The sequence below is a fragment of the Pongo pygmaeus genome, chromosome 5, assembly GCF_028885625.2.
Source record: "Pongo pygmaeus isolate AG05252 chromosome 5, NHGRI_mPonPyg2-v2.0_pri, whole genome shotgun sequence".
NCBI lineage: Eukaryota > Metazoa > Chordata > Mammalia > Primates > Hominidae > Pongo > Pongo pygmaeus.
Window position 1 is genome coordinate 30,226,234 of NC_072378.2, and position 144,179 is coordinate 30,370,412.

Here is a 144,179-nt window from a genome sequence, read left to right on the forward strand (position 1 = left end):
GCCAGGCCCTCCCTCTTCTATATCAATTTCTACTCTACTGATTCATTCATTCCTGCATACAAACATGCTGTAATATTTCCCATTAAAACAACAAAACTAAAATAAAACAAAATCTTACCATAAAAATCCACTGCCTGATCCCCTATCTCCCTCTAACTACTACCCCATCTTCCTGACACTCCTTACAGAAAAATTAGTGAGTCAGCCCTCTCGTGATGTCTTTGTAAACATCAGATGGATATATAGACAGTATTTAAAAAATTTTTAAATATCTACAAGGCTTGTTATGAAGAAAGACATCTCCAATGTTCATGCATGCCATTTCCTGAACCCCAGAGGCAACCTGCTTGACTTTTTTTTTTTTTTTTTTGCCTAATCCTTTTATTGTTACTTCTGTTCCTCTAAATAGTGTGCTTATAGTGCTCCTTTGTTTTTTTTGTTTGTTTGTTTGTTTGTTTGTTTTAGACCAAGTCTTGCTCTGTCGCTAGGCTGGAGTGCAGTGGCATGATGTTGACTCACTGCAAACTCCACCTCCCGGGTTCAAGCAATTCTCCTGCCTCAGCCTCTCTATTAGCTGGGACTATGGGCAAGCACCACCACGCCCAGCTAATTTTTGTATTTTCTTTAGTAGAGACGGGGTTTCACCATGTTGGCCAGGATGGTCTCAATCTCTTGACCTCATGATCCACCCGCCTCGGGCTCCCAAAGTGCTGGGATTACAGGTGTGAGCCACCATGCCTGGCCTGTTGTTTATTTTATTTATTTATTTATTTTTGAGATGGAGTCTTGCTCTGTCGCCCAGGCTGGAGTGCAGTGGTGCAATCTCGGCTCACTGCAAGCTCCGCCTCCCGGGTTCACGCCATTCTCTTGGCTCAGCCTCTTGAGTAGCTGGGACTACAGGCGTCTGCCACCACGCCCGGCTAATTATTTTTGTATTTTTAGTAGAGACGGGGTTTCACCTTGTTGGCCAGGATGGTCTCGATCTCCTGACCTCGTGATCCGCCTGCCTCGGCCTCCCAAAGTGCTGGGATTACAGACGTAAGCCACCACGCCCGGCCCCTGTTGTTTATTTTTATCTACCATCCTTAGTGGATGATTCCCTTCCACATTCCCTTGTCCTTCCAATGTAGTTATTTTCTTATTTTGGTAAGCTCAGTGTTGTGTTTACATTATTATGACCGTGTAAATGGTATTCACAACTAGGCTAGCAGCTGTGATTACTTTCCCTCTGTCAAATTTACTTGTTAATTTGCCTGAGGTTAATAAATGTCTTGTCCCTTCATGTGCTTAGTTTCTGCCTTACTCATTACAAGATCTCTCCCAAACTTTCCCCAGCAGCCTCTGCTATGGTTTGAATGTGTCCTGCAAAGCTCATGTGTTGTAAATTGGATCCCTGTATTAGTCCATTCTCATATTGCTGTAAGGAAGTAACTGAGACGGGGTAATTTATAAAGAACGGTGGTTTAATTGGCTCATGGTTTTGCAGGCTGTACAAGCATGGTACTGGTATCTGCTTGGCTTCTGGGGAGGCCTCAGGGAACTTTCACTTATTGTAGAAGGAAATAGAAGCAGGCATGTCACTTGGTGAAAGCAGGAGGAAGCGGGGAGGGAGGTGCCACATATTTTTAAACAACCAGATCTCAGGAGAACTTACTATCACAAGGACAGCACCAATCCATGAGGGATCCTCCTCCATGACCCAAACACCTTCTACCATGACCCACCTTCAACACTGGGGATTAAAATTCAACATGAGATTTACAGGTGACAACACCCAAACTGTATCAGTCTCCAATGCAGTGGTGTTGGGAGGTGGGATCTAATGGAAGGTGTCTGGGTCACGAGGGCTTTGTCCTCATGAATGAATTAATACCATTGTTGAAGGAGCAGGTTCACCCCTTTTGGCCTCTCTTGTCCTCTCTCTTGCCCTTCCATCTTCTACCATGTGAAGACACAGCAAGAGGTCTTCAACAGATGTTGGTGCCTTAATCCTGGACTTCCCAGTCTCCAGAACTGTGAGAAAATAAATTTCTATTCTTAATTGACTCAGTCTGTGGTATTCTGTTATAGCAGCATAAACAGACTATATTAGTTCGTTCTTGCATTGCTACAAAGAAATACCTGAGCCTGGGTAATTTAGAAAGAAAAGAAGTTTAATAAGCTCACAGTTGTTCAGGTTATATGGGAAGCATGATTCTTGCATGGCACTTGCTAGGCTTTTGGAGAGGCCTCAAGGCCTCAGGAAACTTACAATCATGAGAAGGCAAGGCAAAGCAAGGAGCAAGGGGGCAGGGGGAGGTGCTACACACTTTAAAACAACCAGATCTTGTGAGAAAATCAGAGAACAGCACCAAGGGGATGGTGCTAAACCATGAGAAACTGCCCCCATGAGCCAATCACCTCCCACCAGGCCCCACCTCCAACAATGATGATACAATCTGACCTGAGATTTGGGCAGGGACACAGATCCAAACCATGACACAGACTAAAACAGTCTCCCTGACTATATTCAAGCATATCCGGGATTCCAGCAACCTCATTGTTGTGAAGACATCTGGCCCTCAGTCTGCTACCTGTGGACTGGTGCCCACACACCTGGGGCAGTTCTGGCTTCCTGGATCTCCTTCACCTTATCTTGGGCATTCCTCTGCTGAAAATGTTATAAAAAATAAAAAATATTCCTACTACAAGTTTGTGTGAGGCTGGATTTTTTTCATAAACTTCAATCACAATAACAGGTTACATGCAGAAACAGATATGAAAATCCACTGGTCTTCTAATGAGATAGACCGGAATAGAACTTGTAAGCATGTAAAATGTAAAAAAAAAATACACTCCTCTCACTATATTGTTTTATTTTGGAAAACAGTGATTTCTCATAAAAATATTTCTAACATGTAATGGGTTATTAACACTCTAGATGAATTAGATATTTTAAGTTTTAATTTCCAATATGGTAAATATTAACAGATACAAACAAAATTACCTTTGGCATCTTCACTAATTCCTAAGAGCATATAGGGATCATAAAACCAAAGCTTTTGAGAAACAATGACATAGCTCCTGGGCCAGGACTCAGGGAGAGAGTGTGACAAAGAGCGCTCGGGGCAGGAGAAGAAGGGTCAGGGCGAAGTCCCAGGTCCTCAGGCATGACCACCGCTCTCAGGGTCTCAGGTCCTCAGGGCGATATCTGGATTGGGGAGGCCCGGCCTTGCGGATTCCCCATGCCCGGAGTTTCTTCTCCCTCTCGAAACCTGTGGGACTCAGACTCTGCAGATCCCGAGGATGGGGTCGTGGAGCCCCGAACCCTCCTCCTGCTGATCTCGGTGGCCCTGGCCCTGACCGAAACCTGGGCAGGTGAATGCGGGGTCGGGAAGGAAAATGCCTCTGCGGGGAGGAGCGAGGGCCCCCTCAGCGGGGGCGCAGGACCCGGGGAGCCGCGCTGGGAGGAGGGTCGGGCGGGCCTCAGCCCCTCCTCGCCCCCAGGCTCCCACTCCTTGAGGTATTTCAGCACCACAGTGGCCCGGCCCGGCCGCGGGGAGACCTGCTTTATTGCCGTGGGCTAAGTGGACGACACGCAGTTCGTGCGGTTCGACAGCGACGCCGCGAGTCCGAGGATGGAGCCGCGAGCGCCATGGGTGGAGCAGGAGGGGCCGGAGTATTGGGACCGGGAGACACGGAGCGTCAAGGCGCACGCAGAGACTTTCCAAGGGAACTTACAGACCCTGCTCCGCTACTACGAAAGCGAGGCCGGTGAGTGACCCCAGCCCGGGACGCAGGTCACGACCCCTCTCCATCCCCCACGGACGGCCCGGATCGCCCTGAGTCTCCGCGTCCGAGATCCACCCGGAGGCTGCGGGACCAGCCCAGATCCTCGACGTGGGAGAGCCCCAGGCGCGTTTACCCAGTTTCATTTTCAGTTTAAGCGAAAATCCCCGCCGGTTGGTCGGGGCGGGGGCGGGGGCGGGGCTTAGTGGGCGGGGCTGAGCGTGGGGGCCGGGCCAGGGTCTCACACCTTCCAGGAGATGTCTGGCTGCGAAGTAGGTCCAGAGTGCCGCTTCCTCCGCGGGTATGAGCAGCATGCCTAAGACTACAAGTATTACCCCGCCCTGAACGAGGACCTGTGCTCCCGGACTGCTGCAGACACGGCGGCTCAGATCACGGAGTCCAGGTAGGAGGAGGTCGAAGAGGCAGAGCAATCCAGGGCTACCTGGAGGGCCTGTGTGTGTAGTCTCTACACAGATACCTGGAGTACAGGAAGGAGACCCTACAGCTTGCGGGTGCCAGGGGCTGTGGGGCGCCTCCCTGATCTCCTGTAGATCTCCTGGCTTGCCTCCCACGAGGAGGGGAGGAAAATGGGATCAACGGTAGAATATCGCTCTCCCTCTGGGTTTCATATCCTGAGACATGACTCTGAGGGACAATTAAGTGGAGAAGTCTCTGAGGAAATGGAGGGGAAGACAACCCCTAGAATACTAATCAGTGATTCCCTTTGTCCCCTGCAGCAGCCTTGTGCACCACAGGGCGATTTTCTCTCAGGCCTTGTTCTCTGCCTCACACTCAGTGTCTTTGGAGATCTGATTCCAGCCTTTCTGCATCTCTTGGCTTCTACCCGGGTCAGAAGCTTAAGTCCTTCTCAGAGACCTGGAGCCTCTCAACCTGGGCTGCGTTATCCAGATTCTAGACCTTCCAAGGAATAGGAACATTATCCCAGATTCCAGGGTCCAGGCTGGTGTCTGGGTTTTGCACTCTCTGCCCGACCCCAGGTGTCCTGTCCATTCTCAGAATGGTCACATGGGCGCTGCTGGAGTGCCTCATGAGGAGTGCAAAGTGTTTGCATTTTCTGACTCTTCCCCTCAGACCCCCCAAAGACACACGTGATCAACCACCCTGTCTCAGGCCATGAGGCCACCCTGAGGTGCTGGGCCCTGGGCTTCTACCCTGTGGAGATCACACTGACCTGGGTGTGGCACAGGGAGGACCAAACTGATAGTGAATGAGTCTCATGAGATCTGATTTTTTTTTTTTTTTTTTTTTTCCTGAGAGGGAGTCACGCTTTGTCGCCAGGCTGGAGTGCAGTGGCCCAATCTCGGCTCACTACAACCTCCGCCTCCTGGGTTCAAGTGATTATCCTGCCTCAGCCTCCCGAGTAGCTGGGACTACAGGCACGCACCACCACGCCCAGCTAATTTTTGTATTTTTAGTACAGACGGGGTTTCACCACGTTGGCCAAGATGGTCTTGATCTCTTGACCTCGTGATCCCCCTGCCTCAGCCTCCCAAAGTGCTGGGATTACAGGCGTGAGCCACCACACCCGGCTGAGATCTGATGGTTTTTTAAAAATGGAGTTTTCCTGCACGAGCTCTCTCATCTTGCCTGCTGCCATCCATGCAAGATGTGACTTGCTCCTCCTTGCCTTCCACCATGATTGTGAGGCCTCCCCAGACATGTGGAACCCTTAAGTCCGTTAAACCTCTTTCTTTTGTAAATTGCCCAGTCTTGAGTATGTCTTTACCAGCAGTGTGAAAACAGACTAATACACAAGTGAAACACATTATACATTTTAATCCATTAAAGACTAGTAGGCAGCATTCACCACGAGCTGATACAAGAGCCCGTGGGCCTTAAGGGAATATTCGCTGGTAGTTGACTACAAACGGGTAGTCTGACTTTCCCTCTTCCTATTTAGATGCCCTTTATTTCTTTCTCTTGCCTTATTGCTCTGGCCAGGACTTCTAATACTCTGTTGAATAGGAGTGGTGAGAGAAGGCAGTCTTTGTCTTGTGCTGGGTTTCAAGGGGAATGCTTCCCCGTTTGGTATGATGTTGGCTGTTGGTTTGTCATAGATGGCTCTTATTATTTTGAGGTATGTTCCTTCAATACCTAGTTTATTGAGTGTTTTTAACATAAAGGAATGTTGAATTTTATCAAAAGGCTTTTCTGGATCTATTAAGATAATCATGTGGTTTTTGTCTTTAGTTCTATGTATGTGATGAATCACATTTATTGATTTGCATGTGTTGAACCAATCTTGCATCCTGGATATTAAGCCTACTTGATCATGGTGGATTAGCTTTTTGATGGGCTGCTGGATTTGGTTTGCAAGTACCTTGTTGAGGATTATTGCATCAATGTTCATCAAACATATTGACCTGAAGTTTTGTTTTTTTGTTTTGTCTCTGCCAGATTTTGGTATCAGGATGATGCTGGCCTCATAGAATGAGTTGGGGAGGAGTTCCTCCTCTTGAATTTTTTGGAATAGTTTCAGTAGGAGTGTTACCAGCTCTTCTTCATCCATCTGGTAGAATTCAGTTGTGAATCCATCAGGTTGAGGGCTTTTTTTGTTGGTAGGCTATGTATTACAGATTTAATTTTGGAGCTCATTATTAGTCCTTTCAAGGAATCAATTTCTTCCTGGTTCAGTCTTGGGAGGGTGTATGTTTCCAGGAATTTATCTATCTCTTCTAGGTTTTCTGGTGTATGTGCATACAGGTGTTCATAGTAGCTTCTAATGGTTATTTTTATTTCTGCAGAGTCAGTGGTAACATCTGTTTTGTCATTTCTAATTGTGCTTATTGGGATTGCCTCTCTTTTCTTCCTTGTTAGTCTAGCTAGCAGCCTATCTATCCTATTAATTTTTTCAAAAAATCATCTCCTGAATTTGTTGATCTATTGAATTTTTTTTGTGTCTTGATTTCCTTCAGAACTTAACTCATTCTTAACATTTCACAGCCCACTTTCAGTTAATAATGTACTAGTTCACATAAATATAGAAATCTTGCAACCATTTATCCTCTATACAATGTCCATCTTTTATACTATAGATATTATATGTAATATATCTACATAGGTTATAAGCCCCATAAGAAAGCCTTCTTATTTTACCTTTAAGAAGTTCTGTGTATATAAAGTAAGATTAAATGGGGGGGGAGCAAGATAGCCTTTTGTACTTAATATCTACCACTTCCGACATCTTCATCTTTTCTGATAATCTCATTTTCCACCTGGTATCATTTGCTTTTAGCCTGAAAAATTTGCTTTACCAATTTTTATTGTACAGATCTGCTGGTGACAAATTCTCTTAATTTTCTTTTACCTGAAATATCTCCTTATTTTGCCTTTATCCTGAAGGACATCTGTACTGGATATAGAATTCTTAGCTGACCTTTTTTTCTTCCAGCACTTTAAGGATGTTATTCTACTTTATTTTGTTTCTCTGGTTTCTGATGAGAAATCATTGGTCAGGACAAGAGAAACAGAGAAACAAAAACTGAGAAAATAACATGGTAGACCTAAAACCTATCATATCAGTAATGATAAAAACCTATATAAATCAACACTCCAATTAAGGGCAGAGATTCTGTGACTGAATTAAAGAAAAAAATAACCTAACCATATGCTCTTTTCAAGACTTGAACTTTCTTTCTTCCTTTTTTTTTAAATTTAACGTTTATTTTTAGTTCAGGATACACATGCAGGTTTTTTATATAGGTAAATTTGTATCATGGGAGTTTGTCATATAGTTTCTGTACCCATTAGTACCCACCCAGGTATTAAGCCTAGCACCCACTCATTATTTTTCTTGATCCTCCCCCTCCCTCCACCCTCCACCTTCACGTAGGCCCCAGTGTGTGTTCTCCTCTATGTGTCCATATGTTCTCATCATGTAGCTCCCACTCATAAGTGAGAACATGTGGTAATTGGTTTTCTGTTCCTGCATTAGTTAGCAAAGGATAATGCCCTCTAGCTCCATCCATGTTCCTGCAAAGTACATGATCTCATTTTTTTTTATGGCTGCATAGTGTTCCATGGTACATATGTGCCGGATTTTCTTTAGCCAGTCTACCATTGATGGACATTTAGATTGATTCCATGTCTTTGCTATTGTGACTAGTGCTGCAGTGAACACACATCTGCATGTAAAACATGCAATTTCAATATGAAGACACAGATAAATAAAAATTGATGGAAAAAGCAGTGCCATACAAACAGTAAGCATGGGGGATTGAAATAGTTATTTTACTACCAGTAAAAGATTTTCAAATAATATATATTACCAGACAGAAAAAGAGGCACTTCATAAACAAAAGGGTAAATTCAGCAGAAAGACACGCAACCAGAAGTGGGTCCAATAGCAAGTCTTCAGAGTTCATGAAGAAAAATTGACAAAATTACAGAAAGAAGTGGAGAATTCTACAAACATGATTATAGATTTTAAAGCTTTCTTTCAGCTCGAAATATAAAAACTAAGAAAAATTTAGCAAAGACATAGAAAATTGAAAAGCATTATCAAGCACCCAGACTTAATTTATTTAAATACATATGCACATCAGTGAAAAATACATATTATCTCAAGTATGAATGATGCATTTACCAGGAGAAACCATATTTCAGGCCACAAAACAATAAATTTGAAAACATTGCAATCATACAGAATATATTTTCTGGCCATAATGGAAATACATTAGAAATCTGTAACAATGGTTACCTGACAAAAACAAGCAATGGGGAAAGGATTCCCTATTTAATAAATGGTGCTGGGAAAACTGGCTAGCCATATGTAGAAAGCTGAAACTGGCTCCCTTCCTATCACCTTATACAAAAATTAATTCAAGATGGATTAAAGACTTAAATGTTAGACTTAAACCATAAAAACCCTAGAAGAAAACCTAGGCAATACCATTCAGGACATAGGCATGGGCAAGGACTTCATGTCTAAAACACCAAAAGCAATGGCAACAAAAGCCAAAATTGACAAATGGGATCTAATTAAACTGAAGAGCTTCTGCACAGCAAAAGAAACTACCATCAGAGTGAACAGGCAACCTACAGAATGGGAGAAAATTTTTGCAATCTACTCATCTGACAAAGGGCTAATATCCAGAATCTACAAAGAACTCAAACAAATTTACAAGAAAAAACAAACAACCCCATCAACAAATGGGGAAAGATATGAACAGACACTTCTCAAAAGAAGACATTTATGCAGCCAACAGACACATGAAAAAATGCTCATCATCACTGGCCATCAGAGAAAAGCAAATCAAAACCACAATGAGATACCATCTCACACCAGTTAAAATGGCGATCGTTAAAAAGTCAGGAAACAGGTGCTGGAGAGGATGTGGAGAAACAGGAACACTTACACTGTTGGTGGGACTGTAAACTAGTTCAACCATTGTGGAAGACAGTGTGGCGATTCCTCAGGGATCTAGAACTAGGAATACCATATGACCTAGCCATCCCATTACTGGGTAATGGATTATAAGTCATGCTGCTATAAAGACACCTGCACACGTATGTTTACTGTGGCACTATTCACAACAGCAAAGACTTGGAACCAACCCAAATGTCCATCAACGATAGACTGGATTAAGAAAATGTGGCACATAGACACCATGGAATACTATGCAGCCATAAAAAAGGATGAGTTCATGTCCTTTGTAGGGACACGGATGAAGCTGGAAACCATCATTCTCAGCAAACTATCCCAAGGACAAAAAACCGGACACCACATGTTCTCACTCACAGGTGGGAATTGGACAATGAGAACACGTGGACACAGGAAGGGGAACATCACATACCAGGGCCTGTTGTGGGGTTGGGGGAGGGCAGAGGGATAGCATTAGGAGATATACCTCATGTAAATGAGGAGTTAATGGTTGCAGCACACCAACATGGCACATGTATACATATGTAACAAACCTGCATATTGTGCACATGTACCCTAGAACTTAAAGTATAATAAAGATATATAGATATTTTAAAAAATTAACTTAATAAAAAAGAAATCTGTAACAATAAGATGATCCTGTGGGACTGAATGCTTTTGTCATCCTTAAACTCATAATTGAAAGCTAATCTCTAATGTGATGGTGTTTGGAAGTGGAGCCATTAGGAAGTGATCATGCAATGAAGGCAAAACCCTCATTAATGAAATGAATGCCCTTATAAAAGGGAACCCAGAGAGCTCCTTGCCCCTTCCACTATGTGAGGATACCAAGAAAAAGCAACATCCATGAATCAGGAAGCAGCCCTTACCATACACGGACTCTTCCCAGTCCTTGATCTTTGACTTCCCAGCCTCCAGAACTGTGAGAAATAGATTTCTGTTGTCTGCAAGCCGCATAGTCTATGGTATTCTGTTATAACTGCCCAGACTGACTAAGACAGACGATCATGAAAATATCAAGTATTGGAAATTAACATCAAAATTCTAAATGACAATTTATTCAAAGAGGAAATCATTAGAGAAATTAGAAAGTCTTCTGTATTCTGAAGGATAATGAAACACACATATCAAATGCATGGGATGCAGCTGAGGTAGTACTAGAGAAAAAACCAGTATCCTTAAATGCCTATATTAAGAAAGAAGGTAGGTCTCAAATTAGTAAATTAGTTTCTGCTATAAGAAACAAAAAAAAACAAATTAAACCAAAGCAGGGAGAAGGAAGAAAATAATAATCAAATAGAAAAAATGAAGCAGAAAGACAGAGAAAATTAATGAACCCAAATATTGGTTCTATGGGGAAAAATCAGTACACTTTATAAATTTCTAGCTAGACTGATCAAGACAAAAAGTTGCACATTAACAATGTCAAGAAAAAGCGAACATCAGTGCACACTCTCTAGATCTCAAAAAGAAATATTGATAATCTCATGTCAATAAGTTTGACAAGCAAATGAAATGAATAATTTCCTTGAGAGAGAAAACTTATGAAAACTGACCTGAGAAGAGATAGAAAATGTGGCCAGTCATATGTTGATTGTAGAAATTGAATGTGTAATCAAAATCCTTCTCATATAGGAAACTCCAGGTCCAGAAGGCTTCACTGATGAACTGTATCTGACAAATAATTTAGAAATAACATCAATTTTACACATACCTTTTAGAAATTAAAGGAGGCAACAATTTTCAATTTAATCCATGCAGCCAGCTTTCACAGTCAGGCATTGAGTATCTGTGGCTTTTCCAGGTGCACAGTGCAAGCTGTTGGTCAATCTACCATTCTGGGATTTGGAGCACCATGGCCCTCTTCTCACAGCTCCACTGGGCAGTGCCCTAATGTGGGGGCTCCAGCCCCCCATTTCCCCTCCACACTGCCCTAGCAGAGGTTCTCCGTGAGGGCCCTGCCCCTGCAGCAAACTTTTGCCTGGGCATCCTAGCATTTCCATACATCTTCTGAAATCTAGGTGGAGGTTCCCAAACCTTCATTCTTGACTTCTGTGCACCTGCAGGCTCAAAACCATGTGGAAGCTGTCAAGGCTTAAAGCTTGCACCCTCTGGAGCCATGGGCCAAGCTGTACCTTGGCCCCTTTTAGCAGCAGTGGGAGCAGCTGGGACCCAGGGCACCAAGTCCGTAAGCTGCGCACAGCATGGGAACCCTGGGCCTCAACCAGGAAACCATTTTTTCCTCCTATGCTTCGGGGTCTGTGATGGGAGGGGCTACCATGAAGACCTATGGCATGCCCTGGAGACATTTTCCCCATTGTCTTGGGGATCAACGTTTGGCTCTTTGTTACTTATGCAAATTTCTGCAGCCAGCTTGAGTTTCTCCTCAAAAAAAAAAAATGGTTTTTCTTTCTACTGCATTGTCAGGCTGTAAATTTTCTGAACTTTTATCCTCTGTTTCCCTTTTAAAATGGAATGCTTTTAACAGCACCCAAGTCACCTTTTAAATGCTTTGCTGCTTAGAAATTTTATCTGCCAGATACCCTAAATCATCTCTCTCAAGTTCAAAGTTCCACAGATCTCTAGGGCAGGGGCAAAATGCCACCAGTCTCTTTGCTAAAATGTAACGAGTCACCTTTGCTCCAGTTCCCAACAAGTTCCTCATCTCCATCTGAGACCACCTCAGCCTGGACCTTATTATTCATAGCACCATCAGCATTTTTGTCAAAGGCATTCAACAAGTCTTTAGGAGGTTCCAAACTTTCCCACATTTTTCTGTCTTGTTCTGAGCCCTCCAAACTGTTCCAACCTCTGCCTAATACCCAGTTCCAAAGTCGATTCCACATTTTTGGGTATCTTTTCAGTAGTGCCAACTCTACTGGTACTAATTTACTGTATTAGTCCATTTTCACGCTGCTGATAAAGAAATACCCAAGACTGAGAAGGAAAAGAGGTTTAATTGGACTTAGAATTCCACATGGTTGGGGAGGCCTCAGAATCATGACAGGAGGTGAAAGGCACTTCTTACATGGAGGTAACAAGAGAAAATGAGGAAGATGCAAAAGCAGAAACCCCTGACAAAACCATCAGATCTCATGAGACTTATTCACTACCACAAGAACAGTATGGGGGAAACTGACCCCATGATTCAAATTATCTCCCACTGGGTCCCCTGGGTCCCTCCCACAACACATGGGAATTATGGGAGTACAATTCAAGATAAAATTTGGGTGGGGACATAGAGCCAAACCATATCACCAGCATTATCCAAATAAAAATCCCAGACAAGAACATCACCAGAAAAAGAATCAAGAACAAATATTCCTCTTGAATACAGACTCACAATTCAATACAAAACGTTATCCAATTAAGATATACATAAAATGAATGATATGCCATGCCACATTGGTTTTTTTAATGGGAAAGTAAGGTTGGTTTAACATCTGAAAATTAAACAATACAATTCACCTAATTAATAGAACAAAGAAAAAATGTTGCACAATTATTATAGTCAATGTAGAAAAAGCACTTGCAAAATCAAGACCGTTTCATGACAAAATAGCTCAGCAAACAAAATCGAAAGCGATATCTTCAATGTGGTTAAGAACATCCACGAGAAGTTTACAGCTACCCTCATATTCAATTATGAAGGGCCAGATGCTTACTTCCTAAGATCAGCAACAAAGCAAAGATGTGGCTCTCCTCATTTTTGTTTAAAACACCTTATGAGCATCCTAACCAGTGCAATATGGCAAGAAAATGAAATAAAAAACCAATAAAAGGACCAGGTGTGGTGCCTCATGCCTGTAATCCCAGCATTTTGGGAGGCCAAGGTGGGAGGATCACTTTAGTTCAAGAGTTCAAGACTAGCTTGAGCAACATAGTGGACCCTTGTCTTTACTAAATATAAATAATTTTAATAAGAAAAGAAAGATAGGAAAGGAAGAAATAAAATCTTTCTTTCTCAGCTTAATTACATATGTAGAAAACAATAAGGAATTCTGAAAAAGTCTCTGGAATTAATAATCAAATTTGCAAAATGGTTCACAAAAGATATGTAATAAGTCTCTTAGACAAACATGACAAGATAGCAACGATACTAGTCATCAAAGAAGTGCAAGTTAAAACCACAATGAGAAACCATCACACATCATCTAGAATTAGTAAAGTTCAAAAGACATGTGATAATTCTAAATACTGGTAAGAATATGGAAAAAATAAAAATCTCATATTGTTGGTAGGAATGCAAAAAAAAGTTGCAGTCAATTTGTAAAATAATATGGCAATTTCTTAAACAGCTACCCATCCATTTACCGTATCACCCAACAATTCCACAAATATTTATTTATCCAAAGGAAATGAAAATGTAACGCCATGCAAAGACTTGTAGTCAGTTATTTATAGTGGTTTCATTAATAACAGACCCTAACCGGAAATAACCCACATGTTTATCAGCTGGAGAATAGAGAAACCAATGAATAAACTGGAATTCCAACAATACTCAGCAGCTACTCAGAGACAAAAATGAATGAAATATTATTACTCTTAACTACATGGAAAAATCTCAAATATGGTTATGACAAGTGAGAGACCAAAGGACTACATAACATATGATTGCATGTCCATGAAATTCTAGAAATTTCATTATTACAGTAACAGAAAGTAGAGCAGTGGTTGAGTGAAGAGAAGGGGGTGAGGGTGGGAGGCAAGGATTAAATAGAAAAGGGGCATAAGGAAAGTTTTTAGGGAAAAGAAACTGTCCTCTATCTGGGCAATGTGGTAGTTACATGACTATAAATAATTACCAATATTCATAAAACATTGTAGCTAAAACTGGTGAGTTTTGTTATACACAAATGCCCCAATTAGGAAAAAAAAGGGTGGGGGAAGAAGGCAAAAATGAAGACACTTTTACATCATCAAAATCAGAAAATTCACTTCCTAGGGGTCTTGTACTACATATAATTTTGAAGGAAGTTCTTCAGGCTGAAGGGAAATGATACTAGATGGTGACCTAGATATAGAGAAAGGGATAATTAACAACAGAAATTATGCACATACACAGATCACATACACACTCATTTTCTTAATGACTTAATATGAATGCTTGAAACAAAAAGTGTTACTGTATTATTGAGTTTGTAAAGTATATTGATGTAATATATACAACAATAATAACATAATGGTAAGTTAAATGAAGTGTCCTTTATTTTGCTGGATGCAGCTTAATATTACCTGAACTTCACCGTGAAAAGTCAAGGAATCGGGTTTCAATTCCTACAACAATAAAAAATTAGTGTAAAGAAATATACCTAAAAGCCACTAGAATTAAAACCATAAACTAAAAAACATTTACTTAACACATAAGAAAGTAGGAAAGGAGGAATAGAAACAAAAAGATATGAGACAAATTGAAAACATATAGCAAAATGGTAGACCAAAACCCAACCATTGTAAGTAAAGGGACACGACCTGAGTCACATTAGCAGGACTGCTGAGCACTGTGGGGAGAACAGACATGGGCAGGAAGTGAGGGACAGTGTTAGTGCCACAATTCAGGAGTGACAGGGTGGCAGGGACTAAGGGGAGGGGAGGGTGTGAGGGATGAGAGGGGCAGAGAGAAGGGCTGGAGAGGCAGGAGGTGAGGAAAAGGAGCAGGGGAAAGGACTCTAAAGCAGTGGAGGAGCCTAGCAGGGGGTTCTTTGCATGCATTCGGTATTTCATACATTTTGTGGGACTGCCAAAAACTAATGGCCTCATGATTAAAAACATAAGAGTAAAAAAATACCAAGTATGCAAATAAAATAGGCACACTGCTTAGATGTGCATAATTCATAAAAACAAGCAGCGCTTAAGCATTGATGATAGGCATTTTGACTTCAGTGCAATTTTGAGGCTCCTTGTTACAATATACAGTAACAAATCCTGCTTCTTTGTATTGAGATGTCCTGGACTCACACAGGGAAACTCGGGCTATGGAATGAAGATAATTTTAAATGCAACCACCCAGGGTCATGGATCCACAGTCTGGGAAAGTAAACTTAGAAGCTTTGTGACTCGAATTGCAATGCTGTTTGGATACACTTATATATGAAGCAGGCAAAATCAGGTCTTTTACAGATTAGAATCCTGATCATTCAGGGGTTAGATTGTGCTAACCACTGTATTAATAAACAAACAAACAAACAAAAAAACCTGGTCGCTATGAGTATCTCTATCTTGTGCCTTCAGCCACAACTTCACCAGGTTTAAAGAGAAAACCCCTTTCTCTACATCGCCATTCCCAAGGCGAGCTCACTCTCTGGCATCAAAGTTCCCTGGGGTGAGTTTTCTTCTAGGATAGTCCAAGGGGAGAGGTAAGGAGTCGGAAGTCCAGTTCAGGGATTCCAGGATGAGAGTAAATGGGAAGGGGCTGGATCCAGCCTGGGGGTTCTCTCCCTGGTTTCCACAGACAGATCCTTGACCAGGACTCAGGCAGTCAGTGTGACAGAGGCTGGCGTAGGAAAAGACGGATCAGGACAAAGTCCCAGGTCCCAGGCGTGGCTCTCTGGGTCTCAGGCCCCGAGGGCGATGACTGCCCTGGGGAGGCACAGGGTTGGGGATTGCCCCACTCCCGAGTTTTGGTTCTCCCAACCTTCTTCCTGGATACTTGTGACGTAATCCCACTTCTCACTTCCATTGGGTGCCGGGTTTTTAGAGAAGCCAATCAGCGTTGCCGCGATCCCGGCCCTACAGTCCCGGCGCACCTCCCCGGACTCAGATTCTCCCCAGACGCCGAGGATAGGGGTCAGGACTCCCCGAACCCTCCTCCTGCTGCTCTTGGGGGCCCTGGCCCTGACCGAGGCCTGGGCCGGTGAGTGCGGGGTTGGGAGGGAAAGGGCCTCTGCGGGGAGAAGAGAGGGGCCTGCCCGGCGGGGGCGCAGGACCCGGGGAGCCGCGCCGGGAGGAGGGTCGGGCGGATCTCAGCCTCTCCTCGCCTCCAGGCTCCCGCTCATTGGGGTATTTCAGCACCGCCGTGTCCCAGCCCCGCCGCGGGGAGCCCGGGTTCATCGCCGTGGGCTACGTGGACGACACAGAGTTCGTGCGGTTCGACAGCGACTCCGTGAGTCCGAGGATGGAGCCGCGGGCGCCGTGGGTGGAGCAGGAGGGGCTGGAGTAATGGGACCGGGAGACACGGAACGCCAAGGGCCACGCACAGATTTACCGAGTGAACCTGCGGACCCTGCTTCGCTACTACAACCAGAGCGAGGCCGGTGAGTGACCCTGGCCCGGGGCGCAGCTCACGATCCCTCCTCATCCCCCACGGACAGCCCTGGTCCCCGGTCTGAGTCTCCGGTCTGAGATCCACCCCGAGGCTGCGGGACCTGCCCAGACCCTCGACCGGGGAAGAAACTCGAGCGCCTTTACCCAGTTTAATTTTCAGTTGAGGCCAAAATCCCCGCGGGTTGGTCGGGGCGGGAGCGGGGCTCGGTGTTCGGGGCTGACGGCGGGAGCGGGGCCATGGTTCTCACACCATCCAGAGGATGCATGGCTGCGACCTGGGGCCCGACAGGCGCCTCCTCCGCAGGTATGAACAGTTCGCCTACGGTGGCAACAATTACATCGCCCTGAACGAGGACCTGCGCTCCTAGACCGCCGCGAACACAGCGGCTCAGATCTCCCAGCGCAAGTGGGAAGCGGACAAATACTCAGAGCAGGTCAGGGCCTACCTGAGGGCAAGTGCGTGGAGTGGCTCCGCAGACACCTGGAGAACGGGAAAGAGACGCTGCAGCGCGCGGGTACCAGGGGCCACGGGGCGCCTCCCTCATCTCCTGTAGATCTCCCGGGCTGGCCTCCCACCAGGAGAGTAGGAAAATGGGACCAATGCTAGAATAGCGCCCTCCCTCTGGTCCTGAATGGGAAGAATCCTGGGTTTCCAGATCCAGAGAGTGATTCTGAGAGCCCACCCTGCTCTCTAGAACAATTAAGGGATGAAGTCCCTGAGGAAATGGAGGAGAAGACAGTCCCTGGAATACTGATCCGCGGTCCCCTTTGACCCCTGCAGCAGCCTTGGGCACCAGGAATTTTCCTCTCAGGCCTTGTTCTCTCCCTCACACTCAGTGTGCCTATGGCTCCGATTCCAGCTCTTCTGAGTGCCTCGGCCTCCACTCAGGTCAGGACCAGAAGTCCCTGCTCCCCCATCAGAGACTCGAACTTTCCAAGGAATAGGAGATTATCCCAGATTCCTGTGTCCAGGCTGGTGTCTGGGTTCTGTGCTCCCTTCCCCACCCCAGGTGTCCTGTCCATTCTCAGGATAGTCACATGGGTGCTGCTGGAGTGTCCCATGAGGAGTGCAAAGTGCCTGAATTTTCTGACTCTTCCCCTCAGATCCCCCAAAGGCACATGTGACTCAGCACCCCGTCTCTGACCATGAGGCCACCCTGAGGTGCTGGGCCCTAGGCCTCTACCCTGGGAAGATCACACTGACCTGGCAGCAGGATGGGGAGGACCAGACCCAGGACACGGAGCTTGTGGAGACCAGGCCTGCAGGGGATGGAAACTTCCAGAAGTGGGTGGCTGTAGCAGTGCCTTCTGGAGAGGAGCAGAGATACATGTGCCATGTGCAGCATGAGGGGCTGCCAGAGCCCCTCACCCTGAGGTGGGGTGAGGAGGGGTGTAAGTTGTCTCTTCTCAGGGAAAGGAGGAGACCTTCAGCAGGGTCAGGGCTGAGGCCTGGGGGTCAGAACCCCTCACCTCCCTCTCCTTTCCCAGAGCCATCTTCTCAGCCCACCATCCCCATCATGGGCATCGTTGCTGGCCTGTTTCTCCTTGGAGCTGTGGTCACTGGAGCTGTGGTTGCTGCTGCGATGTGGAGGAAGAAAAGCTCAGGTAGGGAAGGGGTGAGAGGTGGGGTCTGAGTTTTCTTGTTCCACTGTGGGTTTCAAGCCACAGGTAGAATTGTGACTTGCTTCATCACTGGGAAGCACCGTCCACACACAGGCCGACCCAGCCTGGGGCCCTGTGTGCCAACACTTGCTCTTTTGTGAAGCACATGTGAAAATGAAGGACAAATTTATCACCTTGATGACTGTGGTGATGGGGATCTCCCAGCAGTCACAGGTCACAAAGGAAGATCCCTACTGAGGACCGACCTCAGAAGGGCAGTTGGTCCAGTCCCCACACCTGCTTTCCTCATGTTTCCTGATCCTGCCCTGGGTCTACAATCACAGTTCTGGAAATTTTCCTGGGGTCCAGGATTTGCTGTTTCCTTAAGGACCTCATGCCCCGTGTCCTCCCTGACCTCTCACAGGTTGTTTTTTTCTCACAGATGGAACAAGGAGGAGCTATGCTTGGGCTGCCTGTTAGTATGGGGGATTAGAGGGCTGCTCCCTGAGATCATTGGGACAGTGTAGACAAGATTCCTCCTTTAGCCACATCTCCTGTGGGCTCTGACCAGTTCCTATTTTTGTTCTACCCCAGGCAGCAATTGTGCCCAGTACTCTGATGCATCTCATGAGGCTTGTAAAGGTGAGATGCTGGGGGGCCTGAAGTGGGTGGGGGTGAGGCAGAGGGGACATGATTCTGTTGAGGGGTTCTCTGGATTTAGACATCTTGAGCATGTGGTAGGCTGTTCAGAGTGTCACCAGGTACAGTGACTGCCCTGGATTTGTTTATGATTATTTTCTCCTGTAGCTTGAGACAGCTGCCTTGAGTGGGACTGAGAAATACAAAATTTCTTCAGGTCCTTCCTCTGACACACACCATTGTAATTTCAAGAGCTCTTGACTTCTATATCTGCACCTGACACATGAATATATCTATGTGTCTGTGTTCCAGTTAGCATAATGTGAGGAAATGGGCAACTGGTCCACCACTGCCACCACGACCACCACCCCACACTGACCTGTGCTTTCTTCCCCAGTCAAGTTTCTTGTTTCAGCAGAGGTGAGGCTGGGACATTTCTATTCATGTCTTAACTTTAAGTTTCACTGAGCTGCAACTTACTTCTCTATTCAAAATAAGAACCTGGATATGAATTTTTCAAATTCTTGCTATGAGGTTGGATTGATGGTTTAATGAAAGGAGAGCAAGACTCTTAAAACTTGAGAGAGGAAGTAAAACCTGAGAGCCTTCCAGAATCCATTTTTGCTGTGCTGGGCTTGTTGTAGATGGAGACAGGAGAGAGAGGGCTGTGAGGAGCTGAGTGTGGACAGCCTATGCTCAGTTGGTGCTCAGTACATCATGGAATTTGACGTGGTCATTCTTTGGGTTGATCATCTTCACTGCTCCATTGTTTGTGTTCCTTCAGTAGAACCTTGTTTCACCAGGACCTGTGATCACAGGGACACAGACATTGCCTGGGCCTTGTCCTGTCTTTAGGACCGTGGACAGCGAGGGCTTCATAGGCTAGGTCAGGCTATGGTCTGGCCCTAATATTTTGTATCATTATTTTTGGTTTCTTTGTTTCTGTAGAGGACTATGCCTTTTCCTGTTCTGGTGTCTGGGTTCTGATCTCTTTCTCCCCTGGGTGTCCCTCATCTCTGACAGCAGCAGGAGTCATTTTTCCTGTCATTGTCCCCACAAGTTGGAAGGCAGTCCCTGCACACAGAAGTCTGGTATTAAGAGATGAATTTTCAAGCCCATGCAGCTTTTACCCTATTTCCAGGGCTCTTTCTTGGATTGTATTTGCTATCTTTTCCCCAATCTTTTTAAAGGAACTAGATTCTGAAATTAGCAGAGAGGAGGGATGCCACAAGTTCTCATCTTAGGTAACTTTCTAGTGGAACTCCTCTTCTGCTCAGCTCTCCTACCCACTCTCCCTTCCCTGAGTTGTAGTAATCCTAGCACTGGCTCTAATGCAAACTCGTGGATTTATAAAGCGCAGTCTAACTTAGATTTATATTTGTTTGGAAATTGGGATTCATAGTCAAAGATTGTTCTTTCCTAAGAGGGAAATATAATTGCATGCTGCAGTGTGCAGAGGGGTTGGTGTGGGAGGAGGGATGTGGGGATGGAGGGAGGACACACAAGCAGCACTGCTGAGAAAAGCACAGGTGGCCTTGATGTCAGTGTGAGGGGATCTTGTGCTATAGTTGCTGCGAAACCGCATTTGGCCAGAGGCTGTTAATAAAGATACTGCCTTTAGAATAGGAGGTGCTCTACAGTGATCATTCATTCAGCTGACATTTGTTGTCTGCCAGACATGTGACAGAATGTTTTTGCATCTGGGGAAAGTCATTGAAGTAAAATCAGAAAAATCTCTAGCCTTGTGGAGCATGTGTTCCAGTGGGAAGAGGCAGATGGTACATACACTCTAATATACACAGAGTAAATGAGGAAAGTGTTAGAAGGTGATAAGTGCTGTGGAACAGGTGATCAGAGTATGGGTTGTGGGACCGAGAAGGTAGCTATTGTGCCAGGGTGGTCAGCATGGGCCTTGTTGGGAAGGTGACCTTTGATGAAATATTTGAAGGACATAAAGGAATTTGTCATGAGGGTATCTGGAAGAAGTTTTTTCTAGGGAGAAGGAACCTTCAGTGTCAATGTACCAGGGCAGGATCATGTCTGTGTGTTCTGGGAAGAACACGGGACCAGGTATGGCTACAGCAGAGAGTCACTGAGATAAGGTCAGGGGTTTGGTCAGATCATGTGGGCCTAGGGCTCGAGTATGTGGGAAGGATTTTGATTTTGAATGAGATAGTTTTAAGCAGAATAAAGACATGCCACAACTTCTCTTTTAAAAGGATCACTCTAGCTGCTGTGCTGAGAACAGAATCCAAAGGCCGGAGATGAGCAAGGCAGGTGGGAGAACTGTAGGAAATGAGTGCAGTATTTCAGGCTGGAGATGTCGGTTACTTCAGCTGGGGTGTGAGCAGTGGAAATAGTGGGAAGTGACTGGATTCCTACTATTTCCAATCACTTTATACAGCATTTTCTAATGGACTAAATCTGGGGTATGAGAAAGAAGAGTAAAGGATACCAAAAATGTCAGACTGTGACTAAAAAGAGTTGCCATCAGCTGAGAATGAGAAAACTAGCAGGAGCATATGAGAGGAGGGGACGTCGCAGGCAGTCACTGTGGGAGATGTGGGATCTGAGATGCCGCTGAGAAATACCAGTGAGGTAGTCGGGTTGGCAGTTGGACAGATGAATCTGGAGACATTTACGAGAAATAGACTTGGGAGGTGATGTCATATAAAAGTTATTTAAAGCCTTGAGTCTGGATGACGTCTCCAAGGGATTGATTGGCTATAGAAGAGAACAGGAACAAGGACTGAACACTAGGCCTCCGTTGCTAAAGGATCTGATCAGACAACACACCTAGATCAGACTGCACAGTCCTGACCCCACATCTAGAAGGTACATAGACCAGGGAGTTCCAGACTTTCCTGTGGACAGGAATCACCTGGACATCACCTTAAGTCTAAGCTGATCTGGAATCGAGAATGAGATTTCCTACTTATAAAATGTTGCTATTGGTGCTGATGCTGCTGGTCTTCAGATCCCACTTTTGGTAGCATACAGACCAGGATTCCTACGCTGTGCATCAGCCTCGCCTGTGAGGCCTGTTAATAAGCAATTCCTGGACTCTGTGCGCAGCATTCTGACACAGGGGCATCTGTGGAGAGGCCTGAGTATTCTATAACAAGCCCACAGCAAACCTGGTGCTCAGCCAGATTTGATATCACTGAGATCAGTAGTTGGAGAATGCCCAGGATGGGGAAGGGTCTCAGACCCACATTTAAGTGTTGCTTTATTCTGTTTTGTTTTTTGTTTTTTGTTTTTTTAAAGGAGGATGTGTTTCTTTAATTGTAAGACAGGATGCTGAGAGATAAATGTCATTTTCTCTGTCATGGGGTATAGTCAGATGGAAGATTTAGAAGTGGCTCACAGCTCAGCATAATGAACAAATATCTGAATGCTGCTTTCTGAAACTACTCCCCAGAATGATTTCACACTCACTCCTTGGATCAAACAATGACTTGCAAATTTTTCTAATTTAAACATAAAGGAGTGTACATATCGGTATTAGTATTCATTTTATTTTGGGGAAGGGTACCGTATTAGTCCATAGTCCATTTTCACACTGCCGATAAAGACATACCCAACCTTGGGAAGAAAAAGCGGTTTAATTGGACTTATAGTTCCATTTGGCTGGGGAGGCCTCAGAATCATGGTGAGAGGTGAAAGGCACTTCTTACATGGTGGTGGCAAGAGGAAATGAGGAAGAAGCAAAAGCCAAAACCCCTGATAAACACATTGGATCTCAGGAGACTTATTCACTATCATGAGAATAGCATGGGAAAGACCGGCCCCCATGATTCAATTACCTCCCCCGGGTCCTTCCCACAACACGTAGGAATTCTGGGAGACACAATTCAAGTTGAGATTTGGGTGGGGACACAGCCAAACCACATCAGGCACAGAACCAGGTTTGAAGCTACACAGCCAGGAACATAATCCACAGCCACCCTAATTCAGATCTCCCATAGGAACCACTGCCCCTGCTCCTGGGCACAGATGCTACTGCACATACCTCTGATTCCCTGATGGCGGACACCAGGCCCTGTGGCAAGGACTGCTATCACCGCTGCTTCTGAGAACTGCTTCACTACTGCTCCTCAGCCATCTTTACCAAAATGCAGTATTTACTGTCCCAGCCTCTCTGTGTCATCTCGTCCTGATTAGAAGCCCACATGTGGTTATCTAAATTGTGCAGCCAAAGCCTCTTGCAGTGTTTAACTGCAATAATGTTGGGGAAAGTGAATTTTTCTCTTTTGTAGAAGGAGGTAGTCCCTGCCTTCTAATAAGACTCTTCAACATAGGAAGAGAATTCAGGTGCTGGAGGTAGAGGGGTGAGGGATGGAAAAAGAATGACAAATTTCAATTCCTAGAATCGTGATCTGAGACTAGAACTTTATCTAGTACATTGCAGGCACCTGGGTTTGGTTGAGTGTATAATAAATGACATAGTTCAACTTAATTCCCTTGATAGTTTGTTTTGGGGTCCAGCTTTTGTCTACCCCAGTTTTCACATACAGATACGTGGAGAAGCATTGTGTGATGGTAAAATGATTACTTGAAAGGATTTTTCCCTATCTTTGTCTCTTGCTAGGATTAAAAACCCATATCTGTAAGACATCAGAGGATCTATGTATACACTGACATTTTATATAAATTTTTAATATTTTGTTCTATCTGCACATGCTCCTAGGGAGAGTATCTATACATTCACCAGTTTTAATGTGACTGCTCACAGAAGCCTAAAAAACCATCCTAATTTAGATGCCATGCTACTCAAACTATTGTATGAACAGCTGATAACCATACTGTTTTTAGCAGACCCAGTGACATGGTATAAATGCTCATCTTTTGCTTGACTGTTACTAGTCTGGGATGAGATAAAGTAGAGGTTTACTTGCATAGTTCACTCACAATTTCTATATGTATATTATTGTGGGCTGCTAACAAATAGTCCACAGACCAGTGCTAGCCCACAGACTGCACTTTGAGAGTAGCATTGGTCTAGATGTACTTGTATTCCAGCATCTACCTCGGTGTCAGATTAATGGCAGGAATTAATCAGTAGCGAATGGGGATGCCATTTCCAGTAATAGGGTGAACTAGGTTTTAAGGCTGCCTCTTCTACCAAAAACAACTAAAAAAGAGATGAAATGTGAAAATCACCCAAAAGTATAGAAATATAAAAAAGGGAATAATCTTTTTGGTTAAAATATAAATGTGGGCAGGATTTAGAAAAAGGGAAGTTGCTTTTATCTTGAGGGCATTTGCCAAATCTGGAAAAATCTTAGCTTTGGTTTTCTCAGCTTCATATGGTATAGTGCAAAGGAGATGATTCTCAGAACTTGTTTGTATAGGGAGTATAAGAGGAGACACTTTTGTGTACCCCATGAAATATGGGAAACAAAAGATGTGTTTCCTCAGGGTAAGAAAAGAAAATCTGTTTCATCCCCCAACACAAGAGTATTCTAAAGAAATTTGCCTTTCAGTCAGCAAAACCTGTTTTTGAGAATTTACAACCACCAGCCAGCACTCCTGCAGATTTGTTGCCCAAACTATCTTTACCGTTTTGGGCCAAAATAACCTCAAAGCATGATTTTGATTAATAATTGTCCTGGATTAGCGATGATCCAAAAATTGGAAGAAGGAAACAAAAATCTCTATAGGAGTGCATATTTAACCATATGTCAAAGAATTTGCCCAAATAATTCTACAAGGAAAAAGCTGCTCAGAGCATGAACTGTATAAGGTACAAGTGGAGAAAAGTCAGTCTGATTGAGAACCAGTGGAAACAATAGATAAGAGGCTCATAAAGCTTCAATATTTGAATTATGAAACAAAATAACGTAACTAGTATTACATTTAAAAAAATTATGAGCTGGGCACGGTGGCTCATGCCTGTTATCCCAGCACTTTGGGAGGCTGAGGTGGGCGGATCCCTGAGGCGGGGAGTTTGAGACAGCCTGACCAACATAGAAAAACCCCGTCTCTACCAAAAATAGAAAATTAGCTGGGCGTGGTGGCACACGCCTGTAATCCCCACTACATGGGAGGCTGAGGCAGGTGAATCACTTGAAACTGGGAAGCGGGGGTTGTGGTGAGCCGAGATTGCACCACTGCACTCCAGCCTGGGCAACAAGATCGAAACTCTGTATCAAAATAATAATAATAATAATATAATAATAATAATTATGACAAGCTTGAAAATACCTACAAAATGTATTAACCTAAAAATGACCTGTTTTTCAAAAGAACTAAAGTTAGTTTTTAGGAAGTAAAATTAACTTTGATTTTAAAATGTTTAACTTAGTTGAATTAAAAATTAAAAAGTCATGGTCTATTGACTTTTGCTTTGGATTATGATGGAATAACAAGGACCAGATTTACTCTCATGCCTTAAGCACAACAAACTCAAAATAATATATGAAAAAATAGCTATGTACTCAGATACTAGACAGCAGGTATCCCAGAGACTGTGATCTCTGGGAGAAGGGGAATAGAAGAGGTAAGGTCTACAGTTGTCCAGCTTCCTTCCTGGACAGAGTTTCCAAGGCAGAGTGCAGAGAGGCAGAGCCCTAACCAGGAGGTTCACTGAGGCGAGGGGACAGAGTTGTGAACTTGGAGACTCCAGGACATCCAGAATATGCAAAGATGAAGGCACATAGAAAAGACAGCTGATGATAAAAAGCACTGTAAGTCTGCAGGAGGTACCCCTCAAATTTCAGTTAATCAGCATATTATATAAGGGAACTACCCAAAGACAGGGAAATAATTATCCGAAAGGACTTCAGAGAATAGTACCCAGTGATATACAGGGCTGGAAATAATGCCCGCTCCCACTAGCCAGACTGGAAAACCTCATAATTTGCTGAGCATTGGATAGAGTATTCTGAAGGGTCTTATGTCAGCAGTGGTAAATAATTAGCCCCGGACTAAACACTTTTTGTTTTTTTGCTAACAGATATTAAAAGACTTAAAATGATCAAACAGCTCCTGAATAACTTAATTTGTCCCAGTAAAAAAAAAGCTCAGCCAGGCACAGTGGCTCATGCCTGTAATCCTAGCACTTTGGGAGGCCAAGGTGGGCAGATCACCTGAGGTTGGGAGTTCGACACCAGCCTGACCAACATGAAGAAATCCCGTCTCTACTAAAAATGCAAAATTAGCCGGGCATGGTGGTGCATGCCTATAATCCCAGCTACTCGGGAGGCTGAGACAGGAGAATTGCTTGAACCCAGGAGGCGGAGGTTGCAGTGAGCCAAGTTCTCACCATTGCACTCCAGGCAACAAGAGTGAAACTCTGTCTCAAAATAATAATAAAATAAAAAGCTCATGAATACTTATAGAATGCAAAAATATCTGGCACCTAACCTGGTAAAGTCATGTCTGGCATTAAATAAAAACAATCACCAGGCATATAATAAAAACAAGAAAATACAACTCAGAAGGCAGAGAAAACAATCAGTCTAAAGTTACCTAGAACTGACATAGATGTCAGAATTAGCAGGCAATAACATAAAACAGTTATTGTAAATGTATTCCATATGTTCAAAAAGTTACACAGAGACATGAAAGATACATAAAACATCAAAATCAAACTTCCAAAGATGAAAATGTCAGACATAAAATACACTGGATGTGAGGTGAGATTAATGGTAAACTTTATGTTGTAGATTAAACAGTGACTTTGAAGACATAGAAATAGAAACTTTCTGGGCCAGGTGCGGTGGCTCAAGCCTGTAATCCTAGCACTTTGGGAGGCTTAGATATAGAAGGAATGTATCTTACCAGGATAAGGGCTATGACAAACTCACAACTAACATCATACTCAATGGCAAAAGTTGCATACTTTTCCTGTAAGATCAGGAACAAGAAAATGATGCCCACTCTGGCCACATCTATTCAACATTGTACTGCTAATTCTAGGCAGAGTAATTAGGGAAGAAAAAGAAAAGGGATCTAAATTGGAAAAAAAGAAGTCAAATTGCCTCTGTTTGTAGATCACGAGATCTTATATGTGGAAACCCCAAACACTCCACCAAAATACTACTGGCACTGAAAAAAAAAAAATCAGTGAAGTTGCAGCATACAAAATCAGCATACAAAAGTTAGTGGTACTTTTATATACTTACCAAAAACTGTCTGAAAAAGAAATCAATAAAATAATCTCAGTTATAACAGTATCAAAAAGAATAAATTACTTAGGAATAAATTTGATCAAGGAGCTGAAAAATCTGCACACTGAAAACCATAACATAATTGGAAAAAAAGAACCATAATTGGAAAAAAAAGAAGTCAAATTGCCTCTGTTTGCAGATCACAAGATCTTATACGTAGAAACCCCAAACACTCCACCAAAATACTGTTGGAACTGAAAAAAAATCAGTGAAGTTGCAGGATAGAAAATCAGCATACAAAGATTAGTAGTACTTTTATATGCTTATAAAAAACTATCTGAAAAAGAAATCAAGAAAACAATCTCAGTTATAACAGTATCAAAAAGAATAAATTACTTAGGAATAAATTTGATCAAGGAGCTGAAAGATCTGCACACTGAAAGCCATAACAGGGACAAAAAAAATTGAAGAAGCCATAAAATAATTGGAAAGATATCCTTGTTCTTGGATCAGAAGAATCAATATTGCCAAAATGTCCATACTACCCAAAGCAATCAACAAATTTAATGTAACCCCTATCAAAATTCCAGTGGGATTTTTAACTGAATTAGACAATCTCAAAAGTCGTATGGAACCACAAAAGAACTGCAATAGCTACAGCAAATATATAAAAAAATGAAATCAGTAAAGAAATTTCTGTACCCCCATATTAATTGCAGCACTATTCACAATGGCCAAGATATAGAAACAAAGTAAGTGTTTATTGATTAATGGATGATTAAAGACATTGTGATACACACACATATACACACACACGAATATTATTCAGATATGAAAAGAAAGGAAATACTGCCATTTGTAACAACATGGATAAACCTGAAGGACATTATGCTAAGTGAAATAAGCCAAACACAGAAAGAAAAATACTGTATGATCTCATTTATATGTGTAATCTATAAGTGGAATTCAGAGAAACAGAGGTAGAAACAGTCAATTGAATTAACTTAACTTTGACCTGAGGCTGCCTGTGTACCTAAGTCAGTAGGTAAACAAATCAAAACCTGAGTTAGGAGTATAACTGTTAGCTGGGGTTCACCCAATCACAAGCAGCCAACTCATCACACCATGCCCAAATAAGGCAAATGCCTAGCTGTAGACAATCAGGTGATTTTTCTTCTTCTGTGTCTGGCACATAAAGGGTTGCTGCGCACACTCCTGGGTGGAGCTTTCTGACCCTCTCCTGGTTCTGAGTGCTGCCAAATTTGTAAATTATTTTTTGCTCAAATAAACTCTTCTAAATTTAGTTTGTCTAAAGTTGTTGGATTTTTTTTTTTTTTTTTTTTTTTAGTGGTTACTAGGAGTCATGTGTAGGGGAAATGGGGAGATGTTGGTAAAAGTTTACCAACTTGCAGTTATAAGGTGAATAAGTTCTGGAAACCTAATGTACAGTGTGAAAGGAAAAATAATCTCAGGTCCCCAAAATCACTAAGCCAAAGTGATTTGGGCTTACAACAGGATGGCAACTATTGGTATACTTGAAATTTACTAAGAGAATAGATCTTAAGTATTCTCACCACACACAAAAATATTAACTATGTGTCATAGATATGTTAATTAGCTTGATTGTGGTAATCATTTTACAATATATATGCATTTTAATAATCATGTTGTACAACTTGAATATATATAATTCTTGTTTGTCAATTATCCTTCAATAAAGCTAGGGAAAAATAAAATACTTAGAAATAAATGTAATAAAAAAAGTATGAAATTTATACTACAAAAAAACCCGACAATATTTTTACAGAAATCAAAGAACTAAATAAATAAAAAGATGTTCTATTTTTATGGATCAGAAGACAATATTATTAAGATGGCAGTATATCAAAATTGGTCTACAAATTCAATGCAGTTCTATCAAAATCCCAGCTGACTGCTTTGCAGAAACTGACAAGATGATATTAAAATTTATATGGAAATTCAGTGAACTACAAAAGTTACAAAACTTTTGACAAAGAACAGAGTTTGAGGAACTATACTTGCTCATGGCAAAAGTTACTACAAAGCTGCAATAATCAATACAGAGTGATACTGACATAAGGATAGACATACAGAGCAATAGAATAGAGAGGCTAGAAATAAAAGTTTATAATTATGGTCAATTAAATTTCAAAAATACTGCCAAGGCAATTCAGTGGGGGAAAGAAAAATCTTTTTGAGAAATTATACACAATTCAATAGCAATAAAACAAATAACCTAATTCAAAAGTGGACAAAGGACTTGAATAAACATCTTTCCAAAGAAGACATACAAATGACCAACATGTATATGAGATGGTGCTGAATGTAACTAATCAGAAAAATGCAAATCAAAATTGCAATGAAGTGTTACCTCACCCCTGTCAGAATAGTTATTATCAAAAAGATAAGAGGTAATAAGTGTTAATGAGGGTGTAGAGGAAAGGGAATCCTTATACATGGTTGGTGGGAATGTAAATTGGTACCAGCATTATGGAAAACAGTATGGTCTTCCCTCAAAAAATTAAAACGATCTTTCCTTAAAAAAATTAAAAACAGAACTACCAGTATAAGATCCAGCAGTTTTACTTCTGGGCATGTATCCAAGGAAAATGAAATCAGTATCTCAAAGAAATATTTGCACCCATATGTTTATCACAGCATTATTTCCTGGAAATAACCTGAATGTCTGTCAATTGATGAATGGATTAAAAATATATTTTACTCTGTTTTATGCTGCTATAACACAATATCACAGACTGGGTAATTTATAACAAATAGAAATGTATTTTCTCTCAGTTCAGGAGGCTATGAATCCAAGATCAAGGCACTGGCTACTGGTGAGAGCCATCTTGCTGCATCATCACGTGACTGAAGGTAGAAGGGCAAGTAAAGTACAGAGAACACACTCCTGGAAGCCCTTTTATAAAGGCATTAAAACCACCCCCAACGGTGGAACCCTCATGGTCCAATCACCTCTCAAACTTCTCACCTCCTAATAATGTTACAATAGCAATTAAATTTCAATATGCAGCTGGGTGCGGTGGCTCACTCCTGTAATCCCAGCACTTTGGGAGGCTGAGGTGGGAGGACTGCTTGAGTCCAGGAGTTCAAGACCAGCCTGGGCAACACAGTGAGACCCCCATCGCTAGAAATATATATATACTTCAACCCATGTTGAAATATAAATGGGTTGAAACAACATGGGATTTGGAGGGGTCAAAAATTCAAACCATAGCAATGTGGTGTGTATGTATACACACACACACAGAATGGAATAGTAGCCACAGAAAAAGGAAGTACTGACATTTGCAACAACATGGATGAACCTGGAGGATATTATATTAAGTGAAATAAGCCAGACACAGAAAGACAAATATTATATAACCTCATATTTGCAATCTAAAACAAGTGAAACTCATGGAAACAGAGGTAGAATGGTGGTTACCAGGGGCTTGAGTGGGAGAAATGGGGAGATGTTGGTCAAAGGGTGCAAATTCTCCGTTATATAATGAACAAGTTCTAGAAATCTAATGTTCAATATGGGCAGTAATGGATTTGTTAATTTGATTGCAATAATAATCATACAATGTATATGTGTATTAAATCATCATGATGTATGCCATGCATAACTTTGTCAATTAAATGTTTTTTAAATATGAAATGGCCAATGGTTAGAAAAAAATTGTGCTGATGTAACTGTATATCCACCTGCAAAAGAATGAAGTTTGACCCTACCTCATATCATATACATAAATGCATATGGACCAAAGACCTTAACATGGACCAAAGACCTAAATGTTAGTGCTAAAACTATAAAACTTACAAACAAAAAATATATGCAAAAACCTTCATGACCTCGGATTAAGCAGTGTTTTTTTAAATACGATACCAAAACACAAGTAACAATAAACCAAACAGATAAATTTGATCTCAACAAAGTTTAAAACTCTGTGTTCCAAAGAATACAATCAAAAAAGTAAAAATACCACCCTCAGGCTAGGAGAAAGTATATATATATCTTATATGTGAGAAAGAATTAGTATATAGAACACATAAACTCTTACAAGTCAAAAATTAAAAGACAAATAATACAAGTAAAAAATGAACAAAGGGCTGAATAGATACTTCTCCACAGGAGATATAAAGATGGCTAATAAGAATATGAAAAGATGCTTGGCACTGTTAATCATCAGGGAAATGCAAATTAAAAGCACAATGATATACCCCTGCACGGTCACTGGGATAGCTAGAATAAATAAGACAGATATCAATAAGCAGTGGTGAGGATGTGGAGCAACTGGAATTCTTGGACACTGCTGGTAAGAATGTAAAATGGTGCAGCCTCTTAGAGAACAGTCTGGCAGTTCCTCAAAGTTTGAATATAGTTAGTATTTGACCCAGCAATTCCATTCCTAGGTATATACCCAAGAGAAATGAAAACATGTCCATGCAAAAATTTGCACATAATGGTCAAGCAGCATTATTCTCAATGGCTGAAAAGTGGAAACAATACAGATGCCCATGAACAAATGAATGAATAAGATGTGGTCAATCTATGGAATGGAATATTTGGCCATAAAAAGAAATGCAGTACTAATAAATGCTGCAATGTGGATGAACCTTGAAAACATTATGCTATGTGAAAGACGCCAGTCACAAAAGACCATCCATTATGTTATTTCATTTATATGAAATGTCTATAAGAAATAAATTTGTAGAGAGAAAGTAGATTAGTGGTTGCCTAGGACTGAGGAAATGTTGGAGGGAAAAATGGGGATGACTGCTTGAGAATAAATGTACATGGGTGATGAAAATGTTCTAAAAATAGTTTTGAAGTGATGAACATGTTCTACAATTGATTGTGGTGATGGTTGCATTATGAATATGCTAAAAACCATTGAGTTTAAATGGTTGAATAATATGATATATGAATTTTATCTTAATGAAACTGTTCTAATGAAAAATGATGGCTCACATGAAATAAAATTGATGTGCCAGAGCCGCCATGGCAGATTGTGGAGAAAGAGACCAAAAGGCTCAGAGCAGTGAGCATGCTGGCATAGATAGATACACTCTATAAAACTGGATCGTGCACTGGGTGACTGTTTATTTGGAAGGGCCCAAAGGAAACTCTATTCATCAGGCAACAAGTCATGGGCAGGTGAACGGGGTATTAACTTAATTTTGTCCTTCGTGGGCTGGAGCTGACTCTATGAGATGATATTGGAGAACTTGGTGCCCTAGCAACAATGGGACAGTAGGATCCCAGAAAGCTAGAGGCCAGCTGGCAGCAAGGCAGAATCAAAATGGACAAAATTCCCAAAATAGTGAGTAATGTTAGAATGGAAGCCAGGAAATCCTGACTGCAAGGGAGTTAGGGAAATTACTAAGACTATGGTGTTTCTAGTTAGGCAGCCTATAAGACTGTTGTTTAATATTAGAATCAATAGATGAAAAATAGATGAGCTGAAGTCTGAGATTAATTTCTCCAATAGAAGTTTAAAATCCCTTGTCCAGTTTCCAGACCTGAGCCAGTTCTTAGATCCAGAATCCATTCATTGAAGGAGTCACGTCCCCTGATGAAGTATCTGCAACACCATAAGTGTGTACAGTAGACACTCTCTACACCCTTCCCTAAAGGGATCAATGGCCATTTACTCAGATATCAAGACACTGATAAAGGGGAATGCCCAGATATTTTTAGGTCTATTGGATACAGGGTCCAATTTCACACTGATACCTGGGGAACCAAAGCACCCTCATGGACTTCCATTAGAGGAGAGGCACATGGGGAACTGAAAATAATTTCCTGTCTCAGGTCCACCCCTATCTCAGTGGATTCTCTGTGTCCACACATCCACTTGGTGGTTATTTTTCTGGTTTCCAAATATGTAATTGATGGATTTATTTTGTACATTAGTTATTTCACTCACACATTAGTCATTTCACCTGTGGAGTAAAGGATTTGCAGTAAGAAAGGCCAAGTGGATGCCCCTAAGAGAGCTTCTAATATCGACCAAGATAGAAATTTTAAAACAATGTAGTATTTGAGGGGCAATGAAATAAACTGTCACTCAAGGACATAAAAGATGCAGGGGTTGTGGTTTCATCATCAACTATTGAATTCACCACTCCAGTTCTAGCAAAAATTGGATGGATGATAACAGATGACAGTGGATTAATGAAAACGTAACCTATAATTAGCCCCAACTTCAGCAGCTGTGCTGAATGTGATATGTTTAAAAAGAAAAGCAGATTTATTGTTTTTGTATATTATATAATGCCATTGATCTGCCTAAATGCATTTTTTTAAATACCTATAAAAAGGAGGGCCAGAAGCGAGTTTTATTCACAGAGGACAAATAATAATACATTTTTAAAAATATTTTATTTTTGATTTTCAATTTTTGTGGGTACATAATAGCTGCATATATTTATGGGGTACATTAGATGTTTTGATACAGGTATGCAATGTGAAATAAGCACATCATGGAGAATGGGGTATCCATTCCCTCAAGCATTTATCCTTTGAGTTACAAACAATTCAATTACACTATTTTTAAATGTGCAATTATTATTGACTATAGTCCCCCTGCTGTGCTATCAAATAGTAGGTCTTATTCCTCTAAAATTTTTTTTACTCATTAAACATCCCCACCTTCCCTTCAGCCCCCTACTACCATTCCTAGCCTCTGGTAACCATTCTTCTACTCTGTATGTCCATTAGTTCAATTGTTTTTAATTTATGTCCCACAAATAAGTGAGAACATGCCATGTTTGCCTTTCTGTGCCTGGCTTATTTCATTTAACATAATGATCTCCACTTCCATCCATGCTGTTGCAAATGACTGGATCTCATTCCTTTTTATGGCTGAATAGTACTTCATTGTGTATACATACCAAATTTTCCTTATCCATTCATCTGCTGTTGGACATGTAGGTTGCTTCCAAATCTTAACTATTGTAAACAGTGCTGTAACAAACATAGGAGTGCAGATATCTCTTCCATATACTGATTTTCTTTTCTTTTTTGAGACAGGGTCACGCTTTGTCACCCAGGCTGGAGTGCAGTGGCATGATCTTGGCTCACTGCAACCTCCACCTCCTAGGTTCAAGTGATCCTACCTCAGCCTCCACAGTAGCTAGGACTATAGGTGTGCACCACTACACTTGCCTAATTTTTTTTTTGTATTTTGTAGAAATCAGGATTTGCCATGTTGCTCGGGCTGGTCTTGAACTTCTGGGCTCAAGTGATCTGCCCTCCTCGGCCTCGCATAGTGCTGAGATTACAGGTGTGAGCCACCATGCAAAACCCTGGTTTTCTCTTTTGTGGGGTATATACCCAGCAGTAGGATTGTTGCATCATATCGCAACTCAATTTTTAGTTTTCTGAGGAACCTCTAAACTGTTACCTATAGTGGTTGTACGAATTTACATTCCCATCAACAGTGTACGAGGGTTCCCTTTTTTTCACATCCTCACCAGCATTTGTTATTGCCTGTCTTTTGGATATAAGCCATTTTAACTGGGGTGAGATTATATCTCATTGTAGTTTTGATTTGCATTTCTCTGATGATCAGTAATCATCAGCACCTTTTCATATGCCTGTTTGCCATTTTTATGTCCTTTTTTTTTTTCTTTCTTTCTTTCTTTCTTTTTTTTTTTTTTTTTGAGACAGTGTCTCTCACTCTGTCGCCCAGGCTGGAGTGCATTGATGCAATTATGATTCACTGCAGCCTCAACCTCCCCAGGTTCAAGTGATCCTCCCATCTCAGCTTCCTAAGTAGCTGGGACTACAGGTGTGCATCACCACTCCCAGCTATTTTTTATTTTTGTATTTTGCAGAAATGGGGTTTGACCATATTGCTCAGTCTGGTCTCAAACTTCTGGGCTCAATTCCACCTGCCTTGGCCTCCTAAAGTGCTAGGATTACAGGCATAAGCCACTGTACCTGGCTTTGTATGTCTTCTTCCTTTTTCTTTTCTTTTTTTTTTTTTTTTTTTTGAGATGGAGTCTCACTTTGTTGCCCAGGCTGGAGTGCAGTGGTGTGATCTCGGCTCACTGCAACCTCTGCCTCCCAGGTTCAAGCAATTCTCCTGCCTCAGCCTCCTGAGTAGCTGGGATTACAGGTGTGCACCACCACGCCTGGCTTATTTCTGTATTTTTAGTAGAAACAGAGTTTCACAATGTTGGTCAGGCTGGTCTCAAACTCCTGACCTCAAGTGATCCACCCGCCTGGGCCTCCCAAAGTGCTGGGATTACAGGCATGAGCCACCACGCATGGCCTGTATGTCTTCTTTTGAGAAATGTCTATTCAAATCTTTTGCCCATTTTTTACTTAGACTTTCAGAATTTTTTTTTTTTTTTTTTTTTTTTTTTACTATAGAGTTGTTTGAGCTTCTTATATACTCTGGTTATTATTTCTTTGTCAGATGGGTAGTTTGCAAATATTTTCTCCCATTCTGTGGGTTGTCTCTTTATTGATTGTATCCTTTGCTTTGTAGAAGCTTTTAAACTTGATGTGATACTACTTGTCCAGTTTTATTTTGGTTGCCTGTGCTTGTGGGGTATTGCTCAAGAAATTTTTGGCCAGACTACTGTCCTGGAGGTTTTCCCCAATGTTTTCTTATAGTAGTTTCATAGTTTGAGGTCTTAGATTTAAGTCTTTATTACATTTTGAATTTATTTTTTATTTTTTATTTTTTGAGACGGAGTCTTGCTCTGTCCCCAGGCTGGAGTGCAGTGGCATGATCTCAGCTCACTGGAACCTCTACCTCCTGGGTTCAAGCGATTCTCCTGCCTCAGCCTCCTGAGTAGCTAGGACTGCAGGCACGTGCCATCATGCCCAGCTAATTTTTGTATTTTTAGTAGGCGGGGGTGGGTTTCACCATGTTGGTCAGGATGGTCTCGATCTCTTGACCTCGTGATACGCCTGCCTCACCCTCCCAAAGTGCTGAGATTACAGGTGTAAGCCACCATGCCTAGCCTTGATTTGACTTTTGTCTACAGTGAGAGGTAGGGTTCTAGTTTCATTCTTCTGCATATGGATATCCAGTTTTCCCAGCACCATTTCATTTAAGAGACTGTCTTTTCTTTCCTCCAGTATAAGTACTTGGCAACTTTGTCAAAAATGAGTTCCCTGTGAGTGTGTGGATTTGTTTCTAGGTTCTCTATTCTGTTCTGTTGGACTATGTGTCTGTTTTTATGTCAGTACTGTGCTGTTTTGGTGATTATAGCTCTGTAGCATAATTTGAAGTCAGGTAATGTGATTCCTCCAGTTTTGATCTTTTTGCTTGAGACAATTTTGGCTATTCTGGGCATTCTGTGTTTTCATACAAATTTTGGGATTTTTTTTCTATTTCTCTGAAGACTATTATTGGTATTTTGATAGGGATTGCATTGAATCTGTAGATTGCTTTGGGTAGTATGGACATTTTAACAATATTGATTCTTCCAATCCATAAAGATGGAATTTTTTCCAATTTTTTTTTGTGTCCTCTTCAATTTCTTTCATCAATGTTTTATAATTCTCCTCATAGATAGCTTGCACATTTTTGGTTAATTCCTAGGTATTTAATTTTATGTGTGGCTATTGTAAATGAAATTACCTTTTTAAATTTAAAGTTTTTCAAATTGTTCACTGTTGGCATATAGAAATGCTACTGGTTTTTATATGTTGATTTTGTGTCCTGCAACTTTACTGAATTTATTGATTCTAATAGTTTTCCTGTGGAGCCTTTAGGTTTTTTCCAAATATAAGTTCATATCATCTGCAAACTAGGCTAATTTAACTTCTCCCTTTCCAGTTTGGATGGCCTTTATATCTTCTCTTGTCTGATCGCTCTAGCTAGAACATCCAGTACTTTGTTGAATAACAGTGGTGACAGTGAACATCCCTGTTGTGTTCCAGATCTTATAGGAAACGCTTTCACTTTTTCCCCATTCAGTATGATACTAGCTGTGGGTCTGTCATATCTGGCTATTATGCTGAGGTATATTTATTTTATACACAGTTTTCTGAGGGTTTTTATCATGAAGGGATGTTGGATTTTATAAAATACTTTTTCAGCATCAATAGAAATAATCATATGGTTTTAATCATTCTTTTTGATATGATGTATTACATTGATTGATTTGCATGTGTTGAACCATCCTTGCATTCCAGGGATAAATCCCACTTGGTTGTGATAAATGATTTTTTTTTTAATGGAGTCTTACTCGGTCACCCAGGCTGGAGTGCAGTGCCACAATCTCAGCTCACTGCAACCTCCGCCTCCTGGGTTCAAGCGATTCTCCTGCCTCAGTCTCCGGAGTAGCTGGGATTACAGGCATGCACCACCACACTCAGCTAATTTTGTATTTTCAGTAGAGATGAGGTTTCACCATGTTGGTCAGGCTGGTCTCGAACTCCTGACCTCAGGTGATCTGCCCACCTCGGCCTTCCAAAGTGCTGGGATTAGAGGCTTAAGCCACTGCACCTGACCCTGATGAATGATCTTTTTAATGTATTGTTGAATTTAGTTTGCTAATATTTTGCTGAGGATTCTGGAATCAATATTCATCAGAGAAATTGGCCTGCAGTTTTCTTTTTTTGATGTGTCTTTGTCTGGTTTTGGTATCAGGGTGATACTGGTCTCCTAGAATGACTTTGGAAATATTCACTCCTCCTCTATTTTTCAATAGCTTGAGTGGGATTAGTATTAGTTCTTCTTTAAATGTTTGGTAGAATTCAACAGTGAAGCCATTGGGTCCTTGTTTTTCTTTAGTGGGAGACTTTTTATTATGGCTTCAACCTTGTTACTTGTTATTAGTCTGTTCAGGTTTTGGATTTCTTCCTGGTTCAGTAGGTTGTATGTGTCCAGAAATTGTCAATTTCTTCTAGATTTTCCAATTTATTGGCATATAGTTGCTCATAGTAGCCCCTAATGATCCTTTGAATTTCTGCAGTGTCAGTTGTAATGTCTTTTTCATTTCTGATTTTATTTATTTGTACCTTGTCTCTTTTTTCTCAGTCTTTCTAAAGGCTTGTCAGTTTTGTTTAACTTTTGAAAAAAAGCAACTTTTTGTTTCATTGTTCTTTTGCATTGATTTTTATTTCAATTTTATTTATTTATGCTCTGATTTTTATTATTTCTTTGCTTCTAATTTTGTGTTTGTTTTGCTCTTGCTTTTCTGGTTCTTTAAGGTTCATTGTTAAGTTGCTTATTTGAAGTTTTTCCTCTTCTTTCATGTAGGCACTTAATAGCTATAAATTTGCCTCTTAGTACTGCTTTTGCCGTATCCCATAGGTTTTGGTATGTTGTGTTTCCTTTATCATTTGTTTCAAGAAATTGTTCAATTTCCTTCTTAATTTCTTCATTGACTCGATGGTCATTCAGCAGCATATTGTTTAATTTTCATGTATTTGTATAGTTTCAAAAATTCCTCTTGTTATTAGTTTCTAGTTGTATTCCACTGTGGTCAGAGAAGATGCTTGATAGTATTCCATTTTTTTAATGTTTTAAGACTTGTGACCTAACATATGGTCTATCCTTGAGAATGATACATGTGCTAAAAAAGAATGTGTATTCTGCAGCCATTGGATAAAATGTTCTGCAGGTATGTATTAGATCCATTTGATCTACAGTGCAGATTAAGTCTGATGTTTCATTTTCTGTCTGGAAGATCTGTCCAGTGCTGAAAATGTGATGTTGAAGTCTCCAGCTATTATTGTATTGGGGTCACTCTCTCTCTCTAGTTCTAATCATATTTGCTTTATATATCTGGGTGCTGCATTGTTGAGTGCATATATATTTATATTTGTTATATCCTCTTGCTGAATTGAACCCTGTATTAGTCTATTCTTGCACTGCTATAAAGAAATACCTGAGACTGGGTAATATATAGAGAAAAGAGGTTTAATTGGCTCACAGTTCTGCAGGCTGTACAGGAAGCATGGCTGGGGAGGCCTCAGAACACTTACAATCATGACAGAAGGTGAAGGGGAGGCAAGCCTGTCTTACATGGCTGGAGCAGGAGGAAAGTGGGAGGAGGTGGCACATACTTTTAAACAATCAGATCTCACAATAAGTCACTCACTATCATGAGAACAGCACCCAGGGGGATGGTGTTAAACCATGAGAAACCACCCCCATTATCCAATCCTTTTCCACCAGGTTCCACATCCAAAATTTAGGATTACAATTGAACATGAGATTTTGGTGGGGATGCAGATCCAAACCATACTATTCCACCTCTGGTGTCTCCCAAATCTCATGTCCTTCTCATACTGCAAAATACAGTTATATCTTCCCAACAGTCCCTGAAAGTCTTAACTCATTCTAGCATTAATTCAAAAGTCCAAAGTCCAGAGTCTCACCTGAAACAAGGCAAGTCTCTCCCACCTGTGAGCTTACAAAATAAAAAAACAGTTAGTTACTTCCAACATACAGTGGGGGTACAGGAATTGGGTAAATACTCCCATTCCAAAAGTGAGAAATTGGCCAAAAGAAAGGGGCTACTGGACCCATGCAAGTCTGAAACCCAGCAGGTAGTCATTAAATCTTAAAGCTCCAAAATAGTCTCCTTTGACTCCATATCTCACATCCAGGGCACATTGGTGCAAGGGGTGGGCTCCCAAGGCCTTGGGCAGCTCAGCCCCTGGGACTTTGCAGGGTAAGCCACTGTCGCTGCTTTCATGGGCTGGCATTGACTGCCTGTGGCTTTTCCAGGTGTACAGTGCAAGCTGTCATTGACAGATCTACCATCCTGGAATCTGGAGGACAGTGGCTCTCTTCTCACAGCTCCACTAGGCAGTACACCAGAGGGGAAGCTGTGTGGGAACTCCAACCCCAAATTTCCCCTCCACACTACCCTAGTAGAGGTTCTCCATGAGGGCTCTGTCCCTGCAGCTGGCTTCTGCCTGGACATCCAGGCTTTCCCACACATACTCTGAAATCTAGGTGGAGGCTCCCAAGCCTCAATTCTTGCACTCTGTGCACCTACAGGCTTAATTTAACACCACATGGGAGCCACTAAGGCTTACAACTTGCATCCTTTGGAGCAGCAGCCTGAGCTGTACCTGGGGCCCTTTGAGCTGAAGCTGGAGCTGGAGCAGCTGGAATTTGGAGAGCAGTTTCCTGAGGCTGTGCAGGGCAGCAGGACCCTGAGCCTGGCCCAGGAAACCATCTTTCCCTCCTAGGCCTTTGGGCCTGTGATGGGAGAGGCTGCCCCCAAAGTATCTGAAATGCCTTCAAGGTGTTTTTCCCACTATCTTGGCTATCAACATTTTGCTCCTTGTTACTTGCAATTTTCTGCAGCTAGCTTGAATTCCTCTCCACAAAATGGGTTTTTTCTTTTCTACAACATGGCCAGGCTGCAAATTCTCCAAACTTTTACACTCTGCTTCCTTTTTAAATATAAGTTTCAGTTTCTTGTCATGTCTTTGCTCACAAATATGAGCACAGACTACCAGAAGCAGCCAGGCCACATCTTGAACACTTTGCTGCTTAGAAATTTCTTCTGCCAGATACCCTAAATCTTTGCTCTCAAGTTCAAAGTTCCACAGATTCCTAGGGCAGGGGCACAATGTCTCCAACCACAATGTCCTAACAAAAGTGACCTTCACTCCAGGTCCCAATAAGTCCCCCATCCCATCTGAGACCTCCTCAGCCTGGACTTCATTGTCCATATCACTATCAGTATTTTGGTCAAAACAATTTACAAATCTCTAAGAAATTCCAAACTTCCCCTCATCTTCCTATCTTCAGAGCCCTCCACACTCTTCCAACCTCTGTCTATTACCCTGTTTCCACATTTTCAGGTATCTTTCTAGCAATGCCTCACTCCTCTTTACCAATTTTCTGTATTATTGTTCTCACACTGCTCTAAAGAAATACCCAAGACTTGTTAATTTATGAAGAAAAGAGGTTGAATTGGCTCATAGTTCCACAGGCTGTTCAGGAAGCACAGCAGCATCTGATTCTGGGAAGGCCTGAGGGAGCTTTTACTCATGGAATAATGCAAAGTGGGAGCAAGCATCTACATAGCAGGAGTAGACCAAGGCAAGCGGGTGGTGTGGAGAGGTGCTATACACTTTTAAGCAACCAGATTTCAGAAGAACTCACTATCATGAGAAGAGCACTAAGAAGATGGTGCTGAATTTTCATGAAAGATCCACCTCCATGATCCAATCACGTCCCACCAGGCCCCACCTCCAACATTGAGGATTACAACAGAACACAAAATTTGGGTGGGGACACAGAAATGGAAACCATATTAACCCCTTTATCATTGTATAGTGACTTTATTTGTCTCTTATAGTTTTTGTATCAAAATCAATACTCCTCTTTTTTCTGGTTTCCATTGGCATGGAATAACTTTTTCCAACTCTTTACTTTCAGTCTATGTGTGTCTTTATAGGTTAAGTGTGTTTCTTGTAGGCAACAGATCAATGGGTCTTGTTTACTCCATTCATTCAGCCAGTCTATGTCTTTTGATTGGAGAGTTTAGTCCATTTCCACTCAATGTATTATTGATAAGTAAAGACTTACTCCTGCCTTGTTATTTATTTGTTTTCTGGTTGTTTTGTGGTTTTCCTCTTTCTTTTCTTCCTGTCTTCCTTTAGGGAAAGTAATCTTCTCTGGTGATATGATTTAGGTTTTTGCTTTTTATTTTTTATGTATCCAGTGTATGTTTTTAGGTTTGAGGTTACCATAAGGATTACAAATACTATTTTATAACCCATTATTTTAACCTGGTAACACTGTTTGCATTAACAAACAAAAAGAAAACTAATAAAAACTCTACATCTTAACTTCATCCCCCCACTTTTTAACTTTTTGTTGTTTCTAATTTTATCTTATTTTTCTGACTGTGTCTTGAAAAGTTGTTGTAGTTACTATTTTTGATTGGTTTATCATTTATTCTTTCTACTTACACACCACAGTTACAATGTTATCATACTTTGGGTTTTTCTGTGTACTTACTCTTAACAGTGAGTTTTGTACCTTTAGAGGATTCTTTGTTGCTCATTAATGTCCATTTCTTTCTGACCAAAGTACTCCCTTAAGTGTTTCTTATGGGACCAGTCTAGTGTTGATGAAATCCCTCAGCTTTTGTTTGTCTGGGGAAGTCTTTGTTTATTCTTCACATTTGAAGGATATTTTTGCTGGATATATTATTCTAGGATAAAAGGGTTTTTCCCTTCAGCACTTTAACATATGTCATGTCACTCTCTCCTGGATTGTAAAGTTTCCACTGAAAAATATGCTGCCAGATGTATTGGAGCTCCATTGTATGCTATCTGTTTCTTTTCTCTTGCTGCTTTTAGGACCTTTCTTTAACCTTGTCCTGCGGGAGTTTGATTATTAAATGCCTTGAGGTAATCTTTGGGTTAAATTGGCCTGGTGTTCTATAACCTTCTTGTACTTGGATATAAATATCTTTCTGTAGGTTTAGGAACTTCTATGTTATTATCCCTTTCAATAAACTTTCTATTCCTATCTCTTTCTCTATCTCTTCTTTAAGGCCAATAACTCCTAGATTTGCCCTTAAGAAGCTATTTTCTAGATCCTGTAGGCATGCATCATTGTTTTTTATTTTTTGTCTCCTCTGAATGTGTATTTTTCCCTTCTCCTTTTTTTTTTTTTTTTTTTTTTTTTTTTGAGATGGAGTCTTGCTCCTTCACCAGGCTGGAGTGCAATGGTGTGATCTCGGCTCACCGCAACCTCTCCCTCCTGGGTTCAAGCAATTCTCCTGCCTTGGCCTCCCAAGTAGCTGGGATTACAGGCATGAGCCACCACACCTGGCTAATTTTGTATTTTTAGTAGAGATGGGATTTCTCCATGTTGGTCAGGCTGGTCTCGAACTGCTGACCTCAGGTGATCTGCCTACCTCAGCCTCCCAAATTGCTGGGATTACAGTCGTGAGGTGAGCCACTGCGCCTGGCTTTGTTATTGTTAGTAGTGCTGCAATGAACATACACTTGCATGTGTCTTTATGGGGGAATGATTTATATTCCTTTAGGTAAATACCCAGTAATGGGATTGGTGGGTCAAATGGTAGTTCTGCTTTTAGCTCTCTGAGCAATCGCCACACTGCTGTCCACAGTGGTTGAACTAATTTACACTCCTAACAAGTGTATAAGTGTTCCTTTTCTCCATAACCTCACCAACATCTATTAAAAAAGTAGCCATCCTGACTGGCATGAGATGATATCTCATTGTGGTTTTGATTTTTCATTTCTCTAATGATGAGTGATAATTGAGGTTTTCTTTAACATGCTAGTTGGCTGTATGTATGTCTTTTTTGAAAAGTGTCTGTTCGTGTCCTTTACCCATTTTTTAATGGAGTGGGTTTTTTTCCTGTAACTGTGTTTAAATTCCTTATAGATGCTGGATATTAGCCCCTTGTCAGATGCATAGTTTGCAAAAATTTTCTGTTATTCTGTAGATTGTCTGCCCTGTTGTTTCTTTTGCTGTGAAGAAGCCCTTAAATCCGATTTGTCAATTTTTGCTTTTGTTACGATTGCTTTTGGTGTCTTCATCATGAAATCTTTGCCAGTTCCTATGTCCAGAATGGTATTGCCTAAGTTATCTTCAGGATTTTTATAATTTTGGGTTTTAACTCTTTAAACCATCTTAATTTTTGTACATAGTAAAAGGGGTCCAGTTACGATCTTCTGCATATGGCCAGCCAGTTAGCCCAGCACCATTTATTGAATAGGGAGACCTTTCCCCATTGCTTGTTTTTGTCAACTTTGTTGAAAATCAGATGGCTGTAGGTTTGTGGCCTTATTTCTGGGCTCTCTATTCTGTCCCACTGGTCTGTGTGTCTGCTTTTGTACCAGTACCATGCTGTTTTGGTCATGGTAGCCCTGTAGTTTGAAGTTAGGTAATGTGATGCCTCCACCTTTGTTCTTTTTGCTTAGGATTGCCTTGACTACTCAGGCTTTTTGGTTCCATATGAATTTTAAGTTTTTTTCTAGTTCTGTGAAAAATGTAATTGATAGTTTGATAGGAATAGCATTGAATCTATAAATTGCTTTGGGTAGTATGGCCACTTTAATGATATTGATTCTTCCTAGCCATGAGCATGGAAAGTTTTTCCATTTGTTTGTGTCATCTCTGATTTCTTTGAGCAGAGTTTGTGATTCTCATTGTAGAGATCCTTTACTTCCTTGGTTAGCTGCATTCCTAGGTATTTTATTCTTTTTGTGGCAATTATGAATGGGATTGTGCTCCTGATTTGGCTCTTGGCTTGGCTATTGTGTATAGGAATGTTAGTGATTTTTGTACATTGATTTTATCTCCTGAAACTTTGCTGAAATTGTTTATCAGATGAAGGACCTTTTGGGCTGAGGCTATGGGGTTTTCCAGATATAGAATCATATTGTCTGCAAAAAAGGATAGTTTGGCTTTCTCTTTTCCTATTTGGATGCCCTTTATTATTTCTGTTGCCTGACTGCTGTGATCAGGACTTTCAACACTATATTGAATAGGAGTGGTGAGAAAGAGCTTCCTTATCTTGTGCCACTTTTCAAGGGGAATGCTTGCAGCTTTTGCCCATTCAGTATGATGTTGGCTGTGGGTTTGTTATAGTTGGCGCTTATTATTCTGAGTTATGTTCCTTCAATACAAGACGGGAAGCTCCCCAAATCCACATCTCTTGCTTGTGGGGGAGCCATCCTCAGCACATCGGCCCTACCCAACCCACAGTAGATACCAACATCCCTATGATGGATGAGCTATGGGGGAGTCCCCCCAACCCCAGAGAGAGAATTGGCCCCCGATGGGGACTTAGGGAGGGCTGAGTTGGCGAGTTGTGGGAGGTCATCACCAGTGGGGCTCAAGCTCTCCCCTCCAAGCTCCAAGGATCTCCACAGCCACAGGACGCATTCCTTCTCCACTTAGATCTTGTCTCTCTGTGAAGTATCCAATCGCCTTCCATTTCTACTTGGTGTAGGATGTAGGGGGCAATGAATGAGACTGCCGCATATTGCAGAGGGTCCATATCCAAGCACAGGCAGTAGTAGTCACACCACCAGTACCTGTGGTTCCTGCCAGCCCCTCCACTGCCCAGGCCAGACAGTGTCAGTCTGGCAGACGCACCCCCAAGGACTCTCCCTCATGGTGTCTGCTCCTCTGCTCCACCCTTCTGATCTCACAGCTTCTCCTTAGGTGACATTCACACTTTAGACAAAGTTGTTTGGTCCCCTGATTATGATCTCCTTTACTTGCTGTCAGCTCTGCCTGGGAAGAGGTCTATGCTCAGTGCCAGGATACATTGAAAAAGCACTGGATGGGCAGGTGCAGTCTTGGGCTTTACTGTGAACTGTGTTGTTTGGTCAAGTTGTTTAACCTCCACTCTGTTCATCTTGTATATATGGGTGGGGGGGTGAAGACTATGAGCCCACAGGTCTGCTTCTGTGCTCACTGTAACAGATTCTAAGTGCAAGTCCCTGAAACAGGATCATAGTACACAACATTAACATAAGAGGGTACATTACGCACAGAACAGCTTTCCTTGAGGTTCTAGAGAATGCAAACCTTAACATTAATAAGCACCAAACCTCTGCTGAAAAATCCTCTAATGAATTTCAAGGTTAAATATAAATAAACTGTGGGATTGTTCTGCCTAGAGTAGTCACACCCTCCTCGGGGGTCCCACAGTCCACAGGCTCAAACTCCTGATCCAACAGTTACATGCTGCACCAACTTTCAGACTGTCTCTCCCAGTAGGCAGTGAGACCCTAGAAGGCAGGGACTATGTAACAATGACCTGGCAACTTTGTTGAATAGCTGCTCCTATCAAGATCAGCTCGTAAAAAGCCAAGCACTGCTCAGCTTTTATTATGCCTCTTACTGATTTATGCCTTCATTTGGCATTCAAGAACTTGCTCCAATAGTGCCAGTTGGGAGATATTTACTAAAAATTATTAAACTGCAATCTATCCTCTGAACCCACTGTGCTCAATCCCACCACACATCTTGCTGCTCCCTAACGTCTAGCTGCTTATAAAGTCTTTCATTTTCTTCATCCACTCAAATCATACACATCCCTCGGGTTCCATGGAAACTTCCATCTCATTCATGAAACTCCCTGACCACTGGGATATCTGGCCTATGAACTTTAGCAAACTATTTCTCTGCATCTCATCTGGCATTTGAGGAGGGACTGGTCTCTGACATCTCTTGGTATGCCTCACAGAGTCAGTAAAGTGTTCCCAGACCTACAGATACCACCCCATATTGTTAGCTCTTTGAGGATACACACTAGGTTACACTTTTCTGGTTCTCCACCCTGAGCACCCAAAAGGCAGATGATAGGTACATCTCAGCTCCAAAGAGACTGCTGAACATTGAATGAACTAATGTCACACAGAGAAACTGACCCTGGTGACCAGCCTGGGCCAGTTCACTCACGTGACTGTGGGGGCTGGCAAGTACATAATTTTCAGCTTAGATTGGCAGGCTGGAGACCCAGGGAAGAACTGACACTACAGCCTGAGGCCACAGGTAGCAGTGTTGCTGGGTTGCATCATTATCCTAATATTGTCAAAACTTGTAGATAGCCTATTTGCTTTTTGTTGTTGGTGTGTTGTTATTCCTGTGAAAATCATAATTGTGCAGTGTTTTGATATCTATGAATTCAAAAACTTAAACAGAATATTAAGAACAAACTAATAATAAAGTGACAAACTTTGGATATCTTTTTAACATTGTTTCTAAATATTGTAAACATGAAATCTTCTGGACCTCAGAGGGAACAAGCAATATTAATAATGAATCATAATCTGGAACACCTGACATTGTACAAAAAATATAACAACTGGAAATGCCTTTGCAACTAAGAGTTAGTTCAAAGAAACAATAATTTGCACTTCTAAAATTTAAAAAATCCCCAATAACTTTTGACAAAACTCACAGATGGCTTATTATTGCTAGCAATGTAAATACTGGATGCAAATCATGCTCAAAAGCTGTGTGAATAGCCAAAAGTGCTAAGCACATTCTGTCAATGCTCATAATTCAAGGAAAACATTAGCAAAATTCAAAGAAAAAAACTTGAAAAATATTAAGAACAGCTTTGTACAATAAAGTATCTGAAAAAAGCAACAAACAGTGGAAAAATGCCATCAGATGTTAGTATACAGTTTACCCAAATGTGTAATAGAGCATTTTACATCATTAAGTAGAGGCTTTTAAACAATTATACATAGTGCATATCATTGCAGTATAGATTAATGGTTCTGCTGGTTGCAAACCATATTCTACATAAGACAACTTTTGGAAAATTTATTAATCCAAGCAATAAATCATTATCAATGAAGTGTCAACCATTTCACAAAATGTATTTGTTTTAGTTCCTTAAATACTAAATGTAAGACTTATAGGAAAATGGGTTTTTGTTGATCTGAGGAACTCAAACATACCAACCTTACTCATCAGTGCTCAAGAAAAATAGCTTTAATGTGAGATAGTTGTATGATGGTACAGATAGTGCCAGTATATGCAACGAAGAAAGTTCAGGTTTCACCAAAATTTTAGCAAAACTTCGGGGCTTAAAAATCTGTTTATCGCAGAAGTCACGTGACTGTCTCACATTTACTCTTCCTCGTGTCCTGATCCTGCTGACTTGTCCACATGGGCAACCAGGAAGCTGGCACAACTATACTTCTTTGTTCACCACCATTTGCTCTGCTGTTGGGCTGCCCATGTGTAGGCAGGTTTCACGAAAATATCAGGTTCCCTAAGCAACATGAACTGGGAGGCTCAGAGAGGGGAGATTCCCCTAGTCACTGACTTACTGAGGGATTGACTCAAGATTCCCAGGCACTAGACAGAAGCAGTCGGGAAAGGAATCATTTCCTGATTGCCTGTGGGGGAAAAAGAAACTATTCTTTGGATAGAACGTCTGGATGGACTCTAACACAGTAAAGTGAAGGCAGTGCATTCTTCAGAAGGGCGGCAGATGGGGCACCACGCATCCCCACAGAGGTGCTGTCCTGCGGTCCTTGCAGGAGTTGCCAGGCTCCCAAAATCTCCTCCTGCTGCTATCCCCACCCTGCCTGAAAAGAGGTGAGGAGGATGATGGGGAGGAAGTCAAACAGACTCGGGATAGGAGGAGTGACTGCCCTGGTAAAACCAATTACTTAGTTACACCTTTGGCTAAAACTCTAGGAAGGGAGGCACAAAATGGAAAAGTGTGGTTTGTTTTTGCTTCTCTAGGTGAAGGTTTAACTTCAGCATGGGTAAAACTATTCTTTCCTTCTTTTTTCTCTCCCAGAGTTCTCACCACCTCCTCCCAGGCTAAATCCTTCATGTTGCAGGAGACAGAGAATCCCAGGTAAGACCTGGACTTTTTCTCCCCCTTCCCTTCCTTTTTTCACCGTGTGTGTTCAGGATAAATTATCTTGGTTTTGTTTCTGGAGGGAAAAGGGCAGAGGCCCTGACTTGAATCTCAATTACATTTCTGCACACAGTACCTGAGGAGACAGAATAGCAGAGGGGTGGGAACAATTAACACTGCTCTATGGGCTTTAGAATGGAGAAAAAATAATTCCCAGGCTTTTTTCTTTTACCCAAATCCAACTTCAGTTTTCTCTCCAACTCTCTAAAACCACCACCAATACTATTATCCTATCATGTGTAGCTACTTGGAGGGTGGTGAAAGGCTGAGTATGCATCATGTTCAGGTAGTGGGGTGTTAAACGAAATAGTTCCTTACAGCAATGCCCAAAGTCATCCTTGGTCACAATAAAGGAGAATAAAGGGAAAAAGTATGATTATTGTATTAGGTTGTGGGGTTGTGAGTTTTTTTTTTCATTTTAAAAATTATTTTGTTGTTGTAATGATGATGTCAATTTTTTAAGAAATAAAAGAATGGAAAAAGTTGACTTGGGATTTCATAATGCAAAGAAAAAAGCAAAACAAAAAACAACAAAAAGCAAACAAAACAAAGATTTATATGTAATACCTAATTTAATCCCTTCATAACTCTGTGAAGTGGGTCAGTATTGATGGGTCAGCTTAACTAACAGGTATTAGGAATGAGATCCAAAAACAACCAGCCATGATTGCACAGCTTGTGGAACCCAGGTTCTTTGACACTCAGCCCAGTGTTCCACCTGCAATGGCAACCTAAGTGAGGAGGGGGCCTCAGAGATGAGGTGGTTGACCCTTACAATGCTGATATTCTCCATGCTTTCTCAGAGCAAGTGGCTGAATCTCTTTCGTGACAGAGAACTCACCACCTACCAAGGCAGCCCATCTTATTAGGTCTAGTTTTTAAAAAAGATACTTATGATGAGCACAATTCTGTGTCTCTCATACTCTATGGAAACGACCAATTTCTGACCTCTGTGTCACAAAGAGTAAGTATAATTCTTCACATAATAGCCCTCCAAATATTTGAAATCTCTATAGTCATAGCCAGGCATATTGCATCAAAATAAATGACTATTTTCTGCATGAGGGTTGGTCCAAATGTCCTAGCCCACCATTATCAGAAGCAAGAAGTCCTCCCTATTTTTTGAAGAACTATATTTATTTGCTCAAATCATATTTATTAGGGGCCTGCTATCTGCCTGGCAATGGGGATGCAGCAATACACAGGTCAAATAGACAGGCATTTGGAGTGTGGAAGTGGGTGCCCACCCTAGTTGGGGAGCATCTCAGGATGTCATGCGGAGACGACATGTCAACCGAGCCCAGAGGGCAACACGAGTTGACAGAGAAGAGTATTTCCTACAGGGAGAAACTGGAGGCAGCTGTAGTGAGGTGCTGATGGGTTCTGGCCACCACCTGGACCACCTAGATTTGATGTTTCTCCACCCCCACTTAGTTGTGTCACCCTGGACAAGTTCCTCACCCACTGCGTGCTTTAGAACCATCACTGTGAAACGGGAGATGTGATAGGAATGTTGTGAGGATTGTTTGAGTGAATACATGTGAAGGATTAGGACAAGCCTGGCACACAGTTAATGCCCAACGTTTGCTTTCGTGACTGGAGGGAAACAAGGTAGTGGGCAGGAAGGGGGAGTATGCAGACAGTTCCTGCTAAGCCTTGTAAGTCATCCATGGCCCAGCACCGTAACCAGAGAAGCGAGGATGAGACTTCCACTTTGAGAAAGGCCTCTCTGGCCGCAGCATGTAGAAGAATGGGAGGGCATTAGAATGTGTGTGCACGGACTAGGTGGGAGCTAACTGCAGGGCTGGCATCTGTGACACAGATTATCTCTCTTCATCCTGAACCCCTCCCTCTTCCCATCTCAAATCCTTTTCCCATTCCTGACCACATCCTCCACCTGTCAGAAAGTCACAGGTGTTAAGGAAGAGATGTGCTCAGGTGTTAAGGTGTGCTTTAAAGTCATGACAATGGGGCCCATGACTGGGAACCTGCTGGGAGAGGTGGCCTGTAGTGTGTCTGGAGTACACGGGGGACCCTGGGAGCATCTTCTGTGGCCCTGGCCCCTGGCAGGCCTGCATCATTTGGTGCTGTGCCACTATCTGATCCACCACGGGAGCCATGTGCTGTTCGTTCCACAAGGAGCCTTTTCAACAGGGAGACGTCAGGCCCAACTGGATTCTAGCCACCTTGGTCTCCAGTCTCCTACTCTCAAGCCCATGAATGACAATCCAGCACAGTAAATTTGGTTCTGTGAGCAGCATCTATTGACAGGATGACCAGCAATTCTTGTGTGTGGTTTGCAAAGATCTTACGGAGCACAAACGTTACTTAGTGCTGCAGAAGGAGAACAATGCTAGGTTCCACAAGGTAGTCTGTCCTTTTGCTGTCTTGTCTACACCAGAGAACCTTTGGTTGACTTGCTTTAATATTGGCTTCAGTCCTATTACAAAACAACAACAACAACAACAACAACAAATTATTGTATTCTAAACACAGTTCTAAATGCAATAGTTTATCTTTTAATCCTGGATTATACAGTTTACAATTACTTGCAAATGCATAGTACCTCACTCCAAAAAACCTCAGGCATCCAGGCATCACAATTTCTCTACCTGCATGACATAGAAACTTCCATGTCACTAGAGGATTTCACAATCCATATACGAATCCCCTGAAGACTTCTTGGTGTGAAGGAAACATCACTGGACACAACACTGAAAATGGCAATAGGTCAGGCATGGTGGTTCATGCCTGTAATCCCAGCACTTTGAGAGGCTGAGGCGGGTAGATTACCTGAGGTCAGGAGTTTGAGACTAGCCTGGCCAACAAGGTGAAACCCCATTTCTACTAAAAATACAAAAATTAGCCAGGTGTGGTGGTGCATGCCTGTAGACCCAGCTACCAGGGAGGCTGAGGCAGGAGAATCACTTGAACCCCAGAGGCTGAGGTTGTGGTAAGCTGAGATCACACCACTGCACTCCAGCCTGAGCAACAGAGCGAGACTCTGTCTCAAAAAAAAAAAAAAAAAGGCAACAAAAGCCCTGGATAGATAGGGCTTTTTTAGGTGAGCTATAACATCTGGGCAAATAAAAACACTATGTTATTCCTAGAAAAATTATAGAAATTGAACTTAACCTTGTCAACATGGGGATTCATTATCTTATTCAGCAAACTAAAGGAACAATAATGTAACTGCACCTCAGGTACAACTGGAACCAGGGATTTGAATGCAACTAAGACTTCCCATCTTTTATTTTCTCTTCTCTAGATTAGCTCAATTTTTTGCAACACATTTCCTGTATGAACTATAGCCATTTCTAGATTAATACCTCTTGTCAGCAAAGCAAGACAGAGTTATTCTCTGGTCATGAAGAAAATTCCAGAAAAGAGCTCTGAATCAAAGGCCAAAATCCTGGCATATCTGGTGCTGTGCAGAGCTGAGAGACTGGCTGAAGAGTGTGCCAGCAGTAAGCTATCCTAGGCATAGGGCCTGACTAGAAATCAGACCCTAATGTAGCAGTATTGCATCATCTATAGCCTAGATTATGCTGCAATGATATACAACTCCCATATCTCACTGGTATAAACCAAAAAGGTTTCTTTTTCATGCTACCTGTTCATCAGGAGTTGCTGAGGGGGTCACTTGGAGATCCAGGCTCGCCAAGCAGCCACTGTCTTCAGCACCAGCTAATGCCCTGCTAGTGGGCAAAGAGGGAGCTCTGGAAGAACATAAACCAGCAGTTAAATTCCTAGTCCAGAAGAAATACACATCACCCCTACTAACACCTCATTACAGGGCACAGATGATGACAATAATGACATCTCAGGCTTAAGGACCCTTCAACTCTGAGAGACAGTATCTAGTGGTCACCTCGTTACTATCCTGTCTTTCCCTCAGGCAGAAGTGGGTGTGGTTTCCAACACCCCGAGCTGTGTCCCCGTCCGTGACAACAGAATCTTTGTAATCAAAAGTTTGAAGCATTTCAGAGGTCAGAAGGGTGTTTGTTTGCTGTTAGACTCTTGCTCTCGCTTCTACCTGACAAGAGAGAAGAATTTGTATAGACTGTTAGACATGTGACTACTTTTTGAAAGCACTAGGTATTTGGGGCAAGGTCAACATGTTTCCCTATCAGAAATCACTCATAGATATGTTCTTTGAGGTCAGGAATTCTATGAAATAAAAATAAAGTTATTGAGCCTCTCTTGGATACCAGCACCATGCTCAGTGCTTTCATTTTTTTCAGTATACTCACATTATTGATTATCCTTCATTTTACTTATGATCAAAGCAAGAGTTGAAGGAATGTCCTTGGTTCAAGGCTACACCCTAGGAGGCAGAGTCAGAATTTAAATCCAGCTTTCTTTCATTTGAAAGATTGTGCTCTGTGCTGGACCACACTGTACAGTTTTTAAAGTGATCTAACAACAACAGCATCCATCAGTGAACTTTGAGTCTACCAAACAGAAATTGCTCTTAATGGGTTCATCTAATGGCAGGGCCAGCTCAAGGCAAAATTTTTTGCCCCCTCTCCCTCTTTTTCATTCGACACGATTTTGCTCTATCATCCAGGCTGGACTGCAGTGGCATGGTCACAGCTCACTGCAGCCTCAAACTCCTGGCTCAAGTGATCCTCCCTCCTTATCTTCCCGAGTAGCTGGGACTATGGGTGCATGCCACCACACCTGCTAATGTTTAAAATTTTTTGTAAGGATGGGGTCTCACTATGTTCCCTAAGATGGTCTCAAATTCCTGGCCTCAAGCAATCCTCCTGCCTCAATCTCCTGAAGTGCTGGGATTATAGGTATAAGCCACAACGCCCAGTCCCCTTCTCCCTCATTAAAAATTTTTTTTTTCATTTTTTTTCACTATTCAACTTCTATTTTAGGTTCAAGGGGTACATGTGTAGGTTCATTATATGGGTAAATTACAATGTCGTGGGGGTTTTGTATATAATTTTGTCACCCAGGTAATCAGCATAATACCCAAAAGGTAGTTTTTCAGTCTTCACCCTCCTTTCACCCTCCACCCTCAAGTAGGTCCTGGTGTCTGTTGCTCCCTTGTGTCCATGTGTACTCAATGTTTAGCTCCCATTTAAAAGTGACAACATACAGTATTTGGTTTTCTGTTCCTGCATTAATTGTCTTAAGGTAATGGCCTCCAGTTCCATCCATTTTGCTGCAAAGGACATTATCTCATTCTTTATGGTTGTGTAGTATTCTATTCCATGGTGTATATATACATTTTCTTATTTTTCTTTCTTTTTTTTTTTTTGAGACGGAGTCTCGCCCTGTCGCCTAGGCTGGAGTGCAATGGCGCGATCTCGGCTCACTGCAACCTCTGCTTCCCAGGTTCAAACAATTCTCCTGCCTTGAGTAGCTGGGATTACAGGCACCCGCCACCATGCCCAGCTAATTTTTGTATTTTTAGTAAAGACAAGGTTTCACCATGTTGGCCAGGCTGGTCTCAAACTCCTGACCTCGCCGAACTCCACCTGCATCGGTCTCCCAAAGTGCTAGGATTACAGGCGTGAGCCACCAAACCTGGGCATCTAGGTTGATTCCATATCTTTGCCATTGTGAATAGTGCCGCAGTGAACATACATGTGCGTGTGTCTTTAGGTAGAACTATTTATATTCCTTTGGGTATATACCCAGTAAAGGGATTGCTGGGTTAAACGGTAGTTTTAAGTTCTCTGAGAAATTTCCAGACTGCTTTCCACAATGGCTGAACTAATTTACATTCCCATTTGCAGTGTATAAGCGTTCTTTTTCCGCAACCTCATCAGCATCAGTTAGTTTTTGACTTTTTTAATAATAGCCTTTCTGACTGGTGTGAGATGGTATCTCATTGTGGTTTTGATTTGCATTCCCCTAATTAGTGATATTAAGCATTTTTTTCTGTTTCTTTTGAAAAGTGTTCATGTCCTTTGCCCATTTTTTAATGGGGTTCTTTTTTGCTTACTAAGTTCCTTATAGATTCTGGTTATTAAACCTTTGTCAGATGTGCAGTTTGCAGATATTTTCTCCCATTCTGTAGGCTGTTTACTCTGTTGACAGTTTCATTTTCTGTGCAGAAGTTCTTTAGTTTAATTAAGGCTTACTTGGCAATTTTTGGTTTTGTTGCAGTTGCTTTTGGAGTCTTCATCATGAAGTCTTTGCCAGGGCTGATGCTCAAAATGGTATTTCCTAGGTTTTCCTCTAGTATTTTCAGTTTTAGGTTTTACATTTAAGTCTTTAATCCACTTTGATTTTTATATATGGTGAAAGATAGGGGTTCAGTTTCATTCTTCTGCATATGGCTATCCAGTTATCCCAGCACCATTTATTGAATAGGGAGTTTTTCCCCATTGCTTGTTATTGTCAATTTTGTTGAAGATCAGATGGTTTTAGGTATGTGGCTTTATTTCTGAGTTCTCTAACCTGTTCCATTAGTCTATGTGTCTATTTTTGTACCAGTGCCATGCTGTCTTAGTTATTGTAACTCATAATTTGAAGACAGGTAGTGTGATGCCTCCAGCTTTGTTCTTTTTGCTTAGGATTGCTTTGGCTATTTGGGCTCCTTCTTGGTTCCATATGAATTTTTGAATGTTTTTTCCTAACTCTGTGAAAAACGTCATTGGTAGTTTGACACTGAATCTGTAAATTGTTTTGACTAGTATGGCAGTTTTAATGATATTAATATTTCCTATCCAGGAGCATGGAATGTTTTCCCATTTGTGTAATCTGATTTCTTTGTGCAATGTCTTGTAAAATTCTCATTGTAGAGATTGTTCATCTCTTTGGTTAGCTGTATTCCTAGGTATTTTATTCTTTTGGAGGCTACTGTGAATGAAACTGCATTCTTCACTTGGTTCTCGGTTTAGATGTTATTGGTGTATAGAAATGCTACTGATTTTTGTAAACTGATTTTGTATCCTGAAACTCTGCTGAAGTTCTTTTTCAGATCTAGAAGCCCTCGGGAAGAGACCATGGAGTTTTCTAGGTATAGAATCATTGTCTATGAAGAGAGATAATTTAACTTCCTCTCTTCCTATTTGGATGCCTTTTATTTCTTTCTCTCACCTGAGTGCTCCAAATAGAACTTCCAGTACTATGTTGAATAGGAGTAGTGAGAGTGGGCATCCTTGTCTTGTTCCAGTTCCTAAATAGAATACTTCTAGCTTTTGCTAATTCAGTGGGCTAATTCAGTGGCTCTTATTATTTTGAGGACTATAACTTCAAACCTAGTTTGTTGAGGGTTTTTCACATGAATGAATGTTGAATTTTACCAAAAGCCTTTTCTGCATCTATTAAGGTATCATGTGGTTTTTGTTTTTAGTTCTCTTTCTGTGATGAATCACATTTATTGATTTGGGTATGTTGAGCCAACTCTGCACTCCAGGGATAAAGCCTACTTGATCATGATGGATTAGCTTTTTGGTGTGCTGCTGGATTTCATTTGGTAGTATTTTGTCCAGGATTTTTGCATATATGTTCATCAGGGATATTGGCCTGAAGTTCTTTTTTTCTGTTGTGTCTCTGCCAGGTTCTGGTATCAGAATGATGCTGGTCTCATAGATTGAGTTAGGGAGGCGTCCCACTTTCTCAATTTTTTGGAATAGTTTCGGTAGGAATGATACCAGCTCTTCTTTATATGTCTGGTAGAATTTGGCTGTGAATCCATCTGGTCCAGGACTTTTTCTGGTTAGTAGGCTTTTTATTACTGATTTAATTTTGGAACTTGTTATTGGTCTGTTTGGGGTTTCAATTTTTGGTTCAATCTTGGGAGGCTGTATGTTCCCAGGAATTTATCCATTCTTCTAGGTTTTCTAGTTTGTGTGCAGAGGTGTTCATAATACTCTCCAAGCGGTTTTTGTATTTTTGTGTGGTCAGTGACAACGTCCCCTTTGTCATTCCTGATAGTGTTTATTTAGATTTTCTCCCCCCTCCTTTTTTTAATTAGTCTAGTTAGTGCCTATCAACCTTATTTATTCTTTCGAAGAAACAACTTTTGCTTTCTTTGATTTTTCTACGGTTTTTCTCGTCTCCATTTTGTTCAGTTCAGCTCTGATTCTGGGTGTTCTCTTCTGCTAGTTTTGGGGTTGGTTTGCTCTTGTTTATTTACTTCCTCTAGATGTGGTTAGGTTGAGATCTATCTTTTTGATGTGGGCATTTAGCACTATAGTTTTCCCTTAACACTGCTTTAGCTGGGTCCCAAAGATTCTGGTATGTTTTTATCTTTGTTTTCATTAGTTGTAAACAATTTCTTGATTTCTGCCTTAATTTCTCTTTGTTTACCCAAGTCATTCAGGAGTAGATTAATTTCCACTTAATTATATGGTTTTGAGAGATCTTCTTGGTATTAATTATTATTACACTTTAAGTTTTAGGGTACATGTGTACAATGTGCAGATTAGTTACATATGTATACATGTGCCATGCTGCTGTGCTGCACCCATTAACTCGTCATTTAGCATTAGGTATATCTCCTAATGCTATCCCTCCCCCCCCACCCCACAACAGTCCCCAGAGTGTGATGTTCCCCTTCCTGTGTCCATGTGTTTTCATTGTTCAATTCCCACCTATGAATGAGAATATGCGGTGTTTGGTTTTTTGTTCTTGCGATAGTTTACTGAGAATGATGATTTCCAATTTCATCCATGTTCCTACAAAGGACATGAACTCATCATTTTTTATGGCTGCATAGTATCCATAGTGTATATGTGCCACATTTTCTTAATCCAGTCTATCATTGTTGGACATTTGGGTTGGTTCCAAGTCTTTGCTATTGTGAATAGTCCCGCAATAAACATACGTGTGCATGTGTCTTTATAGCAGCATGATTTATAGTCCTTTGGGTATATACCCAGTAATGGGATGGCTGGGTCAAATGGCATTTCTAGTTCTAGATCCCTGAGGAATCGCCACACTGACTTCCACAATGGTTGAACTAGTTTACAGTCCCACCAACAGTGTAAAAGTGTTCCTATTTCTCCACATCCACTCTAGCACCTGTTGTTTCCTGACTTTTTAATGATTGCCATTCTAACTGGTGTGAGATGGTATCTCATTGTGGTTTTGATTTGCGTTTCTCTGATGGCCAGTGATGGTGAGCATTTTTTCATGTGTTTTTTGGCTGCATAAATGTCTTCTTTTGAGAAGTGTCTGTTCATGTCCTTCGCCCATTTTTTCATGGGGTTGTTTGTTTTTTTCTTGTAAATTTGTTTGAGTTCATTGTAGATTCTGGATATTAGCCCTTTGTTGTCAGATGAGTAGGTTGCGAAAATTTTCTCCCATTTTGTAGGTTGCCTGTTCACTCTGATGGTAGTTTCTTTTGCTGTGCAGAAGCTCTTTCGTTTAATTAGATCCCATTTGTCAATTTTGGCTTTTGTTGCCATTGCTTTTGGTGTTTTAGACATGAAGTCCTTGCCCATGCCTATGTCCTGAATGGTAATGCCTAGGTTTTCTTCTAGGGTTTTTATGGTTTTAGGTCTAATGTTTAAGTCTTTAATCCATCTTGAATTAATTTTTGTATAAGTTGTAAGGAAGGGATCCAGTTTCAGCTTTCTACATATGGCTAGCCAGTTTTCCCAGCACCATTTATTAAACAGGGAATCCTTTCCCCATTGCTTGTTTTACTCAGGTTTGTCACAGATCAGATGGTTGTAGATATGTGGGGTTATTTCTGAGGGCTCTGTTCTGTTCCATTGATCTATATCTCTGTTTTGGTACCAGTACCATGCTGTTTTGGATACTGTAGCCTTGTAATATAGTTTGAAGTCAGGTAGCGTGATGCCTCCAGCTTTGTTCTTTTGGCTTAGGATTGACTTGGCGATGCGGGCTCTTTTTTGGTTCCATATGAACTTTAAAGTAGTTTTTTCCAATTCTGTGAAGAAAGTCATTGGTAGCTTGATGGGGATAGCATTGAATCTATAAATTACCTTGGGCAGTATGGCCATTTTCACGATATTGATTCTTCCTACCCATGAGCATGGAATGTTCTTCCATTTCTTTGTATCCTCTTTTATTTTGTTGAGCAGTGGTTTGTAGTTCTCCTTGAAGAGGTCCTTCACATCCCTTGTAAGTTGGATTCCTAGGTATTTTATTCTCTTTGAAGCAATTGTGAATGGGAGTTCACTCACGATTTGGCTCTCTATTTGTCTGTTATTGGTGTATAAGAATGCTTGTGATTTTTGTACATTGATTTTGTATCCTGAGACTTTGCTGAAGTTGCTTATCAGTTTAAGGAGATTTTGGGCTGAGACAGTGGGGTTTTCTAGATATACAATCATGTCATCTGCAAACAGGGACAATTTGACTTCCTCTTTTCCTAATTGAATACCCTTTATTTCCTTCTCTGGCCTAATTGCCCTGGCCAGAACTTCCAACACTATGTTGAATAGGAGTGGTGAGAGAGGGCATCCCTGTCTTGTGCCAGTTTTCAAAGGGAATGCTTCCAGTTTTTGCCCATTCAGTATGATATTGGCTGTGGGTTTGTCATAGATAGCTCTTATAATTTTGAGATATGTCCCATCAATACCTAATTTATTGAGAGTTTTTAGCATGAAGGGTTGTTGAATTTTGTCAAAGGCCTTTTCTGCATCTATTGAGGTAATCATGTGGTTTTTGTCTTTGGTTCTGTTTATATGCTGGATTACATTTATTGATTTGTGTATATTGAACCAGCCTTGCATCCCAGGGATGAAACCCACTTGATCATGGTGGATAAGCTTTTTGATGTGCTGCTGGATTCGGTTTGCCAGTATTTTATTGAGGATTTTTGCATCAATGTTCATCAAGGATATTGGTCTAAAATTCTCTTTTTTGGTTGTGTCTCTGCCAGGCTTTGGTATCAGGATGATGCTGGCCTCATAAAATGAGTTAGGGAGGAGTCCCTCTTTTTCTATTGATTGGAATAGTTTCAGAAGGAATGGTACCAGTTCCTCCTTGTACCTCTGGTAGAATTCGGCTGTGAATCCATCTGGTCCTGGACTCTTTTTGGTTGGTAAGCTATTGATTATTGCTACAATTTCAGAGCCTGTTATTGGTCTATTCAGAGATTCAACTTCTTCCTGGTTTAGTCTTGGGAGCGTGTATGTGTCAAGGAATTTATCCATTTCTTGTAGATTTTCTAGTTTATTTGTGTAGAGGTGTTTGTAGTATTCTCTGATGGTAGTTTGTATTTCTGTGGGATCGGTGGTGATATCCCCTTTATCATTTTTTACTGTGTCTGTTTGATTCTTCTCTCTTTTCTTCTTTATTAATCTTGCTAGCGGTCTATCAATTTTGTTGATCCTTTCAAAAAACCAGCTCCTGGATTCATTAATTTTTTGAAGGGTTTTTTGTGTCTCTATGTCTTTCAGTTCTGCTCTGATTTTAGTTATTTCTTGCCTTCTGCTAGCTTTTGAATGTGTTTGCTCTTGCTTTTCTAGTTCTTTTAATTGTGATGTTAGGGTGTTAATTTTGGATCTTTCCTGCTTTCTCTTGTGGGCATTTAGTGCTATAAATTTCCCTCCACACACTGCTTTGAATGTGTCCCAGAGATTCTGGTATGTTGTGTCTTTGTTCTCGTTGGTTTCAAAGAACATCTTTATTTCTGCCTTCATTTCATTATGTACCCAGTAGACATTCAGGAGCAGGTTGTTCAGTTTCCATGTAGTTGAGCGGTTTTGAGTGAATTTCTTGATCCTGAGTTCTAGTTTGATTGCACTGTGGTCTGAGAGACAGTTTGTTATAATTTCTGTTCTTTCTCATTTGCTGAGGAGAACTTTACTTCCAACTATGTGGTCAATTTTGGAATAGGTGTGGTGTGGTGCTAAGAAGAATGTATATTCTGTTGATTTGGGGTGAAGAGTTCTGTAGATGTCTATTAGGTCTGCTTGGTGCAGAGCTGAGTTCAATTCCTGGGTATCCTTGTTAACTTTCTGTCTCATTGATCTGTCTAATGTTGACAGTGGGGTGTTAAAGTCTCCCATTATTATTGTGTGGGAGTCTAAGTCTCTTTGTAGGTCACTCAGGACTTGCTTTATGAATCTGTGTGCTCCTGTATTGGGTGCATATAAGGATAGTTAGCTCTTCTTGTTGAATTGATCCCTTTACCATTATGTAATGGCCTTCTTTGTCTCTTTTCATCTTTGTTGGTTTAAATTCTGTTTTATCAAAGACTAGGATTGCAACCCCTGCCTTTTTTTGTTTTCCATTTGCTTGGTAGATCTTCCTCCATCCTTTTATTTTGAGCCTATGTGTGTCTCTGCACGTGAGATGGGTTTCCTGAATACAGCACACTGATGGGTCTTGAGTCTTTATCCAATTTGCCAGTCTGTGTCTTTTAATTGGAGCATTTAGTCCATTTACATTTAAAGTTAATATTGTTATGTGTGAATTTGATCCTGTCATTATGATGTTAGCTGGTTATTTTGCTCGTTAATTGACGCAGTTTCTTCCTAGCCTTGATGGTCTTTACAATTTGGCATGATTTTGCAGTGGCTGGTACCGGTTGTCCCTTTCCATGTTTAGTGCTTCCTTCAGGAGCTCTTTTAGGGCAGGCCTGGTGGTGACAAAATCTCTCAGCATTTGCTTGTCTGTAAAGTATTTTGTTTCTCCTTCACTTATGATGCTTAGTTTGGCTGGATATGAAATTCTTGGTTGAAAATTCTTTTCTTTAAGAACGTTGAATATTGGCCTCCACTCTCTTCTGGCTTGTAGAGTTTCTGCCGAGAGATCCGCTGTTAGTCTGATGGGCTTCCCTTTGTGGGTAACCCGACCTTTTTCTCTGGCTGCCCTTAACATTTTTTCCTTCATTTCAACTTTGGTGAATCTGACAATTATGTGTCTTGGAGTTGCTCTTCTCAAGGAGTATCTTTGTGGCGTTCTCTGTATTTCCTGAGTCTGAATGTTGGCCTGCCTTGCTAGATTGGGGAAGTTCTCCTGGAATAATATCCTGCAGAGTGTTTTCCAACTTGGTTCCATTCTCCCCATCACTTTCAGGTACACCAATCAGACGTAGATTTGGTCTATTCACATAGTCCCATATTTCTTGGAGGCTTTGTTCATTTCTTTTTATTCTTTTTTCTCTAAACTTTCCTTCTCGCTTCATTTCATTCATTTCACCTTCCATCACTGATACCCTTTCTTCCAGTTGATCGCATGGGCTCCTGAGGCTTCTGCATTCTTCACATAGTTCTCGAGCCTTGGCTTTCAGCTCCATCTGCTCCTTTAAGCACTTCTCTGTATTGGTTATTCTAGTTATACATTCGTCTAAATTTTTTTCAGTTTTTAACTTCTTTGCCTTTGGTTTGAATTTCCTCCTGTAGCTCGGAGTACTTTGATCATCTGAAGCCTTCTTCTCTCAACTCGTCAAAGTCATTCTCCGTCCAGCTTTGTTCCGCTGCTGGTGAGGAACTGCGTTCCTTTGGAGGAGGAGAGGCGCTCTGCTTTTTAGAGTTTCCAATTTTTCTGCTCTGTTTTTTCCCCATCTTTGTGGTTTTATCTGCTTTTGGTCTTTGATGATGGTGATGTACAGATTGGTTTTTGGTGTGGACGTCCTTTCTGTTTGTTAGTTTTCCTTCTAACAGACAGGACCCTCAGCTGCAGGTCTGTTGGAGTTTGCTAGAGGTCCACTCCAGGCCCTGTTTGCCTGGGTATCAGCAGCAGTGGCTGCAGAACAGCAGATTTTCATGAACCGTGAATGCTGCTGTCTGATCGTTCCTCTGGAAGTTTTGTCTCAGAGGAGTACGTGGCCGTGTGAGGTGTCAGTTTGCCCCTACTGGGGGGTGCCTCCCAGTTAGGCTGCTCGGGGATCAGGGGTCAGGGACCCACTTGAGGAGGCAGTCTGCCCGTTCTCAGATCTCCAGCTGCGTGCTGGGAGAACTACTGCTCTCTTCAAAGCTGTCAGACAGGGACATTTAAGTCTGCAGAGGTTACTGCTGTCTTTTTGTTTGTCTATGCCCTGCCCCCAGAGTTGGAGCCTACAGAGGCAGGCAGGCCTCCTTGAGCTGTGGTGGGCTCCACCCAGTTCGAGCTCCCCGGCTGCTTTGTTTACCGAAGCAAGCCTGGGCAATGGCGGGCGCCATGTAAATGAGCTGTGGTGGGCCCCAGCCTTGCTGCCGCCTTGCAGTTTGATCTCAGACTGCTGTGCTAGCAATCAGCGAGACTCCATGGGCGTAGGACCCTCTAAGCCAGGTGCGGGATATAATCTCCTGGTGCACCGTTTTTTAAGCCCGTCGGAAAAGCACAGTATTAGGGTGGGAGTGACCCAATTTTCCAGGTGCCATCTGTCACCCCTTTCTTTGACTAGGAAAGGGAACTCCCTGAGCCCTTGCGCTTCCCGAGTGAGGCAATGACTCGCCCTGCTTCAGCTTGTGCACGGTGCACTGCACCCACTGCCCTGAGCCCACTGTCTGGCACTCCCTAGTGAGATGAACCCGGTACCTCAGATGGAAATGCAGAAATCACCCGTCTTCTGCGTCACTCACACTGGGAGCTGTAGACCGGAGCTGTTCCTATTTGGCCATCTTGGCTGCCAGCCTCCTTGGTATTTATTTTCATGGCACTGTGGTCCAAGAGTATGGTTGGTATTTCAGGTTTTGTTTTTTGAGATGAGTCTCACTCTGTCAACCAGACTGGAATGCAATGGCGTGATCTCAGCTCACTGCAACCTCCTCCTCCCAGGTTCAAACAATTCTCGTGACTCAACCTCCTAAGTAGCTGGGATTACAGGCGCACGCCTCCTCCTCCCAGGTTCAAACAATTCAAATTAGCTCATCTAATTTTTATATTTTTTAGTAGAGATGGGTTTTCGCCATGTTGGCCAGGCTGGTCTTGAACTCTTGACCTCAAGTGATTTGCCCACCTCAGCCTTCCAAAGTGTTGGGATTACAGGCGTGAGCCACTACACCTGGCCAGTATTTCAGGTTTCTTGAATTTGTTGAGAATTGCTTTCTGGCCAATAAAGCAATTGTGGTCAATTTTAAGAGTATGTACCATGTGCAGCTGAGAAGAATGTATATTCTGTTTTTGTTGATAGAGAGTGCTGTTTTTTGTTTTCTATTTGCTTGATAGATCTTTCTCCATCCCTTACTTTGAGGCTATTGGTGTCCTTGCATGTGAGATGGGTCTCTTGAAGACATACAGTTGGGTCTTGCTTCTTTGTCCAACTTGCCACTCTCTGCCTATTAATTGAGGCATATAGCTCATTTACATTCAAGGTTAATATTGATATGTGCAGATTTGATCCTATTATCATGTTGTTATTTGGTTGTTATGTAGACTTCATTGTTTATTTGCTTTATAGTGTCAATGGTCTATGTACTCGAGTATATTTTTGTGATGGCCAGTATTGGTCTGTACATCTCAGGGTGGCTTAAAGCACCAGGAGAAAGCATGCAGAACAGCCCAAGGTGAAGCTCATTTGGCAGCTGAGAGTGAGTTCACACCTTGTACTCTAAAATGAGGAGGTGCTCTTTCTTCTCACTCTAAGGAAGACTGAGAAGCCCTTCAGCACTTCACCGCACCCCCCCCTGCCCCGCACCTCCCCTCGCCCCACACCTCCCCCCTACTTTGTGGTAGATTCCTGGCACTTGAACTCTCTACAGGCCCAGGAGAGAACAGCTTTCTTGAGGTCCTAAGGATACCTGAGAATCATTCTCAGAGTTAATGGAATCTTCTGTATTTTCTGCGGATTTTGATTATTTACTTTTTTTTTCTAACTTCTGTGAGATTAGAGAATTGAAAGGCTGTCATATCACTGGAACTCAGTCAAAATGTGGTGTCTTCTCCAATATTGTCCAATTAGAAGATGTGGGAATCCCACCTGATATAAGAACTAAGAAATATGACTACAAACAAACTAAAGAGAAAATAAGAGAAGAACTTAAAGAATATTCGGGAGTTTTAGGGAGGTCATAACTGTAATGAGCTAATGTCATCCATATGTCCAAGGGAAAGTGAATCTGAATTTACAGGGCAACTTCTGTGGGCCAGGTTCCTTCACACATAATTTCAAGTCATGCTAAAATGAATGCATCCAAGGAAAATTTTATCATACATAACTTATGATAAGGAAACTTATGCTTAGGAAGATTAATTAGGAGGTTAAGGTCACCAAGCCTCTAGACTGTTTAGCCAGGACCCAACCCAGGTCTGGCTTCTGTTTGGTTTTGGAGTATGTGTTATCCCCATTCCATCATGGTGCCTCTCCAACCTGCAGCCCAGTGCCCAGGGGACAGGGATCAGGCCAAGATCAGAAGGGACACTAACACCAACAGGCCTGGCGAGGTGGGAAGTACAGAGAAGGGGTGACTCCAGCTTACTCTTCTCTCCCTCCCAGAGGGACCATCAGGGCCATTGGCATTGTTGGGTGATAGAAGTTGTAAATATGGGGTAAGGGACGTGGATGACACCATCTCCATATGCGTATGTGATAGAGTGGCAGGCCAGAAGTTAATAGCCACATCCAGGGAGCCAAGGATATAGTTCCCAGTAATGGGGCCTGTGTTCTGCTCTCAGGGCTGATGAAAGAGGATGGAAGTTGTACTCTCTGTTCCTCTACTTCAATAGAAAGTAAGCTAAAAGGAGAAATTGGGAGACAGAGGTTTACAAAAGGAAATTTATAATGGGGTCATATCAAGATAATTCAAGAGGGAAAATAAGACAAGGTGGCTCCTTCCCTGAATTGGTGACACAACACTAATCACTGTCCCCACAGAGTGGCTGGGCCTGACCCCAACTACAGGAGCTCAGCTGTCTCTACCCTCTGGGGGTAGACAGGAAGCAGTGATCATGCTACTGCAGCCTAATAACTTTAGATTAGAATTGGCCATCACCCCGCTGCAGGGTATGTGCCCAGCACACTTTGACAGCTTCCTTCTCTGTTCAGTCTTGAGAAAAAAATAACACTAAATAAGGAAAGTGAAGCTACAGAAAGTCCTGACTGTCAGAAAATGTTAACATTCAGGGTGAGGAAAGACTTTAGAAATCATTCCAAATTTCATAATGAGGGTAAATCAATTGTAAGGGCCATTAAGGGTGGCAAGTGGCAGAACACGGATGCAAACCTAGGACCCTTCACTCCTCCTCCAGTGCACTTTCCACCATGCCAGGAGGAAGGATAAAGAGTAAAGAAAGGTGCCAGGGGAAGGGCTGAGATTTGTATCCTTCCACTTCTTTTCTCACAGAAAATGTAGGATACAAATGGAGCCAAAAATTTAGGCCACTGGAAGCTACGGGTCTGCTTCAGATGGATCTATTCTTTTTCCTGGGTTCAGTGAAGTTATTTGGCCATAAAACCCTAAGCCATGTATGATCATAACATTTTAAGAAATAGAAGCCAGGTATTAGAAGGTTCCGTTTTCTCTATAAATAGTTCAAAGTATCTCAATGAAGTTTAGGTATCAAAAAAAAAAAATACCCCAACTTTTAAGAGCATTAAGTATTATGAGTAATAAAATAAATACTTATAGCAATGGGGGTTTCAGGACAACTTACCTCTTGAACATAAGTAGATATGCTCAAGAAAGCTATCCCAAGGACAGGGTTGCATGCACAAAGATAAGAGACCAAGCTGATTTCCACAGTCAAAACAGACAGCCCTATTTCCTTCCTAGTAGCATCTGTACAGCATAAATAGGTATTTGTGAATGAAGTCATGAAAAGATCCTCAAAGGTCTGTGTTAGAGCAACTGTGGTTAAAATACGAGAGTAGGAAAAGTGAGATTCTCCAGTTAAGTTACTAATAATTCAGACTTAAGACTTTTTAGAAAGATGATCATCTTTTCTTTCAGGAGCCATGGCTATCGACCTGGAGAGAGGCCAAAAGACACCTAGGCTTTTTGTAAACCAAAGGTTGAGGTATCCACATCAGTCAGCAGTGGCTTCTGCAGCAGAAGCCACAGAAAGTGAGTAATGGAAACAAAAGGATAGAGATATACAGGAAGTCCTCTTTCCTCACCCAGAGAAGAAAGGAAACAGGAAAAAAAATAAGGTCAACCCCACAATCAAGGTAGAGCTGCTCTAAAATCTGAGGTAGCCAATGACCAACACAAACCACCTCAACTTTCTGAGACTCAGCTCTCCTGTAAAGGAGAAACCACATTGACCCTGGATCAAAATCCCCAGACAGTAGAAGTGACCTTGGATTCCAAGAAGGAGCAAATTACCTCTACTAATGCAGATAAAGACACCACCATTTTTGGTTTTCAGGATTTCACAGGGAAAACAGTCCCATTCTTTGGCCTCTATTAGCCAGAGGCCCAGATGACCCTATGTCCCTGAGATCGGACATGGCTTTCCCATGGCCTCTTATGAGAACCTGCCCAGCAATAAGTGTTTTTTTTTTGCTGTTGTTGTTTGTTTTTTAGACAGTTTCACTCTTGTTGCCCAGGCTGGAGTGCAATGATGCGATCTCGGCTCACTGCAACCTCCACCTCCTGGGTTCAAGTGATTCTCCTGTCTTAGCCTCCTGAGTAGCTGGAATTATAGGCGCCCCCACCACGCCCGGCTAATTTTGTATTTTTAGTAGAGACGGGGTTTCACCATGTTGGCCAGGCTGGTTTTGAACTCCTGACCTCAGGTGATCTGCCCACCTTGGCTTCCCAAAGTGCTGGGATTTCAGGTGTGAGCCACTGTGCCCGGCCGCAATAAGTTTTTAATTACCAGAGTCAGTGGTTCCTATCATTGATTGAGCTTACTGATTGGACAATGAGAGGGTCATATGTGGCTGTCTTTGGCCATCACATTAAGGTGACACTTGAACATGACATGAGGTCTGCATTCTCTACAATCAACTGGATCTGTCCCACTGCTTCCCACCAGGAGCAGAAGCATGCTTGTGCCAGTTCCTAAACATCATCATTTCATTTTCAGCCCACAGCCCTCCCCTTCTCAGATTTCTCACCATCTAAGGCAGCAATCCTCAAATGCTAGCATGCACAAGGATCTAAGGCACTTGCCGAAAATGTAGATTCCTGCACCAACCCCAGAGAACCAGAAGCAATCCCTCTAGGGTAGAGCTTGAGAATTTGCTTTGAAAAAAGATCTCACATGTTTTTGGATAACCCTTAAAGATGGTCCTAGAACAGCGCTTCTGGAAATTTTAATATGTAAGCAAATTAAGAGCAGCTTGTTAAAATGCAGACCTTTAAAAACTTGGTGCGGGCCTGAAATTCTGCACTCATATGTTCTCCCAGAGAAGCTGAAGCTGCTGGTCCTTTTGGCCACACTTTGAGTCACCAGAATCCAAAGGATTTCCGGCCTGTATCTGGGCCCAAGAGAGCAAAAGTGTCACAAATACACACAGTTTTAACCTTCCCTGATTCTCTGTGGAGTAGAATCTCCCTTAACTCCAGTCAGACAGGTCCCCATGGATAACGGGGTACTGCTCTGCCTTGTGTCCTCAGTTTCCCTCTATGGAACTCTGTTCTGATCTCAAGCTTCCACTAGACCTGCTATTAGAAGTGCTGAACACTGATTTTCTGTGAGTATAAAGTAGTTGAAAGAAAAAAGAAATATATGTAAGGCTGTAGAGTTTCCATCTGTAGACATCAAGAAATGAGTATGAACTGTTAGGCATTCCCCAAGATTGTTGTTCAAAGATCCTCCCAAGTTTGAGACCTCAAATTCTTTCAGGTGATATTCATATCATTTACTCTTTTTTTTTTTTTTTAAAACTTAAGACAGTGAGTTGCAGCAAGTTTTCTCCTGAAAGAATTGCAAAGATGAACCGTGGCCTCTTTCTATATTCATAATTTTTGTCTTAGGGTTAAAAAGACTCCCCCAAGGACAGAAAATTGTACCTAATGATACAGCCTAGAGCGCATGCTGTTCCTTTTGTCTACAGTACCTTCTACCTCTGGCTCAAATGCACTCTGGTCACTAATGCACCTCCAGTTCTCACAGCTTAGTAAATTATGGCGTAGTGATCACGTCTATGTCCCTACTTCCCCAACCAAATTTTCTGAGCTATGCCAGGGTGAGGATCCGGCCCTTTTCATCTTGTAATTCCCAAAAGTCTGTGGTGGACTGCAGAGATGACCATTAAATGAAAGAATCACTTGTACTGGTTGAAACAATACCAATAAATACCTTAGGCTCTGTGGTGAACACAGATCAGTTAATAAATGTTGGGCAATCTTCCAGTCTCTCAGTGTCCCACGGGATATTTGTTCCCCCATAGGGAGCACAGCTAGAGGTCCTTTACCTACCCTGCAGGGACACTGATTTGCATGGGGACGCCTGGTGCAAGGCCTCTGCTGGGTATGAGCAGCAGTACAAGCCTTTGAAGGCTGTGTGCCGTTCAGAACTTGGAGCTGGTTGGGGGCCTCCAATGCCCTGTGCTGACAAGCTGGCCTGGGGCTTCTCCTTGCTAGAGTCTTCTCTGTGTCTCAAGGTGTGCACATCTCTTCCTGGGCACACAGGCAATGGGCTAGACAAGCATCTCTCTCCTCTAAGGCCTGTCACCAAGCATTCCTTCCAGGGGGTGAGGTTTGGAAATTCCCACTTAATATAGCCCACCTTCTGTCATTTGATATTTTCTAACACTGGAGTGGTGGTTCCCAATCTCTTCACCATCAACGAGGCTTAATTTCTTCCCTCTCTATTTTAATACGGTTTTAACTACCAAACAGAATCCTCTAAGTGATCATTTGTTTTCTTATACTGTTCATCGGAGAGATGTTTAACATCAGCATGAAGATGACAAAGTTACATCATTTGTTATTCAATACTGGAAAATACATCTCACCCCATATTGAGATCCTAGTCTGGGCTAGCTGAGTTATGGGGGCTGCTAAAACTCTAGTAATAGGAACAGCTGTCTGCCTTCCATTCTCCTGCTATGGCAGACACTTCTTTCCCTTAGAATCAGACCCCCGAGATACACGATTCATAACCTTATGGCTAGAAAAAAGAGGACATGATCATTCTACAGGTCTCTTGCTCCCTTGAATTACCTCTCCTGGGCCCATTAAGAACAGGCACATGAAGAAAGAAACCCAGGGTTGTGCCACAATCACACAAAAATCTGTCCACAGATAACACTTCAAGGAGGTAGGGCCTGCCCACCTGAGTCACCGTTGTCTACATAATGCAACCTACCCACCCTGTTTTGCGTTTAGCTATTCAAGACTTTTGTAACCAGTCCATGTGGTATGGGTTCTGTTTTCCCAGTTGTACCCTGACTGAATCACTAGGTATCATGTCAGAGGAGTGGGACCTACTTAACCTCTTTTCCCTGGTGTCCTGGAGCCCAGGGGCTCCTATGTGGCAATGGGACCAGATACCTTTCCTCAACTAGGATATAGCGGTCCAAATTTCCATAATATCTATAGATTGATTTCTTTAAAACTTATTTGTTGTCAAAACACAAATACCCTGGGCTTAGGAAGAAATTAATACTTATCAAGACTATGTCAAATAAAAACAACTACCACTAACTGAAACCACTTAGTTATCAGATATACTATACATATTACTCCATGTAATCCTCCCAACAAAATGATGTCATCTAAGAGATGAGAAACTGGGGCCCAGACCAGTGAAGCCCCATGGCATAAGTCACACAGACAGGAAATGGTAAAACAAAAATTCACACCTAAGTCTTCCTGGGCTTTGCCATAACACACACTGGCTTCTTCACTGTGGATATTGCCTGACAGAATGAGACTCAAGTAATTACAAGGATTCATCAGAAGGGAAAAGCTGACATGACCAGAACTAGAACACAGCCCAGGGAATGCAAGTCTGGGTAGATCATGGTACTCGAAGCCCAAGGATCATTTGAAAGAGGTTCAAAAAAATAAAAAGAGGAGCAAAATGCACAAGTGAAATGGAGGTGAAACTTAACTATAGCTTAATTTTTACTTCAAAGACTGCTCAGCTCATTTTGGGAATGTGAGGGGAATTAAGAAGATTCTGGATAGGTTTGTAGGAGAGGCAAGGTGTGTGGGGTATATGTGGGGACAAAGGGAGCAATCGTATCCTAGACTGTATCCAATAATTTTCTGGGACAAAAGACAGCAAATGCAGATGTGGGGAAGTAGTAGCTTGAGTGGTATCAGGTGCCAAAAAGAAGACCAAGCGAAAAACCTCTGATGACCACGGGGATAGTGTAAATTGAGTAGCAAGAGGAAGGAAGACTGCAGAAGTTCAAGAATGATGAGAACTGAGGAAACGAAGATAAACACAGAGATAAACACAGACAACTTCACTTCAGCAAAAGAGAAGATGGTGTTACACAGATAAGCAGGATCAAGAAATTGCTTTTTTGTTGTTGCTGTTGTTTGTTTTTTTTTTGATTCGGAGTCTCACTCTGTCGCCAGGTTGGAGTGCAGTGGCGTGATCTCGGTTCACTGCAATCCCCGACTCCCTGGTTCAAGTTTCCTGCCTCAGCCTCCCGAGTAGCTGGGATTACATGCACGTGCCACCATGCCTGGCTAATTTTTGTATTTTTAGTAGAGATGGGGTTTTGCCACGTTGGCTAGGATGGTCTCAATCTCCTGACCTCGTGATCTGCCCACCTCAGCCTCCCAAAGTGCTGGGATTACAGGCATGAGCTACTGCACCCGGCCTGTCTTTTTTTTTTTAATGGCGTCTAGCTCTATTGCTCAGGCTGGAGTGCAGCGGTGTGATCTCGGCTCACTGCAATCTCTGCCTCCCAGGTTCAAGCAATTCTCCTGCCTCAGCCTCCTGAGTAGCTGAGACTACAGGTATATACACCACCGCATCGGCTAATTTTTGTATTTTTAGTAGAGATGGGTGTTTCGCCATGTTGGCCAGGCTTGTATCGAACTCCTGACCTCAGGTGATCCACCCGCCTTGGCTTCCCAAAGTGCTGGGATTACAGACATGAGCCATCGTGCCAGGCCAAGAAATGGCTTTTAAAAATGCTGATTTGAAAGCAAAAGAGAAGGAAGTCGAGGAGAGATTTATGATTTTAAGAAAAAAGAGGAATATGAAAATATCCAACTTTAAAAGAGTTATGATCAAGACTATAGTTGGTGTGGAACAGGCTATTTTCCTAGAGAAATATTTTGGAATCATTTGTGCTCAGCTTCCTGTAACAAGAGATCATGTTGGTCTTGATCACCCTATATCCATGGGAACTAGCACAGTGTCTAACACAGAACCTTAATAAAACTTGTTTTTTATGGATTCTTTCAATATTTGGAAAGTGAACGCTTAATGGGTATCTTCAATGCTCCACGCCCTTCCTCTATTGCAGAGATAGGGTAATTTCCATGAGGAGTTTGTAAAGATCTGGGTTTCTGAAGAAGGTGCTGTCTCAGGTCAACAAAACAGAAGGATCAACTTTGCTCTTTTCACCAGCCAAAGGGCATATTCTAGAAAGATGGTTTTAAACCTTCTCTTCCTGCATTTGTAAGTGCGCAAAGATGCCATGCCTTTATTTCTCTAGAACTGGTTTTTCTTCCTCACAAGTCTCTCATCCATAACCTTAGTCCAGCCCAATGGACAAGACCATGAGGAACCTCAAACACCCTTCCAAAAAGATTTAGATTTTACTCAAGAGGTGAAGGGGAATCATTAAAGATGGCTAAGTAGGGGAATACTATAGTCAGAGATTTTTGTTAGAAATATCACTGAGGAGGCCATACAGGGGAAAGACTGGGAGTGTGGCAAGAGAGTGAGACCAAATGCTCAGATAAAGGTAGGGAGGCAATTGTTATAGTCCAGAATTGAAATAGGACAGTGGAAGTGGAAATGGAGGGAGGGGACAACAAAGACATGTTTAGAGATATCAGAAATTGACCATTAAAATAGGCATACAGGAAGGGAAAATGTATCTCATTAATTAAGAAAGCAACGGCATACTGGATACCAACAGTAAATAGCATGGGCATGGTGGTGCATGCCTATAGTCCTAGCGACTTGGGAGGCTGAGGCATTAGAATTATTTGAACGCAGGAGGCGGTGGAGGTTGCAGTGAGCCGAGAATTCGCCACTGCACCACTGCATTCAAGTCTGGGCAACAGAACAAGGCTCTGTCTCAAAAAAAAAAAAAAGAATAGAAAATCGAACTCTGTCACCATCACCTGGGTAGTTCCCTCCATTCTCCTATGACTTCCAATAAGTCATTAGCAGATCACCTATCATCTCTTTAATTTCTTCAAAAACAAATAAAATCTCGAACTTGCATTTGGGAAACTGAGAAACTTTCAGGAAACACAGAAACACATCTTCAGGACCTTGGACAGCAGAAAAGGATCTCCTCCCCCACCCCCCCGCCCCGCCTCCCCACAACACAGCACACCCACGCCAGCAAGACTGCTGAGGAAATGTGACATCTTAACATGCTGATGAGGGAAAGGATGAATAAAGGGCCATATAGTCATCAATGGAGAGTGTTCAGGGGAGGTATGAAGACTCAGGCTACAACAGTCAAGAGGAGCCCTGGGCCCTACAGAATGCCTAGTCCGACTTCCTAATACTCTGAGCCAGAGAAGGACATTCTCTACACCTACATTACAACTTCCCTCTTCAGACATTGATTTTTAAAAGAATATATAGAATAGAATATTGATATTGAGACTTTTTCAAATTCCTTGGGGAAAAATGCATAAAAATATAACTTGCAGTTCACGGATCTAGAAATAGCCTTACAAATGATAAAGAAAATTTCACAAAGGTAAAATATCTCATCAAGGTAGAGTAACACAAGAGCTGTTGACCCAGGATTAGTCCTTGGACACCCTGACTTCTGTGCAGTGTTTTTCTCTTTATAGTTGGTAAGTGGCTAAAGATCTGGATTCTTCTTCTAGCTCTGCCATATGCCAGATGTGTGACCTTTGGCAAATTACTCAATCATGCTGAGCCTGGGGTTCCTTCTTTGAACTGAGCCCCCACCCCCACCCCACGTGTCAGGCACTGTTAGGGAATGAAAAACAAAATCAATCTCCATGCTAAAGTAGCTCTCCAGTATAGCACAGTTCAGATATGAAAATATCAATAATCCAACAATACTAGTTAAACATATAAAAGTAGTACAGAGAAAAACATTAATAACCTGACGTTTAGAGCAAGATTAGGAGGGCTTCACAATATAAGCAAAGGGAAATCCAGGAAGAAGAAACAGTAAAAGCATCAAGCGGTGCAACAGGGCATTAGATTTAGGAAACCATCAATAATTTAGTTTTGATGGATGGCAATCGTGGTGGGGAGAGACATGGGGTAATGAAACCTATCATATACTGATGTTGTGGAAGTCCAATGAGTCACAATAGATAATCATTAGCTACTATCATGCCAACAGCTATCCCTATGAGAAAAAAATTCCTTAATTTAACATTTATAGAAAACCTCTGTTTGCTCCCTATACTAGGGGCAGCTCCTTTTGGTCCCTTCCTGAAGAAATAGAGCCAGTTTGAGAAACAGGAAAATCAAGTTCTGTACTTTCCTAGCCTATGAAACACCAGTCAAGAGGTGAAAGTGCTTCCTCTATCAATATCCTGATTCTTCCACTGAAATGTCACTTAGTGCAGCACATCTTTTACTTGTGTGACTTGCAAACAAGGCTTTGCCTAAAGACCAGGGTATGCAAGGGATCACCTCTGGGACGATCTCATGGCATTGAGCACTCAAGCAAGGCGGTAACATAAGAGTCAGACTTGATAAAAGTCCATTTCCCAAGACCACTTGACAATAAGGGCACAGAAAAGTGATCTGAGGAATAATCTTCATGCTATTACCATTTTCAACCTCTTGTACTTAATACTAATTTTCTTAGCTTCCTATAATTAGATACATACATATGAGCTAGTAGCAGCCACAGTCCTACAATCTGACTAGTTCATGCCCAACTGCATGCCTGCATCAGGGACATCTGGCTATTGTAGTGTCATGGAAACTCTCCTCTCTGGTGAAGAGTATCTAGAGACACCCATGAATTTTAATATCTATACCCTGTACTGGTTTGAACAGTGTCCCCCAAACTCATGTCCACCCAGAACCTCAAAATGTAATCTTATTTGGAAATAGGGTCTTTGAAGATATAATCAAGTTAAGATGAGGTCATACTGAATTAAGGGTGGACCCTTAATTCCATGACTAGTTTCCTTGTAAGAGGGAAACTTGGATGCAGAGAGACACACCCATAGAGAATGTGATGTGATGATGGAGGGAGAGATTGTAGTGACGAGTCTACCAGCCAAAGAATGCCAAAGATTGCCGGCAAACGCCAAAAGCTAGGAGAGAGGCATGAAACAGATGCTCCCTCAGACCCTCCAGGAGGAACCAACCTGGCTGACACTTGGATTTCAGACTTCTGGCCTCCAGAATTTTGAGCGAATAAATTTCTGTTGTTTTAAACCACCCAGTTTTTGGCAGCTTGTTAAAGCAGCCCTAGGAAATAAATGCATACCACCACCACTCCATCTATTTTCCTTCTATGTGCCCAACTTTTTTTTATCTTCTCAGAGGATGGTTATAAACCCTAGTTATTGTATCAACACACGGGAAGGGACACTGAGCAGAACAGCAGGAGAATGAACAATTAGTATCAGATTAGCAACTTCACAGGTAAGGTAAAGGGCATGGGAATTTACTTCTGAAGGCTCTATAATATGAGACTCTTTAAAAACCCTGTGGTGTTTTTATATACATTTACAAGTTCTGTGATATGCTTCCTTTGCAAAAGGCAAAGCCTAATTCCCCTCCCTTTGAGTGTGGTCAGTGCTCGATGACTTGCTTCTAACAAACAGAAGTGACAGATGTGACTTCTGAAATTAGGTCATGAAAAACACTGTAGCTTTCTCCCTGCTCTCGCTCTTAAATCACTTGCTCTGGGGGATGCTAGCAGCCATGCCATGAAGACCCTCTAAAAGGAGATTTATGTGACAGGAAACACACTTTCTGCCTCAGGCACACCCCGCACACCCTGCCAGGCACATGAGTGAGCCACCCTGGAAGAGGATCCTCCAGCCCTGCTCACACTTTCAGAACTGCAGCCCCAGCTGATATCGACTGGAACCACATTAGACTCTGAGCCAGAGCCACTCAGCTATGCCATTTCCAGATTCCTAACCACGCAAACTGTCAGACAATACAAGTTTATTGTTTTCAACCATTAATCTTTGGAGAAAAACAGGGCAATAGGTAATTAACGTAAGAATCTTTAACACAGTCTTCAAGTCCTAGTAAGCACTCTTCCTGCCTACAAGACACCCGCTATGTGATTTCTTCCTGCCTCTAACATACCTCTGGAACAAGTGCAATTCCAAATCCCTTAACCCAAGCTAGAGCATAGAATTCACAGGACCGCTGCCTTTGTCCTCTTCCAGCTCAGAGACTGATGTCTATATCATGAATGCGCTAAGAAAGGGAGAATCACGAGTGGAATCCAGTATCAGTAGCTGGGAGCAAAGGACACTTGCAGTAAGGGTCCTCGGGTTTTTCACTGCGAGACTTTTACCTGTCAAAAAAATTAAAATAGAGAAGAAAATTCAATCATTTAAAACAAACATTCATTGAGTACATTCAGTGGCAAGCATAGTACCAGACAGCAGGCATAAAAATGGTCCCTGCTTAGAAATTCACAGGAATGACAAATAGGTTTTGTAACAGAAGCTACTGCTGTACCATTTATATTCCCTTAGACCAAGATCTAGCTACAGAATTTGTGAATCCCTGTGCAAAACAAAAACGTGGGGTCCCTTGTTCAAGAATTTCAAGAGGACAGCAGCAGACCAGTAAACCAATTCCATAGGTATATGTCAATGAAGCTAGCCCTGCCTCAGGCGTTCACCTCTGTGTGAAGGCTACTAACTGCTCTTTCAGTAAGCTTTTTTCTGGCTGATTTGGATGCTTAATTTGCACCAAGGGAAAGCTTAATATCCCTGAAAGCAGCATTCAACCAACAGCAAAATGGCAGTTGGTAGATAAATGCTCCAGCTTCTTCCCCCCTTGGATGGTATAACTGAGAACTATTCTAGTGTTGAGTTTTCCGGTGGGATTGAGATGCTAGTGTCCACAGTGTAACTGCGAGATTTCTTAAGATCACCTCTAAAATAAACTACTTATACTCACATTCTTATCTCATAGTCTGCTTCTTGGTAAATCCAAACCATGACATCTTTCATCTTTCAAGCCAACTCTAACTTGGAATACAGTAAAATGAAAAAAATCTAAAGCTGCATCTCATTCAACAGGAATGAATGTAATATAGTAACGTTGGCCCTCACCATGGCAAGGAAAGTGGTGGCTCTTTAAATCTGAATGGTGAAAGACCTTGTGTTTGGACTTTGAGACAAAAAGCTGTTAATGAAGGCTGTTAAGCAGCAGTTACAGGGTCTTGTTTTAGAGCTACTTCTTTCCGTAATGTACAAGTGGATCAAAGTGTGGCAGGACTGAAGGTAGGAAAACCAATTAGGAAATGAGAAACTCGCAACTGGTAAACAGGACAGGATATCTACCTGGATGACTACCCACATCGACCAAAATGGAGAAAGCACACTAAGTTGTCAAGAATAAATCAATCTGTGTCGCCTAAGTGGCCACAAGTACTGGGATCACCTACCCATTGAGCCCCTGAATTTAACTAGCAAGGAGTGGGAAATGACGAAGGCCAAGGGGCCTATGATGAGCACTGGGAACTGATGGCTCTTTTTGATACTAAGACCAAATTAGGAACACGAAGACACTGACAATGCTGCCGCATCCACCACTGATTTTCACCACGGAGTACTTAGCAAAATCAAAACAAGAACTTGTATCCTAAAGATGATATCACATGGGCCTACTGAACACTAAATCTTACGACTTTTTAGGAATTTAGAGATGATCACTCCATGAGACACTGAAATGGTGTCTAGCTTGGCAAAGTAGAAGTCTGTTTCTCTGACATGTGATGGTCTTGTTGTAGGTAGTCTTGGACTAAAATGCTGTCAGCAACATAGACTTCCTCAGTGTTCCTGCTCTGGAACTCCCAAGGCAGTGGTTCCCAAACTCTGCTGCACACTGGAATCACTTGTTTTTTTTAAACAATGATGTCTGGCTTCCACCCTGAGACATTCTCATTTGATTGGTACACATGGTGTGACCTGGGAACCGGGATTTTTAAAAGTTCCCCAGGTAATTCTAATGTGCAGCAAAGTTTGGAGATGACTACCCTAAGGAACTGGGCCTACTACAGGGTCTGAGAGGGCTTACTGCCATACCTGCATTGCACTCCAAACAGTGGGACAAAGCAAGGGGCATGAACCAGAAGCTGCACACACCATCTCTGCTCACCCTCACTGGCCAGTCACATGGCCATACCTGGTTGCATGAGATGCTGAAAAATGTAACTTTTATTCAGCCAGCCATGTGCCCAGCTAAAATTTTTTATTCAGGAAGAAGAGGAAGACAGGTATTGGAAGATAACCAGCAATCTCTCCCACCCCCACGCTTGTCTTTTTCAAACAGAAGCAGCCCAATCTGGCAAAAGTACCGATCCTTAGATTTGGAGACAAAACTCAACAACGGGCTTCTCTGACTTTTGTCAGACATCTTACACATCACATGTAGATAGAGCCAGAGACTGTAATGAATCATTGTCAGCGGTCGGAAGATACAAGCTTGGAGATATGCATCAGAATGACTACCCATGCAAATTCTTGAATTTTCACCTGAGTGAGGTGTTGGAGGAATAAATTGTTCTATGGGACAAAATCAGATGCAATATCAAAATTCCATGTACCCACTCTAGTTGACTGAATACAGTGAAGCATTTCCAGCACAACAATATAGGAAAACTTCAAATTAAGGGGTATTTTCTAAATACCACTAAATACATCATCTTTGGCCTGAAACTATCTTGTTAAGCTACTTGTTGAGACTCTTCACTCTAGATTTGCTTGGTGCTGCCTTTGCATTCAAATCCTGTTTTCCAGAAGAAATACAGACACTATCCAATTGTAATTTCATCACCATGCATCTTGAATGCTGCAGTTAGCCTAAATGAAGTAAAATATACTAATCATGAGTGACAGTGATTTTTTTAATCGTAAAACGTATTATCAAGCTATTTATAAATAACTTTCACATTACAAATATGGCATTAACTAAACCACTGCTTTACAGAAAATCACTTAATGACACTCTAGTATTATATATTGTTTACAGATTAAAAACTTAAGTTTAAAAAGGTAATTTGTTTGAAGTCACATAACTAGTAAATTACTAGTTATAACTTAAGAGTAAATTGAATTAAGTTATAACTAGTAAAGGACTAAACTTCTAGACTTGAACTTCTGATGGTCTGACTTCAAAAATCTCTTATTTTTAAAATTATAGCATGGAGAACCTTGTATATCATGATATAGCTATATTACTTTGCAGGGTTTTTATGTCTAAATTATTTTCTCCTCCTGTTCCACTTCCACCCTCCCATTCACTCTCTTCTCTCCTAGTAGACAAAGTCCTTACCTGTCTGCCAGTCCCCTACCCCATGCATGCAATTACCTCATGGAAGGACGGAAGGCGGGCAGGGAAGAGGGTACCTCCTAGCCAACACACCTCTGCAGAGCCCAGGCCCTTTCAGGCACCCCAGTCACAGCCACACCAAGCTTCTAGCTACTGCTCAGCACACACTTAACACCTGGTTTCCCTGTACTTCTCATTTGTAATTTTGGTTTTTAGTCTAGTTCAGACATTCCTTCAATTCACATTAAGCATCCATTTCCTCTCTGATATTCTTGTCTCTGGTCCCTTTTTTGTCTTATCCATTTGGACATCTATTCCTAAGCAAAACATTCTAAATTCTATTTTCATTATCTTACTCCTTAGCCCAGATCACCAGAAGCTCCCTACTATCAATACAAATTGGAAACTCTCTGGTGTGATTATGAGGAGACGATTCAGTATTTTCTTTGACACTATTAAACAACATTGAGTTTGCCTAATGTCAGTACTAAAGGCCAGGTTGTAAAATAGTAAAACCTGCAGTGGTCTCTAAGGCAACTAGCTGTTTATTATAGTAGTTGGGGAAAGGAAGATTTAAAAAATCTTCTAAGGAACTTTATTATAGATCTGTTTACTTAAGTAAAGCATATACAGGAAGATGTAGGAATCATAATAAATGCTTATGAAGCAAAACTAAATGCACCTGTACTACTACATCCAGATTCACATACAAAGGACAAAGAGCTTATACCCAGACTGTATGTGTCTGTTTTCGCACTGCTATAAAGAAATACCTGAGACTGGGTAGTTCAGTTTATAAAGAGGTTTAATTGGCTCACGGTTCTGCAGCCTGTACAGGACGCACAGTGGCTTCTGCTTCTGAGGAGGCCTCAGGAAATTTACAATCATGGCCGAAGATGAACAGAAAACAGACACATCTTAAATGACAAGAGTAGGAGCAAGAGAGAGAGCGGGGAGGTGCTATACATTTAAACAACCAGATCTCACAAGAACTCACTATCACAAGAACAGCATCCGGGGGAAATCCACCCCCAAGATTCAGTCACCTCCCACCAGGCCCCACTTCCAACATTGGGGATTTTCATTCGACATGAGATTTGGGAAGGGACACAAATCCATATCACAGACTGTATAAAGAACCCCTCCAATCCAGGCGTAGTGGCTCATGCCTGTAATCCCAGGGCTCTGGGAGGGCTCTAGTGGGAAGAGTGTTTGAGGCCAGGAGTTTGAGACCAGCCTGGGCAACACAGTAAGACTCTGTCTCTACAACAGAAAGAAAAAAAAAAGGAACTCCTCCAGGTATGGGGGATGCTGGATGTAGAGTCAAGGGTGATTATTCCCCAGCTTTAAGATTTAATGTCTGCCCTCTTAGGCTTTGGACTTGCTTGGGGCTTGTTAACACTTTCTTTTGGCCTACTTTTCCCTTTTCAAATGGGAATGTCTATCCTATGCCCGTCCTGCCGTTGTACCTTAGAAGTAGATAACTTGTTTTGATTTCACAGATGGAACTTTGGACTTCTGAGTTGATGCTGAAACAAGTTAGGACCCTGGGGATATGGGGATTAAATAAATGTAGTTGTATGTGAGAAGAACATAGGTTTGGGGGACCACAGGCAGAATGCAATGGTTTGAATGTTTGTCCCCTCCAAAACTCATGTTGAAACTTAACCTTCAATGTGGCAGTATTGACAGGTGGGGCCTTTAAGAGATGTTCATGGATTAATGGGTTATCATGAGAGTTAGACCAGCGGCTTTATAAGAGGAAAAGAGACTTCAGCTAGCAAGGTCTGCTCCTTTGCCACGTGATGCCCCATACCACCTCAGGATTCTGCAGAGTTCCCATGAGTAAGGAGGCTCTGACCAGATGCATCCCCTTGACCTTGGACTTCCCAGCCTCCAGAACTGTCAGAAATGAATTTTTTTTTTTCTAAAAAATAAACAAAAAACTCCTTCATAAGAAAAAGACTGATGACTCAATGGAAAAATGTGAGCAGAACAGATGTTTCAGAATAGAGAATACCAAATGGCTTATAAACATAGGACAATATATACTATCTCATTTGTAATCATGGAAAATACTCAGTAAAAATGGCCAAAATTCAAAAGTCTGAAAATACCAAGTATTGAGAGAATGTGAAGCAAGGAGGACTCTGCACTGCTTGGTGGAGCTGCTGTGAGCTGATACTAGGGAGAATGAATGGATCTGGGAACAGAGATTAACATGTAAATAGTTCTCTTTGACAGTGAAAGGGTCTGTTCAGGTGTGAGTACATTCTGGGTCTTACAAGGGAGGGCAAGAAAAAACAGTTCTCTTTGGTGGGTGTAGATCTTAGGCAGATAAAGAAACTTCAATTTATTTGAGAGAGGAGGTAGGGGATGGGGAGGTCACAGAGAACTTTGGGTTTCTTCAGTTTACTATGCCACAGCACCATATTTTTGGGTATGAGCTCTGAGCCCCACAATGGCCATAAGCACTTAACCATAGACCTAGTGATGTATGTATAAAATATACACTAGATTCCAAAGACTTAGTATACAAAAGAACATAAAATATCTTATTTGTAATTGTTTAAAACTGATTACATGTTAGAATGATAATATTTTAAATATAATGGGTTAGGTTGGTAAAATAAAATATATTATTAAAGTTAATTTTACCTGTTTCTCTTTACCTTTTTTAATGCAGCTATAATTAGAAAACCTCAAATCATATAAGCGGCTTGCATTATATTTCCTTTTTTGAGACAGAGTCTTGCTGTCACCCAGTTTGGAGTACAGTCGTGCGATCTGGGCTTATTGCAACCTCTGCCTCCTGGGTTCAAGCGATTCTCCTGCCTCAGCCTCCCAAGTAGCTGGAATGAATTACAGGCATGAGCCACCAGGCCTGGCTAATTTTTTGGTATTTTTAGTAGAGATGAGGTTTTGCCATGTTGGCCAGGCTGGTCTCAAACCCCTGACCTCAAGTGATCAACCTACCTTGGCCTCCCAAAGTACTGGCATTACAGATGTGAGCCACCGCACCTGGCTCGCTTCCATTATATTTCTATTGGACTGCTCTGGAGAAAAACTAAGATTCTCCTTTTATATGATATTTTAAAAAAATATTTAAATGTAAGGAATAAAAAATATTGTTAAGAAACCAAAGAAAGCAAATTAGAATCTGGAGGTCAGGATGGATTTCTTAATGAGGACAGGTAGGGGTGTGTGTGTATGTGTGCGTTTGCATACATGGACACACAGATAGGGCAAGCACACATGCATGTGTGCATATGTATGCAGACTGATAATCCAACAGGAAAATGGGCAAAGGATAGAACTAAAAATGCACAGAAAAACAATCTGAATGGCAAACAGTAACATAATCAAAACTACTAAAGGAAGAGAAAACATAATTAAAAGTAACTAAGACTTCTCTTTATTGGCTGGGAAAAAAATAAAAACATAAATAATATGTATCTTTGCTGGGCAAGTGGGAAGGCAGCAGGATCATACATTGTTGTAAGGAAATGTAAAGGTTAACAGCTTACTGAGAAAGCAATATGGCAACATCCATCAAATTAGAAACATGCCATATCCTTCAACCCAGAAACCTTTCTCACAAAAATCTACCAGCACATGACATGTGTTCAGAAAATTATTATTGTAATACTGTGTAGCAGAAAAAAAGAGGAAACTAAGTATCAATAGGAAATGAAGTAAATGCCTATCTACTGACAAAAGGTTAAAAACATTACCTGCAAAACAAGATCTGTTATGGAATTATTAAGGATTATAAATAAAAATATTAGCAAATTTTTAAAAATATGAAAATATCAGGAATGGCACCACTGTAGGAAAACAGACTACAGTAGTTCCCTCTTATTCTTGGGAGATATGTTCCAAGATCCCCAGTGGATGTCTGAAACCACTGATAGTACTGAACCCGATTGCTGTTAATAGGAAGTTTTTTTTTTGGTGATGTTTCCCACCCACAATTTTAATAACTTTTCTATCTTAACTAAGTGCTTAACATGCACTGTGGCTGCAACTTTTCCATTTTGAAGTGTGACAGCAAAACTAGCAAAAATTTATTTTTCCTTCTTTATAATTTCAGGGATAGAAGATTTGTTCTGACCATGGATCTTAGCAAACTCAGCATTTAAAAAACTTCCTTATTAAATCAAGAACTTTTACCTTTTCACTTAAAAGCAGCACTTTATGGCTTCTCTTTTGTGTATCCAAGTTGCCACCATTAGTAATCCTGCACTTTGGGGCCATTGTCATGTAAAATAAGGGTTCCATAAATATAAGCACTGTGATACTTAGGCAGTAAAATTGATAACCAAGAAGGCTATTAAGTGACTAATAGGCAGGCTGCATATACAGTGTGGATACTGGGCAAAGGGATGATGCAAATCCTGGGGGGGATGGAGTGGTATGGCATGAGATTTCATCATGTTCATCAGAATGGTGCAGCACCCAATTTAAAACAGGAATTGTTTAGGTGCCAATTTAAAACTTAGGAATTATTTCTGATATTTTCCACTTAAAATATGCAGATTGTGGTTGCCAAGAGTAATGAAACCTTGAGAAATGAAACCGAGGATAAGGGGAGGACTACTGTATTTCATGATATGCTGGTGTGGATAAAAATAGGTGCAACCTTACTGAGGTTGACCATGAGGTTGATCACCTGTTGACCATTGAATAGGCCCCACAGACAAAAGCTCCTTATCTGAGGAATTTTGAAGGGAACAAAGACCACCTGGTGACCACCAAACGGGCCAGATGGAGGTGAAACTCCTTTTCTGGGAATTCAGAAGTAATTAAACTTTCCTAGTATCTAAAGTCTGGTTCCAGGCCTCTTTCAACTTTTACAAGCAACTAAAATTTCTATACATCTCTGAAATGCCATGCCGAAACTAATTTTACTATCCTAAGCTCCTGCCTTAAGGTCCATAAATACCTCTAAAGAAAAATCCATGGCAGCACACTCAGTCCTCTTGCTGAGGCACCCCACTGCACTCTTCTGCAGTGTTCTGTTACCGCCTAAGGGGTTCACCTTGCCCCTGCCTAGACAGAGTCAATTCATTGAGACAGGGGAATTGTGACAGAGAAAGAGTCATTCACGCAGAACCAGCTGTGTGGGAGATCAGTCTCCCCAAGCACGGGGGAGCAGAGTTTTAAAAGATAACTTGGTGGGTGGCGGGGAAGCCAGTGAGCCAGGAGTGCTGATTGGTCAGTGATGAAATCGTAGGGAATCAAAACCGTCTTCCTGCACTGAGTCAGTTCCTGGATGGGGGCCACATGATCAGATGAGCCACTTTGGGCAGCCAAGGTGAGTGGATCACAGGAGGTCGGGAATTGGAGACCAGCCTGGCCAACATTATGAAACCCTGTCTCTACTAAAAATACACACACACACACACACACACACACACACACACACACACAAAAATAGCCAGGCATGGTGGCAGGTGCCTGTAACCCCAAGCTACTTGAGAGGCTGAGACAGGAGAATCACTTGAACCCGGGAGGCAGAGGTTGCAGTGAGCCGAGATCGTGCCATTTGCACTCCAGCCTGGGCGACAAGAGCAAGACTTCATCTCCCAAAAAAAAAAAAAAAGAGCCAGTTTATTGATGTGGGTAGTGCCAGCTGACCCATCAAGTACAGGGTCTGCAAAATACCTCAAGCACTGATCACAGGAGCGGTTTAGGGAGGGTCAGAATTTTGTAGCCTCCAGCTGCATGACTCCTAAACCAAAAATTCTAATCCTGTGGCTAATGTTAGTCTAGTCCTCAGACAAGAAGAAAGTCTGCTTTGGGAAAGGGCTGTTACCCTCTTTGTTTATAAACTAAGTTTCTCCCAAAGTTAGTTCAGCCTACGCCCAGGAATGAACAAGAACAGCTTGGAGCTTAGAAGCAAGATGGAGTCGGTTACGTTAGATCTCTTTCACTGTCTCAGTCATCATTTTGCAAAGGCTGTTTCAGTTCTTCCTTTCTAATAAACTTTCCTTTTTTCAAACCTATATTGTTTGTAGGTATGGTAAATTCATTTTACCAACCTGCGAGTTGACCACTTCCCGGTGCCAGGGCTCTGACACCTTGCCAGGCACTTACAGAAAGATAATTGGAAGAATCTAATAGAATTTTAAATTTCCGTGCCTTCCAACCCAGCAGCCAAACTTCCAGGAATTTATCCTACTAATATAATGGCACGACGATCTAAAGAGATATGTACAAGGATGTTCTCGACAGCCTTTATTTAATAAGACGTGGAAAGAACCTTAAATGTCTACTCAAAATTGTTGAATAAATCACGTCTACAAAATGAATAACGCAGACTTGAAAAAGAGTGAGGTAGCTCTATGTCACCAAACTGGAACAATAAAAGATAGCCACTATAAAGTATAAAAAGCAAGCTGAAGACTGTCTCTATGTTTGAAATTTTTCATAATAAAAAATGAAAAAAAATGGAGGGGGATTAGATATATTGCCTTTTCATGAGTAAGAATCTCACAAGTCTTGGACAATTAAACCCCGCCTTCATCCCTCCCATCTCATCATATCTGACCTCAACCAGTTTCCTACCTACACTGCTTATATGCCCATTTGCTCTATATGACTCAGTCATTTCAAGATTGCTTCTGTTTTCCCTTATTGATATAAAAATATTAAAAATGTATATTTAAAATTTGTTTAATTACATCCTATTATTACAGTTCATTTTTTGCATATTCCTGTGTTGAAAATCCTTTCGTATAAATCAACATCAAAACTCGGTGTTATTCCACTTTTCTTGAACTGTAATCCTTTTTAAACAAAGGATATACCTTTTCTTGTTTCGAGAATGTAAGTACATTCATAAATCTTGGCAACTTTCAAAGGCCATAACAAATTTGTGTTAAGAATTCAGATCCCCTTTATTATTGTGGTAAACAGACAGATGAAATTAAGAGATTAGAGCTTGTTTTCACTCTCTCCCAATTACTATCGCTTGAAAAATACCGGATATTTCATTATTATCCTGTCGGGAGTCGGCAAACTACGGTCTACTATCTGTGTTGGTGTGAGTCAAAAGCTAAGAATAGTTTTTACATTTTTAAATGATTGGGGAGGGACGGCCAGAATCCAAGGGGAGTATTTCATGACATTTGAAAATGTTATTAAATTCAAATTTTAGCATCCATAATGAAGTTTTATTGGAACACAGCCATGCTCATTTAGCTTTTGTTTGTCTTTGGAGACAGAGTCTCGCTCTGTCGCCCAGGCTGGAGTGCAGTGGTGAGATCTCGGCTCACTGCAACCTCTGCCTCCTGCTTTCAAGCCATTCTCCTGCCTCAGCCTTCCAGGTAGCTGGGATTACAGGTGCGCGCCACACGCCCGGCTAATTTTTGTATTTTTAGTAGAGACAGGGTTTCGCTATGTTGGCCAGGCTGGTCTCAAACTCCTGACCTCAGGTGATCCACCCGCCTCGGCCTCCCAAAGTGCTAGGATTACAGGCGTGAGCCACCGCGCCCAGCTTTCATGTAGTATTGTCTAATGATGTTTTCATACTGCAAGGAGAAAGCTGAGTATGGACCACAAAGCCAAAAAGATGTCCTCTCTGGCTCTCTACAGCAAAGATTTGCCAAGCCCTGTTATATGTCATACTACTTGAGCTTCATAATTTTATAGTTTTACCTAGACAGTCTCCCTTTTTTTCTTCCATATTCAGCATAAAATCCCCTTAATATCAGTCTCTAGGCAAGCACGTTCTTCATAGTCCTTAGAATTGGACCTCCTCTTGTTAATTTCCTTAGTCTAATCACATTCTTCCTGGTTATTTACAAACAGAAAGCCAGAAAGGAGGGCTATCAACATCTTAAGCGCCACAAATCAACAAATCAAAACCAAATCTCTCTCTCCCTCCGAAGCCACGGCTAGGGAGGCTCACTGCCCAGTTAGTGGCTTTCAAACTACCCTTACAAGTAAAACATATTGTGAATTAGAAAAGTGCTGCTGCTAAAATGCCTAACGGCCACATAGCAATGTGAAAAAAGGTATCAAATGTAATTTTCTCAAATTTAATCTTCTTCAATTCTTGGCACAAAAAAAAGAACAGTAAAGGTAGACAACTGTAATTAGCATGTGTGATCCCAAATCTTTATACCTTAGATATTGGATTATATTTTCTGCAAGTAAATAGTTTCTGTCTCCCAAGATGAGAGGTTAAATAATGCAGGGTGTTTGTAAACAGCAGCACAACTTACACCGGAAATTAGGGCCCTTTCTCACCAAGGAGAGTACAGCAAAATCTGCTCTTCTCTTTCAATCAATATTCTCCATGACTAGTGCTGGCGGCGGGGAGGCGGAGCAAGCTATCTTTTCTACCAGCCTTGTCACACTCCTCCTAGCACTAACCCCTCCTCCTCAGCCTCTTCACACCTGTACCCACTACTAGCCCCTCCCCAGCCCCATCACCTCTTCCCGGGCCCCTCATACCTCACCCTGCATACTCTTCCCCAGCCTCATCACCTCACCCACTTCCTCCAAAATCACAGACCTGCTAAGCTTCCAGCAGCAGGCGAGCAAAGCAGGGAGACTGTAATGCAAAAGTCCGCAGTCCCTACACAAACACTATCTGCTCCTGCGGAGAAACTCAAGTTACAGCCCCAGAAGTGGAAAGAACAGGCCTTGGCTCTCACCTAGTTAACAAGCGTTTATCCAGCGCACGTGTTGCGGTCGGACCCCATGCGAAGGAGCTAAGGACACAAAGGTGAGCAGCAGAGACGCGGTTCCAGCTCTCTCCCGGCTCCCACTCCAGCGGGATAGGTAGATAATTTCGGTAAATTTCGCCAAGCAGGGGCAGGACAAAGAGTATTTGAAGTCTACCGCGGGGAGAACTTACCTAATCCTTGAATGTTAAAAGGCTAAAAACTCCACTAGTCGGAAGTGACGTGCCAGCTTAGCCCCGCAGGTCCGCCACGTAATTGGCCGCCGCCACAGCTAGCCACCCTCTCCCCGGACTGGCCCGAAGAGAGGAAAAGTGTGGAAGTCCACAAGCCGCCCTCGCCCCGCCCTCTTCGTCGACTTTCAGCTGCACCGGGAGGCGGTGGCGCCTGGTCAGAGCCGGGGCCTGGAGCCTGGACTAGACAGCCTCGCCGGCCGGGGCGCCAGTCCAGCGCCCTGCGGGCAATGGGCTTCAGCGCTCGAGCACGCGCATGCGCGGGCCTCTATCTCCAGAGGATTCCTCGGGTCACCTGGACACCAGCATCTCAGCCACCTGCCCCTCTGGGTCCCTTCTTGCCCTTGATTCCTCCTGCTGGTTCTCATCGCCAGCCCTCCTCCTCCTCCTCCTCCTTCCGCAGGCACCGCTAGACCCGGCCGCGGCCGCCCGCCGACACCCCAGCTTCCACTGACACTAGCCTCGGCGAGGCTTCCGCTTCCGGCGAGTATTGTGTGTCGCGCCGCGGGGCGGGGGCAAGGGGAGGAGGAAGGAGGGAGGCAGCGCTCCGGCGGCTCCGCGCCCCGCACTCCCGGACCCGAAGCCGGGAAGGTAGGTGCTGTCCCGCCGCCGCGCCGGAGCCTGGGGCCTGCCCCCGCCGGCCGGCTCCGCAAGCCGCGTCCCAGCGCCCCGCGACTGCGTCACCGACCCCCCGCACGTAACCACAGCTGCCTCCGCCCGCCTCGGGCCCGGGCGGACGTTTTGCCGCCCCGGCGACGTCAGCGCGTCCGGCGTTGCTTGGCTACCCCGCCGATCCCCCGTCCCGCTGCTGCTCACCTCCCCGGGTGAAACTCTGACGCAGTCACCGCGGGTCTCGGCTGCGTCATAGCGGCGGGCATCCCATCTTCACGTCACACCTCTTTCTCACCTGGACACGCATCCCTTCCTACCCTGCTAGCCACGACGTTTCCTCTTTCCCCTCTCCAATCCCCCTGCCCCAGATCTGGCGGAAGAAGATGGAGACGGGGGTGGGACAGAGTTGTGGACAACCTCTCAGGAGAGGGTCGCAAGGTGGGACCCTGAACAGTGGTAGAAACAAAATGAGATTGTCCCTGAAGTTTGCCCTTCAGCTGAGACACAAGGAGTAGAGGGAGAGGAACGACTAACCCAGAGGCACTCAAGGTCTCACTATGACCGTAGTTGAGAGTCCTGTCCATTCTTCCCTAACCCTTTCCCCATTTCTCTCACCATTTCTTTGCCAGTCTAGATCCGTCCTGGTGCCTTACTGTGCATACAGTTCTACTTGTCTCAGGTGAGGAGGCCACTTAATTTGTAAAAGACTGAGGAAGGGGTAGGGTCACCCCAAGTCAAAGCTGGATTCCCACAGGTAGAGAGAAATCATCTGACTGAACGTCTCTCCTGTTGCTGACAGAAGAAATTCAAATCCAAAGAAGTTATCAGTTCCTACTCCAAATCAAACACATTGTGTGTGCCAATATATACAGGAACAATTGTTGTTAACCTACCTCATTACATGGCCACTTCTGTCTCAGCACATAGATCTACCAAATTTCCTTTCTTCCAGTAGGTCCCTGGAGAAGGATGGAGGTCGGGAGGAGAAAGGGTTATGGGGATAGTTAAATCAACTTACCCATGGCTAAAAGTATGGACGTTTTAAGGATGGAGTGGGGGGCCAGCCTTGTGTTTTATAAATCTCTCCTATGCATTTCCAGTTCTTCTGAGGCTGCACTTGAGGGAGATCTCTTTGCCTCTTTTGTGTCTCTTAATTCCCAACCACTCCAGAACCTATTAGTTGGAGACACAGTATGCCCAGGGTGTTAGTTATCAATAGCTATATTGAAAGATTCCAGTCACTACAAATAGACTTGTTGCTCTCTTTTCAAGAAGTTGTTGGCCTGAGCTCAGTAATATTTAATATAGTTGCCATAATTTATCAGTTTTCAGCAGTTCTGAGTGTCCAAATGAACACAATAGAAATGGAATGTTGCATGAAATGTCATTCCAAGAAGAGAGCAGACTTCCTTTAGGCTAGTCTGATGGATAAAAGGAAGAATAATTTCAGATTTTCCTGAAAAGAGGAGGTTACCTTTGCCTCATTCATTCCATTTGTTAGCCTTTAGAACAGTGGTATCTAACCCTTTCAATATGAGGACTCTCTTTGCTTATCTGTGGTGGCTGATAAAACAAAAATTATGCATGGACCTTGTGTGGTTATGATAGAACAAAAGTTATGCATGGACTTTTTTTTTTTTTTTTAAGCTTATCAGCTGTCATTAGTGTCAATGTATTTTATGTCTGGCCCAAGACACTTCTTCTTCCAGTGGGCCCAGGGAAGCCAAAAGGTTGGATATTGTGATTTAGAAGAATGAGAGAACAGTGTCAGAGAATCAAGCTTAGACTCCAGTGGATTCATCATAAAGCTCTTATAACATTAAACTTTAAAATATGGTTAATTTAAGAAATGTTAATATTTTTATGACTTTTTTTACTTCTTAGATTCCTTTCTTACCTATTAGAAACGTATGTCAAACAAGGATACAGTGGTCTGGAACTACTGGTTCTAAGATACAAGTGGAATGAGCCTGGATCAGGAGAAGTATGCTGAGCTAGAGTTGAAGGAAGCTTCTCTTTCTAACAAGAGAAAGCAGAGGTAACAGACAAGATAGATCAATTGGGGGTTGTGTGTCAGTTTACTAACAAGAAAAAAAAGATTGATGGCTGGGAGTCACAAGTTTTGGAAATGGAGAAACAAAGAGGTTGAATTGATTGGAAGAGAAGATGGAGAATAACAAGAAGGGGCAAATCTGGAGTTAGGACTTAACATAGGGATAAATGTCGGGTCAGGGATTCAAAAAAAAAAAAAACCTCCAATTAATATTTTTATTTTCTCTGTCCTCTTCCCCACTCCCAAGTTAAATTATGGCAGAGACAAGTCTGTTAGAGGCTGGGGCCTCTGCAGCCTCTACAGCTGCGGCTTTGGAGAACTTACAGGTGGAGGCGAGCTGCTCTGTGTGCCTGGAGTATCTGAAGGAACCTGTCATCATTGAGTGTGGGCACAACTTCTGCAAAGCTTGCATCACCCGCTGGTGGGAGGACCTAGAGAGGGACTTCCCTTGTCCTGTCTGTCGAAAGACATCCCGCTACCGCAGTCTCCGACCTAATCGGCAACTAGGCAGTATGGTGGAAATTGCCAAGCAGCTCCAGGCCGTCAAGCGGAAGATCCGGGATGAGAGCCTTTGCCCCCAACACCATGAGGCCCTCAGCCTTTTCTGTTATGAGGACCAGGAGGCTGTATGCTTGATATGTGCAATTTCCCACACCCACCGGGCCCACACCGTTGTGCCGCTGGACGACGCTACACAGGAGTACAAGGTGGGGAAGCAGACACATGATATCAGTGTGGGTAAAAAGGGAGGAGCGGCAGAGGATGAGATACTTCCTACGTAGAGATTGTAAACTCCTACTACTCACTTTGTATTCTCAGAGCTGCATATGCAGGGGCACACAGTATGTGTGATCAGTTGTCCTCTAGCCTGAAAAAGAACAATGGTGAGAAGTGTCCTAAAATTTCTCTCTGACTTTTGCAATACATATGAGTCTTATGGGTGAATATTGGTATGTGTGGTCTTGGAAGGTATCATGTTTTTCATAAATGAATGAAACCACATGGAAAAGATTAAACTTAGGAAGAACTGAAAAGTAGTCTGGTTTCTTCATTCTGCCTGCCTGCTCAGAATGCTCCTTGTTTTCACATTGGTTATTGGGCATAGGTAATACCGCTTGAGACTGATACCTACCAGACTAAGCTGAACCATTCTATTGTTTGCAGCTTCTCCAGGTAATGGGTAACATGGCATATCATTTAACTTACTGCTGAGACAAAGGAAAATGTTTGAATAAAGGGAACAGAGATATTAATGTGTTAGCATTTTATCATATACTTTGCTTAATTATGTTACTCTTGAAAACAAGATTTCAGGTAACTTACAGTATAATAACCATGTTTTTATTTTAGGTGAATGGAGGTGGATGGGAGGACAGGTTTAAAGAAAGATGTTAGGGTACAGAAGGTTGCTTTGATGGTAATAGGCAGTTGTCTCAGTAAGCAAATGGAGAGTTGAGAAAGGACACAGAATTGGTGACAGCTATCTCAGATTCAGCAAAAGGACAGTTGGGTGAGCAGAGAAGGTGATGTGGACAGGCTAGTGGCAGGAGGAGGGACTGTAGGAAGTTGACATCCCAAATGACAGGCAAGGAAGGAAGTCAGATCAAGAGGCAGTAAGATGGCTAGGAAACAAATAAATGGTTTAAAACAAATGGTTTAATCTCTGAATGGCAGGTGTACCAGTCAACCCCAAATGTCACCTCTCCCACTTCCTCCCTACCCCTCAGGAAAAACTGCAGAAGTGTCTGGAGCCCCTGGAACAGAAGCTGCAGGAGATCACTCGCTGCAAGTCCTCTGAGGAGAAGAAGCCTGGTGAGCTCAAGGTAAAGGCAGGCAATCCCATGTAGGCTGCTCTGAAGGGTATTTGCCTATGAGGGAATTAACTGTACACTATTTAATCCACCAGTTCTGGTTCATTAGAAAAATGCAGTTCTTGCCAGGCATGGTGGCTCACACCTGTAATCCCAGCAATTCTGGAGGCCAAGGTGGGCAGATTGCTTGAGCTCAGGAGTTTGAGATCACCCTGGGCAACATGGTGAAACCCTGTCTTTACTAAAGACAAAAAATTAGCTGGGCATGGTGGCACGTGCCTGTAGTCCCAGCAACTTGGGCGGCTGAGGCAGGAGAATTGCTTGAACCTGGGAGGCGGAGGTTGCAGTGAGCCAAGATCACACCGTTGTACTCCAGCCTGGGCAACAGAGCAAGGCTCTGTCTCAAACAAAAAAACAACAACAAAAAAAGAACAATGTAGTTCTCTCAAAAATGATGGCATTTTATTAGGCTTGATTGTCATTAAACATTGTACTTAAATTACTTGTCATGAATTAAGTATTAAGAGGGATTTAAGAGATGAAGAACAGACAGAATACCTTACATCTGGTGAGCTGAGAGAGTTCGTGCCTCTTGGTCTCCTTTTTTTGTTAAAGCAGCAAAGGAGGTTTTCTGCTGAGAAGGCAGGGATGGGAGTTTCTTAGAGGACTTGAAGAAAGGAGAATGTGGAAGATTCACTGGGGAGAAAGGGAAAAGGAGCTGACCAAGAGTCTCAGAAGAACTATCCAATGACATTAGGACCACATTCTTAAAGCTCAAGTAAGCTTAAGTATGCTAGATGATGTTGGTCCTAGAATGTTCTTCCCCTCCCCATCCTCCACCATAGGCTCTTATTCATCTCTCAGGCGGGATGAAAGCCACTTCCTATGCAGCCTTTCCTGACCCTTCAGAAATTAACGTTCTTAATTTTGATACAATTTTGCACCTCTTTTATAGCATTGCCTTATTTGTAGCGTGGTATTTTGGTGTCTGTCTTCCACTGAACAGTGAACAATTATCATTTGTAGCAAAAATAACTAGAATTGAGTCCTATGCATCAATTCATTAGGTATCCATAACATTCCAGATTTATAGGGTTGTTAGGGTCTTAGAGTTCAAGCCAAATTGGGATAAATGAGACATAGAAAAGCTACGAGAAAGAGACAGAAGGAAATCCTGAGGCCATCTTTAGTAAGATGTAGGGGTAAACTTAGATATTCTTTAAGGTAGGTATTATTACCTTCAGCTTGCACAGAAGGAAATGGACCTTGGGTAAGTGACTAGTCCAAGATCATAAAGCCAGTAAGTGGCAAAACCAGGAATTCTAGTTCTTCGTGAATCAGTAAATATTTGTTAAGCTCCTGGTTTAGGCCAAACCCGGTATTTGACACTGGGGAACAGTGATGAGCAAAAACACAGTTCCTGCCCTCCTTGAGCTTAAAGTTAAGTGGAGAAAATAAGTAATGGCACAGAATGCACAGCTGCAAGTTCATAAGAAGACAGCATAGAAATTTGGCCTCATTAAAGGTTTCCCAAAGAAGTAATGAGTTTTTAAGAGTTGACATGTAGAGATCACCAGAAGCTAAATACAAGTTTTGATTCATAGAAACCCGAATTTTTAAATGAATGACAACATTTCATCAGAAAGCAAGTATTATTACCTTAGTGCCTTATACATTTTAGCAAAGCATTTGAAATTTTAAAATTTGAACCAGTTTTGGTTAGAAATGTAAACTTTTAAAGTTTTTGTTCTTTTAGGGGCCTTCCAAGAAACCTAAAAATATGAAAATGGTGCTTATTGCTAGCCATTAACTTTCTTCTTCATGTTGATCACCTTCTTGGAGGTAAAGGATAGAGAGAGAAATATACCTTTTTAAAACCTTCTAAATGCTTGAACAGAACTGTCCTGTTTTTTAAATTGTAAATTGTCATTTCAGTGGTCTCCAAAACTACCACCAACATTCCTCTTGTGACCATTTGAATTCTCCCTCCTTCTCCCTCATCAGACTCAATGCCCCTTTAAAAAATAATTTGTAATTATGCTGAACTGAAAATTACAGGTAAAATAACCTACGTGCATAATTTTAAATTTTAAAGAGTTATCATGTCCAAATATAATATAATGAAACATAATTGATGATAAAATGTGGTATGTAATATTTGGGCATGACTACCCTGAAAGATTTTACAGTGTAGCTGGTTATATGCTTACACCTATATGTGTAATATATCAGCAATGCAATAAATACAAATTCAGACTGAGATGGATGTGTGCCAATATGATTGAAACACCATAAATGTAGCTTAGCTCTTGGTGATACGATTTTTCATAATAATAACTTTTGGTAAAGTTCTAAGTATAACAATATAATCTTGGGTTTTATTCAGCTATTGCTGAAAAATTCACATATAGTAAAACCATGTATACTCTGTGTTTATACTATATAAAATGGCATTCAAGCCCAGGCCTATGTTTTTGTTTTTTGTTTTTTTTTTCTTTTTTGAGACGGAGTCTCACTCTGTCATCCAAGCTGGAGTGCAGTGGTGCCATCTCAGCTCACTGCAAGCTCCACCTCCCAGGTTCACGCTATTCTCCTGCCTCAGCGTCCCGAGTAGCTGGAACTACAGGCACCCACCACCAGGCCCAGCTAATTTTTTTTGTATTTTTAATAGAGACAGGGTTTCACCGTGTTATCCAGAATGGTCTCGATCTCCTGACCTCGTGATCTGCCCACCTCGGCCTCCCAAAGTGCTGGGATTACAGGCGTGAGCCACCGCACCGGGCCACCCAGGCCTATGTTTTTTGACTATCCAGCAGAACGTTAGAAAATGTTGCAGGTCAGTTCACTATGCCGGATTGCCTCACACGTTGGAGGAGTGCTTGCGTCATTGTCAGGAACTTCCCCAACCATGGAAAACAAGAAGATGTGCCTATTTCCAAAATATCCTTAGAGGGTGATAACACCTTTATCAAGAACCACTGCCCTAAAATATAGAGTGAAAAAAAGAGAAGAGATTACCAGTTTATAAGAGGAAGAGCCTTTTTGCTTCCTATTTATCACAGTCATGAATGTTAAACTTACACCCATACCTAAACAAACACACATGCATGCACACACATATGCGTGTGCGTGCACACACACACACACAAAGGCTGTGTTTTATTGAGGGCAAATGTGAGAATATATTTTGTTCAGATGTACACTGAGAAGGCAGTGATGGAAAGTGAAGCAGAAAGTGGTCCTAAACTAGAAGAGCTAGTCAGCCTCTGCCAGGAACTAGCTTGAATCCACAAATGCCACGCTTGTCAGGCCCATCCTGGCTTTGCATCCCCACTCTCTCGCCACCCTCAAGCCTGCCTTTCGTTCCCTATCCACTTCCTTCTAGAGTCCCAGTGTCTGCTTTTCACTGTGCTTCATCATCAGTCACATGATGCTTGGGGAATTCTTTCTTTAGGGAGATTGTTATTTACAGAAGATTGCTTCTGTAGTGTAGATGCAGAAGAGAGGATGTGCTGATAATTCTTAGAAAGTGTTATGGCTGGTATTTGAGTCCTATATTATCAAATTTCAGGAATGTTAGAGGCTTAAGTCTGTGTGCTGGCTTAAAGAAAGCATGTTTCAAATTTCAAGAAACTAAATTACTAACAAACTTCTGTAACCTGTTCCTGGGGTAGGAATTGCCAGTTCTCTGAAGTGACTTGAAACAATTTAACAAGTTCAGCCCTGAAGTCTACATATGTATATTTTATAATAACCCATATAACTCTTACTGATTCTTACACTTTCCCAGTTCTCCAGTTTTTATCTGGTGCATGTGTTGCAATATGCAAAGGATGACAATCTTATTTTTAACTTTTTATTATTTGTACTTTTCGTTTCGTTGTTTTTTGTGTGTTTGTTTTGAGACACAATCTCACTCACCTAGGCTGGAGTGCAGTAGTGATCACGGCACACTAACTCAAGCTCCAGGGTTCAAGCCATCCATCTTTTTGTCTCTTTTTGAGTAGCTAGGACTTCAGATGTGCATTGCCATGCCCAGCTAATTTTTTTTTCTTTTTAGTTGAAACAAGGTCTCACTATGTTTCCTAGGTTGGTCTTGGACTCTTGGCCTCAAGTGATCCTCTCACCTGGGCCTCCTAAGCACTAAGTTTATAGGCATGAGCCACCATGCTCAGCCTGTATTTTCCTTTTCTCGACAGATTGAATTAACTAGAACTTTACAGTTGATAATAACACAGATATCTCTGATATCTGTAATAGTGAATGTCATCATATTATTGAGTTCTTTATCTTAAATTAAAACAAATATATATATCCCCAGTGGTCTTTACTACCAAGTCATCAGTAGGGAGGTGATAGTGATGGAGCCATTCTTTACAGAAGGAAATTCCAATGGAATCAAAAATGAGTGTTCTGTTAAACCATTTTCTCTCATTTTCTTTCTTTCTTTCTTTTCTTTTCTTTCCTTTTTGTCTTTGTCTTTCTGTCTTTCTTTCCTGTCTTTCTGTCTTTCATCTCAATCTGTTGCCCAAGCTGGAGTGCAATGGTGCAACAATTTCAGCTTACTCCAACCTCTGTCTTCTTTGCTCAAGCCATCATCCCACCTCAGCCTCTCCAGTAGCTGGGACTACAGGCATGCACCACCACACTCAGCTAATTTTTTGTATTTTTTGTAGAGTTGGGGTTTCACCATGTTACCTAGACTGGTCTCAAACTTCTCATCCCAAGCAATCCACCTCCCTCGGCCTCCCAAAGTCCTGGGATTACAGTCATGTGTCACCACACCCAGCCTTTGTTAAACCATTTTCAATGAAACTGGAAGTCTGTGTTAATTCATACATATGGTGGGTGAGAGAAAGGCTTCCTTATACCACACTGACCCTGCTGATACAACATCTTCCCTCTCTTCTCAGAGACTAGTGGAAAGTCGCCGACAGCAGATCTTAAGGGAGTTTGAAGAGCTTCATAGGCGGCTGGATGAAGAGCAGCAGGTGTTGCTTTCACGACTGGAAGAAGAGGAACAGGACATTCTGCAGCGACTCCGAGAAAATGCTGCTCACCTTGGGGACAAGCGCCGGGACCTGGCCCACTTGGCTGCTGAGGTGGAGGGCAAGTGCTTACAGTCGGGCTTCGAGATGCTTAAGGTTCGACCTTTGCCCCTGCATAGCCCCTCAGGCCGAGTGCAGTGTAGCTTTGCATAGGCTGTTTTGTCAACCTGGGATACTCATTCTTCTGCCTGCTTCTCTAAATCCCGTTCTTTCTGCCAGGTGTACTCAAAGGGTCTTTGCTATGGAAAAGCGATTTCTCCCATCCCCTTCTAATCATTTTTGTGTTCTTATTTCTTGTCAGCAATTATGTGCTTAATCTGTTCCAAAGAAAAGTTTCATTTTTTTGAAAGGAGGGAAGTCTAGCCTGAGTTAGTGAAAAACTATGCATTAAAAATTTTGTAAATGCAGTTACCATTACTTTTAAGTCCTAAAATTTGATTTATGTAGTGCTGAAAAAGAACAGGAACATAGTTTAAAGGATACAGGCATACCTCAGAGATATTGTGGGTTCAGTTCCATACCACTTCAATAAAGCGAGTATCTTGATAAAGCAAGTCACATTAATTTGTTGGGTTTCCTAGTGGAATCATAATCTTTTTGCTGGTGGAGGGTCTTGTGTCAATATTGACTGATCAAGGTGGTGGTTGCTGAAGATTGGGGTGACTGGTAATTTCTTAAAATAAGACAACGACGAAGTTTACTTTCAACTCTTCCTTTTATGAACGATATCTCTGAGTATGTGATGCTGTTTAATAGCATTTTACTTACAGTAGAACTTCTTTGAAAATCTTTGAAAACCCACATTTGCAGTTACTTACAACACTGGAGTCTTGAACCCCTAAAAGTCATCCATAAGGGTTGGAATAGACTTCTTCTAAATGCCTGTTAATATTGATATTTTGGCTTCCTTTCACAAATCACAAATGTTCTTAATGGCATCTAGAATGGTGAATCCTTACCAGAAAGCCTTCAATTTACTTTGCCCAGATCTATCAGAAAAATCACTATTTATAGCAGCTTTATGAAATACATTTATTAAGACTTGAAAGTCAAAATTACTTCTTGATCCATGGGCTGCCGATTGGATGTTGTGTTAGCAGACACGAAAACAACATGAATCTCATTTTACATCTCTATAAGAACTTTTGGGTGATCAAGTGCATTGTCAATGAGCAGTAATATTTTGAAAGGAATCTTTTTTCTGAGCAGTAGGTCTCAACTTAAAATTTTCAGTAAAGGGTTGGGCACAGTGGCTTACGCCTGCAATCCTAGCACTTTGGGAGGCTGAGGCAGGTGGATCACCTGAAGTCAGGAGTTTGAGACCAGCCCGGCCAACATGGTGAAACCCCATCTCTACCAAAAATACAAAAATTAGCTGGGCATGGTGGCGGGCACCTGTAATCCCAGCTACTCGGGAAGCTGAGGCAGGAGAATCGCTTGAACCCGAGAGGCAGAGATTGCAGTGAGCCGAGATCATGCAGTTGCACTCCTGCCTGGGTGACAAGAGTGAAACTCCATCCCCCCCAAAAAAATTTCAGTAAAGGCTAGGCACAGTGGCTCACATCTGTAATCCCAGCACTCTGGGAGGTCGAGCCAGGAGGATTGCTTAAGGCCAGGAATTTGAGACCAGTCTGGGCAATATAGCGGGACCCCATCTCTACAAAAAGTAATTTTTTTAAATTAAAAACGTTCAGTATACCATGCTGTAAACAGGTGTGCTGTCATGTAGGCTTTGTTATTCCATTTCTAGAGCACAGGGAAAGTAGATTTAGCATAATTCTTAAGAGCCCTAGGATTTTTGAAATGGTAAGTGAGCATTGGTTTCAACTTAAAGTCACCAGCTGCCCTTGTTTCTAATAAGAGAGTCATCCTGTCCTTTGAAGCTTTAAAGCCAGGCATTGATTTCTCTCTAACTGTGAAAGCCCTGGATAGCACCTTCTTCAATAGAAGGCTGTTTTGTTTACATTGAAAATGTGTTGTTTAGTGTAGCCACCTTCATCAATAATCTTGGCAAGATATTCTGGATAACTTGCTGCAGCTTCTGCATCAGCACTTGCTGCTTCTCCTTGCACATTTTTGTTACAGAGATGGCTTCTTTTCTTAAAACAACCTACCTAACTTTAAACTTTTCTTCTGCAGCTTCCTTATCTCTCTCAGCTTTAATAGAAATGAAGGAGTTAGAGCCTTGCTCTGGATTGGGCTTTGGCTTAAGGGAATCATGTGATCTTTTATCCAGATCACTAAAATTTTCTCCATCTCAGCAATAAAGCTGTTTCACTTTCTTATCATTCATGTGTTCACTGGAGTAGCACTTTTAATTTTCTTCAATAACTTTTCCTTAGCATTCACAGCCTGGCTTGGTGTTTGGTACAAGAGGCCTAGCTTTCAGCCCATGTTGGCTTTCAATGTGCCTTTCTCACTAAGCTTAAACATTTCTAGGTTTTGATTTAAAGTGAGAGACATGTGATTCTTCTTTCACTTGAACACTTAGAGGCCATTGCAGGATTATTAATTGATATAATTTTAATATCGTTGTGTCTCAGGGAATAGGGAGGCCAGAGGAGATGGAGAAAGATGAGGGAATGGCTGGTAGTGGATCAGTTAGAACACACAAAAATATCATATTTATCGATTAAGTTGTTCGTCTTACATGGATGCAGTTCACAGTGCCCCCAGAACGATTACAATAGTAACATCAAAGATCACTGATCACAGATCATACTAGATATAATAATGAAAAAGTGTGAAATATTGTGAGAATTACCAAAATGTGACAGAGAGACATGAAGTGAACACATGCTGTTGGAAAACATGGTGCCAGTAGGCTTGCTCAACACAGGTTGCTACAAACCATCTAGCTGAAAAACACACAATGTCAAGAAAACACAATGAAGCGGAGTGCAATAAAATGAGGTATACCTGAAATTATGTTTAAATAATATGTTGCTTTTGATATGTATATATTAATAATACCTCTAAAGTGTTTGAAATACTTTGTTCTCTTAAGTAAATGAATGCTGTTAGCAAAACTAGGGAACCTATTTTTTATCTTAGAGATTAGATTACCTGCATTTGAATCGGTGAGGCTTCATTGCACATTTATTTTTATGTTACATATTGCTTGGTATTTGTTCCTATGGCCTTTCATGTATGTGTGTTCTGCCTTCCACATTAAACTGGGAAATCCTTGTGGGACAGAGATTTGTCTTCTTTGTCTTCTGGACCCCAAGTATTCACAAATCAGTGTTAGCACACAGTTATTAATGTGTTTATTCTTCCTTTTTTTTCTTTTTGAGAAAGAGTCTTGCTCTGTCGCCCAGGCTGGAGTGCAGTGGCATGATCTCGGCTCACTGCAACCTTTGCCTCCCGGGTTCAAGCGATTCTGCTGCCTCAGCCTCCTGAGTAGCTGGGATTACAGGCGCACGCCACCACACCTGGCTAATTTTTGTATTTTTAGTAAAGACAGGGTTTCACCATGTTGGCTAGGCTGGTCTTGAACTCCTGACCTCAAGTGATCCACCCGCCTTGGCCTCCCAAAGCTCTCAGATTACAGGCGTGAGCTACTGTGCCCAGCCAGTTATTAATGTTTATTAACTAATGCAAGACAGGGGATACCAAACCGTAACAGAAATGTGTGATTTGTTCCTATGCTACCAGTCTGGAACTCTCTGTACTGATCCTCAAGGAGAGTGAGATATGTGGTTGGTACTTGGGGGACAGAGGAAAGAATTGACACAATCCCTGTCCCTTATAGGGAGCTCCCAGCATCCTTGAGGAGCAAAGACAAGCATAAAAGAAATCATTGGGAAGTGATATAAATGACCAAGCTTCATGATGACCAGAAGTTGAAAGTAGGGATTAGGTTGGGAGAAGTGCACTCAGGTCCCTCTGGAGCTCTTCTTGCACTGTGTGACCCTCAGTTTATCCTAGCCCTATTTTATAGCTGTGGAACTTTGGGGAGGAGGGGGAACCTTTTGCCTTCAGGACCATTGAATACCAGGACCAATATTGCTTTCTTTTCTCCCTCCTTCTAGGATGTCAAAAGTACCCTGGAAAAGTAAGTGATTGTTGTATCTCTCTGAGTGAGTTAGGTCTTGGCTTAGAGAGGAGGGGTACAGTCAGGAGTTTGGGTTGGGGGTAAGGTTGGGAAAGTCATATAGTGTCTGGGCAGGGTATGGGAGAATGTTCATTGTGCCCTTGAAGCCAGGTAGAGAACAAATTATTGGGAATAATAATCCCTTTTCCCCTTTGAACATCAGGACTTCTTGAGAAGGAGAATGATAAGGTAGAATCAGATTCTACTTGTGCCAATGGGTAGAATTGTGTCCAAACAAGATGGCAGGAGGAAGGGGTTGGGAGAGCAGGGAGGACAATCATCAATTTGCATGAAACATAGGAATATTCCTAGAAAGTTCGGAGGCTCACTCTCAAGGATCTGTCCACGGGATCATAAGGCTCTCCTTGGATTAGTAAAAGAAAGCAACAGGTGAGCTCTTCGGGGAGAAGGAAGAAAATGGGAAGATGGAGAATTTTAATTTTTCCCTAAAGATGTTAACATCTGAATAGTCACTTGCCTGGAGCTTCCCCCTAACCCTGCCCTTTCTTCCCCTATCTCCCTATCCCTCCTAGATGTGAAAAGGTGAAGACCATGGAGGTGACTTCAGTATCCATAGAGCTGGAAAAGAACTTCAGCAATTTCCCCCGACAGTACTTTGCCCTAAGGAAAATCCTTAAACAGCTAATTGGTAAGTTGTTCCCAAAAGGAAACTAGAAGGAACCACTAGAGAGAAGAAAGCTTTTAGGTCCTACCTTATATGGGTTTCAGTTATCCCATGTCTCACTTTTCTTACTCCCACACACACCTACCCCTCTATCTGGCTTTTAGTCTCACCCTGAGTCACAGAACTTGGAGTGAGAGGAAGCCTTAAGTGTTATCTACTCTTAGGTCCATTCTTTTCTAAATAGAGACCCAGAAAGGTTAAATAATTTGCCAAAGTCATCGGGTAGAGTGGTTATATAATTTACCATGTAAACTTGCATAGCCTTGAAAGGCCGGGTGCGGTGGCTCACATCTGTAATCCTAGCGCTTTGGGAGGCCAGAGCCGGCGGATCACTTGAGGTCAGGAGTTCGAGATCAGCCTGGCCAACATGATGAAACCCCATCTCTACTAAAAATATAAAAATTAGCCAGATGTGGTGGTGGGCGCCTGTAATCCCAGCTCCTCTGGAGGCTGAGGCAGGAGAACTGCTTGAACCCGGGAAGCGGAGGTTGCAGTGAGCTGAGATCGCACCACTGCACTCCAGCCTGGGGGACGGAGTGAGATTCCATCTCAAAAAAAAAAAAAAAAAGAAAAAAGAAAGTAACTGAAAGGGAGTGTCATTATATTAATGTGAATATGCAGGGAAAAATAGTCATAAACCAGGCCAGTTCCTGGAAAACAGACACATGGTCACCCTATCCCTAGACCATATGCTGTCTTGCTCTGCATCCTTCTTAACACTTTCCATTTTTTCTGCCCCTCAGACTACACCTTGTACTTCTCTACATAGTGAGATAAATGATAATGTCAGAGGGAGATGAAGAGAGGACCAGGTGGGAACCTAGATTACCAGCCACTGCAGACTCAAGAGATTATTATCTGTTTATTTAGGATCAGTGTGAGAAGTGAGCCATTGCTTTCTCCCCTCCCTTAGGTGACACCATGGATTGAGAAAGTTAACCAAACCAGGTTGTTCTGGGGACCTTTAAGGGACCAGGCTCTGTAAAGGCAGGCTGGAAGAGTGAGGCAGGGGCATTTAGCTATTCCCATCCTCATCTAGCTCCCCACTCTGGCTTCTCCCGCCAGCGGATGTGACCCTGGACCCTGAGACAGCTCATCCTAACCTAGTCCTGTCAGAGGATCGTAAGAGTGTCAAGTTCGTGGAGACAAGACTACGGGATCTCCCTGACACACCAAGGCGTTTCACCTTCTACCCTTGCGTCCTGGCTACTGAGGGTTTCACCTCAGGTCGACACTACTGGGAGGTGGAGGTGGGCGACAAGACCCACTGGGCAGTGGGTGTATGCCGGGACTCCGTGAGCCGAAAGGGCGAGTTGACTCCACTCCCTGAGACTGGCTACTGGCGGGTGCGGCTATGGAATGGGGACAAATATGCAGCCACCACCACACCTTTTACCCCTTTGCACATCAAGGTGAAACCCAAGCGGGTAGGCATCTTCCTAGACTATGAGGCCGGCACACTGTCTTTCTACAATGTCACAGACCGCTCTCATATCTACACCTTCACTGATACTTTTACTGAGAAACTTTGGCCCCTCTTCTACCCAGGCATCCGGGCTGGACGGAAGAATGCTGCACCACTTACCATCAGGCCCCCAACAGATTGGGAGTGACAGGTTGGGATGTGGGAATGACTGGGGTGAGGCAGGGTCAAGTGCTACGGGCCTCCTTCCTGTGTCCTGCTGGAACGTCTTCGTGTCCACCTGGTTCCAGTCCTGAATCATCTTGGAGAAACACCTCGGTTTCTAGGATGGTTTTGTGCGGAGGGGGAGGTAGGACTGGGCTGGATGAGAGAGCACAGCTGGGACTTCCTCCTGACTGTCAGGGTAGGGAGCTGGTTCCCAGAGGATTGTCTACCCTGAAGTCCATCAGGTTTTCTGTTGCACAAGGACGGGTTGGGAAGGAAGGAGAGGCTTTTCCAGAAACAAAAAATCTGTGAGGGTCTGACTTGCTCAAACCAGAGGAGGAAAAAGAAACCCCTGCACATCTTTTTAGGGGGTTCTTTGACCCAGGATAGTCTTGCTTCTTGAGGTAGATCACAGGGGTCTGTGTACCTCTAAATTCAAGAGAGATGAATGACAGATGCTCTCATGGGTCTAGATATTGAGGAGTTTTTCTGAGGGCAGAGATTGGACATCAACAAGGCTAGAAGGGTCGGGGAAGTGGGCTAAAGGAACAGATTCCTAGAGACTAATGAAGGGGAGGGAGGTTTCTTTAGTCTTCTATTCCAAGAGTAAGGTTGCCATTATGGGTTGGATTGGCCAGAGGTAGGAATGTGGGGAGAAGGAGAGGCTGAAAAGAAAGCAGAGGAGAACCCCTAGGTCCCTGCCTCAGCCTTCAGCAGAGTTGGCTTATTGCCTGCCTCTTTATACCAATAAGTCAGTCACCTTGCTCCTCTCCAGAGGCAAGGTGGAAGAGATCCTGCAAGACACATCTATCCTTTCACGGTGTTCCCAGGGAACTTGGAACGGAGAGTCAGGTATTAGAGGAAAGAGAAGGGTATTTGTATCCAAAGCCCTGGCCTTAAAGAATGTTACTAAGTAGCTACTCCCAAATTGTCAGCCTTCTTACCTGGCCAAGGTGTCCAAGCCAGAAAGGAAGAAAAGTTATAGAGTCTTTCTCACCCTAAGGACAGGGTGGAAGAGGGTGGTATATAGGGAAGGGCCAGATAGGCAACTTCCTTTGGCCTGTGTGCATCTGGCCTGGAACTGATGTTAAGCCAGGCTTTTGCTTGTTTGTTGCCATCCCTCACCCTTTGCCATTTCCCTTTTCAGAGAATGTAAATGATTTTCATGTTAGGCCAAAATAAACAACTTATAGGGTACATATGTTGTCATAAAAGGTAAAAGTGATGCATGCCAAACCAAACCAAACCAATTTGGATTATCTGCTGTTCGGGTAATCTTCACAGAAATGACTGAGAGAAGAATCTGCAGTTTACTGAGGGCATTTCAGTTCCTCCTACCACCTCAACAGGACTTTGTCCAGACTCTCCTCCTCTTACCTTTGTGCCTTGACTGTGGTTCTTTGTGGCAAGATACGTTGGTTGGTTAAAATAATATGGAACAAAGGATCCACTGAAGTGATCTCTGTGTTGTGTGGTAATTTGGTGACAGCCTTGTACTGATGTGTAAGAATCACTGGGTGTTAAACATGCATGTTCCTGGGTCTCACCCTTAGTAGTTAGTCAAGGTCTGGGGTGGGCCTGGACATCTACATTTCATTTATTTATTTATGAGACAGAGTCTCGCTCTGTCACCCAGGCTGCAGTACAGTGGTGATCTCAGCTCATTGCAACCTCCGCCTCCCAGGTTCAAGCGATTCTCCTGCCTCAGCCTCCAGAGTAGCTGGGTCTATAGCCATGCACCACCACACCTGGCTAATTTTAGTAGAGACAGGGTTTTGCCATGTTGGACAGGCCGGTCTCGAACTCCTGAACTGAAGTAATCTACCTCCCTCAGCCACCCAAAATGCTAGGATTACAGGTATGAGCCACCGCGCCCAGCTTACATCTTACATTTTAAACACACCTCTCTCATTTGAGTCTGAGGACCCTTGTGAAACTAGTTCCAGAGGAGGTTTGAGCCATGTCCTTCCTCCCAGCTGCAGCCCTGCTTGTTTCCCCGTGCCTGGCACTGGGTCTGAAAGTGGAGAGAAGTCTTATCCTCTCCTGACTTATGCTGCCCCCCCATCTCAGGGTTCATTAATCTACCCCTCCAATTCATGTCCCTCTGCTTCTGACTTCAGTAACTGATAGTCACTATGAGTCACAGGACGCCAGACAGAAGAAATGGAAGATAGAAGAGGTCAGAGGGAGGGGTGTGAGGTGAATGTCATTGTGGGGAGTGGGGTGAAGTTTCAGGGGCAGGGGATGCTGTTGACAGATTTCTGTGCTGTACCTAAGCCTAGGAGTTAGAAACCGTTCACTCAGAAAGTAAGGATCACCCACTGTGTGTCCAGCACTGCATAACAGGAAGTGTGTTTCTTTGGTAGGTGGAATAGTAGGAGTAAACTCTGCTTTCTGAGGACCGGGAGTCCTTTTCCCTCCCTACAGCACCCTCATGATCCTTCCCACTTTCACCCCCACTGGCACCAGTGCTTTTTTTAAATGTATTACCTCTGTGCCTTCCGTCTGTAGATCTTACAGGCATCTGCCTCGGACCTCAGGAGAGTAGGGCAGAAGCTCTAGCTGGGTATAAATTGCACATAACCATCTCCCCAACCTAGCTACGTAAAGAGACCAGGCTTCTGTCCTGAAAATGTCTGGCCGATTTAAGATCCTCACCTGCTCCACTAGGTCTCTACGTGATATAATTGGTCATGAGCTTGAGGAAGACAAAAGCACTGAAAATTCATAAAGGGACCCTGGGCATGGATTGCTGGGGTTGGGTTTAGAAACAGATGAGTCTGTGAGGCCTCCGGGAGGCGCCCGAGGGCGCGGAGACTACGCTTCCCAGGAGGCCTCGCGCGGACGCCCGGGCGGGGCTGTGCGAGGGGTGGGGCTGCGGGCGGCCCTGGAGCGCGGCGCTGATGGCGGGGCCGGTGAAGGACCGCGAGGCTTTCCAGAGGCTCAACTTCCTGTACCAGGTGAGTCTGCGACAAGGGCCCCACGGGGACGGTGCTCGGCGTCCCAGAGTGACCGCTCCCCTCCCGCAGGCCGCCTATTGTGTCCTTGCCCAGGACCCCGAGAACCAGGCGCTGGCGAGGTTTTACTGCTACACTGAGAGGACCATTGCGAAGCGGCTCGTCTTGCGGCGGTGAGACAGCCACTGGGCCGGCGGCGGGCGGGACGCGGGAGGAACGCGAGAGGGAGCGCGGGCGCCGGACCACTATCCTCCTCCGCCCCCAGGGACCCCTCGGTGAAGAGGACTCTCTGTCGAGGCTGCTCTTCCCTCCTCGTCCCGGGCCTCACCTGCACCCAGCGCCAGAGACGTGAGTGCTCCAACCGAGGTGGAAGATTGCGGAGCATTGGGGGCGCGGGGGGGCGGGGTGGGGGGCGGGCACTGGGAGGCCAACAGCGCCTTTCTCACTTTAGATGGATGTTGGGTGTGGGATTCGCAGGAGTCTTCCTTCTTCGGGTTTGGATTAAGTTGCTAACGCCACTTGCACAAACTAGGGTTTGGGCTCGGCTTTTTTTTTTTTCTTCCAGTGTGGACAATAAAGAATAACTTTTAAGAGGCAACCCCACCCATGCACAATAATAGATGTTATTCGGCTTTGTGGAGGTCATGATTCCCATCACATTCATTTATTAAGCAAATACTTATTTTCTAAAATGTGTCAGGTACTGTGCTAGATTCATTATTCTCATTGAAATTACGGTCTGATGGGACAAACTAAGAAACAAAATGGTGTAGAAAAAGATTAACTGGGGAGTAGAAGCTCACTTACTCATGCCAGTGGTGGCAAAGTTCATGATAAGCAAAGGGAGTGAGAGATGGAAATTCTAGGCATATGTGAAGACGCTGAGACAAGAGAGCTTGTGGTGCTGTCAAGGAAATGAGAGTTCAGAAGGCTGGAGTTTGAGGTAGGAAGGCAAGCCATGAGACTGGAGAGGGAAACAGGCCAGTTCTTGAAGTCTTGTTAAGGAGTTTGAACTTTATCTTAAAGAGTGCCAGGAAATCGATGGAGCTTATGCCGAGGCCTGACACCATCAAATGTGCATTCAAATTGGGGGTGTGGTGGGGGAGTGGGGATACCTACTGAAAGACACTGGAGGCAAAACTGGCAGCAAGAGACCGTTACTTCTAAACGTGGACACTCTTTTTCCCATGTTCACAATAGGCTGCAGGGGACAGCGCTGGACCGTACAGACCTGCCTAACATGCCAGCGCAGCCAACGCTTCCTCAATGATCCCGGGCATTTACTGTGGGGAGACAGGCCTGAGGCCCAGCTCGGGAGCCAAGCAGGTGAGAGGTGAGGGAGAAAATGGAGGACACCCCAGAGGATAGGGACAATGGAGAACGTAGAGTGAAGAGGACACATGGACAGGTTCTGGGTTGGTGTGAGAGGTACCACAGTCAGAAAACTAATTCTGCTTCTCTGATTCTGTTCATTTACTCAGATTCCAAACCACTACAACCCTTGCCAAACACAGCCCACTCCATTTCAGACCACCTTCCTGAGGAGAAAATGCAGACTCAGGGTTCCAGTAACCGGTGATGGATTCACTCCATCTCCCAAATAAAGTTTACTTGTTTTACATTCCATGATTCTGTTCTGTGGGTATTTCAACTCTTAATTCCATTTTCTTCTGTTTCTGTCTGTGTTTCTTGGTCACCTTTGTAATCCCACCATGCAGGGAGATCATGATTTCCATAGACCACTTGGCCTCACTCAGCAGCTCGCATTTCCAAGGCCATGGCCCCAGTTCCCTATCAATGTCCTGAGCCACCTTAGGGCATTCCATGTTTGGGCAGCCATAGTTGCTGACTGAAGAGCTGGAGAGAATGATGCCACTGCTGCTGTTTTTAAACAAGGGGAAAAATATGGGGCAGCAGAGAGTGTTTGTATCCTCTAGGCCCACTCATAGTCAGAAAAGACTCAGGTCTTTTCCCAATCTCAAAGTTGTCTTTAATAAAATTCTGATAAAGGAAATGGTGCAAACCTGAACTAACAAAGTCAAAGATGCTAACAAAGGACACCGACAGACTTTTTGCAATTATGTCCCATAGGTAAACTCTCAGAGTTTTCTTAAGAATAAACAACTAAAATGTTTTCTTTGATATCCCTAGAAAGCCTACTGAAGTACAGAATTCCTAGACTGACCTTTTTGCCAAATGCCAGCTAATAAGGTTATGCTAAAAGCATACAAACAAAATTTACTACTTCCAGAATGCAGTTTTCTTTTATTTCTCTTATAGACCCTGTGTTTGCTTATTGATTGCTGTATAAAAAAATCACTTCATCAAGTTGGAGCTTAAAATATAATGATTTATTATTAGTTCTGTGAACTAGGAATTCTGAAAGACTTTGGCTGGGTGGTTCTTCTGTTCCATATGAAATCAGCTTACATAGCTGCATTTAGCTCGTAGGTGGTCTGGAAGACCCAAGAAATTTCACTCACATGTTTAGCACCTCATTGCTTCTCCAAGTAGCCTTGCACCCTCGCTAGCTTTGATGTTCTCACAGCATGGCTGTCTCAGGGTAGTTGTATTTCTTACATCCCCTCTGGCTTCTACAAAAGCATCCCAATATGTAAGTGTCTGGCTGGATGCTGTGGCTCACACCTGTGATCCCAGCACTTTGTGAGGCCGAGGCAGGCGGATCACTTGAGTTCAGGAGTTTGAGACCAGCCCGGACAACATGGTGGAACCCTGTCTGTACTAAAAATACAAAAAAATTAGCAGGGCGTGGTAGCAGGCACCTGTAATTCCAGCTACTCGAGAGGCTGAGGCAGGAGAATCACTTGAACCCAGGAGGCAGAGTTGCAGTGGGCCAAGATCGCACCGCTGCATTCCGGCCTGTGTGACAGAGTGAGACTCTGTCTCAAAAAAAAAAAAAAAAAAGTAAGTGCTTATCAAGCCTCTGTTGGGGTCACACTTGCTAATATTCCCTTGGCCAAAGCAAGGCACAGAGCCAGTGCCAGATTCAATGTGGAAGGGGTACACTGGAGTTTGAATGCTGGGAGGTTCATTAGTTCCCTGGGGATCACTGATGTAACAATCTACCACAGGGGTCCCCAACCCCCAGGCCCTGTGGACTGGTACTGGGCTGTGTCCTGTCAGGAACCAGGCTGCCCAGTAGGAGGTGAGCAGGGGTGGAAGGGAGGGATGGGCCAGCATTACTGCCTGAGCTCTGCCTCCTGTCGAATCAGTGACAGCATTAGATGCACATAGGAGCACGAACCCTACTGTGAACTGCACATGCAAGGGATCTAGGTTGCATGCTCCTTATGAGAATCTAATTGCTGATGATCTGGGGTGAAATAGTTTCATCCCGAAACCATACCCTTCCTGCTCCATGGAAAAATTGCCTTTCACGAAACCAGTCCCTGGTTAACTTGTCCCTAGTGCCAAAAAGGTTGGGGATCACTGATCTACCACATCCTTGTTTTGCCTTTGTCCCTGACTTGGTCTCTCCACTGCCTCCTTCACGTCAGTAAATTATTTGCGTAGAAAATACTAAACAGTGTACATGTAAGTAAATATTTCTGAGTTATCCTTTGACAATTTATTTCTGGAAATAGTGCCTACCTGGGTCAACTTTCAGTCCAACAAAAATGTGTAGCCTGAAAGTAACACCTCGTGCATACCTGGGCCCTTTGCATCCTCAGCTCACCTTCCATGGCTCCTCCAGTAAGTTTAATTTGGGATGACTGAGCTCGTTGACTCTTGCACACTTAATCTGATCTTTGGCTAAGTTTGTCTTGAGTGTGCTATGATTGCACATGACTGAACATGTCTACAGTGGGATAGCAGTGGGGAAACTGAGTTTTGATTTCATGGCTCGGTCACTAAGTGATTCCTCTCATGTGGAAGATCATGGGAATCGGGTCCCAGTTAGGATGAGAGGCAAACAAAACAGGATCTGGAATCTGGTTCACTTGTGAGTCTTTGTGGTTTCTTTATTTGTTGTGGGTTTCCATCAGTATATAACTCTAAAGATCACAGCCCTCTTCCTCTTTCCAAAACTGTCCTTTTTCATGTTTAATTATAAATATATGATTACATATGTAACATTTATATTCTATACATTGATATATGATTCTATGTATTAATACAGATACATCATAAAGATATATAATGTGATAGTGGCATATTATATGCAAAAATGGATTTCCTAGATGAAAGATGAAAATAAACAATCCCTGGAATGCAGTAGTTTTCTCAAGTGTTTCTAGCAGTTCAATAACTCAAAATTTATGCCCTTTTAGGACTCTAAATAAAATTAAAGGAGAGAGAAGAAATTTAGGGTATTCAAATCGAATCAAGACATGAGATCTTCCAGTAACCATAGAAACTACGCCTTAGTCACTCCCTGAACATTAAGTTCATTTAGCACTTTCAAAACTAGTAAAAACGAGTATCATTATTGTCAGGAGGCAAAAGAGAGAAGGATTGAGAGACTGTTATTCTGAATTCAAGTAGCAAAAACGTTAGAAAAGACAGGTCTTGGACATTGAGGAATCTGAGTTATTGTCACCGTAATAAATCAGTGTGTATCTCTAATTGAAAACAATTATATCACTATGAAGATAGTGCCTATGCTTAGTAACTGCTTAATAAATTTTCAAAACTATTTTGAAATATTATAGATTCACTGGAAGCTGCAAAGAGCATACTGAAATGTCTCCTACATCCTCACCCAGTGCCCCACAGTGGTTCCTCTTTTTATTGTGGTAAAATATACTTAACTTAAAATGTATCATTTTAGCCATTTTAAAGTGTACAATTCAGTGGCATTAAGTACATTTGCAGTATTATACAATCACCACCACTATCTAGTTCCAGATCTTTTTCATCATCCCAAACAGAAACCTGTTTCCATTAAACAGTCACTTCCAATTTTTCCCTATTCCAGCCCTTAGCAACCACTCATCTGTTTTCTGCCTTTACGGATTTGTCTATTCTGTATATTTCATATAAATGGAATCATACAATTTGTGGCTTATTGTGTCTGATTTCTTTCACTTAGCATAATGTTTTCAGGGTTTATCCATGCTGTAGCAAATATCAGTATTTCATTCCTTTCTATGGCTGAATAGTAGCTGATTATATGGATATACCACATTTTGTTTATCCATTCAGCCATCAATGGACACTTCAGTTATTTCTGCTTTTTGGCTATTGTGAACAGTGCTGCTATGAACATTTGTGTACAAGGTTCTGTTTCAGTATCTGTTTTTAATTTTTTTGTTGGAGGATATAGGTGTGGTTCATTTGATAGTTTTATGTTTTAACTTTTTGAGGAACTACCAAACTGCTCTTCATGGCTGCTGCCCCATTTTGCACTCCCACCAGCAGTGCACATGGTTCTTATTTCTCTCCATCCTCATCTACACTTACTTTCAGTTTGTTTTGTTGTTTATCATAGCCATCCTATAATACATTCTAATGGGTATAAAACCACTAGAAGTCAGTCCAAAACACTAGACAAAAACCACAAAACCTCTTTGTGGTTTTGATATACAGTTCTCTAATGACTAATGATGTTGAGCATTTTTTCATGTGTTTGTTGGCTATTTGTATATTTTCTTTGGAAAAAGGTCCTTTCAAGACCTTTGCCCATTTGAAAAAAAAATAGGTTGCCTTTATGTTTTGAGTTTTAAGAATTCTTTATATATTCTGAATACTAGACCCTTATCAGATATATGATTTGCAAACATTTTCTTTCATTCCGTGGATTGTCTTTGTACTCTCTTGATAGTATATTTTGATGTATAAAAGTTTTTAATTTTCATGATCTTGCAGCTACTTCCTGAAGAACCGAACTGTCTCTCTCAGACCTTATCTTCTGCCTCCATCCTGATTCTTTTTGGAGCTTGTTCTAAGCCTGGCCCTCACTACTTAATTAGGACCCCCTCACCTCCTTTCAGACCTGGTGCCCCCAACTATATCCTGCCTTACTCTGCTTTGAAACAGGAAAGTGTTCCCCCTGGACTCTTAGAGTAGATGTGGGTATCTGACTTTCTCTTCCTAAAATCCTTTCCTTCTTAGGGCGATCAATGAGCCCTGTTGAATGGCCTATGGAAGGGAAATGAATGTTTTAAATTTCCTCTGACCCTTTTCTTCAGACCCCCAAAGGTACTCCCCACCAGCACCCACTATGACCCCATCTCTGACTGTAATATCACCCTGAGGTGCTGGGCCCTGGGCTTCCACCCTGCAGAGATCACACTGATCTGGCAGCAGGATAGGGAGGACTATACCTAGGACGTGGAGCTTGCAGAGACCATTTTATCTTTTGGACAACTTTTTTTTTTTTTTTTTTCGAGATGGAGTCTCACATTGTCACCCAGGCTGGAGTGCAGTGGCACGATCTTGGCTCACTGCAAGCTCTGCCTCCCAGGTTGACGCCATTCTCCTGCCTCAGCCTCCCGAGTAGCTGGAACTACAGGCGCCTGCCACCACGCCCGGCTAATTTTTTATATTTTTAGTAGAGACAGGGTTTCACCGTGTTAACCAGGATGGTCTCAATCTCCTGACTTTGTGATCCGCCCACCTCGGCCTCCCAAAGTGCTGGGATTATAGGCGTGAGCCACCGCCCCCAGCCAACAACGTTTTTTAAACTCTGTGTACTATATATACATCTAATTCAGTGTTTCAGACTGCTATAGATTATGCTTTTAAAACATTTTGTTTCTCCCTTTTCTTATGGATAGTCAACTAGTTTGCTTCCAACTATATGTTACCATATATATCTCTGTAGTAGAATTCTAGACTGTGGACCTATGAGAGTGGGCCTCTGGAGTACTTAGCCACAATTACAAATTGGATTCTAGGTTTTTGTGTATGGAAATTACCTGAGGAAAGACAAACTTTCCTTCAGCTTCCACAGTCTACACTCCCCAGCAATATGCCAAGTTCATCTTTCTTTACATGCTCAGTTGATTTTAACTGACTTCTTAATCTTTGTCACAATCTAATCAGTATCAACTGTTTCCCTTTATTGTTGTAACTTGGTTTCTCTTATTGCCAGTGATACTGTGTAGCTTCAAATAAGTCATCATCATTCATTTTCCTCTTTCTTTGAACTGCCTATTCAAATGTTTTCCCCTATTTTTCCACTAGATTTCATGGTGTTCTTTTCTTTTTGCTTTGAAGGGTGTTATGGGCTAAATGTTTGTGTTCCCCCAAAATTCATATGTTGAAGCCGTAACCCCCAGTGTGGTGGTATCTGGAGGTGGGACCCTGGGGAGGTAATTAAGTTTAGATGAGGTCAGGAGGGTGGGGCCTCCATGATGGGATTAGTGCTCTTTTAAGAAGAGGGAGATTGGAGCTGTCTTTCCCTACCTTGTGAGGACACCGAAAGAAGGCAGTCATCTGAATGCCAGGAAGAGGGTCCTCACTGGAACTGAATCTGCTGTCACCTCCAAAACTGTGAGAGATAAATGTCTGTTGTATAAGCCACCCAGTCTGTGGTATTTGTTATAGCAGCCATGGCTGACTAAGACCTAAGGTTTTGGTGGTGGTGGTTGTTGTTTTTCCTGTAATGGAAAATAATTCCTTTAGAGTTTTACCTGGCACATTTGTGCCTTTAATACATTTTGAGTTGATTTCTACAGATTGTGTGAAGTAATCTGCTGGTTCACTAAGGCTTCAGTGAATGCCTCCTCTCCAAGCTGCACTTGAGTCCTCCCATCTGCCTGGGCCTGGAGCTTCTTATGAAGCCTCAGCTGCAAGCAGTGGTCAGTGGCAATTTCTTTCAGGAGAAAGCCTGCCTTCAGCCAGTTTCCTGACAAACAGCATGCTAGAAGCATCAGCCCTTCCCACTGCCTTTGCTTTCTGTTAATGACCCATTCTTCTTGGAGAGTGGTGTTTCTCTTGTCCTTAACTCAACTATAACTTTCTCTTTTTACGTTTTTCTTATTGCCATGTAATTTGGGGCAGAGAGTCTTTACCCAAGCTTGAACTTATTGTGCCATCCTGACCAAAGCCTGTCATTTAGGGATGTGTCCTGCTTTGTGGTGGGTCATTCTGTAATTACCCGTTTCAGCCCAGTGGAATTTAACCAGAACTGTGGGATTGAAACTGTCTCTTGAAGAGGAACTGTGGGGAGAATGAACAAACCAACATTCAGGCTCAGTTGGAGTATGCTTTTAGGCGTTCCCAGATTATGGAGTATAAAGCTAATTGTTGATTCATTCCTTCTTGCCTTTACAGTTGTAGAAAGAGATCTGGCCTAAAATCCCTATAACTGGGACGGGCTGAGTCCAGGCTCTGACATTGGCTAGCTGTGTGACTGGGCAATATTTTGTTTCACTCTCTAGCCTCATTTTCAATAGGTAATACATGCAAGTAGTAGGAAATTCAGAAAGTATGCAAATAGATAGGGAAATTAATTTTCCAGCTACCCATTTTATCTCCCAGAGGAGAATACTGTAAAAACATTCTGGATATTTTTGTAAATATATATAAACAAGTTGGTATTGATTTAAATTTTTCTTTCATACAAATGGTAGAATACTATTATATGGGTCATATACTGCTTTTTATTTAGCAAAAAAACTTAGTGCTCTTACCACTTTAGTATCTAACATCAGCTTCATTTTTTTCATCACTGTATAATATTCTATTATGTGGATATACCATAATTTATTTAGTCTGCTCCCTGTTGAGTATTTACATTCTTTCAAATGTTCTGCTTATAAACAATATGTAAAGCTTAGGTATGGCTATACATCCAGTATAGATGAGTCTTCAAAACATACTCTTCAGTGGCTGGGTATAGTGGCTCACGCCTGTAATTCCAACACTTTGGGAAGGTGAGGCTGGTGGATCACCTGAGGTCAGGAGTTCGAGACCCACCTGACCAACATGGAGAAACCTATCTCTACTAAAAATACAAAATTAGCCAGCCGTGGTGGCACATGCCGGTAATCCTAGCTACTCAGGAGGCTGAGGCAGGAGAATCACTTGAACCTGGGAGGCAGAGGTTGCAGTGAGCCGAGATCACACCATTGCTCTCCAGCCTGGGGCAACAAGAGCGAAACTCTGTCTCAAAAAAAAAAAAAGAAAAAAAAAACATACTATTCAGCAAAACTCCAAATACAGAAGAACACATATTATGTGATTCCATTTATGTACTGTTCAAAAACAATAAAATATGAATATACATACAGACATACAATTTACTATTTAGGGATCTCTTCTTAGGTGGGAAAACTTTGAAAATAAAGCAAGAAAACATCGCCTGAAAATTCAGGGTAGTAGCCAACTGGGAGGGGATGTGATTGCTGGAATAGAGGCACCTGGGCTGCCAGCAACGTTTAATTTCTCAAGATAGTAGGTACATTGCATGTATACTTCATTTAGCTATACTTTTTTGCATTTATGTCATGTTATTGTTCACGATAAAAACAACTTTAAAGTGAAGTGAAAAGAGTACTATGCTTAATATTTTTACTCACATTTTATTTTATACCTGGGTCTGTATCCACATGATAAATTTCTAAAGGTTAAGTTGCCAGATCAAATACTTTTGCAGTTAAATTTTGATGGAAAATACCAGTTGCCTTTCACAGAAATTACATCAATTTGCTCCCCATACAAAACAAGACACAAAATAGTGTTTGATTACCTTACCTTCACCAGCACAATAAGGCGTCATCAAATCTTTGGGTTTTGATCACCTGATAAATAACAGTTTCTGTGTGTGTGTGTGTGTGTGTGTGTTTCTGTTACAGGGCCCTAATAATGATTTGTGTAAATGTGTACAGAAGTAACTCTTTCAGGTGGTCAGGCTCCAGTGGGTGGGAAACACCTTTATAAAAAAATAGAGAAATTTTGTAGTCTTATTCCAGCCTAACGTAAAAAAAAAAAAAAAAAAATCAAGAACTGCACAAATGTGATTTATGGGTATTGTATCCCAAACTGTCCCATCTCTACTTAACAAATGGATTGACCCATCCTGATATGTCTATTTTTTCATTTCCTAAAATAAACGAGGCTTAACTTCTCTGACCCAAATTGTCCTTGCTGTGCTTCAAGGGGACCCTAGGCAAGGGTGTGGATCGGGGACAGATGGACTGAAAATGTGTGCAGTGAGTGAGGCAAGCATGTTTTAGGAAGATTAAAGCTCCTGAGACAGAGGACTCCTAGGCAGAGATGGCAGCGAGCTCCCCAGCTCAGGCTTTTAACACTGCCAACTCTCTGGTAAAAGCAGCTGCACCCACCTCTTCCCTTCACTCTGACCTCCTATGTTCTTGGGCATCAAAGGTAATTTTACTTCGGAACTCAGGGGCAGTGCAGCCTAAGGAAAACTTGTAAGAATTCCTCAGTCTTGAAATCCTCATCTCTCCTGAAACCCAAGGAGAGATCAAGGCCTAGGGAGAAGAAGGGGAACATTCTCTTTGGAATGCTGGGTATTTCTAAGCAGGAGTAGGGGGCCCTGCCCTGGAGGGGAGGTTTGCCTCGAACTGCTCTGCCTGCACCTTGCCCCAAACTCTGCACTCTCCAGGTCCTAATCCAAACAAGTACAACAGGAGGCTGAGTTTGCAGTGGAGAGTGAAACAGCATGATAGTTACAAAATTGTTAGGACTTGTATGTGGTTGGACGCTATTGTTTTTATTTTCTTTCATTCACTATTTTCTGCACTATCACTTTTGCCCAAATATATTTAAAGAAAAGAATTGTATTTCTACTTTCAATTTAAAACTAGTATTTTTCTAATACATTAAAATAACTAAGGAACCAATTACATATTAATATAAACAAAAAACTAAATTAAAAACTAACTTGGGCCATGTGTGTCTATAATCCTAGCACTTTGGGGGGCTGAGGCAAAAGAATCGCTTGAGGCCAGGAGTTTAGAACCAATCTGGGCAACATATTGAGGTGTTATCTCTATAAAAATTTAAAAAAAAAAAATCGGCCGGGCCTGGTGACGTGCATAGTCCCAGCTGCTTGGGAGGCTGAGGCAGGAGGATCACTTGAGCCCAGGAGTTCCACGTTACAGTGAGCTATGATCTCGCCACTGCACTCCAGCCTGGGCAACAGAGTGAAATCCTGTCTTTAAAAATAAGAAAAACTAATCTGTCATTCTGCCAAATAAAGATGCCTCTGGGAAATCCAACTCTGAGTGATGTCTCAGCTATCTTCTACACATCAGTTCTCAAGTGAACCCCCTTCCCTCAGGACATGTGGCAATGTCTGGATATATTTTGGGGTTGTCACAATCAGGAAGGTGTTGGTGTTACAGGCATCTTGTGGGTAGAGGCTAGGAATGTTGCTAAACATCCTACAATTTACAGGACAACCTCCACAATAAAGAGTTATCTGGCCTGAAACATCAAGTACTCACTATAATGCTGAGGTTGAGAATCCCTGCTCTACCCAGATCCTCTGAGCCTGATGCTCCAGGCAGGCTTCCTCCCCTGTAATACCCACAACACCTGCATAAATTGCTGTGTTAGCTCCTATCACACTGCAAGGTCATTGCATTTATCGTCTCCTCTTTACAACTGTGGGTTCCTGGAAAGCGGGGGCTCTGTCTGATAGCTATGTTTTGTAACTATGTGTTTTATGCCTTATATTTTTCTCAGCACTTGAACATTGCCTGGCACATAATATTTGCTCCATAAATGACTGCCAGAGGCATGAGTTTAGTTTTGAGACACCTAGGAAACAGCAGAAATTAGCAATGATTGGTGAGATAAAAAGAAGGTTATTAATAAAGCCCTCCCTTTATTACATCGGTCCTTCCTAAAACCCCAGTGTGGATGGCAACATGATTACATCCATTTTATACATAAGTTAATTAATGCTTAGATAATTTACATGACGTGTCCAAGATCTCATGACTGGACAGCGGACTAGTTGAGACTCTCACACAACTTATCTGACTTTAAAAGTTCAATTCTCCTATTATTATGCAAAGACTGCCCCTTAAATATACTCCTACTAAAAGACTATGAGTGGCCGGGTGCGGTGGTTTGCGCCTGTAATCCCAGCACTTTGGAAGGCCAAGGAGGGCGGATCACTTGAGGTCAGGAGTTCAAGACTGCCTGGCCAACATGATGAAACCCCGTCTCTACTAAAAACACAAAAATCAGCCGGGCGTGGTGGCTCATACCTGTAGTCCCAGTTACCTGAGAGGCTGAGGTGGGAGAATCGCTTGAACCCGGGAGGCAGAGGTTGCAGTGAGCCGAGATGGCGCCACTGCACTACAGCCTGGGTGGCAGAGCGAGACCCTTTCTCAAGAAAAAAGAGAAAAAGACCATGACGGACGCCTCTGGCTTCAGGGTGGCCAACGGGGCACAAAATCTTTCCTCCTTGCCTCTTACGATATTGTTAAAACGTTATTAGCGGAACTGAAATCCAAATTGTAAAGAAGGATGAGTCCAGTGGTGAAAAATTTCCACAAATATTAGAAATAGAAAAAAACCCTTACTGACCTATGAAAGAAGGCAGAAGTCCCAACGCATAAGAAACGCTAGAGGGGGCTGCAGCCCAGAGAAAACCAATCAACCTGCCAAATAGAGCCCCAGAAAGAAACCTCCTCCTCGCCCCTCCGCCTTCCTCTCTGTTCTGCCGCTCCTCCATTCATTCTTTGGAAGACTCCGCCCTTCACCGAGGCTACCTACCAAATCCGCCATAGGGTGTGGTCCAGGGTCGAGTTATCACAGACCTGTCTCCCCGAGGTCCCCGCGTCGCATATCTAGGCAGAATCGCTGACCCCGCATCCCTCCCGTCGGGACCCCACGCGCCGCCCCAGTGAAATGAAATCCTGGTGCTTGTGGCGTGCGCTGCGCGGTTCCACTCCGCTGTTCCACTCCGCTGTGCCTTCCTTTCCGCCCGCCCCCGACGGCTGGACGCCCCTCTGTCGCTTGGAGCGGTCCTCAGTGCTACGTGTCCTGGGATCCCCAAAGTTGACCGCCCCCACAGGGTGTGCCAAAGCTTATCAAGCGCTATTCCAGTCTCAACCTTTATCTTTTCCAATTTAAAATTTATTTACTATCCATGTAAGGAGAACAACTGATACACTCAGCGCAGTTCTGCATATATATAGGCCATAAAAGGAAATGAAGCTTGCGTGACACTTTCCGTGAAAGCAATAGTACCGAATTGCAAATCAAACTGCATCTTAGCCGATCTCCTGAACAAGAGGAAAAGCCTTGCCAAATGCGTCTTCCCAGCAGGATGCAAACCTCCTTCAGCAAACACTGAGTAAATCTGGGAGTGCTGAGACATAATACAATGCGAGTTTTCAGTATAATTGAAAAAAAAAAACCAAATTAAGATTTTCGACTGTTTTCAAGGATAGTACCGAGGCAGGAGGTTTGCAGAGTGATATTTTTCAAAAATGCTGTAAGAAACTGTAAAATCAGCGGGAGATATTCTGTTGAAATGTGTTTTTCTACAAAGCAGAGTCACAAAAACACATGCTATGTAGTACACAAATAAAGCGGAAGCTGTCGATACAGGTATAAATATAAAGGATTTTTGCCTACACAAAAAATATTCCAATGTCCCAATATGCAACATTGCTGAACAAATATGGAGCTAAACAACTGGCTTCTAATGAATTATTCTAATAAATTTTACTCTGATAAATTACATACTTAAAATATTATATTTAAAAACAAACTGGAGAGTTGTAGAAGAAACCCTATTTATCCTTATGTGAAGTTTGAGATTTGTTTGTAGTTTTTTTTTAATTAATGCAGGAGAGAAGTGCATCATTGAAACAACCACCTCCAGTAAAACAGCATTTCTTCTCACCATACAACAAAACAAAAACCCCACTTACTGCACTTCAGTTTAGAATTTATTTTGTTCGCTTTAAGCACGGAATGTATCAAAACTCAAAATTTAGCAGACATTTTAATGATTTAAGAACTATTATAGAAAATACTTTTTTTCCAGGAATAAGGTGCTATATCTTAATTACTAAGTAACCCCAATTCCTATTGCTTTTAAAACTTCCTAGTTTGCTTCAGAGTTCAACGGCCCAGTGTGCAAAACTGACTCGTGAATTTTGTAGGTGATGTGGATTCACCCTGTCTAGCAGGAGTCTGTAGCATTGGCTGAAAAAACTGTTTCTGTGGTGCCTGATGAGAGACTTATGCTTTTGGCAATTGCGTACCTAGATACGTCACCCTGCAGAGCCTTCACTGCTTCCCAATCCACCCCTCACTCCCACCTAATCTCTGACCAGAAGTAAACCCTAAGATGAGCTTAAAGGCTCCTGTGGCTAAGGGCAGTGAAATCCACTAAAGTGTGTCAAGGCTGAGAGAATATCGGAATTCTGCAACTGTGCCCCAAATTCAGGATTCTCTACTTTCAGTTCATCGTGGCTCTTGTGGAGCAGGGGCTACACATTGTGGGTAATCTGTGAGGTTTCAGTTACCTATTGCAAGATGTTGTTTACTCTTCTCACTCCATGTCCTTTATATGGTGCAGTAAAACTCTAGTGGGGGCTGCTGGTGCTGGGTGTTGGGGGGGGGCCTCCTACCCAGCTGCTGCTGCTGAGCTCTGGAAGTTTGCTGTGGGCCATGGATTGGGTAATGTGTGTCTAGGTTCTATGTAGGAAGGCTGACCACTTCCACCTGGAGCCATATCTCAGGAAGGAGGCAGATGAAGCAGATGAATAACCACCAGCGTGTCTGGAAAGAGTGGGACACTCTGGAGACTCAAGGGACAGTACTGGCAATTTATTGGAGGTTTGCAGCATCACAATAGGAGGGTTTTTTTAATAGGAGGAAAACACAGTCCAATTGAAGAAAGGGCCAGAAGGAAGAAGAGAGGAAGATGGGCTCCAGTGCTAGAAAACAGAGACCAAGTACAGTCGAAAAAGCAGAGGAATGTATTTTTCCTCAAGTTCTTCTGCTGTCACTTTCACCGCAGATCTCAGCTTTGCTCTCCCAGAGTCCCTCCTTTGGCACTGCACTGCAGTCCTCTAGCCGACTGAGGGCAGGGCGGCTCCTGTTCTCTCTGCAGACTGCACATCCCTGTCCTCGCTCAGCGCTCCCCATCTGCTGTCACTCCTTCCAAGTGCACGAATACTTAGAGCTTAATCCCTGCAAACCTAGTTTGCGTGACAGTGCCCCAAGCTGGGAGACCCACATTCCTTTCCCTCTGGACCTCTAACTGACCTGCAGCAGTGGGCTTAGTACTCAGCTCAGCGCCCGCCTGGTCTCTGGTTCAGCCTTCTCTCCCACCTAGGCCTATGGAGCTACTCCATCTCAGGCTTCTGCTCTGGTCTGGGGTGCGAATCACAGTGTGTGGCCACTTCCCTAGCTCAGATCATCATTGCCTGTCCCTGGGATTTCTGCCAAAATTTCCCAACACATTTATTTGCCTTCAATCTTGTTCTCCTCCGAAGACTGCCTGCAACCGGAGAGATCTTTGTAAAGGAAAATGTCATCTGTCTCTCCCCTACTTCAAAACTTTCATGGTCCACATAATCATCTCGATTGACACAGAAAAGCATTTAACAGAATCCAATACCCTTTCTGATAAAAACATTCAACAACCTGGGAATAGAAGGAAACTACCTCAACACAATAAAGGCCATATATAAGAAGCCCATCACTAACATAATATTCAAGGAGAAAGAATGAGGAAGGCTTTTTCTCTACCATCAGAAACAAGACAAATATACCTACTCACCACATCTGTTCAACTTAGTATTGGAAGTTCTAGTCAGAGTAACTAGGCAAGGAAAATAAAGTAAAACATCCAAAATGGAAAGGAAGAAGTAGAATTATCTTTGTTAGCAGACAGCATGATCATATATGCAGAAAACCCTAAGGATTACACACACACACACACAGAGAGAGAGAGAGAGAGAGCGAGAGCGCTAATAAACAAATTCAGCAAAGTTGAAGGATACAAAATCTACATGTAGCAGTCAGTTGTATTTCTATACCATGCCTTGCAACATGGTGTTTCTTCTAGTCTTAAAGAGGCAAGTTGACGCAGTCCAGGTAGAGCACCAACTTAGAAAGAGAAAGAAGGAAACAGCTGAAAAAATCTGAGAAGGCATATCAACTTGTGAGCCAAATATAAATCATAATGTGTGTTAGAGTAACAAAATGTACTTTCTCATAGTAATACTGTATTTCTAAGTTCTGCTCAGATACTCTGTTACTGTGTATGTTTCTAGAAAACACAGCCCCAAATGTGCATAGTCTTGAATACAAAAGAATCAAAAGCCATCAATATGTGGTATAAATCCTTAAAGCATTTTAATTGCTAAAAATACCTGCCAAAGTCACAGTAAACAACATTGCTCTGCAAACTATAAGATATAAATAATTTGCCTCTCTATAATAATTTTACTCACAAATTACTACCTGAGTAATCTCCTTAATGGTGCCTAATCTCATCCTAATCCCCAGAAACTATGAGTGTTGCCTTATTTGGGAAAAAGGACTTTGTAAATGTGATTAAGAATCTTGAGAGAGATTATCTTGGATTTGCTGGGTGGGCCCAATATAATCACAGTGGTCCTTATCAGACGAGGCAGGAAGTGTCAGAGTCAGAGGAGAAGGGGATGTGATGATGCCAGGAGAGACTGAAGTGATTCATTTTGAAGGTGGAGGAAGGGCTTACAAGCCAACTAACATAAACAGTCTTAGAAGCTGGACAGGATTAGGGAATATTCTCCCCTAGAGCCTACAGAAGGAACCGGCCCATCTGACATCTTGATTTTAGTCCACTGAAAGTAATTTTGAGTGAACTGAAGTCCACTCAAAATTATTTTAATTTGCTGATTTCAAGAGTGGTAAGTGAATACATATGTTTTATATTAAGTCACCAAATTTGTGGTAATTTGTTATAACAGCCAAAGGAAACTAATATACTACTTTGGTAGTCTGGAAGACAGCCCTTCCAAGGATATCCATGTCAAATCCTTGGAACATGTAACTATTACTTTATATGACAAAAGAGTGAATATTACTTTGTATGGCAAAAGATATGATTAATTTAAGAATGTTGAGAGGATGAGCTAGCCTGGAGTATCTGGGTGAGCCCTAAATGCAATGACATATATTTTTATAAAAGACAAGCAGAGGGAGTTTTTAAATACATTTATTTTAGGTTTGAGGGTACACGTTGAAGGTTTGTTACATAGGTGAACCTGTGTCACAGGGGTTTGTTGTACAAATTATTTCATCACCCAAGTATTAAGCCCAGTACCCATAGGGAGTTTGAGGTTCACAGACACACAGAGGAGAAGGTGATGTGAAGACAGAGGCAGAGATTGGAGTGATGCAGCCACAAGCCAAGGAATGCCTGCAGCCACCAGAATCTGACAGATGCAAGGAACTGATTCTCCCCTAGATCCTCTGGAAAGAGCATAGCCCTACTGAGATCTTGATTTGGGGCTCCTGGCCTCCAAGGTTGTGAGAAGATAGATTTCTGTTGTTTTAAACCATCAAGTTTGTGGCAATTTGTTGCAGCAACCACAGGAAACTAATACAACTATCACAATCTAATGTTTAAAAAGCAATTAATTGGATGGTTGTAAGGCAAAATTATGTATCTCAAATTTAAAAGTTGATACCTGTTTGCAAGAATCTCATTAAATGCCAAAGAAGTACTTGATTCAAACAAGTTCCTTGAATGCAAAGTCAATTATTTGTATCTAAAAGTATAAATTGTGTTCTATCTGCATCACCATATGTTGACAATGCAAAGCTCAAAATGTAATTTTGTATTATTTTTAGTATTTGTGAAACATTATGCAAATTAAATAACTTTGTTTTTAAAAAACAGAAACATTGCTGTGCTACAGTATTCCAAAACTTCCAAAGATCCTGCTACCCACTTATGTTGTTATTAGACATTATAAATTTGCTTTTTGATTCAAAAATTTCACTGTAGTAAACAGATCTATTTGTTTCTGAAAACTAACTTTTAGAGTTTGTACCAGTGAGAACCTTCTCCTTCAGGAGCCTGCAGTATGTGTGGACAAAATCAGATTCTGTGATGCCTGGTCTGGAACTTCTGTTTCCTCCAGGGTGACAGAGGATCATGTTGTTCTCTGCAGAGCTCCAATGCATCCCCATCTCCAATCCCGCCAGGCCAAAAGCAATCCCTAAGATAAGTCTGAGTCTTTGTGGCTGATGTTTGTAAACTGTGTTGAACCTGTAATGAGGCCTTCATTTCCCTTTAGGCTTTGGTTTAAAGTGTATCACAATTGTGGATCAATGATTAAGTTAAACTTCTCATGAAGTGGCAGATTATATGCTGTGCCTGGTGGTGAGGTTTCAGGTTTCAGGTTCCTGCTGCTAAAGCTCTGCATCCCTTCCACTGCAGGCCCTTACTTGGGGCAACAGTACTTGTCCTGTGAGGACCTGTCAGTGTCACCCCCAGTGCTGTTGGTGCTCAATGGTTGTTATGGAAACCAGGGATTAGGTAATGTTCTCTAGTTTCTACATAGGAAAACTGATCACGTTCAACTGAGGAAACATAGCTCACTAAGGAAACGGATGGATCCCCACCGAACTTTCTTGAACGGCACTCAACATTGGTCCCTCAATGTCAGACTACATGTTCAACAGAGTAAAATATGCCCCTGGGATTCTCTCAGGATTGCTCAAGGCTTTGCTTTGGTACGTCATCATTTTATGCATCATTGTTGGATGCGAGAAAAGTTTTAACAATTGTCATATTATATCCAGAGTATAAAGCTGAATCTAATATCTAGATTTCTATGTATCAACTGGCAATGTTTGGGAACCAGCAATACTTAAGAACCTTATAAAGTCAGGACTTTGAAGTGTACTTTAAAATAGATTTCCCATCCTCTGAAGTACACAAAGATCTTTCCAAAGACACCTAACCCGCAAGGATTCCTCTTGATAGAACCAGATGTGAAGTTGCTACAAAGAAATGATGGTGTATGAGAAACCATGACTTTCCAGGGTCTGCGTTTACTGAAGTAACTGATCATGAAGTCATTTTCTCTTTTGGTTTGGGTGATAGGAAGAATCCACTGTGACTCCACTGTGGATCCATCCTCACTCAAGATTCAGAAAATCAGCAGCCCAATTTGGTCAACATGGTATCTTTCCCTTTCCCTTGCACTGCTGGATGGAGCTAGTTCAGGCAACATGAGCTTGCTTTTCTCTCTCTCTCTCTCGTTCTCTTTTTTTTTTTTTTTTTTTTTTTAGATGGAGTCTTGCTCTGTTGCCAGGCTGGAGTGCAGTGGCGCGATCTTGGCTCACTGCAACCTCCACCTCCCAGGTTCAAGTGATTCTCCTGCCTCAGCCTCTTGAGTAGCCCAGCTAATTTTGTATTTTTAGTAGAGATGGGGTTTCACCATGCTGGCCAGGATGGTCTCGATCTCCTGACCTCGTGATCTGCCTTCCTCACCCTCCCATAGTGCTGGCCTTTTCCCTTTTGTAGTCTTCACAGTGTTTTTTGATCTTGGGCTCCACAGAGTGGCATCTACAGGGCATAGTTGTCAGTGACTCAGGGAGACCAGGAGATGGCAGGCAAGTGAGGGGAACCCAGAAGTAGCCAGTACCTGTTCAATGCCAGAAAAACCTGGCCAGGACATGCCCTTCAGTATTGAGGAACACAATGGCAGCTGCGGTGAGGACTGTGGAAACCAGCATAAAGCTGAATTATAAATCAGTATATGTGGTCCAGTACAGACTGCTTCCAGGCTCTCTGTGGTCACAATCCCAATTAGAATTGGATTATAATTAAATCAAGTCTCTTTGAGCATTATATTGTCACAGTCTATCACTGTCTCTAGGGGAAATTAAATAAATATTTTTGGATCTATCAGTGATGCATTATCAATGATTTTGTAGACTAAATTATGGAAACCTAAAAAAAGGTCTCCTGGCTATTTATCCTTCACTTGCCAGTCACTATGATTGTCTCTTCCCATTTTCCTGTTCTTCTCAGGCTGTTTCTGGGACCTTCAGTAGAAATTCTCAACTCCAGGTTTTCAGCTGTTTCTGCACAGAGGACATAGTCCTGTCCCAAACACTCTAGTATCACACTCACATACACACATACACACACACACACACCCCGTCCTGAGACCCCTTCCTTTCTCTCAAGTTTCTGGGATCACATCACATGTCCCAGTGGTTGTACCTCCAGGATTTTGAAGTGTCTCATCTCCTCCTGCTTTCCTAAGGAGAAGGGATGGAAGAAATGAGCCTGGTCTCTTCAGGATTTTTTTTTTCATATTTAGGCCCTTCTGGCCTGGGAATGAAAGGGCACCACACATTAGTGAGCAATTATGGAGGCACCAAGAGACGTCATCCAGGAGCTGTGCATAGGGGGGCAGTTCAACAGGAGGACCAAAGAGCCAGATCATAGAAAGGATCATGAGAAAGGAGTGGGGGAGCTAGCAGGTTCCCAATGGCAAATCAATTACAGAGTAGACCAAATGCCTTCAAGTGTGCAGAGGTTCTGAGCCACGGGTTATCTTCTTGTGCATCTTTTAGCTACTTTGGATTTACCTTCCCCCACATAACTCCCACAACCTTTAGCTGCTGCACATCTTGTTGAATGACAACCTGCAATTCTACTCTACTCTGGGCTCCACACTGTGTTGCCCACCCCGTCCTAGTGCCAGAAACATGGAAAATCCCAGCCCAGGGGCTCCCTTGTTCACTCCCATTCTGCCCCTTCACTGGGGTGTGCAGATGTTAGACCTCTCCTCTGCTCCACAAGTGGGAGCCTCAGGCTTTCCCGACCCTGCCCCTGAGCCTTCGTAGCTGCACCATCTCTAGTGCCTGTCCTCCTGGATCCCAGCGTAGTCTCCACAGCCCTAGATCTTGTCACTCTTTCTGTTGTTCAGAGTTCTTCAAAATCTCCCAACTCATTTTATTGCCTCCAGTCTTGCTCTGACCCAAGTCTTGCTTGGGTCAGAGCCCTACAATTGCAGGAATCCTGCTGAAACAAAAATCCACTTTTGCTTCTTTCCTACTTAAAATATTTTAATGATTCACTATTAACCTTAGGATAACACCAAAATTCTTAACCAATTTTCGCAACCCTGTATGAACAGGACCTTGCACACTTTTCCAATTTTCTCTCTCTCCTCTTGCGCTAGCCAGTGATTCTGCTTACAGTTTCACAAACATGCTGCAAAGCCTTTCTTTTTTGGTCTGGACTAGGTGTTCCGTTTGCTTGGGTCTGCCTAATTCCTGCTCATTTTTTTTTTATTATTATACTTGGACTCCTGTTGGAAGTTTAGCCTGCTTTCCTGAAACTGGCTTTGCTCTTCCTCCTTTCTTTTCTCACAGATCCTTTCCTTCCTTCTCAAAGCACTTATTGTAGTAGCTTCTATTCACCTGGCTCGTGTATTTGTTTCTCACTACACTGTAACTTCAGAACCTAAATGCCTGCGTTTATGCTCCTCACTGTTCTATTTTCAAGGAGGAGCACAGAAGCTGGCATATTCTGGGCCTTCAAGCTGTGTTTGTTGGATAGATGAAAAATAGGGATTCTTACAGTGACAATGCACACTGAGAGTGTCTCTCCATAGTGGGAGTTCAAGAGACAACCCATAAAAATTAAAAGAAAAATTTACTTATAAAATGTGTAACATTAGGTATGACACTAACAAAGGTGTCCATCTCCCCTACTGGACACCAGGATCAATGAGGACAGCTGCACTGGCTTACTTACTTTTCCCTCAAACAGTCTACGTTTGATCCCTGTTTGTTGAAATAGTGATTCACATAAAATGGTTGAGAAAATGGAGACACAGAGAAGTGAAGGACTCTGTCCAGAATCACACAGCTGTCAAACTCTCGGGCTTAAGCCATTTCCATACCTCTGCCTTCCAAAATGCTAGGATTACAAATGTAAGTCACCATGCCAGCCAGCATCATATAACTAATTTGTTATTGCTTAAAAAGGAAAAAATGGAAAGGGAGTTGATGGAGAATTAAATATGGACAGAGGATGATGATGGGAAGCTTTGAAGGACTGCCCTTGACTCTGTGTGTGTGTGTGTGTGTGTGTGTGTGTATGTGCGCGTGCGTGCACATGCACGCCCCTTACTCTCTCAAGCTATGTCTAACCTCATAGGGATCACTGGGGTCCCCGTCAGCCACAGCCACACACATCCACAGAAACCTTGACCTATTGACAGATGTAAGAGGGTGGCCTTTGAGAGTTCCGAATCCCTACCTCATAGGATTCTGGATATCTGGACACTTTCTTCTTATGCTGTTTCTGCATCGACCTTAGGGACTGTGTTTGGGGTGTTTTCTGCACTCATCTTGTGATAGAGTTCTGTTTGCTCTTCAGATGGCCTCTTTTCCCTTGGAGTGGAACAGTGGCTATCAGGGTCTTGGGCTGAGCATCCATGGGTGACTATGTGAGTTGCTAGAAGCAATCTTATACTTTCATAGCCACCCCACACTTCATAGTCATACTCATCTCTAAGAAATTATTCAAATTAAGAGAGAAAGCAACACATATAAACAATTTATGGACTTGCTTGATTAACATGGGAAAGCATTAACTTTCCAGTTTTCTGCCTGTCACTGGAATTTTATCCCTACATTTTGAACTCATTTCAAACTTCTGGCTTAACTAGGAATTGCTATAGTCAGGCTATTCTAGACAGCTCATGTGAGCCACTAGGATTCAGAGAATACAACACGTCTTTTCCAATTTAAATATGTAGTTCTAGAAAAAACTATTTTAAGGTCAGGCTTGGTGGCTCATGTCTGTAATCCCAACACTTTGGGAGGCCAAGACAGGCAGATCACTTGAGGTCAGGAGGTCAAGACCAGCCTGGCCAACATGGTGAAACCCCGTCTCTACTAAAAATACAAAAAATAAAAATAAAACTAGCCAGGTGTGGTGGCACATGCCTGTAACCTCAGCTACTTGGGAGGCTGAGGCATAGGAATTGCTTGAACCTGGGAGGCAGAGTTTACAGTAAGCCCAGATCGTGCCACTGCACTCCAGCCTGGTGACAGAGCAAGACTCCATCTAAAATAATAATAATAATAATAAATAAATAAAAAGAAAAAAACTATTTTAAAATTCATATGGAACCAAAAAAGAGCCTGAATAGCTAAGGTCATCCTAAGCAAAAAGAACAAAGCTGGAGGAATTATGCTATCTGACTTCAAACTATACTGCAGGGCTACAATAACCAAAACAGCATGGTACTGGTACATAAACCGACATATAGACCAATGGAACAGAAGAGAGAACTCAGAAATGAGGCTGCACACCTACAGCTATCTGATGTTTGACAAACTTGACAAAAACAAGCAATGGGGAAAGGATTCCTTATTCAATAAATGGTGCTGGGATAACTGGCTAGTCATATGCAAAAGATTGACACAGGGCCCCCATCCTTACACCATATACAAAAATTAACTCAAAATAGATTAAAGCCTTAAATGTAAAATCCAAAACTATAAAAACCCTAGAAGACAATGTAGGCAATACCATTCAGGACATAGGAATGGGAAAAGATTTCATGATGAAGACACCAAAAGCAATTACAACAAAAGCAAAAATTGACAAGTGAGATCTAGTTAATCTAAAGAGCTTCTGCACAGCAAAGAAAACTAGCAACAGAGTAAATAGATAACCTACACAATGGGAGAAAAGTTTTACAAACTATGCATCTGACAGAGATCTAATATCCAGCATCTATAAGGAACTTAAAGAAATTTACAAGAAACAACCCTATTAACAAGTGGGCAAAGGAAATGAACAGACACTTCTCAAAAGAAGAAATACATACAACCAACAATCATATGAAAAAAGCTCAACATGACTGATTCTTATAGAAATGCAAATCAAAACCACAATGAAATACCATCTCACACTAGTCATAATGGCTATTATAAAAAGTCAAAAAAATAACAGGTGCTGGCCAGGTTGCTGAGAAAAAGGAACACTTATACACTGTTGGTGGGAGTGTAAATTAGTTCAACCATTGTGGAAAACAGTGTGGCAATTCCTCAAAGACCTAAAAACAGAAATACCATTCAGCCCAGCAATCCCATTATTGGGTATATACCCAAAGGAGTATAAAGCATTCTGTTATAAAGACACATACTTGTGTATGTTCATTGCAGCAGTATTCACAACAGCAAAGACATGGAATCAACCTAAATGCCCATCAATGGTAAACTAGATAAGGAAAATGTGGTACATATACATCATGGAATATTATGCAGCCATAAAAAAGAACAAGATCATGTCCTTTGCAGGAACATGAATGGAGCTGGAGGTCATTATCCTTAGAAAACTAAGGCAAGAATAGAAAACCAAATACCACATATTCTCACTTATAAGTGGAAGTTAGATTATGAGAACACATGGACACAAAGAGGGGAACAACAGATATTGGGGCCTGTTGGAGACTGGGAGGAGGGCAAGGATTAGGAAAAATAACTAATGGGTACTAGGCTTAATACCTGAGTGATGAAATAATGTATACAATAAATCCCCATGATACAAGTTTACCTATATAACAAACCTGCACATGGACCCCTGAACTTACAACAAAAGTTAAAAAAACAAAGTTCTAGCTGGATCAGTGGGCTTCGAGGATCCTTCTTCACTAATACTGAAGTAAATAGCACAACCATGAGTTTACTCTTTATAATCCATGACACATCATACTTAATATTTGTTGAGTTTAAACAAGTCTCTTAAATACATCACTAGTTTACATCAGCTGTGGAATCTTTGCTTTGTCAATCAGGGGTCAAACAGCCCATCTACACTTGCCATCATTAACTAATGTGCAGGATTGTGTCTTATCAAATCAGCAGCCTCCTTTTCTACAGAGAAGCAAGGAGTATGTCTCCTAGAATCCCCTTCCCTGTATAGCTCCGGTTCACATTTTCCAATCAGAGAAACTTGCATGAGATATGGTGCCTAGAAGAGACCAAGAGGCAGGCCTCTACCCATCAGTCGTGGCTGCAGGCAGAGGAGTAGGCAGACATGACGTTCTCAGTGGCTTCTGTGCTAGGCCGAAGACCCATCTGCTTTGCCTGTGCGGACCAAGATGAATGGTGGGAGCTTTCTCAGAGGTTCTGGATAATGACAGCAATCTCCCAGCAGGGTTCTGGGAACCTCCCACCTGTGCTTCAGGCTGAGGTCTTCAGCACATGCTTCCCTGACCTCCCAGCTGCAGCTTCCAAGAGCTACAGTGGTGACTAGTATTAGTATTCTGTTTCTGCTGTAACAAATTACCACTATGAAGTGGCTTAAAACAACACAAATTTATTATCTTACAGTTCTGGAGGTCAGAAGTCTGATATGGGTCTCTCTGGCCTAAAATAAGGGGTCATCAGGGCTGCATTCCTATGGCAGCTCTGAGGGAAAATCTGTTTCCTCCCCTTCTCCACTTCTTAAGGCTGCCTGCATTCTTCGGCTCGTGGTTCCTTCCTGCATTTTCTAAAGTCAGCAGTCCCATCACTTTGACCTCTGATTCTGTTATCACATCTCCCTCTCTAATTCTCACTCTGCTGCTACCTCTTTCACTTATAAGGACCATTGTGATTGTATTGGACCTGCCCGAATAATCCAGGATAATCTTCCCATCTCATGAGCCTCAACTTAATCACATCTGAAAACTTCCTTTTGTCATATTAGGTGACATTTTCACAGGTTCCAGGGGTTAGGACATAGATATCTTGGGAGACCTTTATTTTGCCTACAACATGACTTCACCAATATTTGCTCTCCTAGATTTCGAAACATTAGTATAGGCTTTAATTCCTATATTGAACACGTTATTCCTAAAATATTACACTAGAGTATGGTGGTTTTCCTGGAAAAAGCTACACTAACACAGTTCCTTACCTCAGAAGAGCTCAAAACTTACCTTTCTATTATCTTTTTTTTTTTTTAGACGGAGTCTCGCTCTGTTGCCCAGGCTGGAGTGCAGCGGCGCGATCTCGGCTCACTGTGAGCTCCACCTCCTGGGTTCACTCCATTCTCCTGCCTCAGCCTCCCGAGTAGCTGGGACTACAGGCGCCCGCCACCACGCCTGGATAATTTTTTTTTTTTTCTTTTTTGTATTTTTGGTAGAGACGGGGTTTCACCGTGTTAGCCAGGATGGTCTCCATCTCCTGACCTCGTGATCCGCCTGCCTCGGCCTCCTAAAGTGCTGGGATTACAGGCGTGAGCCACCGCGGCCGGCCTACCTTTCTATTATCTTAAAGTCTCCAAATGGTACCACCATCTCAAGATGCAATGGCTGTAATTTAAGCAACAACTTTGCAGGGGTGATGGAGGGAGACAAAAAGAAATGACTGGAAAGCACTTCTGATTCCATGCCCTGTCCCTGGTGTCTGGCCATCTTGGACTCTAGGCTGCAGTTTCTCTCCTACATAAACCCAGTCATTTCTGAGTCTCCAAAAGTTTTTTTATAGGATTCATGTCCACTTCTTGGCTCTGTCATCTTCTCTCTACCTTGTCTTATAGCTCCGCGCTTACATTTTCTTCTCACCTACTGCTGTAGTCCCGCCTTGATTCTTCAGCCATTGTCCTCTTTTTACCTTGTGTATGCTTAAGCCAATTCTCCAAGAAGAAATTCCAGATGGCTCTTTATTGCTTGTTTGTTTGTTACTATTTTTTATTTGGCTGAAGAGCTTTCAAGATTCTTAACTTTCTATTTTTAAAATTTTAGTGTAAAAATAATACATGCTCAGAGTTGGAAATGAAATCATCACAATATGTATAAATATATTTTAAAATACCTTCCATCTCTAAATCTATGCCCACTTTACTAAGGTAATTTATGTTATCAATCTACTCTCTATGTGTCTACTTTCTCTATTTTCATACAAACATAGGCACCTATATTGAGTGTTGAGTGTTTTTACCTTGTAGCTTTTTTTTAGCGAAAGTCCTCAAATTTTATTTGTAGTTTAGTCATTTTACAACAACTTGAGATATAATTTACATACCATAAAATTCACATATTCATTATATACAAGTCAGTGGTTTTTAGTATATTCACAGAGTTGTGCCAGCATTACCATAATCAATCCCAGAACATTTTCATCACCCCACAAAAAACCCCATACCCGTTGGCGGTCACTCCTCATTTCCTCTCAACTCCCCCAGCCCTAGGCAGCCACTAACCTGTGTTCCGTATCTACAGATTTGCCTATTCTGGAAATTTCATGTAAGTGAAATTATACAATTTGTCAACTTTTGTGTCTGGCTTCTTTCACTTACCATAACATTTTCAAGGTTCATCTGGGTCGTAGCATGTGGCAGTACTTTGTGTCTTTTTTATTACTGAATAATATTTCATTGTATGGATATATCACAATTTGCCTATTCATTTATTAGTTGATGGACATTTGGGTTCTTTCTATTTTGTACTATTATTAATAATGCAGCTGTAAGCATTTGTATATAGGTGTTTGTGTGGACAGATGTTTTTGTTTCTCTTGGGTATGCTGTACACCTAGGAGGGGATTGCTGGGTCATATGCTAACTTAGTGTTTGACATTTTGAGGAACTGCTGGCCTGTTTTCTAAAGGGACTACACCTCTTTATATTCCCACCAGCAGTGTATGAAGGTTCCAGTTTCTCTGCACCCTCACCAGTGTTCATTATTATCTTTTTATTGTAGCCATTCTAGTGGGTGGTTACAATTAAGGAAAAAAATCAAACTTTAAAGAATTAACTTAGTTTTATTTGGAAATCTTACTGAGGACTACAGGCTGAGGCCTACGACCCAAGAGCAGCCCTTTAGAGAGGCTCTATCAGACTGTACCAGCTCAGTGTTTCAGCCCACTGCTTTTATTATAGGTGTTCTGTATTGCAACATCACATCACACTTGGTGAGAAGTTAGATTAAGGCAGAATCACATCAAAGTCTGGAAGCAGGAATGCATCCAGTGTAGATTACAGAAGCATGATCACTATGCCCATCAGACATTATCTTATGTGCAGGGAAAGGCAAGGCATTCATCTTTTAAGGAATATATAGTGGCTTAGGCAAGAGGCGTTGGGGGCTGTGTGCTCTATCCTGTTTTGTCCTCAAAGCATCTTTCCAGAGAGTTGCACATCCTCACAGTCAGGGACTTTGTGAAATTATGCCAGCAAGTAAAAATCAGCTTCTGACATTTACTTCTTTGTCTCACAGTGTGAAATACTATCTCATTGTAGGGTTGCTTTGCATTTCCCTGATGGTTAATGATGTTGAACATGTTTCCATGTGCTTATTGGCCTTTTGTATATCTTCATTGGAGAACTGTAAATCCAAATCCTTTATTTTAAAATTTGATTATTTGCCTTTTTATTATTGAGTTATAACCAGTTTTATATATTATAGACAGAAGTTTCTCTTTTACCATATGTATGATTTGCAAAAATTTTCTCCCATTCTGTGGGTTTTTTTTTTTCACTTTCTTGATGGCATCTGTAAACACACAAAAGTTTTTAAATGTGATGATATCCAGTGTATCTTTTTCTCCTTTTTTTGCTTATGCTTTTGGTGTCACATTTAAGATTATGTGTCTTTACTTAATCCAAAGCCATGAAGATGTATGCCTATGTTTTATTTTCTTTCTTTCTTTCTTTTTTCTTTCTTTCTTTCTTTTTTCTTCCTTCTTTCTTTCTTTTTCTTTCTTCTTTCTTTCTTTCCTTCTTTCTTTTTTCTCTTTCTTTCTTTCTCTTTCCCTCCCTCTCTCTTCCTTCCTTCCTTCCTTCCTTCCTTTCCTTTTTTTCTTGAGACAGGGTCTCACTTTGTCACCCAGGCTGGAGTGCAATGGTGCAATCATGGCTCATTGCAGCCTCAACTTACTCAGGCTCAAGTGATCCTCCCACCTCAGCCTCCTAAGTAGGTGAAACTACAGGCACATGCCACCATGCCCAGCAACTTTTTGTATTTTTTGAAGAGACAGGGTTTTGCCATGCTGCCCAGGTTGGTCTATGAACTCCTGGGCCCAAGCGATCCACCCACCTCAGCCTCCCAAAATGCTGGGATTACAGGCATGAGCCATTGTGCCTGGCCTGTTTTCTTCTAAGCGTTTTCTAGTGTTAACTCTTACACTTATGTCTTTGATACTTTTTGAGCCACTTTTTATATACAGTGTGAAGTAGGGGTCCAAATTCATTTTTTTTTTTTTTTTTTTTGCCTGTGGTTATCCAGTTGTCCTAGCACCATTTGATGAGAAAGCTATTCTTTTCCCCCTTTGAATTGGGTTAGCAACATTTTCAAAAATTAATTGACCATAAATGTGAAGGGTATTACTAGACTCTCAGTTTTATTCTTTTTGATGATATTATAAATTTGACTTTTTAAATAAAATTTTTCTTTCATTGATATTCTATAGAAACACAATTAATTTTTATATTTTGATCTTGTGTCCTGCCAATGTGATAAGATTCTTTAGTTGTAATGCTTTTTTTTAAAGTAAATTCTTTTGGATTTCTATGTATAAGATCATATCATCTGCAATGAAGGTAGTTTTATTTCTTTCTTTTCAATTCAGATTAGTTTTCCTTTGTTTTCTTGTTCATTGTAGCAAAAAATTCAATTAATCTATTTATAATGCCCTGTTACTTGAAGTTTTTATTTATATTGTGAACATCTCATCAATTTCATAGAAAAAGCTTGAACTCATCATTTTAAATGCTATTCCATAGTATTTTGTGTACAACTGCTTCTCTAGTGTAAGCATTTAGGTGATTTCCTTTGTCACTACACTGAATGTCCAATGCACAGACATCTTTACACACACATCCTTACAGCCATCCCAAAGTTTTCTGATTTCCCATAGCACTAGATGATAGTGGTTAATCTGATGATCTGACTGACTAACCAAGCAGACTGACTGACTGACTGACTGACAACCCCGTTGCTGCTGTGTATAAAGTCAGTAACTACATTTGGAACTCAGCTTCTCCAGGCACAGCCATACTTAGTCTTTCCCAGTCTGATAGTTTCCCTCTCTGCCTCTAAATTTCTCTGTCCCTGAAACCACCCTTGTACTCCAGCCCAAGAGCTATTCTAGCCTGATAGTCCTGGCTCTACCACTTGCAAACTGGTAGAAAGTATCATCTGAGGCTGGGTGCAGTGGCTCATGCCTGTAATCCCAGAACTTTGGGAGGCTGAGGCAGGTGGATCACAAGTCAGCAGTTCGAAATCAGCCTGGTCAACATGGTGAAACCCCGTCTCTACTAAAAAAAAAAAAAAAAAAAAAATTAGCCAGATGTGGTGGTGGGTGCCTGTAATCCCAGCTACTCAGGAGGCTGAGGCAGGAGAATCGCTTGAACCCGGGAAGCAGAGATTGCAGTGAGCCGAGACCGTGCCATTGCACTCCAGCCTGGGCGATAAGAGTGAAACTCCATCAGGAAAAAAAAAAAAAAAGTAAATATCATCTGGAGAAGGTACGTAAGGGATTTATCTCCATTCCCTTCATATCTAGTTATCAAATTTTCCATGTAGCTCAGTGAGGTTGAGTTGAAAACATCTTGACTTTAGTCATTTAGCCACTGAGCACATCATAGCTCTTTTCATACCTCAGTCCTATTCAAATATTTAATTTAACAAGCTTACTTATAAATGCCAAGCCTCTCACTTGGCCACCTCTGACCCTACAGCTCCAAAGTCCCTCCCATTTTGAGAACATGCTCCTGCCAGGCCAATCTCCTCACTGCCCAGTGATTATCCATCGTTGTCTTTGCTTCTGCACATTTGCTCATTCTGACCTCGTCAATTCTCAAGCATCAACAGCCACCTCTAGTTGCAACAGAGTGGGCTTTCCTTAATCTTATTGCCTTCAACCTCTCTAGGGCATTCTATAGGTAGAATCCTCCTTTTTGTGGTCCCCAAGTTGGCCTGGATATTACACTCTAAAGTCTAGAATGCAGAGTCATGCCAAATCCCATGGAGAACCTTTTATTAGGAACTATTTTTGGCCCCCTCCTAGGCCTACGAAATCAATCTCCAGAAGCAGAACACCTCACTCTTTTAAAAATTCTTGGGGGATTGTGGGCAACTAGTCAATGGATCTGGGGTTGGTGTCCACAATACCACATTCCAGTCCTCCTAGCTTCTGCTCTCTTCAGCCAGTTAATCTGCGAGCTACCTTGCTTCCAACCCTCTTCTCTGTGAGAGGTCAGGCACCACGTTCTGGCAGTTTTCCCAAACATTCCTCCACGTTCTTAGCCCCACTGGTCTCCCCTCACTTATGGACCTTTTATCATTTCGTCTAAGGGATAAAGAAGCTTTGTATTTATGTTCTTGCTTATGATTCCTTCCATCCCTTCCAAATTTTAACCTTCGTATATACATTTATTTAAAAAGTATTTACAGCTTACTAATTGCAGGAATTGCATTAGGTGGTACGATTCAATTTCCCCAAACATTGTCTTTCATATTCTTCTATGTATAAAAAAACCACTGCATCGGGGAGACAGAATAAAGTTTTAAAATTCTGATATTAAGTTATCCACCGCATTGTTTCAGTCTATCTTTCTGTTCATTCAATTAATTATTAGGATAAGAAGATACCATCAATCTGATTTTTCCCCCATATTTTTAAAGGAGAGGAAGGAGAACAGTTTGGAAAGTCAAGGGATTGGTATGTGCAGGAACTCACAGCTCTCACCTTTGGGGTTTTATTTAATATTTTTAAGCTTTCTTTATTTATTAGCAAAAATAGAATAATTACTCTCTGACAAGTGTACAGGATTGTAAGGAACAAGTGTGTTCATGTGTATAAAGCACCATGAATATTATATATCAAACGTAATTGCAATAGACTATATGTAAAATTAGAAACCACATTTTGAAATAACAAATGGTAGAAATATATATTTAAAAATATTAGTGCAGGATGTCACAAAGTTTGAGTTATTTGTTTTTCATTTCATTTTAAAATGAGCATATCTGAGTATGATGAGTTCTAAGGATTCCATTCAGGGCAAAAAATCGAGGCTACCCCAGTGCAGTTGTCCAATCTTTCCACTGGATGGCAAAAGGTAGCCAGTATTTCTTTGAAATGTTTACTTGCTTATGCCACTAAATTTTGAACTTAGACTTCTAGAAAATGAGTTTATAACTGATCTTTATTGAAGGCAATCTCAGAGTACCTATGAAAAGATATCTATGAGATACTTTTGCAAAAGTACCTAACGCATCAAATGTGTGCTCACCACATCTCATCGAAGCAAAGTGTAAAACATTCTCAGGGACCTATAAAGCTAAAATGTCACCTTCTATGTTCAAGATATATGTTGAATTCTATGTCCAATTCGCTTCTCATTATTGGACTTAATTCTGTAAAACTTGAGGCTTGAACTTTTCATGAACTGATTGGTGTATCCTCTGCTTAATTGATTCTTCCCATTTGACTTGGAGAATGGTGCTGGCCAGAGGTCCTTTCTTGCATAGGCCTTTAAAGATATTTATTGGGAAGAATGTACTACTTGAGGCATTTGACTAATAAAAACACTGTTATTAACACTGACAATAAGCAAACACATATTTCTTTAGCTGCCTTGCAATTGGCACATTCTCCTCTTCCCATTGAGGAAGTATCTGCTCTACCCTTGCTTCAGAGATTAAACATTTTGAAACTCTCAGTTTTAACATTATTGAGCCTTATTATTATTGAAATAATTCTTTTCCCAAAATACCAGGACTACACTAAAACTCCAGAAGATGCCCCTAACCAAAACTAATATTCTGACATCATCAAAGGAAATCTGTGGATAAGATATTGGGAACTTCTGAAAAATTTTAGTAAGGCTATGCCTAGAGAATTTTCATGATCTTAACAAATCTTGCTCATTCAACAAGTCCTTGGAGAGCCTTCATGGGAACCTATGAAAAAGAAACTCCTCAATGTATTACATGGAAAATAACAATAGCAACAACTATAATAATAATAGTGGCTGCATTTAAAGGGCACTTGCTATATTCCAGGCATTGGCTTAAGTACCTACATAGGTTATTTTGTTCAGTATTTATCACAACCGTATGAAAAGAATGTTCTTATCCACAATAAAGAAATGAAGTTTAGGCCAGGTGTGGTGGCTCACACATGTAATCCCAGCACTTTGGGAGGTTGAGAAGGGCAGATCACCTGAGGTCAGGAGTTCGAGACAAGCCTGGCCAACATGGTGAAACCCCGTCTCTACTAAAAATACAAAATTAGGCAGGCGTGGTAGCACACACCTGTAATTCCAGCTACTCGGGAGGCTGAGGCGGGAGAATCACTGGAACCCGGGAGGTGGAGGTTGCGGTGAGCTGAGATCGTGCCATTGCACTCCATTCTGGGCAAAAAGAGCAAAACTCTGAAAGAAACAAGAAAGAAAGGAAACAAAGAAAGAAAGAAAGAGAGAGAGAGAGAAGGAAGGAAGGAAGGAAGGAAGGAAGGAAGGAAGGAAGGAAGGAAGGAAGGAAAGAAAGAAAGAAAGAAAGAAAGAAAGAAAGAAAGAAAGAAAGAAAGAAAGAAAGAAAGAAAGAAAGAAAGGAAAAGAAAAGAAAGAAAGACAAAGAAGAAAGAAAGTCTAGAAAGTATAGGTAACTTGCTCAAGAAAATTAGGTTCAGAAAGGTTAAGTAACTTGCCCAGGGTCACACAATTATGAAGATTTGAGGCCAGAATTCAGTTCCAGCCAGTTTTGTTCTAGATCTATTGCTCTTCAGCCACTATAGTGTCATGCCAAGACTGGCCTAAAGTCGTGTCTTCTGTTCAAACAGGCCCTTCTATGGCAATGACCATGAAATACATGGCTAATAAAGTATTAGGGGTAGGAAGAAGGGCGACAAGAATGCAATATTTGAGACTATGGTTACTGACTATATTTAAAATCAAAATTTCATGACTATTAAGGTTTCTCTTAAACTTTTCTCCCTGATGTTTCATGGTATCCAGGTGAAAGAGGATCTGGCTCCCTACGTCCCAGGACGTGTAGAACTGTCCATGGTTCTGAAAGACAAACTAGCAGGTCCCACCACCTTCACAAATGGCATTCTTACTGTGGAAAACTGCACTAGTGAAAACTCTACATATGACTTTGTACATGCATCACTTAAAGGATTCAGCAATCGTTGGAAAGATGACACAGAAAGGCCCACAGAATATTCCCTTTATATGCCCTATACTAAAATGTACAAAGCAAAATCAAATTAGACATTATGATTTAGAAGTTTATCTTGAAATTTTAGATCAGAATGTAAAGAAAAGAAATCCAGCATTATTGTATGGACAAGAGAGAATGGATATACATTTTAACTAACTATATATTCCCTCAAAACTCATATGCTGTCCTTTCAACCTCACCTTAATTTAAATTTAACCACACATTTACTTTCATTTTTGTTTTTTGTTTATTTTGTATTTATGTTTTCTTTTATCTTGTATCTTCCAACCAGGATTTCACCTTTTGCCTGAAGCATATTCTTTAGAACTCCCTTCAGTAAAGGCGTGTTTGTGTCAAATTGTCTTTGTTTGGAAAAAATCCATTGAGACTTGATTTTTATATTATTATATATTTCATTTCTAAATGTTGTATATTTGTCTTTTCAAATTTTCCTGAACATTATTTGTAGTTTCTGATTAACTGGAAGTCTTTTAAAGCCTGTTTTTTAATCACAGTAAGCAGGGCTATTTTATATCCTATTATTATTCTGCTGTATGGTGTCTCTGCTTGATCTTTCATGGTGATTTGTATCTTGTGAGCAGTTTTGTTGTTGTTTTCCTAGTAAGTGCTCATTTTGCTTATGGAATAATTTTAGGAAATTTTAAAAGCGTGGATGATGGCATCTTCCTCCAGAGAGGATTTGTGTTTGTTTTGCGTGTTATTTGCGCTTGTTTTTTGACGGGTTCCTTGGAGCCTGGCCCACTATAAACTGAATTCACAACGTGATGATTGTCAAACAATCCAGGTAGTGAGAACTTGGGCTGCAAATACATGTATGGGGCCATTGTGTTTACTCCCAGTTCCACTCAGCACCAAGGCAGCTGTCCTGCAGTCCTTTGAGCATGGGGCATTTTCCTTACACCGAGGAACTGACCTTAGGGGTCCCAGCAAAATGGAGGAGATCATCCTAGGAGATTTCCCACTTTCAGCGCTACTTGAGCTTTGCCTCCTATTCCAAATACCTTATGAGGCCATGGAAACTAAAGCTTAACTTGTCTACATCGAGCAAATGAGCTCAGAACAAAAGTAGATTCAGAGCTCTCTGATATTTATTAGACAGTTTTCACCGACGTGAAAGCGTCTCAGTGCTTTTATGATGTATTTTATCTTTTGATAACCCATTTTCTGTTAGCATGACAGTAGGTGTGGATACCTAATATGCCACATTAGTGGTTCACACCTTATCCTTAAAGCTCCTTATCACAAACCTTCCCATCTTGTTCCTTTGAAGTCATTGAATACCTGAGCAAACTATTAGTCAATACCCATGCATTGATAAGGATCTAACAATAAGATATTTCTTTAGGCAAAATGAACTTTCAGATGGTCTGATTGAAAATCTCCCTGCTGGAGGTACTTTCCTTCCCACTCTTTTTTATGACAATTCCTGAAAAGTGCTGTAATGCTGCAAAGTACACTTTTGGGTATTCAAAGCATATTCAAATTTCTTCTTCTATAGTCAACAGTCCTTAGGGAACTCCTCAAGACCCAAAGGATGGGACAAGGAAGAGTGGATTTACCAGTGGCAATAAGAATACTAGGAATATAGTACACATTATGAGGCAACTTAGCTGGCCTTGCTAAGGACCAGCTCAGGTCTGATACTGTATGTATATACAGTATATATATCCACTTCCTCTTGATGACTGAGTGCTGGTGACCATAAGTGAATAAATAAAATCCAGGTCATGATGGACACCTCAAATTACTTGGTCACTTGCTGTATCATGATCATGGCATTCAGAATCTACCAGGGCCCAGTAGCAAGCCAGGAACTGTTATTTGGTGGAAGAATAAATAATAAAGCTTTTCTTCAAAGCCCTGGAACTTGAGCAGTGAGCTCCTATGCCTGTTTCACACACACACACACACACACACTAATATCCAAGGAAGCATTTAGGCCAAATGGCAGATATGTTTGATGCCTGCCTGGATCAGAATGACATTTCCATTTCTTATGGAACATTTTGCACTTGTACTAACTTACCGGATTTTGGTCCAGAGAAATCCCCTCACAAGATAAGAAATCACATTTTTTCTTTGTTGAAATTATTTATCTTCATTAACGTTTAATAACACCGGTGCAGTTATTTTTCAAAGAGCTTGTACTCCAATCTTGGAGGAATTCCTTGAGTTGAAAAGCCCAGGGCCTGAATAATGGGGGAGTCTCATTTCCAACAGCTTCCAATCTGCTGTAGGATTGAATGAAGACACATGTGATTGCATGGTTTTAAGAGAGGGTAGGGGACATGGGCAGAGCTTGTTTCACACTTAACTGAACTACTTACTTGGCCTCCATTCAAATTTCACTGCAGTGTTGGTGACGTGATTTACAGAGTCAGAAATTTCTCAGGTATGGAATGTGCTATCTTAAATAGTAGTGAGGCCAATGTACGTAGAGTGTCCTTCTTTATCATTGGAGGTCATACAAAGTCAGCAATTCTTTTAGAAATTTGGGGTTACAAACACAAGGCCTCAACTTACTTCAATTTGAAAAACCTGAACAAGGAATCTCTGGTGCCTGGATCCTTATTTGTCTCACAAAATTGAATTGTGAGCTGTGACATTTTCTCCCAAAAGTCTCTTTTAGGACAGAACATCTGGTAATGGCAACATGAAGAGATAGATCAGGAAGCCTTCCTCTAAATAGCAATATGAAAACTGGACAAAATACTAAAAATAAATATTTGAAGTCACTGGAAAACAAACAGGCAAGAAGCAGAAATATAATAGCGCTTTGATCTTGAGAGACTGCTTTATTGGGTAAAAGCTCCAAGTTGGTGGCCTTTCCTCCTTACCTATGAGTTTGCTCCAAACTCCCAGCAGGTAACTGCAGCCCTAACAGCTCAACAGGGCATTTTATAGAGTTAAAAGCCCAAATAAGCTAAAAATGTAAAAGGCAATTTTGAAAGAGATCTGCTGAAGAATTCAGATTCAAAATCTGAATACAAACTATGCTCACATCCCTGGTCGAACACTAAACTCCCCATGGGTGTGGGACACTCAGGGGAACCTGGGGAAAAATCAAAAAGAACCCAGAGTGCGGTCTACCCTTGAAAGAGTGAAATAATCCTGGCAAGATCTGAAAGTTTGCAGTAACATGGGCTGCTTGCATTTGTCAACCTGTATACAACACAGGCAGAAGAAAGCAAAAATCTTACTGGACTGAGGAGTGAAAAGGCAGGATGTAGGGCAATTTAGAGGGGATTCCAGAGACAAAGAAAACACAGGGAAGCTGAATTCCAAAATCTTAGCAGAAATAGCCCCAATACTTGTTAGTCCATGTTGTGTTGCTATAAATACCTGAGAGTGGGTAATTTATAAAGAAAAGAGGTTTATTTGGCTCATGGCTATATAGGTTGTACAAACATGGCACCAGCATCTCTTCAGCTTCTGGTGAGACCTCAGGAGCCTTTTACTCCTGGTGGAAGGGGAAGGTGGACCAGGCATGTCACATGGCAAAAGAGGAACAGGGCAGGAGGAGCCAGCTTCTTCTAAACAACAAACTCTCCTTCAAAATAATAGAGCAGGGATGTGATGGCTCAAGCCTGTAATCCCAGCACTTTGGGAGGCCGAGGGTGGATCATGAGGTCAGGAGTTCAAGACCAGC

The 144,179-nt window shown here is 42.0% G+C and overlaps 2 protein-coding genes, 1 long non-coding RNA gene and 1 pseudogene across 22 annotated transcripts; 3 read left to right on the plus strand and 1 right to left on the minus strand.

The window, feature by feature from the left end:
- Positions 1–1,474: 1,474 nt before the first annotated feature.
- On the plus strand, positions 1,475–49,759 carry LOC129038155 (popy Class I histocompatibility antigen, A-1 alpha chain-like; annotated as a pseudogene).
- LOC129038156 (uncharacterized) lies at positions 47,241–87,990 on the minus strand. Of its 5 annotated transcripts, none has more exons than XR_010126665.1 (5): positions 87,458–87,981; positions 75,385–75,598; positions 52,073–52,237; positions 51,815–51,920; positions 47,241–50,641 (listed from the first exon to the last, which is right to left on the minus strand). It is a non-coding gene; the product is annotated as an uncharacterized LOC129038156 (long non-coding RNA). The 5 variants fall into 5 exon arrangements; XR_008503091.2 differs by having other exon boundaries at positions 87,255–87,506; XR_008503090.2 differs by lacking the exon at positions 52,073–52,237 and having other exon boundaries at positions 87,255–87,990.
- On the plus strand, positions 87,538–104,905 carry TRIM39 (tripartite motif containing 39). 14 transcript variants are annotated; one of them, XM_054490771.2, is made up of 10 exons: positions 87,974–88,105; positions 88,756–88,805; positions 90,011–90,164; positions 90,427–90,886; positions 91,907–92,002; positions 96,904–97,134; positions 101,073–101,095; positions 101,435–101,524; positions 101,668–101,783; positions 102,885–104,905. In XM_054490771.2, the coding sequence occupies exons 4-10, from the start codon at positions 90,434–90,436 to the stop codon at positions 103,430–103,432; spliced, it is 1,557 nt and encodes a 518-aa protein (XP_054346746.1). In that variant the 5' UTR covers positions 87,974–88,105; positions 88,756–88,805; positions 90,011–90,164; positions 90,427–90,433; the 3' UTR covers positions 103,433–104,905. The 14 variants fall into 14 exon arrangements, with proteins under 14 accessions (XP_054346763.1, XP_054346760.1, XP_054346756.1 ...); XM_054490777.2 differs by having other exon boundaries at positions 90,031–90,164; XM_054490775.2 differs by having other exon boundaries at positions 87,977–88,105; positions 88,761–88,805.
- A 1,379-nt stretch (positions 104,906–106,284) lies between these two features.
- Positions 106,285–108,029, plus strand: RPP21 (ribonuclease P/MRP subunit p21). 3 transcript variants are annotated; one of them, XM_054490796.2, is made up of 5 exons: positions 106,285–106,406; positions 106,476–106,576; positions 106,669–106,751; positions 107,604–107,736; positions 107,885–108,029. In XM_054490796.2, the coding sequence occupies exons 1-5, from the start codon at positions 106,350–106,352 to the stop codon at positions 107,943–107,945; spliced, it is 435 nt and encodes a 144-aa protein (XP_054346771.1). In that variant the 5' UTR covers positions 106,285–106,349; the 3' UTR covers positions 107,946–108,029. The 3 variants fall into 3 exon arrangements, with proteins under 3 accessions (XP_054346771.1, XP_054346770.1, XP_054346769.1); XM_054490795.2 differs by having other exon boundaries at positions 107,604–107,729; XM_054490794.2 differs by having other exon boundaries at positions 106,302–106,576; positions 107,604–107,729.
- The last annotated feature ends 36,150 nt before the right edge of the window (positions 108,030–144,179 follow it).

Bases quoted from the DNA above. Each gene is read 5' to 3' on its own strand.
- TRIM39 (XM_054490778.2), top strand. From the start codon at position 90,434: ATGGCAGAGACAAGTCTGTTAGAGGCTGGGGCCTCTGCAGCCTCTACA. The intron at 90,887-91,906 runs GTGGGGAAGCAG...CCTACCCCTCAG, and splicing joins ACGCTACACAGGAGTACAAG to GAAAAACTGCAGAAGTGTCT. The intron at 101,096-101,434 runs GTAAGTGATTGT...CATGAAACATAG, and splicing joins GTCAAAAGTACCCTGGAAAA to GAATATTCCTAGAAAGTTCG.
- RPP21 (XM_054490794.2), top strand. From the start codon at position 106,350: ATGGCGGGGCCGGTGAAGGACCGCGAGGCTTTCCAGAGGCTCAACTTC. The intron at 106,752-107,603 runs GTGAGTGCTCCA...TGTTCACAATAG, and splicing joins CTGCACCCAGCGCCAGAGAC to GCTGCAGGGGACAGCGCTGG. The intron at 107,730-107,884 runs GTGAGAGGTGAG...TCATTTACTCAG, and splicing joins CCAGCTCGGGAGCCAAGCAG to ATTCCAAACCACTACAACCC.